This window comes from Watersipora subatra, chromosome 11, assembly GCF_963576615.1.
Source record: "Watersipora subatra chromosome 11, tzWatSuba1.1, whole genome shotgun sequence".
Classification (NCBI taxonomy): Eukaryota; Metazoa; Bryozoa; class Gymnolaemata; order Cheilostomatida; family Watersiporidae; genus Watersipora; species Watersipora subatra.
This window is the reverse complement of record NC_088718.1, coordinates 6,955,747-7,081,269: the sequence shown is the minus strand read 5'-3', so window position 1 is coordinate 7,081,269 and position 125,523 is coordinate 6,955,747. Positions and strand designations below refer to the sequence as shown.

Sequence of the window (125,523 nt, the reverse complement as noted above, 5' to 3'; positions counted from 1 at the left end):
TTGGTCAATAACCACAAATTGCATATCAAATTAATCCTCATTCTGTCCCGATTTCAAATATGTAAACCAAACTGTTGTAAAAGAATGTTGTTGAATGATTATGCAGGCTAAATTCTAGACACTTCATTTTTAAATGGTTGAAGATAACAATATGTACAAATATCATGAAACTACATACATTTTTATTGGCTTATTTCAGGTATAATGGAATCAATTGAGTGAATGTTCAAATTCAGAGTTATCTATGAAACATACCATTGTAGCATGATTATCCTAGTATTGAAAACAAACTTTAGACTTATAGATAAATTGCATGTATAATTAAATATACAGTCAAACATGGATAACTCGCCCTCGGATAGCTCGAATACATGGTTAACTCGAACGGTTTTTTTGGTCTGCTCCCACGTAATGATAAATTGCTTTAGATAACTCGACCTCAACACTGTTAACTCAAACAGTTTTTTGCCCAACGGCTACCGAAGTGTTTGTTATCGCTTTAGAAAATCACTTTATTCCAAGCCATAGAGGTAAACCTCAACTTTTCGTAGTTCATAGGCTTCGTTATTACCATCATCGGCAAAATATTTTTTGTCAATGACTCTTCTAAAGGTTTGGTGAAATTTGATTTTTACATCCGCTTAGCAATGGCCCTTCGGAAGCAAGGAAAAGTGAGGTAACCTTCGCATAAACTTCAAGCAAAATTGAGCTTGGTTAAAACGCTCAGAGAAAAAATATGTCTTTTCTTCTGAGCATTTCAACAGCGATCAGCCGATTTTAATATAAAAAACGTCCCAACAATAACATCACCTCAAACAACAAACCAATCTCAAGTGATAGAAAAATCTCTATAATTTTTGATCAATATTTTTTAAACTTTACATTTAAAGCATTTAATTTGAAAAAAGCCATTTATGCTTTTAATTTATATTATAGTTTGTATATGTACATATATCTACTAATAAATAAATAAATGGACTTGTGACAGTGCTCTAATAACTTGAACACTTTCGCTCGGTCCCGTGAAGTTTGAGTTATCCATGTTTGACTGTATATACAGTGAAACATGGATAACTCAAACTTCAAGGGACCGAGCAAAAGTGTTCGAGTTATTAGAGTGTTCAAGTTATCAGGACAGTCATAAGTGCACGTATCTATCAGTAGATACATGTACATACACAAACTATATATCAATCAAAAGCATAGATTGCTTGTTGCAAGTTAAAGGGTCTCTCGTGTGAAGTTTTAAATATTTTTAATCAGAAAGTATAGATATTTTTCTATCACTTGAGATTTGTCTGTTGCTTTAGGTGATGTGACTGCCAGGACGTTCTCAGATTCAAATTGGCAAAACTTGATCGCGGTTAAAACGCTCAGAAAAAATACATACGTATTTTTCTACCGAGCGTTTTAACCAAGATCAATTTTGCAGTAAGTCAGTTATTACAAAACTGCTTTACTATTAAAAACCCATTATCAATTGTGCCGATATTACTTTAAAGTTATCCAAATTTTACCTCCCTTTTCTTGCTTTCGGAGGGCTTATCGCTAAACGTATGTTTGGTAAAATTTGATTTTTGCAAACCTTTAGAAAAGTCGTTAATGAAAATATTTGCCGATGTTGGTAATAACGAGGCCTAAGAACTACTAAAAGTCGATGTTTATCTCTATGGCTTGTAATAAAGTGATATTCTAAAGCAATAGTAACAACCGTCTTGGTAGCCGTTTGGCAAAAAACGGTTCGAGTTAACAGAGTTTCGGTCGAGTTATCTAAAGCCATTTATCATTGCGTGGGAACGGACCAAGCAAATCCATTCGAGTTAACCATGTGTTCGATATATTCGAGGGCAATTTATCCGAGTTTCACTGTATATATTAAATAAAATATATATAATGTAATATTTCCCATCAAAATGATTTCCATCAACTCTTATCACTGATGACAACACAATAAAAGCCTTACAGAAATAATAAAAATAAGCCAGGTAAGAGAGATGAAGTACTGGACTATAGTTCATTATCATCCTCCAAATTGATTTCCTCACCTATTGATGAAGAAAATTACCTTGGCTTGTTGCAGAAATATTATTGTACCCAATGCAACCAAGGCTACTTTAGCTTCATGGATCATTAATAAGACAGCGAAAAGAATGACAGTTATAAAATTAGCCTGACAGGTAGCGCTGGAGAGGATACTGGTGCATCCTAGCTCCATTACATATCACCATATACAAGTTGATAGTCGTACTGAAAATAAAGATTATTCCATAAAAAAGTTGCAACTAGTCTATTTTTGATTCCAAATAAAGCATGTGAAACTACCAAAGATTAAAACATTGAGAAAAACTGCCATGCTGCCGAATACGACCGATTTAGATAAAAGAAAACAACAAATTACTGTGTACATCAAACATTTGTTATAGAATGATATATAAATACATGTAGCTAACTTAACTTATTTGACGATACAGGAATGCTAGCATTTATGCAGTAATCTAATCCAGTTTTACTACGAATCGCTATTATATTGTTAAAAGGCCTCCAGGTCCTTGCACAAACAATTTTCAATTCATCACATTGCATAGCCAAACATGGTACAACAAATTGTACCATTGGTACTGAGTGAGGTGGAAAAGGCAACAGCCTTTCACAACGCACTCAATACGGGGTTATATCAATACGCGGTTATAGGTTGTAGTTTCATACATTGCTGTTCTGAGCTGATATCATTCTACTCTAATTTACTCACTGTTTCATGTACTTTTAGACTATGCTGTTTAGATATCCATCTTATGGAGTTTGATTATTACCATTGTGAAAGACTTATACACTCAAAGTCAAATCACTTAACTTATTGACAAGAAAGGTGTGTGCTCTCCTTAACTTATTGACATAAAAGGTGTGTGCTCTCCTTAAGCCAACTATTACACTATTAACATGACACAGACATGGTGCCATCAGTGAGGATAAACATGGTTCGAACAGAAAAATCATGGCTGACGGGGACTTTGTTATAAATAAACCTATGGAAGATAGTACTGAACTCTCTAACCAATGGTCAGAGCTCCTGGAAGTTTGAGCTTTAAATTGCAGCATCAAAGAAGAATGGCAGAGGTAATAAGGTCAAGATTGCTTTGATGCTCAGATGTATAAGCCCCAAAGGTGTCGACATATTTAAAAGTTTCAAGTTCAAGGGAAATAAATCTACTGACAAATATGCTGATGTAATTGATAAATTTCAAGCCTTATGCTTGATAACAACCAATAAGATTGTGAAGAGTCGTCAACTACTACCCACTAAACTTCATACCTTGATACCATGTATGACAATTTTTTCCTAGACTTTCTTGCTAAGTACAAACAATGAACAAATCATGAGGAAGTTGTTGAAAGTAGAAGATCTCAGCTTAGACTTCAGACCTTTTCATCGCTCAGCGATAAAAAATGTATTGTAACTGAGGCTTCCAGGAATTACATGAAGGCTATCAAAACCGAAGGTGGTGAATCTGTACATGCATTGAGACAGAGATAAATAGAACAGACTTTACAAGTGCAATAAAAATGCTGCTATATCAGAATTAAGACCACAAGCCTAATGTAGTAACTGTGAAACTTTTCACCCTCTGAAAAGGTGTTGAGCATTTAGGCAACAATGCCGTGACCCTTCAAACTTGAACAGAGCTATAAATAAAATCATTTTTCCGCACCGACTTTGGATGATGTTTTTGTTGAGCTAGCTGAAGCTTAAGTGTTTTCCCTGTGTGATGCAAATGACAGTTTCCTTCAGTATAACTAGATAGATAATCAGCCAATCTCACAACCTTGTAGACACCCTGCGGAAAGTAAAGCTGGCTAAAAATGGCAATAAACACAATCATCATGAAAGGCTGGCCAACAAAGCTGTCTGGAGTGCCAAAGAAGTGAAGACCTGCTATACTTATGGAGATGAACTAGCCCTGTAAGATGGTGTTATCTAAGGGGATCCCAGAACAGTTTTATCAAGTGCAGACAAACCATTAAATACTGGAAAAAACTACATTTTAGCCATCACAGAACAGCGGAAATGCTAAGCAGAACCCGTAGAGTAGTTCTGTGGCCACAAAAGTCTGAGGACATTCGAACTCACGCTGAAAAGTGTTTTCTGTGTGCCATAGACTGACCTTTGCAGCAGAAAAAATCTCTATGAAATCATGATATTCTAAAAAACCATGGAGTTGGTGTGGACATGTTTCTCTCCAGAACAAGCTTAGAGTGGATTATCAAATGGACTTTGTTTAATGTGAGCATATCAGAGATGCAAATGCGAAAGGTGTCATAAAAGCCTGCAACAAGAGTTACCAGGATTCCTGATGTTACACAAACTGACAACAAACCAAAATTAACCTCATAAGAATTTGCCAATTGTGCTCCGAATTTGAGCTTTCAGCACACGAAACGTTTGCTTTGACATCAACAATCAAATCGCAAGGCAGAAGCTTATGGAAAGATTATAAAAAGAACTATGAGGAGAGTATCTGATCTATTTTTAGCTCTGCTTGAGTACAGAAATATAAATATCCCACAGTAAATATGTCAACTAGAGTAGCGGAGAGAGCTAGGTATGGTCGACCTACAAAATAAATGCTAGCCGTAAGAACTGAAAATAAAGGTGATGCACTACCTGAGCTAGTACTGCAAGAGAAACAAAAAAGACTTACTAGCAAGGTCAACTACAACAAAACAGTCACAGACCTAGAGCAACTTAGCATAGGCTCACAACTGCTTTAAAAGATGTAAAGATATGTGGGCAGCTGGCTGAAAAACATTCTGATCATTCACATGGCGTGCTAAATGAGCAGGCATAAGATAGTTCGAAGAAAATGTGTTGATGTAAGAGTACTGCCTCTAGTTGAGCAACCAAATCAGTACCGTGAAAGAAACAGTGATACGCCTATAGAACATAGCAAAAATAAAGATTTACTTGAGCCAACAAACAATGTAGAAATTAGCCCAGATACCTACAGATATTCATCTAATAATTTTTGTTCAACAGCGTCGGAGCGCCCTGTTGTGAGAAGGAACCTTGATCAAGCCAGCAGAAAGCTTTCAGCTAAGTACAAAGATTACAATATGACATGCTAAGTTAATGTAACTTAATGGTATACTGTGGCAATAGAAACAATGTGTCTGATATATTCAATGTTCCAAGACAATCATTGTGTTCTGTGTAGTTAGCTTTTTGTTTGCAACTACAGCTGCCTAACAGTTTTATGGTTTTGTAACTACTGTTTCTTAAGTATGGTGACTCCATTTTATATTCATGTATCATTTGTTTTAGTAACTTTCAGCTCTTGGCCATATACCTTTTTTTTCAACGGTCTTGTACTTCGTTTTACCTCGTAGAATACATCATACTGGACCACCTAGGGGTGTAAGGGGTATGCCTCATATGATAAATTAGGTTTTGCTTATTTTAATTCAGTTTTCTGAGTAGTTAATACAATATTAATGTTTGTTTGGTGTCAGTAAAGGTAGAGTTAACCTGTTATATGTTGGTTCGTTCCTTTGAGCTTCCGCACTGTCTGTGGTAGGAAGCTATTGTGGTATGTATTTTTATTTGTCTGTATGGAAGTGGGTTGTCCTTTGGATCTAGCTCTGGTTATCATGTTGCTCTCCACATTCATCAGCTCGTCATAGGATTTGACTAATGCCGGGTGAGTTTCTTCTTTGCTTAGTATTCTCATCAGAAGTCTTAAGCGCTGGTGCTGTCATCTTATCTCTAGAGTTGGCAAGTCAAGCTTCTCTCGTGCTTCGCTTACTCTAGTTCCTTTAATTTGAGCAATAAACCGGATAGCTTGGTTCTGTACCATCTCTAGATTATTTACTTCGCTCTTGTTTGTAGGGTCCCAAGCGGCCACAGCATACTCTAGGTGGGGAAGACATAGTGATTTGTACGCTAGTATTTTGGCTCTTTGTGGTGCCCAGTACAAGGCACGCTTGATGATCCCTAGTTGCCATTTGGCGGTGTTGATTTTTGAGTCTATATGTTTGGTGAATTTAAGATTGTCTTGTAGTGTCACACCTAGATACTTGCTGTCAGACACCTGTTCCAGAGTTATATTGTTAAGTTTATAGGCTGGTACAGGAATAGTGTTGCTCGCATTGAAGATTATGATCTTGCTTTTACTCACATTGAAGGTCATACCCCATCTGTTTGCCCACAAACCTAGTGAGTTGAGGTTGTTTTGGAACGAGTCTATGTCATTAGCATTTGATACCTCCTGGTATACTAGGGTGTCATCAGCAAAGAGAGATACTGGGCAGCTGACACTTTCTGGCAGATCATTGATGAATAGGAGGAAAAGTACCGGTCCTAGGACAGATCCCTGTGGGACGCCTGATGTTACTGCAAGTTGTTCCGATTTATATCCATTTAGTATGACACACTGAGATCTGTTGTGCAGAAAGTCATGTATAAGGGGTGTTTATAGGTTATGGCTTCATACATTGCTGTTTGTGTTGTTCCAAACACAAACAGCAATGTATGAAGCAAACTGATGTCGTTCAACTCTCATTTACTCCCTGTTTCGCGTACTTTCAGACTATGCCGTTTATACGTCCAATTTATGACGTTTGATTATTATTATCATTAAAAACTTATATACTCACGAACTCCAATCACTTGCGCTAACTATTTTATAATTTTCATAACCTAAACAAATTTTAAAACACTGCAGCCTTGCTCATTAACAATAGCTGGCTTACACCATACATTTAAACGAAATAAACATAGTTTTTTGTTAGCGCAAACAACAATAAAGCGTTACCCGAGCCAGACGATTTAAAGATACAGCAACAAGTCTAAGAACTAAATATATGTAGTAACAAGTAAATGAAGGGTACTTTAGTAGTTACATTCTGCTATACTGCGATGAATATTGGAACGTAGTAAAAACTTTTAAGCGAAACGATATTGAGCTTACAACTGATATAGAATATAATTTACATATGTAACAGGCAGGAAATAAGAAACAGTATTTTATGTTCGATTTCAGTTATCTTCGATAAGTAAACGCCGAATTCGCAGCTAAGAGTGAACACGAGGTGCACTTATTTAGCTTACAATGTCCAATCATTTAAACCGTCTCAGTATTTCTGCGTTATGCCACACTTTGATTTTAGATTTTAGGCTAATAAATAAATTGTTTAGCTTGTGCTCTTAAGTAAGCCTAATTAGTATTTAATAGCGGAAAGAACATTTAACCAAAACTTTCCAAAACCTTTAACACGATTTGCTATCTTCTACCGAATCCAGCCAGATACATTAACTTTTTTGCACGATTTGCTAAAAGAAATCTCGCATAGAAATGTTTTCCTTCACAGTGAAGCCGTTTTGTCAACGTGCTCAAAGGATTTTAACTGGACTCTCATACAACTTAGAAAATTTCAATAAAGTCACGACAAATCGCATGACATGGTACGTACTGTTAACATTATTATGAAAATACATGATATGCTAAGAACACTCGGTTGCTTCAGAAATGCGGCAAAAAATTAATGCAATTGGCCATAGTTGTATGTTTTGTCGTAGGACGTAAGCACATTTCAAATAAATGAGATATGTTTATTCATTGTTGACGTGGCAGTAGTTACGAATCTTTTGGTTAAAGACTTCTTCATGTTTTCGCAGAAATTATAGGGAGCCTAATCTGTTGCTTTGTAATTTGTTTGTAATTATTTTGTCTTGATTTGCATTTCTTTAGTTGGAAATATACTAGAAGCAGTTGCGTTGTAAGGAGTTCAAAAGCACTCAGTAGTGTTATGTTCTTTTATCATAGCATGGTATTTATGGTAGGCTGCTTCAGTGTTTTTGAGCATTCAACTGTTGAAGTTCTTTCCTTTTAACTTAGACTATTTTAGTCTTAACTTAGACTTTTTCCTTAGACTATTTTAAATAAAACAATAACTTTAGAATGAGAATACAAAAAGAATGCAAATTATAATAATTTGCGGAGTTTAGGTTATAGCTCAGCTAGAAGGGCCGAAGCAGGTTCCATCATTCACTAGTAACTTTGGCAGGAAACTATTCATTCCTCTTATCCGTAAATAATTGTTTATTGCTGCTGTATTAACAGTTTTGCTTAAATGCATTGTAGGCCTATTGAATTTATCGCCACAGGTAGCCAAAGCTCTTGTGCAAAGTGGTTTTCATTTTAGTTGGCCAATAGCTCGGATAGCATACTGTCAATAAAGTGTAAACTTTCAGTTTTAAATGCTTAAAGGGAAAATTATGTATATAGTTGATATCATGTGAATGATAGGGTGTGGGTAAAAACTGCGGAGTCATTTTCCTTAGTTGCACAAGCTCGACTGCCAAGCTAGTAGTGAATGCCTATGAATCGTAAGTACATATATTACAATGTTTACGCGCATACCTAAGTCCTATCTAAATGTGTTGCTATTAAAAAATATTAAACCTTTCTTCTTTAAAGGTTGACTTGCATCAAAATTCACATTACAGTTATTTGATATCAAAAGATTCGCCTTGTCTTACTCTGTTGTGTTGTAGGTGCAAAATGTGTGGAAATGTGATTACAAGCTCTTAAAACTAAAATACGAACAGTTAATCGCAGCCACACACGATCGCCATAGTTTGGATTCTCTTTCCAAAATGGCTCAAATGTGACGTAGTTGTGGTAGATGGTTTATGTTTACACTTTCCTGTAACCTTATGCATTGAAATATTTTCACAAATATACTTCACGCATTCAATAAAACCATGTCTATTGTTTTTACGCATATATTTTATCGTCATTGTAATGCTGTTTATTTTAGCAGCGATATCTTATAACTTACCGTAAAAATTCGTTTAATTTTTTAATCATAGCTCGAAGGAGTACATATCATTGTCTGATAATCATGACGAGTCTGTTGGTCGCCTGCGATAGTCGAAAAGTGCTGCAGAAATTATTTGCGAAGTATTGGGTCACATGATCAGATTACGACTTGCCGATTAGAACAAGCTGAAACAAAACTGTTAAGTAGCGAGCATCTATATTTGATACGGGATCTTCGGTAAGACCCGAAGTGTTTGTCATTAACTAGTGCTACGATAGGTTTTATATTGAGCTTTTTATTGGCCTTTCAATTCACGTGAGAACATCACGTGACAAGACAATAACCAAACTGTAATGACAACGTCAGAGAAATAAAGAGATTCCAATCTACGGCGGCTTTTCGTTTTTGAGTTTTTAAGAGCTTGTAATCACATTTCTACATATTTGCCATCTACAACACAACAGAGTAAGACATGGTGAATCTTTTGATATCAAATAACTGGTATGTGAATTTTGTTGCAAGTCAACCTTTAAGACTAGCTGATGTTTTAAGGTGCAATAAGGTAAGAGAAGATCACAAAGTAAATTTCTTTCCTTCATCTCTCTGTTGCTTTGAATGAGATTGAGCCAGTTTTGTAGGCGTGCCTTTGTGATTCCCATTCACACTGTGCAACTTGTCAATTCTATAGCAAAATGATTATAGTTTTGCTTAGATTATTATGGCTTTGTATTGTAGTGGGCCAAAAACCCTTTGTCCTGTAAGAAATGTTGACTTCATATGACATATATGTCCAAAAGTAAAACCATAGTTCTCTTCCATGGCAACTAGAAACAGAGCTGTATAAAAATTCATGAGTTTCATATATATCATGAACAAAAAATTTTATGTACATTTTTTGTAGCGTATAATAAATCTAAAGTAAGTTGGTGCTTTATCACCAAGTGCATATTTTCGCTCTATAATGATTTTAACCGTTTTAAAAATTTGCTGGGTTGTCAGTATTTAGCGAAATGCGCCTGCTTTGCTATGGTGGCTATGTTTCCCTAATCAACTAAGTTTGAAATTTATGCGTTCTAAGTTTAGAGGGTAGAAACAGTTTTTAGGGAATTTTTTTAGGGTTTCTGTTCATTCCGTTACATTTCCAAGAACGGTTGCTTTTATCAATCTTAGTTATATGAAGATACACATTTCTTCGCGCCGACAAAGTTTGAAAGAATTCTTTGATGATGAGAAACATTGGAGTCAAACGAATTTATCAGTGGGGAGACCGTGGGCTAAGACAGAATTAAGAACCAGGAGCAACCAAGAGTTACATCAGCTATGGTAAGGAACTAGTAACATTTATCAGGCAACTCTTATGACATTCCAATATCCTTTTGTATTTATCTCGTTTATACAAACAAAATTATGCTATCAAAACTCCTATAATAACTAACAGTGGTCTTGTATATGAATAAACTGCTCATGTTCATCTTAATTATTTCGAGATAATATCTTGACTGCATAGAAATTACTAATTACAGTAGACGTCCCACAACATAAGTATTTTTTTCCGGGAATGTTTTCGTCATACTGCCAAGTCTCCCGGTTTGGCCGGGACCCTCCAGTTTTTTAAGTCAGTCTCCCTTTTGCACAAAATCTCCTGTTTTCCTCCAGCTTTTTCAATAAAAGTAGTAGTTTAATTTTTTTACTTGCTGTTTTCTCTTTGTTTGCTAGTTGTGAGCCCTCATCATCATATAAAGTTAGCAACAATGAAACAGATCGCTATTAAACCATATGTTTGCCATAAAACCTGGGCTATTTAGATTTAGCAACATTGATGTTTAACGGTTTGCTCTACAGTTTTTCATCAATAAACAAAGATTATACATGGAGCTGTGACATATCGTTGGCAAACGACCATGACCTCACATTGATAGTAGAGTACCTGAACATCAAATAAAATCGTGGAAGGGCCTCCCATGTAGGTACCAATGAAGAAAAAACTTCACAAAGTAATCTAGGGTTCAGATTCAACTACTACATTTACCGTCAATCTCACGCTTTTTTGTCTAAACTACTTGACAAGTATGGTTTTCGTTATCCACAGGGTTTTATGTTATACGAGGCGTAAAATACGTATGTAAATAGTCTGATTCGTTCCAAGATCTTCGCAAACCCATCTCTTTGGCCCCTCAACAAGTGAAAAACTAAACTTAACTTTTTAATTTAATAACCACAGTAGTTTTATTGGTTTGTATCGATAACTGTTCTCTTCTTTCATGTCACTTTCACTTGGGTTAAGGGTCATAATTACAGTAATTTTATGTTAAGTTAAGGGAGAGCGTGCACTGTCAATGTCAAATTTGAGAACTCGCACCAACTTGACACTTTACGTTATATAGAACTTCTTATGTAATTCAAAGTAAAACCTTTACATAAATTCTTTGTGTTAAGTGGAATTTATGTAAAAAAAAGGTTTAACATTATATGAGTCTTTACTGTATCTGCACCAATTTTATCTTCTTTTATTAAAGAAAATGTTAGTGGGTTTCACTAATCTTTCAAAACATTTAATGGTAACCCTGCTTTTTAATTCCAGCCCGAATGTACCTGAGCCCAGTATCTAAATGCTTAACTTGTGGAAAACTGTTGGTATAGGCCTATATGGAACTCGAACAAAATATCTGTTCTCTCCTTTTCCAATGATGAAACGTGTTCAAATGTGCTTCCTGCTTCTTCATTCCAATTTTTATGTTGTCTTAGAATATCTCAGAGCTTTTCTTAACCATTCATTTTTGTAGTATGGAATTTGATTTAGTAAATGGACTCGAATCTATGCATTAATAAATCCTACCTATGTTCAATAATATATAGTATAATAATATATAATTATTATAGATAATAATATATTATTATATATAATTAATTATATTATATAATAATATATTTTATTTGTATGTAATATTACATAATAATATAATATATGATTATTATAATGATTATGTAATACTATAATAATTATTATGATATTATATAATTATTGGAATGATATTATAATAATTATATAGTGTATAGCTATTAAAATATATTAATAATCATTATATGTAATATAATATAATATTGAACACTCAAATTGCGTAGGAATAGAGATAAAAGGAAGTTGGCTTTGATAGAAATATCACACAGCATATCGCTCTAGATCTTCTTCAACTGCCTTTGAAGATAGCAATGTGCTGATACATTTCTCCAATCATAGGTATGTCTTGTTAAAAGAAATGAACATGTTGCTAACGATGAAGGCAGAACACGACAGGCTTTACATCGCCATGCCATCTCCTGAAAGACTCGAGAAGGTGAGTTTATCATGTTTGAAAGACTGAATTTCTCAGTGGCCAAAGAAATCGTAAACTAATAACACTGTGGTGTTTATAGAAGTTTTTCATACCTTGTATGAACCGCAGTGACAAGGTCACTGCGGTCACTGTGTACAATGTTATGAAGTGACATTGTACGAAAACCGCAGTGACAAGGTTCCACGCTTGTCACTGCGGTTTTCATAGAAAACAATCTAAATTGTATAGACCAGGGGTCTCAAACTCAAATTGCTCCGAGGGCCAAGTGATGACTTCTAAAGTACCTCGAGGGCCGCATAGCCAGAAATTGTTTAAAATTATAAAAAGTTAATAAACAAGACAACATAATAAGAACGTAGTGCTTTACAAACTTTCTAAAATCCATTTATTGCAAATGTAATGTAGTCAATTTAAGTACCGTATTTGGCGTATCTGTATTTGGTTAACTTAGGTTTCAGTCACTTTCTGTACTGACTGCTGACCTGGCAGCGTTTTGCGTCAACAAGGGCATCAATATTAGGCTTGATTTTATGAGAAGAAACCAATCTCAGTGTTGCTTGCAAATGTTCATTAGTGAGCTGTGACCTCAGTACAGACTTGTTAACTTTCATGGATGAGAAAAATTGTTCACATGCAAACGTACTGCCAAACATTGTAAGAATCCTTGCAGTAGCAGAGAGTAACCTTGGAAATCTTTCTCGTGAAAGAAATGTGTAGAATTCGGGTATCCCTACTTCTGCATATTTTTGCTTCAAGATAGTATCACACTGGAGTTCCACCAACTCCATTTGCAATTCCTCTGCAATAGCGTCAATTTCTACAGCAAACGGCGTGGAAAAAAGTTGAAATTGTGGCTCCAGTAACTTAAAGTCTGCAAAACGCACATCAAATTGTTGAAGTAACTCAGGCATCAAATCTGCATATTCTTTCAAGCATTTGGTCTCAACTTTGCATAAGGAATTCAGAGTTGAGAAATGGGCCAAATTACCCTCACCTAGTTGCTTCATCCACAAATGTAGTTTAACTCTGAAGGATTTCACACTGTCGTACATCTGTGTAATAATCTGTTGTTTACCTTGAAGCTTTATGTTCAGTGTATTCAAGTGATCTGTAATATCAGTTAGAAAAGCAAGGTTGCATTGAAATGTAGAATCAGTCAGTAAAGGAACTGCCTTATTTTTCATTGTCATGAATGAAGCGATTTCATGTCTAAGTGCAAAGAAACGCCTCAAAACTTTTTCACGACTTAGCCATCTTACTTCAGTGTTATAAATAAGTTCACCATACTCAGATTCCATATCTGCAAGAAATGAAGTAAACTGGCTGTGATTCAGCCCCCGATAACGTATATAGTTGACTGTTTTAACTACTACATCCATCACCTCTTTCATCTGTAGGCTTTTACTACAAAGGGCTTCTTGATGCAAAATGCAATATATGCTAGTGAAATTGATTCCTGCTGTTTCAAGGCTGTTTAATTTGTTTTTCACCAATCCAACAACACCTACATTTTGAGAACACATTGACGGTGCACCATCTGTGGCCAAAGATACAAGTTTTTCCCATGGCAAGTTATACTTCTCAATGCATTTTTCCAGGGCTTGAAATAAATCACGTCCAGTTGTAGTACCCTTCAATGGTAATAGTTCCAGGAATTCTTCTGTCACATTTAAATTGCGGTCCACACCTCTGATAAACAGCACATTGTGCGGTATCTGAAGCATCTGTGCTCTCGTCGAGAGCAATTGAAAATGCTTCAAAGTCCATAGCTGTCTCAGTTAATTGCATCTCCACATTTGCTGCTAAATCTGTAATCCTGCTGGCTACTGTATTGGCTGACAAGCTTATGCCTTCAAACAGTTTCTTTTGATTCGGACATAAAATGTCACTTGCAGTTAAAAGACATTCTTTTATAAAAGAACCCTCTGTAAAGGGTTGTGATGACTTCGCTATCATCTCACTTAATGCAAAACTTACTCTCACAGAATCCTTGTTGGACTGATTAATTTTGGTGAAGAAACTTCTTTGTTTGCATAATGCTGATTTAAGTTGAATAACTTTATCCTGTCTGACTTTGCCGGTGTACGCGTCATATTTCACACGGTGCATTGTTTCATAGTGTCGACGCACATTGAACTCCTTCGGAACCGCTATCGTTTGCTGACAAACGAGACAATGAATTTTATCGCTGACTTCAGTCACAAAATATAAATCCTCCCATCTGACTTGAAAAACTCTCTTTTCATCTGCGAGTTTTCTTTTTTTCAAAACAGAAGACATGGGCACTTGTTTTAAAAAAATATAGTAAAATCAAATTTATACAATGCAATCAACAGTGAGCGATAATAAACCGGATGTATGCTTTGAGCGCTACACGGAAATCAATGGAAAGACAACGAATAAATAAGTAGGTAAGATTTTCTCCTGGTTAAGATGGCGCTTTTGCAAAAGTTAAAACACCGACAATAGAAATGTGTCGCGGGCCGCATGAAATGCCTTTGCGGGCCGCATGAAATGCCTTTGCGGGCCGCATGCGGCCCGCGGGCCGCGTGTTTGAGACCCCTGGTATAGACCCACATGTTCTTCTTCATTTTTTAAATTTTTCCGCACTAGGAACCGCTATTGCAAATTATTTTCTTCCTGATTTAGGATTTATTATGACCTTACTGTGACCTTGTTGTGACCATTTGCTCACAAGATTTGGTACACGAGCAATTCTATTTGGATACCTTCCCTAACGCTAATGACACAGCCTGATGTCTGTTATCACGAGTCAGCAGGCTCACTACTGATCTACTGCTGCTTCTATATATCTACAATTTATAACATTTGCAATATGAATACGTTTACATTATTGACATGCCAGGCTTAAAATTTAATAGTGGCTAGTGATCTGCTTGTTGGCCCACCCTTGAAAGTTCCGTGTACTAATCGTGGGTTGTTCCTGATAATATTAGCAGATTTGCTATAGTAAGAATACTCACCCTCTTGGATTCAACAAGAGTGAATCGCTATGTTTTCATGCTTTGAATAGGTCTGGAGTTGCCCACTGCCGACGAATTTGCACCGTACCATTTCAACGATTCAGCGTTGCACTATATAGATCGTTCCCGAGATTCACGATGTATTTCGCAAAACAAAACTTGGTAAAGTAGACTCACTTCCGGGTTACGGTCGCAGTTGGTTTCAATTACCAGATTTAAAAAAGAGATTATTTCATCATATTCGTATGCGCAGTCCATTCTTGGCATGTCAATGTCAAGTAAAAAGTCAACAGAAACAGTATTGGGTAACAGTAGAACGGTTTTATACCAAAGACCCGCATCGTTGTACGCTGAGTTTTTTTACCTCCACTAAGAAGAGCTTAACCAAATTTTATCAATTCAGATCCATTTCTATAATGTCGAATAGTATGTACCCTCACATTGAATGCTTGCGCACAAATTCATCAAAGTGAAATGGCGTCGAATGCATCTGGATTTTCCCGTTTCCATGATTTGGAGTGGAAGTAACTCCGAACCCATTCGAAGTGTGGAAACACAGTGAATGTATATTAGAACTGTCTGATGACAGACTTCATCTTAAGCGTTAAAATTTAGACTTGTCAGACCTTTTTGACATTCAGAAGATTATATCAACCCAGTTTTTTGTTGAGTTTTTAGAAAACCTTATATTCTAGTCATTTTAATGTCCAAAAAGAAGAAAACAAGAGAAGACAACTGCAACATTAGACCTATTAGCTCTGACCATAGATATAGTAAACCCTAGATATGCGAATAATCAAAACAAGTGAGGCCTATAATTAGCATGACGCAACGTCATGGTGATGTGCAAAGCGAATCAGCTGATCTATTAACTCCTATTGACTTAGCACTAAAAACTGCTCAATTTTTCCATAGTTTGTGCATCTGAGACTGCATACTTTATTGAAAATATGTAAAACTTTTATACAGTAATACTTCAACTTACGAGTGCCCTAACGTACGAGAAACTTGAGGTACGAGCCAGCTTTTAAGCAAGTTTTAGCACTAAAATACGAGCCATGTTTGAGATACGAGCACATGAGTCAGTTGCCAAGTATGTCGGAGGTGTTTTATGAGAACAGCATCACTCTGTATTTTTCAACTGCTCAGATTATACTTTTGTACCATGTTTTTTGTGCGCGATTTTCAGTGCTGAATTATGTGAATTAAAAGTACTGTGCATAGACCGAAAGTTTGCCAGTAAAAGGATAGATAATGCAAAGAAAAAGCGAATAATAACAATTGATATTAAACGGAAAATTATTAAAAAATATGCAAAATATGTATGCGTTATTGAGCTAGCTCAGCAATATGACGGAAATACATCCACAACTATTAAACACAAGGATTATATTCAAGGCATTTAGTTTGCATAAGGACTAACCATAGTTTCTAAACGACGCAGCGATCTTCACGGCCACTGATGGAGAGACTGCTCAGGCTTTAGATAAAAGACAAACAATTGGCCGGTGACTGCGTAACTGAAACGATGCTACGTAAAAAGGCCGGTGCTATCTATCAAGACTATAAAAAATAGACATTCAGACAAGTTGGCTAGTGGTCATGCATTAACCCTTGGTGACGACACCTGTGTTCGTTCTTATCGCAACATGCTGAAAGGGCGACAAAGGCAAACGTCCTTAGATAGGTTTCTCTTAAAACGGCCGGCTGGTCGTGAGAGCGAAACAAAAGAAAAATTAGCTAAACAGCGAGAAACTTAAAACTATGAACACCGAAGAAATTTTAATTACATTAAGTTAAAGATTAAAGTTTGCTTTTAAGTTTGTCTTTTAAGAATTTTTTTAAAAGTTTTAAAATCCAAATTTATCAAAGTCAACTGTTGTAATGAAGGATAACTTATCTCTCCCTCTCTGGCAAATGCTAGCATTAGCTGCTATTGTATGTATTTAATTTTACATTTTAATTAATTGCATTTCCTTGCACTATTTTTTATTTGTTGCTTTTTGAAAGGATGTGGTAAGTTAGGACAATAACCAACATGTTCTTTCTGTTACAATATATTGTTTTGAGTGTTTTATTTGCATTTTTAGAGTATGGAAACCAATCAATATATATTTAATTGTTCTATATATAAATAAATTGCACCAACATGCGAGTAAATTGACATACGAGCTGTCTCTGAACGAATTAGGCTCGCAAGTCGAAGTATGACTGTAATGACTTTGGATGAGAAAAGCAAGAATCTTACACACATGGTAATGAATAATACCAATGATTTAAAAGCTTCTATATCATTGATAATACAAAGAGTGACCAAATAGAAATTAAACTAATAACAAACTATGAATCAAATGAGATTTAGAAGCAGTTACTCTGGACCACTGTATTAAACACCCATTAGACATGACTGAAAATAACTAGATGAGATAGTTTTTGTCTAAGGTTGGTTGAACTAGATTCTTGCTTTGAAGCGGCATAGTGTATTCTGATTTTAGTAAAGCGATTTACTATAGTTTTGAGTAGACTGTTGGCATGCACTGTACATGTAAAACCTTGATTGAGGTTATGTAATAAGACATATATGTTATTGTCTGTGATGTTACTTGTTTAAAAGCTATCTGTGTGATACCATAGCTCTCCATGTGTGAACGTAGGCACTTTTCTACAGCAATACATATTCGGCCTATCAATCTGGTCACCAATCCTCCTCTGTTTTTAACTGAGATTAGGGTCATGTCATCACTATTTCTACTTCCACTTCCCACTACTTCTACATCGGTCAAGAACTTGATACACTCATCACATTTGAGTTAGAAAAAATTCCTCATAACCCAACTCCTCATCTTCACCTTCCTCAGCTTTTGTCTCTTCTTTTTTCTAGCCAGAGAATGTAGCAGGAGTTGGCCAGTTTTTTCAGCCCTGCTCACATCAAGATCAGTACAGTTAGCATTGGGACTTGGTGTGATATCTGCTTTTATGAAAAGTGCTCGAATTGCAGATCTAAAGCACTGCACATCCGGGTTATTGTTATAGCCACCCTTAGATCGTATTGTGGAAAACAGAATCTCAATGTGATCCTGGTTGATCTTAAAGGTTAGGAAGTAGTTGATGTAAGGGTAGTTGCTGAAAAGATATTGAGCAATGCCATGTATAGATTCGGCTGCTGACTCAAAACCAATGACGACATGATGATGATTTTCCTATTATTTTCCACTAGCAGCTTTCAGCTTGGTGTCTTTAATCGGCATAGATAGCTTATGATATTGTTGAGAACTTCTTGTTTTGAGTTGAAGTTCTGTCTTGTTATGGGCAATTCAGGATATACCTGGGGTGTTGTGGTCTCTTCTGATGACATTTCACTAAGAATTTGGTCTTATTGTTACGTTTATGACTTAAAAACTAGCATACCAAGCGTGCTTCCACTACTAAACTTATTGCTCAGTTGAAGGCTTTGATACTGTGATGCACATCACTACGACGTAACGTCGTGAAAACAACAGCCAATTATAGACCTCACTTTTGCTCCATTGTAATGATGGCTATTCGCCAATCTAGGGTTTACTATATCTATGGCTCTGACTATTCAAAACTAGGTTGCCAAGTAGGGTTGTAAAAGCTGTGAAAATCAAGCATGGGCTAGTTGTCTATCATAAGTACACATGGCAAAGATGGCTGGCAATTGTGACACCCTCATACAGGTGGAAGTCAGTATGGACAACCTACAAGATGTAGTGGCTGAGCGAAATACAGCTCTCTCCATGTTGGAAACTGGTGAGCCTCCCCATCCAAAGTGGATTGATGATATCGATGAGCTAGATCGACCAATTAGAAGGATGGAAGAGGAATTTCTCATACCAAAAGAAGAGAATGAAGAATTTCTGTATGTTCATTGTTTATTGTATTGTTGATTATCATTTCACTTTATGATAACATCTCACCGGAGTGTCAGTCTAAATAAGTCACATCAAGAAAGATTTAGCAGGCTTGACATACCATAAAACCACTATATGAACGCCATGGTGCTCTATGTTTCAACCCTTCTATATAGTGGCGGTCAAATAGAGGTGGCGGTGACATAGAGGTGGCAGTCAAATAGAGGTGGCGATCAAATAGAGGTGGCATTCAAATAGAGGTGGCGGTGACATAGAGGTGGCATTCAAATAGAAATGGTGCTCAAATAGAGGTTTTACGGTAACCCGCTAAGTATTTGCTTAAAATCATATCTTGTTTCAAATCTCTTTTTCAATTGCTCAACTAGGCTGGTAAATTTGTTTGCAGTATTCGCGATAAAGCCGTGTTCAAACCAAGATGATTTATCGGAGCTGCTTCAATGTCAATAATGTCGGTTTGGTGTAAAACGAAAAAGTATTTGTAAAAAACGGTTCTGTTCCAGTCGCCGACACAAGATTAGTGAAATGCTGCTATACTATGTTTGTCCAGTTTTGATGGCCGTCATTGACGAAGTACAACAAGAAATTGACCAATCATATCTCGCAACTGCGTCGGAAATACCATGGTGGTATACTCTGTTCTCCTAAAGGATCTGTTAGAAATAGTATCACATGACTTCAATCTAGGACGATTTAAAATCAATACTAGTTAGTAATTACTAGTTACTATAATTATTGCATGTACATAGCATGTAGCTATGGAGCGATTTTCGTTGTGTTTGAAATTGGCTAAAAGTTGTGACATATGTTGTATAGTTTGAGTTGGTTCAGTGTAACGTATTAGCAAAAACTTATTTCAAATCGTAACCAGACTAGAAGCCTTTCTGACTCTTTCAGCAGAAACACAACTGCATTTGAAGCAAATTTGCATCATCACAATATGTCAATACCTTTATATACAATATACCGTAAAACCTTTAATTGATTGACACCTCTATTTGAACGCCACCTCTATTTGAACGCCACCTCTATTTGAACGCCACCTCTATTTGAATGCTACCTCTATTTGACCGTCACATTGACAATCTTTGATCTTTATTAACCCATAATATCAAGGGATCAGTAAAAGGTGTCCACGAAATCGTATTAATAATGAATAGTTTACATTAATAACAATCCATTCTCTCGTTGTCTAACTCCAAAGCTTGTCGCTTCTGTCTTTAAAATTCTGAAAGCAACACCATAGAAATAATCAATAATGGTCTCAAGCTAATATTAGTTCTTTGTTTAACGCGGTTTTGATACTTCGATGTACATATTAGAGTTGCCCCGATTTTGGTATCGGAATCGGTATCGGTGCCGATATGAGTGTCAAGTATCTGAATCGGTATCGGCCGATCTTTTCTTAAAAAATCTGAACCTTCCGATACTTTTTACAGATCAACCATTTAGCAGAAAACTGTATTTTAGCCTGCTATACTAATAAAAAATCATCAGCTGTAAGCTTCTTACTTTTACTTAATGAATTTCAGGCCTGCCACACAATTTATTTCATGTCTATAGCCTGATCAACACAGCAAAGGAAACTTTTTAGCCAGAACGTAAACAAAAAGTGTGGTATTTCCCAATTACAGCGATAGGTTTTATTGCAAGCAATCACGAACAATATAACAAAAGTGGGAAACAAGAACGCAGTGTAATATTTCTATTTACTAGCATTACGAAAGTAATTTAAACAGTCGACGCATAAAGTTATCCATCACTCTATAGATCCTGACGATACAATGTATCGTTTGTATTGTACAAAAAACGGTAACCCCAGTGGCGAATCGGTATGCGGCCTGTCCTCCAACATCTGTTGCAAGGGAATCCCCCTTCAGTACGCTCGGCTACATTGATAATGATGGAAGAAAAGAGACGTCTTACTGAGATAATTGAATCACTAACGGTTTTTAAAAGAAACATTGATTTGCTCTAAACTTGTACAGGCACAGCAGTTCATCCAACAATAGAAGAGGGACTTCGTTATCACAGATAGAACTGTACCACTAACAGTAATTACCTTTATTTACAAATTACAAGAAACATGGACTGTTTTGTTACTACATGCACGGTATGTCAGTATGTGAATATGTATATATTTTTTTCTATAAATGCAAACAAATAAATACAATAATATTCATGTTTTCTTTGCATTATGTTTGTATTTGCATAATGAAATGAGCTACTATCTATGCAACACAAAAGATCTGAATCGGATTATTTTTCAATTAGGATCGGTATATCGGATCGGTATCTGAATCGGCTGGTGAATTTAGAATCGGGGCATCTCTAGTACATATATAAAAAAACGGTTTAAATTTACGATGGTAGATGAACTTTGAAAGCAACACCATAGAAATAATTAATAACTGTCTCAGGCTGATAGTAGTTCCTGGTTTGATGAGGTCTTGCTCGTCTGAAGTACATACATGTATATAAAAATGGTTTACATCTGCAATGGTACAAAGGTTACGTTTAGCGAGCAAAACTAAATGTTAAAAGTTAAATGTCAAACTAAAAGTTAAATGCAACGCGTAAAAGTTTTGCTCTGCCAAAAAATTGTTCAGATGCTAATATTGATTAGTAATGCAGTGCAGAAAAAAGTTGAGGTCAGAAAACATTGTGGAAAACATATATATTGGACATCCAGAAGATGTTTGTTCCATCGAAAGAAACAATCAAAACGCAGCTATCCGAGCGAACAATGCAAATATTTTTATTTTAAAAACGTTAATTTTTGTTTCTGCATACATGTAATATATTAATGATTCATTTATGTCACTTATTCATGAATATATCTTTGTAGCATTTGATAGATTATCCTTATATAATTTATAAATTTGCATATTTGTAGCATATTATTTGATAGTATCATTGCGGTAATCTGATCTTACGATTGATCGGCGCTCCAAACTCCACTTCTATTGCACATAAAATGCTTAGTTTTGGCTGCAAGCTGTAGCAAACATCAATGAGTGCCATGAGCTTTCATGCAACATTGCTAAGTATAGTTATAAAATAAAAATGTCTTCAAATTTAAAATGCAATAAAAATTGAAAGCTCGAACAAATTGCAAAGCAGGACACAGGCTATATCATCGTAGGTTAATTGCAAGCAATAGATATCAGCTGGTAGAAATATTTCTCGATTTCTCAATGCATATTTATTAAGATGTCTTTGGCAAGTTAGAGGTAAGTTAGCAGATTTATTGCATCACAAAGGTTTAATATCGCTCCACCAGAAAATGAGGGCAAAATATAGGCGACATTCGCTACGGCCATGAAATGGCTAAATTTATCTTCTCAAAGTTCTGTCGAGCCATTTGAAAAATAACGCAACCAAAATAATGTCGCCTATTTGAACGCCAACTCCATTTGACCGCCACTTTAGAAAAAGGGTAGAAAAATAGAATGCCATTGCGTCCAATTTGAGGTTTTACAGTATATACAATATATATAATATGTCAACACCTGTTATTGTATGTCAGCAATTTTTAAAACATTGTCCACTCTCACCAAACCGCTTACAATGATTATAAGTGATGAAATTAACTTTGTGCATTGCGTATGCCTTCACCAGATGGTTTAACTTACAGAAAAAGATACGAAAATTTAGGCGATTGGACTCGTTACTTCAAGCTGCTTTGGAATGAGAAGCAACGCAAGCGTGATGCATTCTATCGTAAGAAGAGTAAACAACTCCAACGGCGTCTTATTGAAAAATATCCTCACTTGGCAGAAAAAGAAGATTTCTTGAAAGAATATTGTGATTCCAAGGTGAAACCTGCAGATGAGAATCCAGATGTTGAGGAGCTCATTGTAAAAGATCAACAGCGTAATTACTGAGATTACTTTTCAATACTTGGTTTTTTTGACATTGAGAGCAGGTGTGCATTTTGTTGACCAGGCAAAACTTTTGCAACACAGGCAAGAGTTAGTCTCAATGCAAATATCGTAATAAAACTTCAAATTTATCAATGTATTCGTTAGTGATACACCCACATTTTACATGAACATTTATCTAATTCAGAAATATATATATATATATGCTAAGCGTATGCTTCGGCACATTTGAGATTATAGTAACTATGCTGCAAGTAATGAATTTATTCAATTAAGTACACATATTATGAAATCATAAATATTGAAATAAGAAAAAAAACATTACTATTTAATTATGTGATTTGTATGAACTCAATATTGTCAGTCCAAGACACTTATTACCAATCCAACATTATTACCAAATTGTAATCCAAGACCCATCACTTTATTACCTCATAGATTTCTTTACGTCAAACCATCTAAGGGTGTAGGGTACGGGCCTCAGGTAAATGACAGTATAAACAATTTTCCAAAAGCTAGATTTACAGTAGTAGGTAGTATCAAAAAGCTGTTTACTCCAAAAGCTCACGTTTAGCATTTATTTAGACCAGTACAAACAAGCTTGACCTGTCCTGAATGGACGTGTAATGTACTACTGCTCTGTGCGACTGGTTCTCGTTTTGCTGGTTTCTTTGAGCTCTCTGATAGTTTTTGGTAGAAAGCTATTGTGATAGAGACCGCTGTTTCCACTGAGGTGGGTTGGCTCAGACACTAAACCCAAGTTTTGGTGTAATCGTCTGGCTGATTCATAGATTCATTTTACAACTTTGTTAGAGCAGGAGTTGTCTTTTCCCTGCTGAGTATTCTCATTTTCAGACATAGTAGATGCCGCTGTCTTCTTTGTTTTGGATATGAAGAAATGTGTAGTAGTAGGAGAAATCGTAGTCATAACTAGCTGTACCTGGATGACAGGTGAAATGTGCAATGGGATGGCAATGTGGGCCAGTAATTATTGATAGGATAATGTGGTTGGTATAAAAGGTCATAGGATGATGATACAGCTTAGTAGGAAAAAAGGTGCCAGATCATAATTAAAAAATGGGACAATGGTATGTTTGGAGGGTCTAAGGCCTGCAAAACTAGAGGACAGTCTTGAAAAGATAATTCTTGGGGCATTACAAAAAAGTGTTTAGCTGGGTATTGATGACAACCGGTTAGCCAAACTTGTACAAGAAAAAACATGGGGATAGTCTTGCAATTCGCATGACAAAAGGCGAGGATAAAACCAAAATACCCTAGGACACTTATGTATTCGCCTCATCTAACTTTCGCGGAGTCATCCTTTCGCGAAAATTTCATGAGCGAAACTAAACTATCATAGCGAACGAGCGAAAACGCGGAATTAAATAGCAATGTTCATTGATAGTCCAAAAAACAAATGGCAGCAAGCGATCAAATTGCATTATTGATTTAGGCCACACAATTATACCTGCGGTTTACAATTACAAACTAGTCCCAAATTGAAAAATTTTTCTTACCCTTGAACCGAACATGAGGAATCTAATTATATTTGTTCCGCTGCATTTATTTTCACATCACTATATTTTCGCACTCATCAGAGCTGCAAAATTAAGTTGCATCGAAATTTTACTCTGTATGCTACTCACGAAACTAAATACTAGCGAAATATAAGTGTCCTAGGGTACTCAGTATCAAAATAAAACTTAACACTTAACAGTCAATAGGCTCTTTACAGAGCTTCACAAAAATGGCCTACTGATAGAATCTTGTCACCCACATGTCAGAGTTGAAGAATTTATACATAAACTACTGTATCAATATTAGAAGTGCTAGAAATTCAGTCACATCTCGAAGTATTGCTCATCTGAAGAAAGTCGCAAACGTTGCGGTGATGTACACGAAAACTAGGAAAACTGAAATGCATCCAAAGTATGTCAACTGCAAAGGGAAACATCAATGATAAGCAAAATTGTCCTTAATATTTAGAGTGATTACACAATTTAAAATGCATCAAAGAAATAAGTAGTGTTGATCACGGGTATAAAAAGATTTTACAAATCAACATCAATGGCTGCTCAAACAAGTCAAGTATGGCATTAAACAAATACTAAATAAAAGATCTCCATATTTTCTCTGTCTCTCATACACAAAGATTAAGGCTGACTCTTCGTTATTAGTAGACAGCTATACAACTCTTATTAAACCTAACAAAAACATATCACCAAGGAGAAGTAGACCTGCTTACCCAACTCACCAACTGCTGATAAGATGTTAGATCTAAAATACGAAAATGTTTGGTACCTAGGTTGCGCTGGTCTCTTTTGAAGCCAATCGTATCTTGATTTGCTCAGCCTACATTGTACTAAAGGATTTATCAAGCTAAAGTGAACAAAAAAATATCATTGGTTTCTAACCTATGGAGACAGTGCTCAATGTTCAACTGCAAATCGGTAATAATTGCCGGTGATCTAAATCTAAGACATCAAAACAGGAATAATCAATTGAAAAATCCTGTGGGTGTCATGCTAAATAAGTTCGGTCAAAACAGTGAAATGATGATCATCAATTCATTAAAACAAAACTCTTTTGCTCTGTTAAAATGGAGGCAGTCGGATAGATATAGTATTGTTACCTGATAGATCAGCAGGACTCACTGTATCTCAAGAAATAGATGATAAAACAGAGCTCTTTACGAAGGTACCTATAAGAAGGCATGTATCTGTGTAGACTAACCTTTTAATCAATTAAAGTCTTCAATAAAATCAATTGCAATTTGAAATTGGCTGACTAGATAGCTTTTCATGAATTATTACACAAAAAGGCAGCTGACAAGTTATATGCAGTACAAACATTAGAATCGCCTGAAGAAGTATGAAATGTCATGCTGGGGATAATAAGAAATGCAGGGATGAAGTCATTCCACTACTCAGGTCAAACGGTCGTGATAAGCTGTATTGAAAACCAGAATTGACCAGACTCTCTAACATTCTGAGAAAAACAAAAAAATTCTTTGCAAATGGAGACCTCCGTAAGGATGCCAAACAAAAATTCACTGAAGTGCTCAGTTCAGCAAAATCTGAATATCTGCAACAATAAGCGGATACACTAAATGGTAAAGACAACCAAACGAGCAACTTCTAGAGGAACATTTTATAAACGTAGAGAGCAAAGCATTACCACACTCATTGATAGAAACAAGACCATAACGAATGAGAGGGATAAAGCTCAGTTTGTATGTGAGGATATCTTCAGAGACAAACATCTTAAGGAAAGAAATTTCAATCCAGACTGGGAAAATTTTGTAGATCGGGAAGTTTTTTAAACACAATGTGATTCACAAGTGACAAATAGCGCACTTTCCTCTTGCATTTCAGTCAATGAAATAATGGATGCCATAAGGAAAATGCACACAGCACAAAAAGTGCAGGGCATATGAAATATGTACACCCACTAATGGTAAAACATAGTGAAAGTCAATTTCCCATATTCCTATTACCCTCATTCAACAAGAGTTTGCAGATCATAAAAAAGGCCATAGTAAAATGGTAACAATGTTATTTTCTAAAAAGACCAGGCAAAAAAGCATAAACACAAACGTCTTCATTTAGACCTATGACAATCAGCTCATATGTAGGTAAAGTTATAGAGTGGATTATTGAACGCCGTCCAAGAGACTATGTTGACAAAAATAATACACTTCCCAATACACGGCTTTCAAAATAGCAGCAGTACTTCAACCTACTTGACCACGATGATAACAACTACTATCGAGCACCAAAAAGAAACAGAGCATATCAGGCATATTCCTCAAATACAAAAGGAGTTTGACAGTGAATGGCATAAGGGCATGATATACCGACTATAGGAGCTCGGTATTGACAGGCCTATACTCAAACTTATCCAGAGAATTTTTACAGAAAGAGAAATCACTATCAACAAGTAGACTTCTGATCAAAAGCCATGTCATATTGGATTACTCCAATATTCTCCAATATCCTCCAATTGGGGAGGTAGCATTCTACCTTCCCTCTTGTTTATATTTACCAGCGGTATGCTAGACAGCATAAGTGGTCTACTACTGCAATTCACGGATGATAGTAGTATCATAACATGGGCACAAAATGTTACTCTTCTAGAGAAAAGTCTTAAAAAAACTGCAATAAAATTACACGATGGATAAGGAAATGGAGAATTCAGCCGAACTGCTCTAAAACTGACCTGCTCAACTTCCTTGGAGTACAAAACAGTGTGAATATAAATAGCGAAAAGGGGTCTTGTACTAGTGAAACAAAAGTTTTCGGTCTCCCTGCAGATAAGTCTGTTGCATTCAAAACTCAAAGAGCACAGGCAATGAACACTATCTCTAGAAAATAGAACCTAATCAAACCATTACTAACAACTGGCCTCAGCCCACAACTGCTAGGAAAATATTTTTAGCAGTGATATTACCTCATGCGTGTACTTACCAATCTATATGGAACAGAGATTACTCCCTGGAGACATATCAATGCATTAAGTAATTTATACGCAGTTCATTTAACCCACCAGAAGAGTCATTACAACTCATATCTGATATAGTTCGTCAGGAAATAACCCACTACTTGCAACAGTTATTAGTCATGAAGCAAATGGTTATTTCTCAAAACTTGTCTATCAAACAAATACTAGAAGTACTCTACAAAATTTGTTTATAAATGATCTAAATAAACTAATAAATGCAAATAAAAATCACAAAATAAATGATCTAACAAAAGAAAATTTTAAAACATTCATCCTTAAAAATTTGTAAAACACTGAATGGGAGAGAAGGTAGAGATTTTTTTAAAAGACACAATGGTTCTGATGGTCTGTTATAGTTATTATCACCTGCCCAACAAACAATTTTACATTCCTGGAATGTTCCGAAAAATCCCAAAAACATTTCATTGCTACGTTGTCACACACTATTTTGCAGACATCTTTTTAACGTTACAGCAACATTGTGAGAAATATATTGCTGGAGCGTATTTTCCTACAACGTATTTTCCACAACGTTGCTGGAACGTTGTGGGAAATACATTGCTGGAATGTTCAGCTAATGATCTTGCCCAACATTCCCACAATACTGGGAGAACTTTGCGTAATATCCCACAAAAATTCCTTTTATGATGTTGCAGCAAAGATACTAGCTAACATTATAGGAATGTTACGTGCCGAACAATAATGGGATGTAAATATGTTGACATTTTCAAACATTCTGATAACGATTTACAGGATATTTCTCTAACGTCGCTATAGCCTAAGGTATTAGCATAACCTTCCCACAACATTTGTTCCTTAAGCTATAATGAATATCAAAGGTATAAATGTAAATGCACAAACAGTAGCTTATTTTACTCTTTGTGCTACCATTTGCAAGTGATTTTTATACGAATAGTTTTTTTTGCTTCATATTATTTTTCTGTTAGAGTATTATATATAATAACATAAAAGTATATAGAACAAAATAAAATTATAGCTATGTAATCAGTTGTAAAGTACACCATAACTATCACACTCTAATGCAAACCGCATTTTAATGGAACCTAGTCATTTTTGCAATATTTGTTATGAAACACAAAAATTGAAATATTTAATGACTTTAATTTTTCTTTACATAAATCGTTTAAAATTAACCTAAATTTTTTAAAATATTTTGCTTGTTTCATTACTTGTAATAGAAAATTTATAAAACTTTTAATTGCTTCATTTTAAATAATCTTCAAAAACAAATCGTGCATTCCTGTAATATTCTAGCTAAAATGTTATAGGAATAAACTTTGCTCACGTTATCATAACGTTGTTAAAGAACATTGTTATTGAATGTCCCATCAATATTCTTGGAACGTTACTTTGGAATGTTTAAGCATAAACGTCCATATAACATTGACATGCAATGTAACTAGAACATTATGGTGCAACAACATTTTTACCTTCAGATAAATGTCCAATGTTACAGAAATGTTACTTTGGAATGTTTGTGTGTAAACACCCAAATAACATTGGCTTGCAATGTATTTAAAACATTATGGTGTTCCATCATTACGGAACGTTTAGCAAATGATCTCACACAAAATTCTCACAATATTATTAGAACATTATGTAATAATTCCCAAACATACCTTTCATAATGATGCCTCGAAGTATTTAGCTAACATCCCAGGAGCGTTTTGTGCAGAACATTAGTGGAATGTAACGGTGTAGACACTTTCAAACATTCTGAAAATATTTCATAGAATGTTCCTCTAACGAATGGAGTACTACATTATTATAATGTACCGGGCCTACCCTTTCCATTACATCTCTTTCTCAAGCTAGACAACATTCCATCAACGTTGTACCTCTAAAGCAAACTAATGTTTCTATAATGTACCATGCATAACCTTCCCACAACATATCTTCTCAAAGCTGAATGACATTCCACAGACATTGCACCTCACAAATACAAAGATTATCACTAGATTGGTCTTAAAATAATCTTTGTGGATATCTCAATAACTATGGTATGTTTTCAATGCTTTATACTTGGGTTTTTCAGCATAAGTGGTAGCATGGTTTTGTTGTATGGAAATATCCCGAAAGCAACATACCAATAGGGAAGGAATACAGTCAGACAACCAGATAAGCATAAAATACATACAAGCAGCAAGATGCCCAAAGACATCAAAACATCCAATAATTAAAAAACATCAAAAGCAAACTAGAAATTTTAAAATTAGAGGAATCAATCATAGAAATTGGGTCAACATTAGCTGGAAAAACAGCCAAAGGGATGTAAAAGCAGTTAAATTTACCAACCAGCGCCAGAAAACCACTGAAGAAACATTGGAGATGAAGCAAACAATTACTCGTAAACACATCTAAAAGTCTCTGTCAGACACGACCTAGATACCAGGAGTAAGTTACAAGCTCCACCCTACATGTCTACATCACATACACCAGCTGAAGACTTACGCAAACAAGATATCTATGCTCACCTAACATAAAGCATTGAACCTTAACACTTAACCTACTCCAACAGGTTAGCTAGTCTTCCCACATGCTTGACATCTATAAAAGAGAACAGCTCCGTTGACTCAACCTCTTTCTCCCAAGGGCCTGCAGAGCTCTCTGTCTCTCTCTGTCTCTCTCTCCTCTCTCTCCCCTCTCTCCCTCTCCCTCCCTCTCTCTCCCCTCTTCCCCCTCTCTCCCCCCTCTCTTCCCCTCTTTCCCCCTCTCTCTCCCTCTCCTTTTCTCCCTCGCTCCCTCCCTTTCTTTTTTCCCCTCTCTCTCCCTTTCTCCCTCCCCCTCTCTCCCTCCCCTTCTTTCGCTCCCCCTCTCCCCTCTCTCCGTCTTTTTTCCCCTCGCTCCCTCTCCTTCTTTCCCCCTTTCTCCCTCCCACTTCTCTCCCTCCCCAACTTTCCCTCCCTTTTTTTCCCTTCCCTCCCTTTCCCCTCTCTTCCCCTCCCCCTATCTCCCCCTCTGTCACTCCCCTTCTCACCCTGACCCTCTCTTTCTCCCCTATTTTCCCTCTCTCCTCTCTCTCTCAGAGGGCCTGCTTAGACGCTCTCTCTCTGCCTACTGAGGAGCCTCTCTCTCCTACCTGTGGAGTCTCTTTCTCGCACCACCTGCCAAAACTTCCTCCTTATTTACTGTCACAGCCCTCGCTTGACTGTCAAGACTCACAGCTGTATAAGATTGAGCAAACAAATATGGATGATCATTCGAGTAAAGGTGTAACATTCATTAGCTACTCTAACCTTTTGTCATCAATATTACTGTTTAGATTTTTGTTAGTGGGCATTTTAATTGTTTGACTTATAGAATAAAGAAGTAACTTCTACTGATAAATATCTCTAATTGCTTTCAATAGCTTAACACGTTCACTAGTAACTGAGCCAGTAATAATCAAATTAGTTCCCAAAAGCTAAGCAAAAGCATACATACTGAACATAGTCAAAATAGAACAAAATGAAAAAGCAATTTCAACAATGATGTTGTGTGTGAATTCGGATTAGTTATGCATAACATAATTTTTCTCAAACCACTCATAACAAAATAATAACAAACACGTATCCTTTAATCAATATATTAAGAGTAGTTCTTCGTGCCAAAAATGTCATCCATTCATAATTAATCAATGTTTTCATAGACGCACACTCTCAGAGGACTGAGCGCAGTTATCAGACTAGGTTAAACTTATATGTCAAGTGTGATATCTAAACCTCAATACATAACCTTAATTCAATGCCCTTAGGCTACCATTTAGGCATTCATTGTGTACACTCAGCTTGACAATTCATTTTCAAACAATCACACAATCACTTGCATACAGACAGAACTTCACACACATTCATACAAGGATATACGTACTCTAACACACACGTCAAATTAGTTCTCCTAGACATAAAGGTAATTACTATAACATCATTCTGTCCACTACAAGTTGTTAATCATTTTCTTTGTATGAGCACTTGGTCTTCCTTTTAGTAGAAGGTGTTTACTTTGCTACACTATTGATATGATTCTCTTGATTGTATATTACTTTCTAAAACTCACATCGATGTTTGAATTAATGTTTAAATTATCAATGGTAATATTGCTTTTAGTTTGTTTTGGTTTACGTTTAGTTGCAAAGCTTTATAAAATGGTACAGAATTCTGTGCACTGCTGAATATACATGTAGCTGGAAAATATAGGATTACGATTTCATTGTATTTTAAAAAATACTTGATTATTTTATTAATTTAGAAAACTTTTCAATCTGCAATTTAATTTTTTCCTTTAAAAATTAACTTTATTTCAAAACTTTTCTCTAAAATTGCATCCCCACTATTTTCTTTCAAGTTTGAAAGTGTGTTTATTTTTTTAATCGTGTCCATATGTTGCCATTGTGTTACATCAAGCTCTAACAGTTTTTACTTTTGAGCAAATATTTTTTAAAAATCATAAAATTCTTCTTTTAGTATTTAAACATTTACGAAATGGTGCACTTTTTTTTTAAAGAATAAAAGCATTTTGTATCAAAAGTCAACAAGTAGTTAAATCAAATCAATTGAGAAACTGTAACTCTCCCTTTGCTGTCAATTGGAAGCGTAGTATTGATATGATTGATAGTCAAAACTGCGGTGCCACTGTTTTATAGTAGTCACATAGTTACTAAACAAATTGCATAGCACTAGCTTATAATCTTTTGAGATGGTATTCTTTGTAAGGTAAAACAGTCTTATGTAAAAAATATTTTCCATGGCAAATGAGTTTTAAACAATATAAAAGTGTTCTACACTAGTTTTTTTAATATAAAATGAAAGTTAGTTACAAGGCTATTATAGCTTGCCATAATCAAATGGAAACACACAATCTTTTCGTTAATTTTTATTTTATTTTCGCTGAGTAACAAATGTTTATTTGGGATATTAAAATGTTATAGGCTTAAGCTTTAGGCAGTATTTAAAAAAAAAGCCTGGCATTACATGCAGTATAAAAGTGTATTTCTTAATACCTGAGGTCAAGTCACACAGCTGTATGGCAGATCAACTATCCATATTAGCTAATCTGTCACAAGCTGAAAATGACCTGAAGTCGACACGAATGTTCAAAGCTTTGAGTTTTTACTTCGTTTGTTTTAGCATATTTGACTCATCAATAAACAATTAAATTACGAAATTGGTTTTTAAATGAATTTGTAGAAAAAGGGTCTGGTGCATTATCAAGTAGTGAAAGTGAGACATTAGGTTTGATCCCATAGTTTTAAGTAATAAAGTTGTTAACTATTTCATAAGAAGAAAATCCGATAATTTTTAGTTGTATACTTTGGTAAGTCTTTTAATTGTAATATTGAAAATAAAATGCATTTTATGGTCTCAAACAGGAAAGTTGTTGAGCCTCAAGTTTCAAGTTTAACAAATACAGCTAAAATTAACAGTGTTTGGAAGTCAAAGTTGTTGGAGCAATACTTTTGAATTTTAATCAAAAGCTGTTTTTAACAAAATTTAACATAGGTAATGTTTGAGATTTAAAGCAAATCTACACGGAATTTCTCGTTCTATCATATGTGCCAAAAGTTATTTAACAAGATTTATTTTTAAACGGAAACTAAAACAATAGGTGAGGTCTCTCCTCCCCGATACTATTTTGGGTAGGGTTGGTAATTAGGGTATTATACGGATAGTTATAGGTGTACACAATGAGTGGTATATGATGCTGTAGAAATTACGACTTCCTATCAATTCAATATATAATAATAAGGTTTTAGGTGCATATAGGTAAGCCATACGTGTACATAAGAATAAAATGTTGGTACTTACAACAAGACATAGAAACGGAGGAATTTTTATTGTGTAAATTTAAAGGACTTTAGGATTATTTGTTAAGCATATGTATATATATCTCGAGAATACCTAACTGAAGCTAATCTGACATTGGATTATTGTTTTAGCGCAGTTCATTGGATGCTAGCTATTTTTGAAAGCTTGTCAAAAAACTTATGGGTTGACCAAGTCATGTGGTTATCGTGCAGTTTATTATGGTTCCATCGTTCTGCATTGTCTCAAAATTAATCAATTTTTTTATAGAGAATAGTTATTACACTTCAAAAAATAATATTAATAAAAAAAGGTTAATATAGCCAATAAAAGCTACACCCTTACTCGGACGGTCTTGCTTGCTCGGTCCGTACAGATGCGAGTTTCGACAGTCAGATGAGAGTCATGGCAGTCCTTATATATAGTAGTTGAGATAGGGAAGTGGCAGAGGATCAGCTGATCATGGAGAAGGAGGCTCTATAGGTAAGGAAAGGATAGAGGCTTCAGAGGCAGAAGAGAAAGAGGAAGGCTAACAAAGCAGAAGAACATGCTTTAGCAGGCAGAGGGAGCCTCAGCAGGTCTTTGAGAAGGAGAGAGAGATAGATCAATTGATAGATAGACAGACCCTGAGTCGTTGGAGCTGTTATCTTTTATAGATGTCTCTGTTAGCCTGTGAGAAGGTGTTTAGGCGCTCAGGTTCTGTTCTCTATGTTGCAGAGGGTTAGAAATTGAGTGAACTTGTCTTAAATACCTCATGAGAATGTAATGATTCGAAATGATGACTAACTCCAATTGTCTTGGTCGTGTCTGGTACAGGTCTGACAACTGTTAATGGTTTTCTGGCATGTCAATTGATGTCTCTCCTCATTGGCTACTTCCACAAAAGGTTTCTAAGCTGCTTGTAGATGAGTATATGATGACTGTGTTCTTGCTGGTCCTCTAATGTATTAGGTGTCATGTTTATCGTAATATTGCAAATGGCTCTGGTGTTTAGTTGTTTTCCATTACGCTATCTGCTTTTGCTAATACTTCTATACAACACCATACAAAGAGCTGCATCACTTTAGCTGTGCACACAGCTTCTATTCGCTTTTGCATGTTTATAGTTGTTGCGTTCTTGCACCCTTTTGCTTTTCCACTAGTGATGCACTAGCATATAAACTATAGATTAGTTGTAGTGCCTAGGATAGGAGCAGAAGCGGGTTATTGACCACTAGAGAATTTGAAATATTTATATATGATATATAGATATGTAAAATGTTTATGTGTATATAAATATTTAGACATTGTTACATATAAATATTTATATGTAATCGCATATGAGAACCAAGTCAGGGTCCGACAACTAGTAATCGATCCCACAAAATATCGGTCTTTTGCAAAATTCCACTTCAGCATCGTCAGTTTCTTTGTTTGTATTAATTGACTGAACAATAATTTCATATTAATTCATGAGCAATTAATTCAGTAAAATAACTAACCGAGTTTTTCTACATGCATCTTTAGAATCGCACCGCCTGAGTTCAAAGGAATGACTTTGCAAAAATATATGAGTAGATACAGTTAAATATGCAATAAACATATAACTGCATAGTTGAAACTGCTTTTCCTTTCTCATCTTGGCTCTTTATAAATGCTTTTGGCTAGTTACGATTTGCCTCTCGGTTGCAGGGGTGGAGCTTCGATTTGTGAGCGTTTTAGCAAAAGCCGTTTCATTGGCTGAGTCAGAACTCAAATCGCTCTTGGTGTCAGTCACTTCGGCATCTCTTTTTGTTCTCGACCCTGGCTTTGCCATTCGGCCACCACTCTGTTCTCCAATAGATGCACTAGATGCCATCAACTCAATTTCAGAAAGAGAGATCAGCTGGGTCTAGAGCTGGTGCTGTTGAGCCGTGTACTCAAGGCAGGGGCCCTTTCATTCCGCAAAAGTGCATTCCTCCTCCTTCAGCTTCCTGATCAGGCTAGCAGTTTGCGTTGCCAACTCCTGCTAGCAACAGAGGCCTTCCAATAGTTCCTGGGCTTGCTTCTATTGGTGGTGGTACAGGGGCTGGTTTGCAGGCAGACATTTTAGAGTTTAAGACAGGTGCTCCCAGCGTGACTCAGGCTATGTCGAGGTCTCTTTTAGCTCTTGTCTAGACGACTTGAACATGGGGCTGTGTACGGGCAGACTCAACCAATTCAAACTGGCTCGGTTATGAGAAGGTGGTTCTGGATACTTTATCAACCGCTTTGGCTGACGAGTCTCTTTAGGCTCATGCCTGTCCACTCCCACCAGCTTGACTTTTGGCTCCTTGCGGGGTCGATTAACTATAGTCAGAGTAGGTGTACACAACTTCATCAAAAGGGCGGTAGGCCATTCTCTTGTTTTCAAGAATGTTGACCACTTGTTTTATTGACAAAATATGCGGCACTCCCACACATGAAATCACCATGTGTTCTTTGGTGTGACATCAATTTTTCGCGTGAAGCGTGTTGCCACTAGCAGAGACACACATAAATGGTAAAATGCTGCAAAGCGTGCTGTTGACATCTTCAGATGCTGGTGATGTCATCACACAGTTCTCAAGTGCCAGCCTCACCCTGCATGGCTTCAGTGGTTTCTGTACAAATGGCGTCACCACCAAATCACTCCTTCTTTTGACCGTTTGGTCAGGCATTTTAGCTCCACCACCAGTGGCTTGATGTTAGTCGAGGTATGAGTCATGGTCAGTTCCTTGGTCGGCTTGGCCTCAGTCAAGCAAGAGGTTCGAGCTGTTTTGACGAGCTCAGCGTTCTCGACCTCTTCTACCCAGGCAAGGTTCTTGTGAATCCCGAGTGTAACGACTCCCTTTCACTCGACTGGTTGGTGACTTTGGCTGCTTCTTTATCAAACATGATCTGGACTGCTTTCGGTCAATCAGTAGAAGTCCGAGAATCAACCAGGTGTGATTTGACATAAGTTTTCTTGTTATTAGAAACAGTCGCTTACGAAAGCAGCCTGAAAAAGATGCTCTCCTTTTTCTTTGTTGTTTGAAGGACCCGTTGCCTTTTGTGAGTCTGCCATGTCTGTGCTCTGACACACAGCCACAGGTTCCTCGTCTAAGTCTATGAGTCCCTTCAAGAATTTTTCCTCTCCTGCTTCGGATGGCTCTATCTGGCTCAACATATTTTCAAGAGAATCGATAGTATTACCTTGTTGAACCGATTTGATGACAGATTTGTAGGAATGCTGCAAACTGTTCGGCTGATGAATATCAATAAGTATTTCAGATAGTCCTTGCTCGTCATGGTGCTCAAATGCAAATGACCTGGTCCTACTTATTCTCCGAGCTTGGCGCCTTTTCTCAGCCTCTGTATTCTTTCGTGAAGCTTACTACGAATTGGCCGTTATTGTGGATAACCCCGCCCATTCTCCATATTGATCAGGCTGCCAAGTAGTCCAAGTCAGCTGAGAGTTGTGCTGAATGATTTCTGGTGCTGATTTCTATGGATTCTGATACCTGGCTGGCTGTTCCGGAGTGCTGAGCTGTTCGTGTTTTAGTTTTCTCCAAAGCTTTCAGGTTTTGGCTGAAATTCGGATTTTTTGTAGATTCTGGCTTTGGGTTAGCCAACTCTAGCTCTGTCTCCGGCTCGGCTTCTACCTCCTTTTTCTTGCCCTTGCCTCCTTTATGTTGGGGCCTCAGCTTAGTTCAATGGTTGCTGGCACTCATCCCAACTCTTCTGTGCAGGCTTGATAGAGTTTTAGCCGACTCTTGTTCTAAATAAAAGATTATCCCTGGCGTTCTATCAGGCACATGTGGTTAGGCCAAGCTTTTATGCTTTGGACTAATCCTACAAATTTCACCTGTAGCCGGGGGTTGTCTCCTCTCTTCAATTGCTAATTCACCAGCCATAGCCAGTCTCCAAATGCGTATAGGGGTGGATGGCTCTTCCTTGTTTTTTGACTGACGGCCAACTGCTTTTCTTTGAGGCTAACATGAACTTTCACCAACCGATTGTGCGTCTCCACCACATACTCATGTGTCGTTTGAGCCTCTAAGACTTGGAGATGATACTTCAGTTGGTCGAGTAAGTGCAACTCTTGATCGAGCATCAGCAGGTTGGCTGTTTCTCTCGTCACCAAGTAGGGTGTGCTTTTCTATGCCCTCATCAGTTGGGGGAACACTGTATCTCATTCCTCTACCTCGGGTCAGCAGCTGCGCTTGGAGTAAGTCACCTAGCTACCGGTTGTTACGCTCCACCACTCCGTTAGCCTGCGGGTGGTATAGGGTGGTGTGCGATTTCTCTACACGCCAGAGTTGGCACAGCTCGGTCATTAGCTGACTCTCAACCTGTGCCTCTTGCTGGTCCATGTAGATCTGTTTCGGCAAGCCCTTATATTAGAAATCTCGTTCGTCAAAAGTGCTAGCAATAACGAGTGCTGAGGCTTTCAGTAGGGCCAAAGTGTCTCTAAATTGGGTGAAGTGGTCAGTCACAGCACCAGTATCCACTTGCTTTCTCTCGGCATTGTCGATAGTAGTCTGACCAAGTCCATGGCCAATTTTTGCAGGGGCATCTTGCATACAACCTTTGCCTGCTGCCGGCTGTGTTTTCTCTCCATGCTTGGCATACTTGACAACTCTTGACCTCTCTGCTCATTACCGCTAGAATCTCTGGCCAGTACCATGTCAGGTGGAAGTGGCTGGTTGTCCTTCCCACACCAGAGTGGGCAAAAATGTGTATTTGCCACACGGTGGTCTTTCTAATTGCCGGCGGACAGACTGCACACTATTGAGGCTGGTTGTGAGGAGAGTTCCGGTCCTCTAACACTCCGTACGGTCGTATTCGGAGAAATGGTCGGATTCTGTGTAGTTGCTAGAACTCTTGGTCTTTCAAGAGATCTGTTTAACTGGTTTTTGGTCAGCTCTTCTGCCCAAAAGAGTGACCAATATATCATGATCACAGGTCAAGGCCTGTAGCCTGCATCCAGGCCAGTTTAATGCTGGCATCACCTCGAGTTTTTATCTGAGTCATTTCACAGAGGCCCAGGGTGGCCTAGGCTTGTCCTGGACCAATCCTCTGGCTGCTGTAGTAGCAGCAGGCTGTGCCTTGCAACCAACAGCTTGCAAGCGGTTCTGGTGATCCCTAACACGACTGTTGGGCTTTTTTCCAGTCTACCTGACAATGCCTGGCTTTCTATGGTGAGCTCTCTTCTGGTAGGTCTGCTGGAATTCGGCCACAACTTCCAGCACTCTGGCTTTTTTGATTGGAAGGCTCTTTTCTCCTGCATAACTAGCGGTGTAGAGCATGATCGATTCAGAGTAGGAACTCTCATCTGTAGAGATAAGGTTGGAAATGTTTCACAGTTTTGACCATGGCCAACAACTCTCTCCGGATGACACAGCAGTTCCTCTCTGCGAATGACAAGGTTTTGTTGAAGTATGTGAACACTCCCTTACCGCTGTCCTGAACCATGGATATATTGGACCCACTCTACATTTGCTCGCATCAGTGTCCAGTATATATGGCTGGATCAGATTGGGTATCCCAAGACAGGCACCAAAAAAATACGTTTTTTCAGCTCCTCGAAGGCTGTTTGCTTCTCACCCCACGTCAACTTCTCACCTTTTTCGCCAACTGGCGCAAAGTCCGGGCTATGGCAGCAAAGCTTGGTATGTACTGACAGTAGTATTTTACCTTGCCCAGGAAACCTTGCAGCTCTTTGAGCCCTCTGGAGAATCAACCATTCTTGGACTGTCTTTGTTTTCTCAGGGTCAACAGCCATCCCTTCAGCAATGGCTACATGAACTAGGTAGCACACCTGTGATTGGAAAAGCTTGCAGCTGATTTTTTGGGTTTGAGTTTGGCTCTTTTCAGTCACTAAACCACCTCCTTCGGCTGATGTAAATGCATGTCATAATCTGGTGCGATGACTATTATATCATTCAGCGGAAATAACAGCGTGCTCCAGTGAAGGCCGTGCAACACTCTCTAAATCTACCTGGGACGATGGCTAGTGGGAGATCAGTCAGAATGGCAGAACCTTTCATTTCTGCAGACCGGAGCAAGTAGCAATTGTTGAAATCTGAGCATCGGCATCCAACCTCATCTGCCTGTAGCTACTGACCAGATTCAGTGTACTGAACAATCTGCTGCTAGAGAGAGTGTCAAGGCTGTTGTCGATCTGAGACGGAGGTAGGCATCATGCTGGGTGACTACACTCAGCTGACGGTAGTCAACACACCCATCCATTTTTTGAACCAACACCACCTGGGAGCTCTAAGTGCCTCCAGAGGGCTCAATAAATCCTTTGATAATGAGATCCTGCACTTGTCCCCCTGCCTTATCTTCCTTCTCTGTTCCAAATTGTTGTGCAGATTGACGCATAGGCCGGGTTTTCTCTTTTAATGGAATGGAGTGCTCTACCTCGGAGGTCCATCACACATCTCCCTCATCAGTGCTGAACATGATCAGGTCATGTGGAAACAACCTTTCTAGCCACGTGGCTTCGTGAAATTTTCTTTGGCTGCTAAAAACAGGTCCTCCAGATGAGCTGGCATTCTTGTCTTTGGTGTTTTCACACTCCGTGTTGCAAGACCTAAGTCGGAAAGGGTTGGTTCCTCATCTTCTGGTAGTCCTCCACACTTGTGTATGTGTCAACCATGACGTTGGCTCGGAGATGTAAGGGTTTGATTCATGAGGTTCAGGTACCGGGCGACTCCGATTTCCTCCGGCTTAGGCTGGTTCAAGCCCATAGCCAGTGGCATCTGTCCTGGGCAATCCTCGATCAGCCCCAATGGATAGCAGTTTTGGGTGGTGACCTGACATAGAACAGCCAATTCTGTCCAGCCAGTGTCACCATGTCTCTCACCACCTGTACTTTGCCGGGTAGCAGCCGCTCGTGTTTATCCGTACAAGTCAACGGTCACTCGTCGATGAAACCATAAGCTCCTGAAACTCCATATCACACTGGTGGGCCATTAAAAAAGGCATTTTCATGATGGCATTTTTGCTGCTGTGGGTCACCATGAAGACCTCCTCAGTTTTTATGTATCGAGATCCATCGGCCATGAGACACACTCATGCACACTCACACCATGGTCACACTCCTTGAGAAAGTCTCTCGGGCTTTGTGAGTCTTGTCGAACACTTGCTTACTCAGCAAGTTTGTGGTACACCCAATATCGATCAGGAGCTGGATGGATCGCCCATTTAGCTCTTCAGGGAGGATGTATGTAGCTCATAGAGTGGGGTAGGTTCAGAGTCTGTGCCCTGATTAGTTCAGCAAGATTTCTGGGACTGGACATTCCTAAATCTACCTGGGTAGATTTCCGGTGTGTCTGTTTGGACCGGAAGGGGGCGTAAGAAAAATTAGCCCTGCCGCGTTTAAGACAGGCTTCCGATTATGTACCGACCAGGATTCTTCAGACTCGCTGCCGTGTATGTTTTCAAGTAAAAACACTCTTGGAGTAGGTTCTTGGTGTGTCGGCTCAGCTCAGAGTGAGTGGGGCACTGTGTAAGTCGGCCTTGCCACTTTTACAGCAAGCTTCTGATTACCCACAGGCTGAAGTTCTTCGGATTTGCTTCTGAGTGCATTCCTGGCAGCGCCGTCTGGTGTGACTCACTCAAGCCCGGGTGGTGTTTTCTCGACCAGGCTGTCTTCCAGGTATCTAGGATCCAGTTTTCCTACAGCCTCGTAGTAGCTCTGGATAGCTACGGGCGAAGGCTCCTTCATTGCCACCTCATCCAGGGTGTTGAGGCAGACTTCCTTTGTGTTAAATCTCCGCCACCTCTTGAGTCTTAAGCCCTTTCAGACTGGAGTCCAACCTGGCATGGTATCTTCCACCAGTGGGCTAGAGCGTCTTTTGTTGGAGCTGAAATGGTTTGGGGTTTTAGTGAAATCAGTAGTCGGAACTACTGCTGTGGCCCTACGCCGTTTCCCTGGTTCTGTGGCTTTTAGCTAGGGCAGTCTTTGTAGACGAGCTTTTGGCCCCACACCTCATCATTGAAAGGTTCTCTTACGGTGGCCTCTTTAGACCTGAGCTTTTTGTCGCGCAATTGCTAAACTTGCTTCGTCAGCTGCTGTACGAGTATTGCCACTTAGCTGATGGTCTGGTCCCGCACCACTGCAGTCCATTTCATTAATTTGTTCATCTTCTATGGAGCAGACAAGGGCTCTCTAGATTTATTCCAGGGGAACTCTTCTAGGGGAATATATTCTTGAGGCCTATATATTTAAAGGCCTATAGTCATTTATATATACTAGATGTATGCCCGGCATTGCCCAGGTAATAAAAATGTTTTTGCACTAAAAATCTATTTTTATTTGACATATAACAACAGGAAACATTATATTTTTCAAACTTCATATCATGAGAAAAGTGTCTGGTCCAGTTTAAATAAATTAAGAAAAAAATAAAACAGCTCTAAAGATTTTCAAGCTTTTTCAAACAATGTAACTTTTAAATTTCATATCATGAAAAAGTGTCTTGTGCAAATGAAATAAATTAAGAGAAAAGATGAAACAACCGTAGAAGTTTTTAAATGTAAAATAATTAGCAAGTAATCACTAAATGAAGTCTGTTTTGCTATGAATACAATGAAAACTTACTTGGTATACAATTATATGATTTTAATTTGTCTTAGTGTTGGCATAGTAAGGCAAAAATGGCGTATTGAGTGATATAGAAACCCTTACTAATTGTGTAATGCAAACACTCTCTCATAAAAATCATCAAAATTTTATATTTGTATTGTACATACTAAAAATTCATAACAAAATAATATGTTAAACTTGGTAACTATAGTTCCATACAGTAACTTTAGTGTATTTAGTGGTTATGAACTGCAATAAAATATAATATAACAATGTACTGTGTGCAGTATGTACCGATAGGAATACTTACTTTCGAAACAGACATATAACATAAATATTGAATTGAACTTAAATGAATTCAGGTTACTAAATGCATACTTAATGCTAGGTTTTAGTATGTATTTTACTTAGTAAACTAAACTTCAGCTCTGTCATTGGCTAAAGTTTTATCGCCCTCTGTTTTCGGTTTTGTCTCCACTATAACTTATAACGATTAACGCTGACCTGAGATAGAGAAAAAAGCAGCAGTGTATCTTTTTTAGGCGTTTTGAGAGGAATTTCGGCGAAGAGCATATCAGCATTTGTGTTAGTTCAATGTAATCAGCACACTGACTGCCAAATTTGAATTTCGATAGAATTTTTTGTCAATATTATATGGCGCAAAAAGCCGAAAAAAAAAGTCTTTGTATGGCGAGTATGAAAAACATTGTGTTCCACTTCATAAAGTGAAAAAAACTGTAAACAAGAGCAGCGTAACCCAAGGAGCACTGTATTAATTAATAATAAAAACTGCACATTTAGCCTGTGCACTTGTGACAAAGGATAGATAGTATATAATAAGAGCGATGGGTGTGATAAAAAAACGATTTAGCCTAGTGGCTACGCACGCTTGTTAATGTACTTGCGATCTGAATGTCGCGAGTTTAAATCCAGTAAGAAGGTGATTTTTCGTTGCTAAAACTTTACCGCTATAATTGGACAAACGAACAACAGACGACAGACAGAACAACACTGAGGCTTCATATTATGGGTATTAGATTTATTTATATACTAGCTGAATTTCCGATGTTGACAGACTAGCTGAACAGACCGAACGACAGATGACAAACTTTGAGATTATTTATATACATAGAAGTAACAGAGCAGTACTTAGAGTACTCATCTTGGTTAGCTGCTATCAGTTTTATGCTTGTGCAGTCATCAAGCTGTAGGTCTCAACTAAAACAAATGGTTTACATATAATTATAATTATATAATTAAATATATATACAACTTTAAAAGCTTTGCTGTTTGTGTCATTTTGCAAGTTAGATTTCTCAGCTATGAGTGCGCTGTCAAGCGGATATCATGATGAAACGCACAAGGTAGTACAAAGCTATTTCACTAAAGCATGATGAAATCACACATCACGCTTTAGAGTGTCTTAATTCCCTTTATACAGTTGAGAAAAGACATTGCTGAACTCATGTACTTTTTCAAATCTAATCAAGTTACAATGATAATTTTACAAGAATATAAACTTTGGGCGGGCGAGTAAATTAATTATAATGAAGTAATTTTAGGTGTTCTTTTGCTGGTATTGCTCATATTCACTTAAGGTTAGAGGCACCTGCTGAGGCCTCTAAGCAAATAGTCATAAAATAATTTAGTCTCATTCTGGTTCTATAATGAAATAATAACAGTGTTGTCATTTAAGCATGATTTCTGTTCAGACACAAAATGTTGCCTCATTGCTCTTACAGATGGTAGATAAAATGGAGGTTGCACACAAGTACGACGTGAAGGACTTGAATATTCTCACCGTCAAAGTATATAAAGACAGAGCTGAAGTGACTCGGTCTATCAAAGTTTCTGCGTCGAAGGGTCAAGCAGAGATACTAGTTGAGAAGTTGTCTGCCCACTGTCATATTGACTCAATTCGGTGAATATATTTTGTTGTGTATGCTTGTTTATGCTAACCTGCGTGTTTTTAAATTAATATTCGACTAGATCAGAGGTGACCAATCTTTTTAGAGTGGGGGCCATTATGTAAAGTCAAGTTTAGGCTAGGGACCACACATAGCTGCTACGGATATCACAAATAATTAAATTACCATAATTTTGTATATTGCAAAACATTATTCCATCCAACACGTGTAATTCTCATTCTCCACAGTCAATATATTTATTTTAACCACATGTTATTACAAAAAAAAACAAATACAACAATATATTGGCTTTAACTACATGTAATTACAAAATAAAAACAAATACATTAATATATTGGCTTTAACTACATGTAATTACAAAATCACAAATGCGTCAAAATATTGGTTTTAAATACATATACATGTAATTACAAAAAGCATCATCTGAAATTTATGTGCGGTGTCTTTGTTGAAGAAATATTGCTGTGCTAAGTTTTCACTGGTTATGATACTGAGAATATTACTCTCAGTCAGCCACTTGGTACTGCTTCTCTCGTACAATCCTGTCTAGGTCAGGTATAATTTCTGAACATGAAATCCTGAGCTGCTGAGCTAGATGCTCCCAGTCTGGTGCGATATTTGCTTTTGGTATGCTTCATGGGACTGAAGAACTGCTTACATAAGTAGGTAGAGCCAAAGAGGCTGACCATTCGAAGAGCATATTCATGTAGAGCAGGATATGTGCCAGCTGGGAAAAAATCATGATAAACCTCTATGAGTTCGTGGCTGAGATGTTGTTGTTTAAGACGTTCATTAGCCTGCAAGTCAATGAGCTCCATCTGTAACTTGGCTGCTATACTGCTAGGGTTGACAGAAAACGGATTGGCAAATATCTTTATCTTCTTTTCAGTTTCTGCAAACTGAAAAAATCTTCTTGCAAATTCAGCTGATAGATCTGACACGATGTTGGCGTAATGCTCAGAGTTGACCTCAACACATTGGCCATTCTGCTGATGCTCTGACAGAGTTTTGATGTGAGCATAATTCTCCTCTCGGAGTTGCGGCCCTCACAGCTCAAGCTTTGTCACGAATGCAGTGATGTATCTCCAGAGTTAAGCTATGCCCTGTTTCTTACCCTGTAGCTGAAGGCTCACTACTGACATATGCTCTGTGATATCAGCTAGAAATGCCAAATCAGTGATTCAGAATTGATCTTTGCAATCATCACACTCACAACCCTTGTTTCTCATGCATGAATCAATATCTGGTAGCAAACTGTAAAACCTTAGCAGCGTTTTAGCGCTGCTGAGTCACCTGACTTTACAGTAATGTGCTACATCTTTGTATTCACATTATATCTCCTCAAGCATAGTTTTAAATTGTCGATGGTTCAATGCTCGTGATCGAATAAAGTTAACAGTGGATACAACCAGACTTATAACATGATCCATTCTCAGAGTTTGCGCTGTGAAGTTGTCAATGGTACACCACAAGAGGAACATCCCAGCAGTGAGATCTGATCAAAAGACCTATTAGTCCAGTGTTTTTCATCGCCATTGCAGATCCTCCATCAGTACAAACGCCAGACATCTTCTCCAGTCATAGGTTGAACTCGGCAAGTTCTTTTAATAGACTCCCATAAATACCTTTTCCAGTTGTTGTGCCTTGAAGACTACTCATTGTTAGGAAATCCTCAGTAAAGTTGAACTCATTATCAATGCCCGTATCATAATTGCAAGCTGAAAAGTGTCAGACACAGGCCCGTATTCCCTGGGGTGGCTGGCCGGCTGAGCCGCCCCAACTTTTTAGGAGTTTTTTGTGGCTAAGTGCAGTCAAACTCGAATAACTCGCCCTCGGATAAAATGTAACATTTCATCTCAAACACGAGGTTAACTCAAACGGATTTGTTTGGTTCGTTTCCACACAATGATAAATTGCTTCAGATAACTCGACCTCAACATCATTTACTCGAACAGTTATTTGTTCCAAATCATAGAGACAAACATCAACTTTTAGTAGTTCTTAGGCATCATTATTATCATCAGCGGCAAAATATTCTTATTAATGACTTTTATAAAGGTTTGCAAAAGGTCAATTTTTACCAAACATCCGCTTGGCCATGTCCCATCGAAAGTGTGGAAACCTCTGGATGAACTTAAAATAAAATCGGCAAAATTGATCTTGGTTAAGACGCTCAAAAGACGAAGATGTCTTTTTTCTGAGCATTTTACCTGCAGTCAAGTTTTGCCTATTTAAATCTAAAAACGCCCCAGCAGTCACATCATCTAAAACTAATCTGAAAAAATATAAAAATGTTGATACTTTCCGATAAATTTTTTTTAAATTTCACATGAGAGGCCCTACATGAGAAAAACCTGTTGGGAGGCTTACACCGCCCCCTCCACACCCCCAGATGTTCATAACTAGTCGCCTAACATTAACCGCCCCAACTTGCAACCAGTGAATACAGACCTGGTCAGACAAATCTGTGCTCTCATCTAATGCTATGCTGAACTAAACCAACTTCTTAATCTGGGCTTTCATTGTACGCTCAATGTCCTTACTCAGATTTTCGACTCTTCTTGCAATGGTGTTTCTTGACAGAGCAACATTTTCTAAATTACTCTTTTTATCAGGGCAGAATTCATCAACAAACACTGCCAGTGCCTAAATAAAAAAGCAAGGTTAAAACAAATGCAATTGATAGTTACTAAAATATAATAACAATGGCAAACCACACAAACTTTTTTTGAAATCTTGATTTTTAGCTTTAGGTATATCAGGCTATGCAAGGAGTTATAACTTGCCTCTGTCTTTTAAGGTCTACAACTCCGCGCCTATAGTTGTTTTATGCAACTCTTATCTGATATAAATTTAAAAAATGCTTACTTCCTTAGCAAATTCTCCATGGTGAAATGGTAATTGTTGTTGACCAATTAGTTGAGCAATAGTGAGACTGCATTTTGTGACTTTTTTACTAATCTCTGCATATCTTGTAAAATGTGGCTGCTGTTGCTGCAGATTGGATGATAGCGAGTCGTATTTTCTGCGAGCCGTATAGCGTCTGTCATGACCTGAGTATTGCTCATATGCGCTATGACGAGTTGTATAATGTCGCCTTATGTCGTGCTCTTTGAGCACAGCAATTACTTGGTTGCATATAACGCAGATTGCTTGGCTCTCCCCGTGGTATTTGATGAAGTATTGCAATTTCCAACTGCTATTAAATACTCTTACCTCGAGGTCAACCTTCCTGCGTGTGGCCATAATTGTAGCTGAGCAATACGTATTGAGCTAGCATCCAGCAATCTACAGAACATTACCCAGCTCAGATTGGGAACTCCCGTTTGAGATGTTTAATCAGCTAATAGAAATAAAGGCTGTAAGGGAATTTCCAAAAAGCAGATAGGGAAGTTGAAATTTTCAATAGTATTAGGTGGTGCATTTTTATGAGCACTACCCATAGCTGCGGTGTTCACAAACTATAACCTAAGAACAAAGATAAACTTGTAAAAAAAATTGAAATATGCTGGCCTTTGGAGGCCACAAAAAACCAAGCTGAGGGCCGGGTGCGGTTAAGGCCGCCTGTTGGACATGGCTAGACTAAATAGATTGTTCTAAAGTTTGTTTCAATTACGGTACCGATTGGTTTATCTGCATGATTACATTGCAAGTCCATTGGAAGCAAAAGTTTGCATGGCATCGCCTTTGATGCATTTCACGTTTCTATACGCACACACATATTCCACTAGAACATTCCATTCAATTTTCAAATTGTCAACAAATCGAATCATGTGCAAATCTTTCAAAAGATTAGTCCAAACATAGTCATTGATTGGAGAAAATGGGTTGGTAGCCATGACAATAATTAGGCTGCCATGACAGTTTCTTTTTTACGTTTTTGTTTTTACTAAAATCCTGTGCACAATATATTTACTATATACCTGCTGTATCTTAGTGCACAAACGAGGTGGCTTTAACATAGCCTCATAGCTATAGTGAAAGTTGTCTGATCGTGGAAAGTGATCAATTTTTTCACAAAAAAGTAACTTTCCACCATCATCAAGTCTTAGGTTATTGGTGAGACTTGAACCTCCATTTTAAATACTGCTTCTTCGCCGCGAGATGAGACTAGTTTGTGTATTAGGTTATGACATTGTCCAGTTAACAAAGCTATTCATGTAAATCTTTTGCAGAGTTGAAGGCAAGGGAAATGCATCTATTACCGAAGTTACCTCTGTGGAAAAACTTGAAGAAGCCCCTAAAATGGATGAGTCAGAAGTCAAATCTCTTCAAGAACAACTCGTCGATCACAAGAAACAGATTCGTATGTTGGAGGCGGAGCAAGAAAGAATTAAAAAATGTAAGGAGGTTGTGCTTGGTTTAGGAGCCCAAATAACAACTCCAGCTAATACCAAGGAGCAGGTGGGTAGAAGTACACACCGTAAAACCTTTATTTGAGCACCACCTCTAATAGTACGAAACCTCTAATAGAGCGCCACTATATATAGGAGAAGGGTTGAAAAATACAGCACCATGTCGCTCAAATAGAGGTTTTACAGTAATTAGAGACATTGATGTTGCCCTGCCCGAGAGAGTGCAAAATATAGGCAGCATTAGCATAGATTCGCTTTTAAAAGATTTAAATTTATCGCCAAAAAATTTTGACGAGCTAGTAAAAAAATACAGCACCCCTTTCTATTTGAATGTCGCCTCTAATAAAGCGCCATGGCTCTCAAATAAAGGTTTTACAGTCATTAGAGCCATTGCTGTCTTAACTTTGACCTTGAATCTGAAGCTCCAAGGTTGCTATCTAAAATGCTTCGGTCTTGTTTCTTCGTAGTGTTTCTGCTATCAGCTAAATAGTTTCCCAACTGAACATAAAGTTTACCGATTGTTGTCAAGCACTGCTGATCAGGTATCTGGTGATCCCTAGAGTAATCCCTCTTGCTTCGCAGCATCAACTGTATTGCAAATGTTTAGTTGGCCCCATTTGGAGACGTATAGCAATATACTGTCAGGCATATTTGTTAAGGCATGAATGAGAGCACACAGTCAATTGATATAAAGGTCTCCTTGCATATATGTAGCAGGTAAGAGTCGATATAATGTACAGTAGTACAGTGTACTTTATTGTCGCTATGTGACTTCAGGGAGTTTTCTCCACTCACTACAGCCTTAATTTGGGTATCTACAGCATTATACTGTCAGTCTCATTTCTAATGCATGAATCTAGAGAACTCAGTCTGTTGATATGAAAGTCCCCTATTAAGTCCCCTAGCTGTTTGATATCAGTGATAAATGTAGACTGAGTTTTTTCATCTATTGAATGGAATTTGACCATCCCTCTTTTTTATCTACAGAGAATTGTCGGTAAGCGCTTCCCATCATTTTGCTATCTCGTTACTGATTGGCTCAAGAATATTTAGCATTGACATGACGTTTTTAATTATCACCTCAGTCATGTTTCGCCTTTCAGATTTCAATAATTTCCTTTGAATTTCAGTACTGTATATACAATGTGCTATACAAGTGTGCAGCATGTACAGGTGTACAGGAACATGTACCTACATGTAAAATAGACGCAAAAGTTTAGAAAGCAGTTTACGTGTTTAAAAGCATTGAAATTATTGTTCATAATGAAAAAATCTAGTGGTTATTTCTTTGATATTCTCATTTCATCGATAATAATGTGGCCAACTACAGTGGACACCAATAAGGCAGAGGGGCAAAAACTGTCGATAGACTGGTGATGAATTTTGCCACTTGACAAGCTCGCAAGCATAGCTATGCCTTTGCTCTCTCTTTTGCTTTCCCATGCTTATTGATCCTCACTCTCTCGCTGTCACTTCCTCTCAGGCTTTCTCTCAGATTTGGTCTCTCACATTCTCTCAGACTTGGTCTCTCACGTTCAATTTGACGGACAGCCCACCCGTCTCACAACTTGATGGAAACAACTTTTATGCCAGCCTCCCATTCTGGTTAGCTCATAGTTTTGTCAATATTTTTCCAGTAGATAAAATCATGCTTTAATTAGAGCTGGAATTACCTACTTCCTGTCTGTACCCGATTACTCATAGACTAAAGGGAGTACAAAAGAAGGTTTTTGCAACTAGTCTGTGTTTTTCAAATGCACCCATAAGTGATAAAAATATACATTCTCAAAATTTAGAAAAATTTAACAGAAAATATCTGTATTTTTCTATCATTTTTGATGTTTGAGGTGATCTGTCTGCCAGGATGTTTCAAGATTAAAATCGACCAACTTTGATCGCAATTAAAACGCGTTAATGTTAAATGATGTCACTAAGCGCTATGGTCGCTATAGTGGATATCAGTTATTGTGTTCAAGTTTCAGTGTTACACAGAAACTTCTATTCTGCCGATCTATTTGCAACTATTAACATCATAATCTCACTTTCGATTGATCTGAGCGTTTAATCGTTATCAAGTTTTCTCGTTTTAATCTTGAAACATCCTGGCAGTCAGATCATCTCTAACATAAAAAACAATCGCAAATGCTTAAAAACTACTGATGCTTTTTTGATAAAATTTTTTCTTGAAACATCTTGGCTGAGATGACCTCGAATATCAAACCCAATTGTAAATGATAGAGAAATACCAATACTTTCTGATAAAATAATTGTAATCATAATTGCACTTTAGCATTATCTGGATAATAGATTCGGATACAAATAGCAAGTATACTGATTTACTGCTGATCACCTTTACTATAATCTTTGCTATAATCTTTACCATAATCTTTACTATAATCTATAGTAGCCTATAGTCTTTACTATAATCTTTACTATAATCTTTACTATAATCTTTACTGTAATCTTTACTATAATCTTTACTATAATCTTTACTATAATCTTTACTATGATATTTACTATAATCTTTACTATAATCTTTACTATAATATTTACTATAATCTTTACTATAATATTTACTGTAATCTTTACTGTAATCTTTACTGTAATCTTTACTATAATTTTTACTATAATCTTTACTATAATCTTTACTATAATCTTTACTATAATCTTTACTATAATCTTTACTATAATCTTTACTATAATCTTTACTATAATATTTACTATAATATTTACTATAATCTTTACTATAATCTTTACTATAATCTTTACTATAATTTTTACTATAATCTTTACTATAATCTTTACTATAATCTTCACTATAATCCTTACTATAATCTTTACTATAATATTTGCTATAATCTTTAGTATAATCCTACGAGCACAAATTATAATATTTCTGTTACATATTAGCTGTGCAGTCACGCTTTCTTTTAGCTGTGCTATAATCGCATAATTATCTAATAACCCATAGCTATGGGCTTGCTAACTAAGTCAGTTCCTTTATGTGCTTCTTACCTGTTAGCTGTGTTGTCTGTGATACAAGACTTATCGTGATAATACAATACAACAACTGGTGTCAGGAACGAACATTGTGGACTCACAGCCAGCATTTTTTTATTGCTTGCTATGGATCCTGACATAAAAGCTTTGATCGATGCTATGCAGAAACAGCAACAACAGTTCCAGCAGCAAAACGCTGATCTACAGAAGCAGTTTATCTCCTTGTTTGAAGCTACCAAGAGTGATATTGCTGCATCAATACCAGTAGCTGTCGCCATACCCAAGTTTAAAGCATACCACAGGGGTAAAGAAAAATGGAACCAGTACCTTCAACGTTTCAATCAGCACTTTAATGTGTATCGGGTGGTAGATGACAGTCAGAAACAAGCATGCTTACTATCTTGGGTACGAGCTGAGACATACGACTTGTTGTCAAACTTATTTGGCGCAGAGAATATTACAAGCAAGTCATTTACTGAGTTGTCGGAGAAACTTAATGAACACTTTGCAGATACCATACATGTTCAGGCAGCAAGATTTGAATTTTCACAATGTAAGATGAAGACTGGTCAGTCCTATGTTGATTGGGCTGCAGAACTTTGTGGACTCGCACGGCACTGTGCTTTCATGTGCAAAAGCACAGGCTGTGGCACTAGTTATGTTGATGAACAAATTCGTGACATAATCATTAAAGAGACGCCACATGCTGATGTACATCACCAGTGTCTACTTGATGCTGATCCCTCTCTTAATGATGTTCTTAAGAAGGCTGCAGCATTCATCAAGACAACAGAGACTGATAAAATTCTCAAGGGGGAGACAACTTCTCCAGCTATTGAAGACACAGTAAACAAAATGTCAGGTCAGTACAAGCAAAGATCACACCGAGGTCAACAAACCATTGGAAAGCAACAAGCTAATGCACAAAACACAGGTATGTTGAAGTCTTGCCCTAGCTGTTACATTAAACATGACAGAAAAAATTGTCCCTGCAGAGCATTTGTCTGCAGGAAATGTGAGGTCAAAGGTCACATTGAGGCTGTCTGTATGGCAAAGACAGCAGCACAAAGTCAGACAGAACAGTCTGCTAAGACAGTTGAAAACTCTGTGTTAAGTGTGCTCACTGATGCAAATGAACCTTATCATTCAGTACATGCAGTTTCAGGTAATCTTTTCCAACGAGTCAATAGAAAGGTTTGAATCAAAACAGTTGTCAATGGTCATGATGCAATGTTTCAATGGGACACAGGGGCTACTTGCTCTATAGTTAATTTGCAAGGCTACCAAAGTCTTGGATCACCACCCTCTTACCTGTCAGTACCCATCTTAAAGCGTATGGGCAGAGTGAGTTACAGATTAAAGGAAAATGTTCAGTTAGTGTGAAGGTAGGAGATGTAGAAAAACAAAATCTCAAACTTCTTGTTGTAAACACAACACAAGGTTCAAACCTTTTTGGTCTAGATTGGAGTGACAAATTCGGTCTCTCGCAGCAGAGACTAGCTATATTGACACAGGGTAGTTGTGATGTTACCTGTACTGTCACAGGAAGTAACCCTATTAGATTAAGGGACAAAATTGCCGCACTCTCCTCTAAGTACTCTGATGTCTTTAAGGCAGGTCTTGGTCGATGTACAAAGGTAAAAGTACCAGTACGCTTGAAACCAGGAAGCACACCAAGCTTTTCTAAACCTCGTGTAGTGCCATTCTCTAGACGCCAAGCTGTAAAAGAAGAGCTAGATCGATTAGTTAAAGCTGGTGTTCTGGGACATGTGGACTTTAGTGATTATGCTGCTCCAATAGTAGCTGTTTCCAAACCAAATGGAAGAGTGCGTATATGTGGTGATTTCAAGATGTTGAACCAACAAATATCAATTGATCACAACACCCATTACCAAGCCTTGAAGAGTTGCTAGAAAAGTTGAGAGGTGGGGTACACTTTTCCAAGATAGACCTGGCAGATGCCTACTTGCAACTAGAGTTAGATGATAATGCAAAGAAGTTGTGTGTCAACAACACTCAATGTGGTTTGTTTCGCTACAACAGGATGTGTTTTGGATTGGCATCAAGCCCTGCACAGTTTCAGCGATGCATGGAATCAATGACTGCTGACTTACCTAGAGTTGCAGCATACTTGGATGATCTGATTGTCACTGGTAGCAGTGAGAGTGAGCACTGGTCTAATCTCGACAAACTCTTAGCTAGACTAAAGGAGTACGGGCTCCGCATACAGAGAGAGAAATGCGAGTTCTTTAAGAATGCTGTTGAATACCTAGGTCACATAATAGACAAGAACGGCAAGACTCCCTCGACCTTTGCAATAGAGGCTATTGAACAGCTTCCACGACCACAGAACTTACAACAGCTACAGGCGTTTTTGGGCAAGATCAACTACTATGGCTCATACATTGCTGACCTGTCAAGCAAAGCAGCCCCCCTCTACAAGTTTCTTCGTGAAAATGTCGAGTTTGACTGGACTGACAAATGTGAAAAGGCCTTCCATGTTCTTAAAGAAAGTGTCATCAAGGCTACCAAACTTACCCATTTTGACCAGAGTAAACCGCTGGTTCTAGCAACAGACGCATCTAACTATGGAATTGGGGCAGTACTCCTACAAAAGGAAAATGGAGCTGAAAGACCACTAGCACATGCATCAAAGACATTGAGCGTGCACCAAAAGAATTACTCACAGATAGAGAAAGAAGCGCTTTCTATCATCTATGGAGTGACTAAGTTTAGACAGTATCTATATGGGAGACGTTTTACGCTCATTACTGATCATAAACCCCTAGTTGCCAGGTTTTCACCAGAAAAGAATATCCCCCTTTTAACAGCTCAGCAACTGCAGAGATGGGCCCTCACACTGATGGCTTATCAGTATGACATCAGGTACAAACCTACAGCACAGCACGGCAATGCAGATGGCTTGTCCAGGTTACCTATAGGGGCAGACCCGAAGTTTGACCATGATGAAGAGAAGGAGAGCATTAAGGTCTCACACACTATACAAGAGGAGCTCGATCATGGTCCCCTTGACAATGAGGCTGTTAAACAAGAAACCATGAAAGACACATCACTACAGGTAGCGAAAGAGTGGATACTGAATGGCCTTTGGCCCAATAAGCTTACAGCTAGCTATGAACATTTGCAGCCATATTGGAATATGAGGGAGTCTCTTTTTGTTCATGAGGAGGCTGTGCATTTGCAACGTGATGACACTACCAGAGTTGTCATTCCACAGGCCCTGAAGAGTAAAGTGTTAGACTTGCTGCATACATCACACTGGGGTGTAGAAAGAGTAAAACAGCTTGCTCGTCGATACGCATGGTGGCCTAGCATCAATGCAGACATAGAACAGCTAATCAAAGCTTGTGAACCTTGCCGAATCTGTGCTAATGACCCAGCCAAGACTTACCAAAGTTGGCCGTCCACCCAACTACCATGGGAACGAATTCATTTGGATTATGCAGGACCTTTTAAAGGTCAGATGTGGTTGGTTTGTGTAGATGCACATTCTCGATATCCGTACGTTGCTATGCTAGATGTAGGAAAAAACTACTTCTAAGGACACAATTGGCGTGCTACGACAGATCTTTGTACATGAAGGTCTTCCTCGGACTATTGTTACGGATAACGGCCCACAATTCGTGTCAAATGAATTTGACCAGTTCTGCACCATGCATGGCATTAAACATATAACATTTCCCGCATTCCATCCTGCATCGAATGGAGAAGAGGAGAGATTTGTCCAGACTCTTAAGCAATCTGTAGAGAAGAATTGTGCAGGAGGGGAGAAAATCAAGACTACCCTACAACTGTTTTTAACCACTTACAGATGTTTGCCTCATCTCTCTTTGAACTGGAAATCACCTGCTGAAGTTCTGCATGGACGACAGCCGAGAAATACTCTGACCTTGCTAAAACCAATTCAGAACAAGAAAACTCTTTCACCAGGTCAAGCATCTTCTACATCATCACGGTATGAAGTAGACTCTTTGGTTTATGCAAGGAACTATAGCTCTGGAACTAAGTGGATACCTGGAACGATAATTAACAAGCTGGGTAACATACTGTATGCTGTGCGAACAGACCGTGGTGTATGGAGACGACATGCCAATCAGCTACAAGCTAGACTTCAAGTTAATGATACATCGACCAATGACAATATCATCACAGCTTCAAATGATCTTAACATCCAACCTGCCCAATCTGTACCTGATGAGAGGCCAGTACAAAGTCCCAGATATCCTACTCGTAATAGAAGACGACCTGATTACTTTGACAGTTCTAAGTTCTAGCAAGGTCATGACTAACCATAAACTCAGAATAGTGAGGGAGATGTGTTACATATTAGCTGTGCAGTCACGCTTTCTTTTAGCTGTGCTATAATCGCATAATTGTCTAATAACCCATAGCTATGGGCTTGCTAACTAAGTCAGTTCCTTTATGTGCTTCTTACCTGTTAGCTGTGTTGTATGTGATACAAGACTTATTGTGATAATACAATGCAACAATTTCGTAGCGCAAACTATTAAGCAACCACTTGACCTCATATCACGGAGTTATGCTCAGCTTATTTGAATATATGATACATTGAAAAAGTATTTTAATAATACTTTTTATAATAATAAAATAATAATAAATAATAATATAATAAATAATAAATTATAATAATTTTATTAATACTAAACTTTTAAAATTTAACAAAAAATCCGTTTTGTTACCGTTTATGGCTCAAAGTTCTTTAACATCATAAGAAGACCATAGAGATTTCAGTTCCAGCTGGCAGTTGGAGTGGGAGCATTTTGATAGAAATTGTTTCCAAGATGATTGATGGTCATAGAATACTACTATTGCAGGTGACTTACTTTGGTCTCATCACCCAGAAAACAGGTGAAGATTGGAATAATGCCAAAATAGTTCTTTCCACAGCCCAGCCGAGTGTTGGAGGGGAGATGCCTGTGCTTCCTTCACAAACAGTTCATTTCAAGTCACCCACGTATGATTTGTTGTTAAACCAGAATTAAATGTCAAGTTGGAGATCGGGCAATTTTCACCTTAATTCTTTTGAGAGCTGTTTCATCATGAGAGTTCGAAACTCAACACTGATGTTCACAACTACAGTCATACCTCAACATGCTAGTGCTTCAACATATGGGAAAATTGAGATACGAGCAGCATTTTGAGCAATTTGCTTCCTTGCGATAGAGTAACCATTGAGATACGAGCTTAAGAGCCGGTTCTCGATGGCCACTATATGGCAATTATGCGAGAGGCCGCTTTCAGGAACAGAATTGCTCGGTCTTTCTATTCAAATCAGTTTGAGAAAGGTTTTTGTAAGGTTTGCAAAAAGTGCTAAACCGGAAACAGATAATAAACTAATTAAGACAACAAAATTAACATAAGTTTTGTAGAAAATTAAAACTTGGCTTTCGGTGTGTGTTTAATAAGCTAAAGTCATTTAAGTTAAATTCAAAGTTTTCATTAGATAGCATCACAAAAGTTTAGTGTACCAAACGTGTTGCTGTTAAGTCTCTTTCAGACCATCTTTAATTCAGAGAGACTTGACAGTTAGCAACGCAGTTAGCCAATATGTCTGTTTCGAAGGTAAAAATTCAATACAGTAGTTTACATAATAGTGTTACATCTTACTGCAGATTCTAACAACAAAATAGGTATTTGTTACTTTGTTAGCGTAGGTACTGAATTTCAACAATTGACAACACAGTTTCCATCGTTGAGGCTCTATTTGAACCTTTCTTTGACCACCACCTTAATTTGAATGTCACCTTTAGTAGAAAACCATTATATGTGACAGCTTGTTGAAAAATACAACGCAATTTTTTAATTGAGCGCTACCCTTTAATTGACACCACCCTTTAATTGAACACCCCCTTTAAATAAACGCCATCCTTTAATTGAACTCTGCCCTTTAATTGAACAACACCTCTATTCGCCCGCCACTTTGACATTCATTGATCTTTACGAACCCATAATAGAAAGTGATCAGCCGAAGTGTCCACAAAATAGTACTAATAATGACTCGGTTACATCGATAACAATTATTTGTTTCGTGGTTGCTGAAGTGGTTGCCATAATTTTGGTGGCAATGTACTAGCGATTTGCCACAATCATCAGAACTACACTTTAGTTTAAAATCACTAAGGTGTAAATCATATCAATTTAGATTTGTCCATAATGGGGTTTACAATCTACGTGAGGACTTTGAAGTGTTTTGATATATGATGAGAATACTGTTTAGGAACGCCATACGACGTAATAGCAGCGAGTGCTATAGCGTATTATAAATCTAAAACATTAAAAACTTCCTTGAAAATTTAAAATGCTGTCCTTTTGTTAACTCCGAAGCTTTACAGTTTTTTTAAACTTTGAAAGCGACACAATCAAAATAATTAACAGTACCATGCTAATATTGTATAACCGTAGTAGTTCCTTGTGTCACCCAGTCTGATATTTCAAAGTATATGAAAAGCGGTTCAGCAAAAATGCTGAAGCTGGCGGCATTAATGTCGATCTGCCTGAAAGGGAGTGCATAATAGGCGACATTACCATCGCTTCGCCCATGAAAAAGGTTAAATTTATCTTCCCAAAATTCTGATGAGCTAGTTGAAAAATACAACGCTACTCTTTATTTGAGCACCACCTGTAATTAAGCGCAACTGTATTGGCAGGGTTAAAAAGTTACTCGCCCTGGCGTTCAAATAGAGGTTTTACAGTATATCCTGTTTTAAATGATTTTTTCATGGTATGGTAATGGATTAATTTGTATTTAGTTATTTTATATAAGAAATAGTGCATTGAGACACTAGTAAACCGACATACTAGCTCAATCATAGAATGCATTAAGCTCATATGGCAAAGCACGACTATTACACAGCTCTAACTGCAATATACCCTACAGGATGAAATTATTCGCGGAGTTAAATTTCGCACAAATTGCCTTTTTTATGCCTATTCGCGGACTAATTAATTTGCGGATAAACACATTCGCGAATAAATTAATCCGTGAATGCAGCTAGCAATAGAGTTAACCCTTCACATGCGTACGCCACGTGTTTAGGTTTTGATTTAGCTGACAACTACGAGTTGATCATGCTAAGCTATAAATTTCTTGCTGCGTCCAGAGGTTTTCACGAATATTCATCAATTTTAAGGCCTTTTGATGAACCAACAACTTGTGGTAAGTAATGGGTTTTTTCAAAACCATTTACTAAATTAATAATTAGATTTTACTTTGGTTCTTTGGTAAAATGCAATATTTATTTATCCATTCCTACCGCTTCATTATTTGTTTTAGTGTGAAAGAGAGCCTAATAATCTGCACGACCCATTTGCAGTAAAGCTAATAAACGCAGACTGCTCAACGGTTGGTCATCTACCCCATGAAATAAGTAGAGTAAGCAGCTTTTTCATCATACACAGAAGCACAATGACAGCAAGGGTGGCGGGTGTCATTCCTAGAAGATCACCAATCATTCAGGGAGGTCTCGAAATTGAGGTAGAAGTGACCGCAGCTGCTAACGATGAGCATATATCTGTTTTAAAAAAGGAACAAGAACTCCTTTACAATCACAAATTTTTGGCCAACCGGCAGAACCTTGCAATAGTAAGCCACGAAGAGAGTTCTGATGATAACGGCCTTACCAGCCATGTAGTAGCAGGAAAATTGCCTTTAACATTTACTCAAGACAGTGACAGCGATATAGAGCTGCTATTACCAAAATAACTAGTCAAAGAGCACCATTACACGCTAGTATTTACTCATCAAGAGTATCAGTTTAATTTTATTGCCAGACAACTGCGATGTATTTTAAATTTATATGCTTACCATTGGGAGAATTGTGATTTGATGAACTCTTTAAATGGTTTATTGACTATGAGGTCTAACGGTTGCAGGATGTCAGTCATGTTCTTTGGAATCTATAAAACAAACTGCAGTTGAATATTGATTGGCCTGAACTATGCCCTGCAAACAATAAAACAAAAAATAGGATTTGGCTACGTTATAAAACTGATACACAAATTTAAGAAAGTATCAATTTAAAGTCTAGGTTTACCTGCACGCAGATCACATTCATGGAGCCGAGCTTGCTCTTGAAAGCCTCAGTGTTGTGGGCTCTAAAAGCGTCATATAGAAGAATAGCTGATGTATCTGGTTTGCCAAGTCGAGTTCTTGTTTCATCAAGTATGGTCGAATGAAATTCTCATTCGACCATACTTGATTCTATTTAATCATTGTCTCCTCATTAAACCAGTGGCTTGGGTTTACTTGTAAATTAAAGCCTAGAGGCATTTTGTGCTGTGGCAAACTTTTAGCAGTTTTACCTGAGTAAATAAGCTGATAGGGAAGCATCGTACCATCCATTGACACTGCTAACACAACAGTAATACCTCTTTTGTCGCTAAGGCCGTTAATGGCTACCTTTGACGAGCCCTTGGGGCCATGGTTTTATCTGAAACTGGCACATACTTGAGTGGTGTTCGGTCCCAATTAAGGATCAGACACGAAGGAATATTTTTGGTCATCGCAAGCTGGGAAATCGCATGCGTAAAAGTTAGCGACACTTGCTCTATGTAGCCCGGAGAGAGCTGAAGCTTTCCAGTAGTAGTCTTCTTTTGTGTGTGTCCCATTTTATTCAACAGAGATTTTGCTCAGCCCTCAGTCAGCTCAACGCTACCTCCATTTTTTTTAAGAAGACCTGAGTTTCTTTTGCAAATAACTGCCCTTGCCACGCACAGGGCAATCCGCCGATTAATCACGCCACCAGCTGTGTGAATTTCTTGAAGTTTCTTAATGACAAGATTGTCCATTTTGTTTCCTAATGTCTTAGGGCGTCTGCGCTTATCATCATGCTTGTCATATAAGCATGACACCAAATGGATTTTGGGATCATATTCTTCTTTATATTTATTTTTTCATGTGGCAACTTTCTCCTTGTAGACTTTCAGCCACATTCGTACAGTTGACTAGTTTTTAATATTTAGAAATTTTTACAAAGTAGATGCTGGGCCATAGTTATACGCATATTTGCAAACTGCAAGGCGTTCACTATCAGTGTAGTTAGAATACTTGTCTCTAGTTTTCGTAATCGGAATAGGTTCTGTTTTATTCCGAATCTGCAGTAAATATAAAAAAGAAAAATATTAGCAAGTGTAAAGGAAGTACAAAAAAATAGCTGAAGTATTGAATGAAAGCAATCAGTTTTTAAACAAGAGAATGAACTAACGCTAGCTAATACAGTTAATTATGAAAAAACGTATCTGCACTGCAAATCAAATACATACCATAATGTTTAGATCAGAATCATTATTGTCATCAACTTTGGTATAATAGGTTGATGGAGTTGGTTTCAGTGTAAAAAACTGTAGGAGAGATTTTTGCGATGACGATGCCATGCCGAATAACTTGTGACAACCTTGAATAATTTTTTAAAGAAGTGTGATGCATTGGCAATGGGGTTAACTCAAAGCCCCGGCGATGATTTCCAAAAAGTTAAGAACTCGGCTACTTTTACCATTTCTGCCTAGCAGAAATAGTAAATGTAGTAAACTATGTGTTAAAATATTTGTTGATGTAATAAAATATTTGTTTATGTAATATAATTTACTATGTAATAAAATATATGTTAATGCAATAGAATTTGTAATGTAATGAAATATTTATTATTATAATATAATTTGCTATGTAATAAAATATTTGTTAATGTAATATAATTTGCTACGAAATAAAATATCTGTTGATGTAATAAAATACTTGTTTATGTGATATAATTTGCTATATAATAAAATATTTGTTGCTGTAATATAGTTTACTACGTAATAAAATATTTGTTATTGAAAAATAATTTGCTTTGTAATAAAATAATTGTTAATGTAATATAATTTGCTATGTAATAAAACATTTGTTTTGAACAATTGGAATGATCTTTATTTTGCCTTTATTTTGCTAAGGGTGTTTTGCAGGAAGCCTTTTAAATTTGGAGGGCTTACTATTACAATAAATGGTGTGCGAAGAACTCTGCCTGAAAGTGAGTCTGGTGAAGGTTACAGGTTTAAATCAGATCCGAACCCCAAAATGGGTGTCCAGACATCAGAGGTGACATTCTTCACTCTCAACTAAATTAGTCTAGTTCACAAGTCGCTCTGTATGACTGTTTTTATGGCTCTGTTTATAAGTTTTGCAGTGTACTTCGATCCTCTGGCCTTGGGACTTTTCTGGTTATTTTAGGTGCAGCCTGGAACTCTGAGCACAACATTTGAAGTGATCAGGCCATCTACCATACCCAGTGACACAACAAGTTAGTTATACTCCGATCATAGTCAGTGACAGAATGAGTGTCTATCATAGTATGTGTATGTCTATCATAGTTAGTGATAGTTTGAGTATGTATATCGTAGTCAGTGATAGTATGAGTATGTCTATCATAGTCAATGATAGTATGAGTATGTCTATCATGGTCAGTGCAAGAGTTGCCATGCCTTTATCATGTACTTTGTAAAAGCACATATACACTTTTTTATTTTCTGCATTAATCATCCTCACTCACTGCGTTTCCATGCTTTGAATGGGTTTGGAGTTGCCCACTGCCATCGAATTCGCCTGTACCAGTTCGACGATTCGGAGCATCACTGTATAGAACGTTCTCAGATTCGTAATGCATTCTTTAAAAAATTTTGTTAAAGCTGACCCGCTTTCGGCTCTCTGTCACTTTCCAATTCACACATTTTTAACGAGTTGCACTAAAATAAAAGTTATTTTGTCATCCTCATACAAGCAACCTATCCTTGGCATGTAAATATTAATATGAAAGCAAATATTCAAGGAGAAACAGTAGTGAGTAACGGTAGAATGTCTTTGTAGCAGAGACCTGTGTAGTTGTGACATTTGTGTGCTGATTTTCTTACTTCCAATTTGGAGTGCTTAGTCTAGTATCACCAATTTGGATCCATCGACAGTGAGTGTTTTTATGATGTCAAAGTACTCTCACAGCGACTGCCTTCACATGAATTTAGTGAAACAAAGTGTTGTCGAATGCATTCGGATGTTACCATTTCTATGATTTGCAGTGGAAGCGACTCCAAACCCATTCGAAGTGTGGAACAGCAGTGATTAACTTTGTTGACTGTTTTCTAGACCCTCTGATTACTTTTTCACCGTTAGTACTCCCAGTAAAATAGAACTCTGACAGCTCTAACCACTTCAATGTACAAATAGTAGAGGATCTGTCATCTGTTCTTAGAATTCATTCTTTTTCTCGTGGCTCCGTGGCTCTTTTAGCAATCAGTTTTCTTCGGACTGCAACACTTTTTGTTTATTATTTCTGTCATTTTCTCGTCTGTCATTTTTCATTTACTTTTTTTAGAACACAAAGTGACTGTCGCTCTCATCGATTTAAAGGCAGCGTTTGAGCACTTCTCAGCACCCAAGATGGTAGCCAACGCCTACCTGAAAGCTAAACTAGTCAACGACAGCCCATACCTGATATTATCCGGACCTTGCAACATCTTCATGGATAATAGCTTCATTGCAAAGGTTGCATCATTGCGCTGCTTCATGTTTATTAACTTGTTGCTGTCCGTTAACAAATGCCATTTTTGAATGACATGTTGCGACAAGTGTCATTTACTGTCATTGAATCTTATGTAAACTTAGTTCACATTTTTCTCTTAATTCTAATTGTGCGTACCAAAAGGAACAGATGCACAAAATTTACGTCGAATTGAGTTTAGTGTCAAATCAACAGTAAACAAAAAAGATGTTGGCCATGGTAAACATCTTGCCCTATACAAAGCTGTTAGAAGTTATTTAGCTACAGGACAGTATAATTCACGGAGTTATATTCCGCAGAAGTTGTATTTTCATGAGTTTTTGCAAACTATTTTATTCGCGGAGGAACACATGCGCGAATAGTGTATGATTATTTGCGTATAGCATGCTTTTAACTTTTTATTTGACTCATTTATTTTATATGTAAATATGTCTGCAACTGAAATACATATCATAGTGTCTAAATCAGAATCATCATTGTTAATTTCATCAACTCCAGTATTAGTGGAGAAGCAGCCCAGAGCTATCTTTCACTCTTATGTATATAAATATGGAGAACAAAGTAAGACCAGATTCTTGACCAGAATTTTATGCTGAGTTTAATGATATAGTTCTACACCTATAATAACTGGCCACATTTAGAAGTTCAAGGACGATTTTGTTTTGAGAGAGGACAACTCCTAAAATTTCTGAAAATCTTCATTTTCCTGCTCGGAATTACTGCTATGAGTCAAGTGTTCACATTTTAAAGTTATAAAAGCGTGGATGATAAGGAGTATGTTTTTTATTGTGTAAAAAATTGTGATGAAACTTTGGTTAGGGTTCTGTAAAGCACAAACTATTCGCTTCCTCAATCCCATTCTCATGTCAAGACTTGTCCCTAGATTAGGAGATTTCCACACAGTGATGGCTTTCCTTGGTGTGATAGGCAAAAGGTATGGTGATGCTGGGTGGGCCAAAATAATCACAGAATCGCAATGTATCGCTGAAGGAAGCCTGAAAGGGGTGATCAATAGTCATAGTTACAATAGGTCTATCATGACACACAAACTCTGCATGAAAGCACTGTATGACCTATTGTTGGATGAATTCGCTGAAAGTCTTGAATTTTCTAGTGCCCTTGACTTTCTTAGTTTGGACGTTAGTATAGCTGTTTTCAATCACACTGAATGTAATCAATCTGAACTCGCTGACATGAATCAGGCATTCCAAGATTATATAGTCACCTTTTCAATAGGCAACCCCACATTTAGATTCTGGGTAGAGTATATTGAAATGGTGACACAGCTGCTAAGTTTTGTCCGAGCCACAAGGGAATCTGATTAGAACCTCCATGTCAACTAATTACAATGACTCTTGCCATGGTTTTTTGCATACGACCTCTCCAACTATGCAAGGTATGGCACACTTTACTATATGGAGATGACACAGCTGGCAAAAACTCACCCCTTAATTTACCAAGCAATGGCAGATCACCGTGGTTATTCTACTTTTCAATATGAGCATCACCGCCCATTCTCCAGCGTTGCCTGTGATATGGCGTTAGAACAGACCGTCAATCATGATTCTAAATCACCGGGAGGTCTTATTGGATTCACAAAAAACATATTTGCTTCACAGATATGGACCATGGCTCATCCACAAAGGACAGCTATGCACACAGAAATAAAGAAGCTTCTAAAATTGAGACTCCACTAGCTCGGACAAGCACAGCTTGTCAGAATCAGCATGGAAAGCCGACGAATACACAATATGTCTCATCAAAGAAATCATATCAGCTCGAGTCAACCCATTCAAGTACAAAGGTAGAAACCTTGTCTCTATCGTCAGTGGAGTGGAGGCTTCAACTGACATTGCCTATGATTTACAAAATGCAAGAAAGATCGGAGAAAAGCAGTTTCAAGATTTTGTTACCAAACGGATGACAACTCAAGAAGTAGAATTCAATGTGCCAATAAAGGCAAACAAACTGAAAGGTTTTGCTTTGAGTCAAAGTGCTAAAAAAATTTTTAGTAAGAAAAGTCTACAGTGCACAGAATGGATCTTTGATCGTCTACTTTTAATCAGCCAGCACAGGAACATCGATCTTAGAAAAGTACTTTCTTATTCCCTTGGCAATGTAAGCTGGAAGCCTGGCAAATGCGGATGGATTGATGATAAAGACAGCTAAATCTACCCTTATGACAGCACTGGAGAAAAAGCTAGAACCACATCCAACAGGTTACACAAAATTTGAAAACTTTTCAGGATTTGATGCTGTGGTCATTGATGGAATGGCTGAGATTTAAGCTTTTAAACCCTCAGCAGCATTCGAAATGGTTGCTAGTGTCCTATTGAAAAGGCTGGCATCAATCACTACATCATATGGTTCTTCTCGAGTGGATTTGGTCTGTGGTAGCTATCCTGAGGCGAGCATCAAATCAACAGAATGGATTGGATTTGAAGTGGAATTGATATGAAGTGGATTGAAAGGTAGTTAAAAGGATGACAATTTTTGAACCAAATCAAATGGTACCAAAATGGTCAGACTTCCTGGCAGAGGGTGCTAACAAAGAAGTTTTGGTGGCATTCTTAAGTAAAGAGTTGAGCAGTGCACAGATCAAACAGGATCTTGATGTACACATAGCATTTTCTTCCAAGTGCGACAATATCAGTTATCAAATGGATGGGAAAACTAGTAATAAAAATATAGTAAGTCTAGCATCAGATCATGAGGAAGCTGACACAAGAAAGATAGCACATAGAAAGTCCATCATGGAAGACAAAGGAACGGACTGTACGGGGATGATAAAGTGTCAAGATACAGATGTGTTTATGATTTGTATATTTTTCGTACATGAGCTTCCATCAGATCAATTGTACTACTTCTGTGCGAAGAAAGAATGAATGCGATACATACACATTGTAAATGTATCAGGTATTCTAACACCGCCCTACTGTCAGGCACTTCTGGGTCTACATGCACTCAGCGGTTGGGGTAGTACCAGCGCATTTCATTCAAAGGGAAAGAAATCCTTTCTGAATTTGCTCAAGCAGAATCCTGAGTTCATCAACGTATTAAGCTCTTTGGGCTAGGAGTTTGAGGTAGGTGATGATACTCAGCACTCTATAGAGAAACTCATATGCAGACTTTATAATATTGACACAACTGAAAAGGTCAATGAAGCAAGATATTTAGTTTATTGCTCTCCCTCAAGGATTTCCCAAGCTAACCTTCCTCCAACCCAAGATTAACTGAGGCTGCATGTAATGAGAGCTGGTTACCAAGCAGCAATATGGCGTAGAGCTGCGCAGCCAACAATATTGATACTCCCCTACCCACTAATCATGGCTGGACTTTGTCTAATGGCAAGCTCAAAATCACATGGACGACAGAGAACCCAGTGCCTTCTGATGTGATGAAAGACATGTTTTGTCGATGTAAGACATGATGTTCATCCAATAAATGCCAGTGCCATAAGGCTGGACTCAAATGTACAGATATGTGTCAGTGCAAGGATTGTGGAAACAAAACTGGTGTTAAAGAAGAGAATACAGATTCTGATGAGAATGCTGGTGAAGGTAGGTTATTATACATCATGCATCAGATTATGTCTTTAAAAAGTTTGCAGAATATTTTTCCACTCATGATACCTTTCCCTGATACCACACAAAAAAAAAATTCTACATCTTGGTCAAATCTTTAAACAGCTGTGACAGTTTTTGATTCATTTTTTCTTTTTGTAGATTTGTAGGAAATAACACACAGTCACGGTGCTACATCAGATCGACAGACAGACAAATTATGTAATCCATTATATTATATAATATCGTGTATAAGTTCAAATCTATGCAACTTGGAAAGATATAAATATTAAATCTGAAATATACTACAAATTCTGATCTTGATTGATGTGTTGCAACCTCTTTGCTTTCCCCAAATGATAAACTGGCGAAATTTGAAATTATATCATTAAATTCATGTATTACATAATACATTACAAAAAATGTTGTGGCCAGTTGAAAGAGTTGTCAATTACATACCCAGAACAAGCTCCAAATTCTGGTCCAAAAACAAATAGAATTGGGTGGTATTCACAATCATATTTAATACATACTTCAAGTTACGCATATAACTTACATAATTATATTATTATGTAATATAAAATCAAATCCATGCATTTTTAAAATCTCATAATATGATATTTGAAAACAGCTACAAATTTTGAATTAGTTTGATGTATCCCTGTCCCGCTCTGTACTGGTCGAACTTGTAAATTATAAAAGTTATATTATTAATTTATTGTATTACGTAATACATTATAATTAGTCTGGTGGCTAGTTTAGAGGTGTAGAAACTAGATATTCAAAATCAGCATAAAATTCTGGTCTAGAATAATATTTCAGCATACTATCCATCCTAATATAAAATAAATCACTTTTTTTGAACACTTTATGGTAGGCTGCTTCTCCACTATATTAGAAGTCGTTGGAGGGGATTTCTGCAAGTGAAAAACTGCATGAGTGACTTTTGAGATGACGATGCTATGCTGAATTCTGAAGAAATTATGATAACTTTACATAGTTTTGTGAAGAATTTTGATGCATTGGCAATGGGCGCAACTCTAACCCCCGGCGATGGTAACAAAACATTTGGGGAATCAGCTATGTTTACTGATTACGCCTGGCAACTAGTTTTTAATTTTATGTAGAGGTTATTTGAGTTTGAGTTATTGACTTTTTTTAAAAAGCCAAAAACTCAAACTCTTCGCCGATTTTAACCATTCGCGGAATTGTCTGCCTTGCATTCACATATTGTTAATCTTTCGAATTATATAATCCAACTAGCTGTGCTACCTGGTGTTGCCTGGGTATTAAAAATCAGCTTATAAACAATGAGAGGTAATGAGAGTTGCCTGCTACTTCCTATTAGCCTGGCAAATTGCCAATGGATAATTTGAGTAAGCTTATTAATAAGAGCGACCAGCTTCTCGTGATGTTACGCCATCACCCTGCGTAGTAACAGAAAGCTGTTGTGTATTTGCTCCTATATAGCCACATATACTGCCTAGAAATCTATCAAGCATGTGTGGCTGAATTATTAAGGCATTGAACCAGTGAACTGGAGGGTGCAAGACCAAATCTTCTGCGGTATGGATTCTTTATACCAAGATTTTAATAGCTATAGCTGGAATGACACACCAGCATTGAGAAATATATATACATGCATATATAGATAGGGTATAAATCAAGCCTTGTCATGTTGCATCTACTCTTTGTTTATCAATCATCTTATTACAGGTTTTTACTGCATGAGCATATCTAGCTTCTTCCTAGGAATTGCAACGTGTGCTATGGTGCACTTTGTTGGAGTTGTACTAACCAATTAGTTGGGTTTTATGTCTACTTACCTGTGTTTTATGTCAACTTACCTGTGTTTTATGTCAACTTACCTGTGTTTTATGTCTACTTACCTGTGTTTTATGTCTACTTACCTGTCTGTGTTTTATGTCTGCTTATCTGTGTTTTATGGCTACTTACATTTCTCAGTTATTACTGTTTTTAGTCAAAGCTGCCTGTAGTCAGCCCTTCAGAAAGGTTTGAGTGTTCTTTAGGAGTGGATTTCGCTGTTAGAGTTACTTACAAACCTTGTGAAAAGATGGAGGCAACTGCAGGTGTGTATGCCTATGTGTCTTTTTTATCTTTTGCAACCTGCGTAGTATTCGACATATCATAATCGTTATGTCCTCTGGACATATCAGGCCTGGTCACACGTATATTGGTGAAAGATATGTGTGGAATAAACTGAACATTCGGTGTTAAGAAATGAATATTGGTGTAGAAGTTTCATTTTGGCTTCAACTAAGTTTATATGCATTTATCACAGCTCAAATATTATTATTATTATCATCATTATTATTGTTAAAAGAATTTTTGAAGTAGAGTTAGATTTAGTAATATACAAAGATTAACTATTATTATTAAATTAGTATTTAATGATAGATTTAATCACTCATGTTTGATGTTCTGTCTGCCGATATTGCCTCCTCTAACATCAGGGATGCCAAACAAGTTTAGGGTTAACGAACACAAGCAGGTGGTTGAAGGATTATTGTAATATACCTAAAATAATAGAGTTGTCTACCCATGATTGTGCTTTGATTTTACAATAGTTATTGAAAACACGGTTGGTGCCAGCGATTGATGAATATTTCAATCAAAGAATCTAGCTTTTTAATTACAGCATCTGAACAAATTTATAGAAATATAATTTTTTTAAATTAATATCTCCTTTTTAATGTTACATTTGCTGATATTGCATCTTCTGGCATCAGGGATGCTGAGCAAGTCTAAGATTAACGAATACAAGCAGGTGATTGAAGTGAAAAACACCCACCAGCATGATGTGACATTACACTTGGAGGAACAGCTTCCTCGCAGCACAAATCAGAAGGTCAAGGTACGCAATCTGTTCTCTAAATTATAGCAGATGTATTTTTAATTACTTTATTCAATGTTAAATAAGCTTTTGCACCATAAACACTGAATAGGCTTGGAGAGATCATCACACTCAGTTGAATGGGCACAAAATTCAACTTCAATGGTTGAATATTTTGAGTACAAACATATGTACTATTGACTTTATGGTTGTGGTAATAAAAATCAATATAGTTTTTATTTAGACTGTGTTCTACATTCAGTGCAATCCCTCATTTTTCGAGGTTAATGGGAACGGGTGTCCTAATGACAAGTGAAAATCTGTCAAATGAAAACCAATTTTTGAAAGTATATGTATGAGCCAAAATTTTAATAATGTAAGATTTAAACTGCATTCTAAAAGTATTATATTTATCTCCTATATAGTAAGTAAATTGAAGTTATCTTGATTAACTGTCAGTTTCTATATTAACTCCAGTCCCAGTATTTTAAGCCAGAGAATGTTCATATGCAGCAGAATGATTAGGAACAAAGAATATGTTCATATTCAAAGAACGCACTTACATAGTACAGTGTGCTTTGAACTTCATGTGGTCTGATTATTCGTACTGGTGATTAACTGGGTTCGTTGTAAAAACGTAGCACAGCACAAAAATAGCGAACTGCGGCGACAGCTGCACATTGATGCTTACAGAGGAAGCTCACTGGGTCAGAGTATGAGATAGATTTAGATATTTTATTTTTTAAGGTTTTAAGAGTAATAGTAATTAATTGTTTGTTTTTTACGAACATTTTGTACTCGAAGTATTAAAACTGCGAAAGTTAGGTCGAGAAGTAGCAGGATTTACTGTACTATATTTTTATCTCTATCTCCTGTTCAGCCTCGGTTCGTGCCACCAGGTATTAGTTGTGTCTCATAGCATTTTCTTCTCACCAAACAAATAATGAAGGAATCCATTACTTTATATACACGATGATTCTTTTAAAGGTTTTTCACATGGTCACCATTTTCCTCTCAGGAGTGCTCGTGTTTTATCTACTTTTGCCATCACATGAACTGCTGCATACTTTACCGTTCTGTCTCAAGTATTAGTTCCTTGTACATCGAGTTACGACCTTGATTGTAGGTGAACTTAGTGGAACCGATATTTCCGAAGGATAAGGATAACAAGGAAGGAGCTCCCATTTCTATGAACAGCAGTGGTAACATTGTCTGGGTATCATGAATCAAAGCTGGCGCAACCAAGTTGTTTCTCCGTCACTACACAATAGAGAGCCCTCGTGACATGATGATTGATTTTACAAATCTTCGCAAATCTGATGATTGATTTTACAAATCTTCACAAATCAGTTAGCTCCTCATTTTGAGGGTATTTTTTCAATACGTAGCCTGAGGGATTTAAACATGCATGAAACGGACATCAGTTATGGGGCTGTTTAGCTTCCGTTCTCCATCCCGAATATGACAATTTCAATTTATAAAAATACTTCTCTTATACAATTTGGTGTTTCATATATTCAACAAGTTGTTGACCGACATTCAACGAGGTAAACAACTGTTGTTATTGTTAAAAGTTATCCAAATGTTATTATATGTTTTTACAAAGTTTGTGTTGTTTTTTTCTAGTGACAGTTCTTGCCAAACAGCTCCAACGGGTATCTGTTTCAGATATTTCAATAGTTATATCTCATAAGTCTAATTATTCATAACTTGTTTATTATGCGTAAGATGTGTATTTTGATATTGATATTCTCTTCTTTTGGCGTACAAAACATTATTCTAGTCGGATCATTTCTATACTTCAAACTATTTTCATTCTACATTTTCAGAACTCCAGTCTTGTTTCATTCTTATCATGGTTTACTCATCAAGTAGGTAGGTGCTGATGTAATATTGTAATATTTATAATGAATGGTGCAATAAGAGTATTTTTATAGTCTTTATAAAAGCTGTTGATTTTGTGGAATGCATGTGATTCCATTTCATCATTGCCTTGATTCTATTGCTTTGACTGATCACATTTGTGATTGTCTTTTTACATTAAACCCCCTTCCTAACCTTCGACCTTACAGTTTAAAGACTCTCAGCCTATTCACAATGTTTGGACAGTTCCCAAGTTTTCTGCTAGCTGTCACATTACAGTATTAAATAACGGAAGCAAGCTGTCAGCATTTGTCTTATTAGGAAAAGGATTTTTTTAATCAGCTCAGTTTTGTCTTTGAGTTATTTGAATCTTTGCAGTTCGTTACACTTCAGTTAGTGACTCATTAGTTAGTTATTTTCTCTCACACTTTAGGGTTGAATTATTGGGGCTAGTTGATGGCATGAGTGAATGACTTTCCGGTCAGCTCAGTATTGTTTTTGACAGTTGTTTTTTAACAAAGAGGTTTTGCTTGTCACAACTCCAGGATTGTATGAGTAGGTAGTGTCATGTTATTGTCTGTCTGTCCGTTGATACTTACCACATTAAGTAATGTGTCTCTCTGGTCATAGCCATGCTTGGAAGTTACAAAAAAGATTGCTTCCAACAGGATTTGAACTCACAGCCTTTGGCTTAGTTGACGGATATTCTACCACCTTTATCAATAAACCACCTTGCCACATTTTAGAATATTTGTGCAGCTAGTTATTACACCTGATTATTCCTCGCAGTGCTCTGACCTGTCAATCTACTCGTGTTTATACTAGCTCATCGCAAGGGTCAATTTACATTTGGGTTGAGATCTCCTGTGACTAAGTGTTAACTGCTATTTTATCATGCTTCTCTCTTTATAAACTTAATGAAAATACCTTTTCTTTAATGATGTTTTTATATCGTACATTACCATATTCATAGCGATGATCAAATGTTCTTGCATAGAATTTTCTCAACATGGCCTTTTTTAGGTGAGCTCTTTTGGGTCAAAAAGTTGGAAATCTATGATTTCTAATGCAACTGATGTAGTTTCTCAATTAAAATTTTTTTTGACTCTGTCATCAAGAGTACAGCAAGGTCACTTCATAAACTGGAGAAGTCTTGTCACATCCGGTTAATTCTAAAGTTAACAGGCAGTTTTAATCCAAGTGTAGTAATGCTGACAGACATAACGAGAGTCTTTTCTTAGCTTCTGTATGCTCCATTTTCTGGCTGCTAGAATAATATGACACCTTATCCCCTAAATCAAAGGTGTCCAAACTTTTTGCAAAGGGAGCCAGATTTGGTGTGTTAAAAATTTAGGAGGGCCAACCTTGGCGAAAGTTTTTTACATATAACAGCCATTAATTTAAATAAACTTCACCAAGCCAATCTGCGTTTCACATTTGTTTTTTTATTTTAATTTCAGCTATCTTAAATGTGTTTTGGTTCATTTGAAACATGCATATTAAAAATTGAATTGACACTATAATTGAAATTTAATATTCCCTCAACTTCACTTTTTTTAACACTTTAAATTTTTTGTAACAGTTGCACAGGATTAATTGTACTCTTGGGTACAAATTGCATTATAAAAATATCTCACCATGGCAGTTTAATGTTTACAGAATTGTTTAATACTATTACAAAGAAATGAACAAGTAATAGTCATATCAACAAGTGCAGGGCTCATTTAAAGTATGACAGTAACTATAAATGTTGATTGGATTTTTAAATTTTTATTATTCCGGAGGATTAACTTAAAAAAAACGTATTCAGATTTAGGTCAATGAAAACTAACTTGTCCGCATTGGTGTGATGAGTGAAACTGACATCTGGAGTGCAGGACTAAGGCCAGTTCTGGCTCAATGGCAGTAGTATTGATGTGCAATATGTCTTGTCAGTGAAAGCCTAATAGCCTCGCATGGAACTTATTTAAGTTCATAACTGAGAATTTTGGCTCACACAAATACATCAACCCAAACAAGCTTAGCATTTTCTTACCAAATGCTCGAGTCTCTGGAAACTTGTCATTATTCAGTCGTTGATAAAGGTTGGTGAGAGAAAGCTGCTGGTTCTGACCATGGATCTCTGTGTCACACTGCAGCTCAATGACCACCTGCTGCAAATGGTGTGGAACATCGTCTGTGTCCACTGAGAAAGGTGACGAAAAAAAGTGATCTCCTTCTTGATAGCTGCAAAATCCTGAGAGCGTTGTTTAAACTCTTCGGCCAGAAATGAAATATCTGACCCGCACCTCTTTGTTTGCACACTGACATTGCTCTGTGGGATTCTGGCCATGATTTCTTGCAGCAATGAAAAGTGTGCAGTGTTGGGCTGGGTCGATGATAGGCGTCTTTCAAACAGTTCCAAAGTCTCTGAAATGTGAATACAGTTGGCTTATGACTGCCCGGGTGCCTGGTGACGGGTGTTGAGCACATTAAGATGCTTTGTAGTGACAACTAAAAACTCCAAATCAGTCAGCTACATAGGGTCACTTAGTTCTTTCATAGGTTGTCCTTTTTCAGCCAAAAAGTCACCGACTTTTTGCCCAAATGAGTAGAAGCGTGACACTGCAGAACCCCTGCTGAGCAATCTCACGTCATTGTGATAGAGTGCTTTTCCATATTCCGCATGAACCTCGCTGAGAAACTGGTGGAACCGACAGTGGCTTAGTGCTCTGGAGCGGATATAGGTAATTGACTATATCGCCGGCCCCATAACATGTTCGTATCAAAGATGTTTAGCACACAGAACTTGCGGATGAATGATGCAATGGAGTTTTACAGCTTTCCCTTCTTCTTCACTTACTTTGTTACTTATTAGTGTTGCTAATCCGCTTTGTTTGCCAGTTATCGATGGCGCACCATCCGTAATTGTTCCAGAAAATTTATTCTGCTGGTGTTTTATGGTATCCACAGCAGTGCAAACAGAAGAGAATAAATCTGTTCCTTTTGTTTGGTTTTTCAGGCTGTGTAGGTCAAGTAATTCTTCAGTAATAATCTTTCGTTGTCCACTCTTCTAAAAAAAAAAGTAATTGAGCAGTGTCAGAAGCGTCTGTGCTTTCGTCGCAAGCTAGTGAAAAAAATCAAACTTATTTCCTCTGACTCCCAATTGTCTTTTGATGTCCGATGACACTTTCTCAATCAGTGTGAGGTGCCAGGTAGACTTTGGCAAACTCTTGCTGCTTCTCAGGACAGATATTTTTTACAAATGTCATCACACGGTGTTGGATAAATTCACCCTCGGTGAAAGGCTTGCAATGCTTTGTGATCAGCGTTGCTACCTCGTAACTAGCCTTTGTAGCATTCTAATTTAACTCTCAAGCTCTTGAAAAATATTGCGACTGTCAGATTAAACTACCTTCAAGATGTTTCAGTTTCTAGCTGCGTTCATTACCTATGATCTTGTCATATACGTCAGCATGTTTTGTTTGGTAATGTCGCTTCACATTGAACTCTTTATGAACAGCCACTGTCTCTTTGCAAATGAGGCAGACACAGTTGTTACGTATTTCAGTGAAGAAATATTCTAATTTCTACCCATCCTTGTTGGTTGTTGCCATCTTAGAACATTGGGGTGCTCATTCTGTCAATTACTCATTCTAATTTGCTGTTCCTAATTGAGCCTCTAGATGGCAGCACTTAAAGCACGCAGGTAACAGCGCTACTGCCCAATGTATTAATTCTGCATGCGAGCCAGATGTTATTGATTTTATGACAGAGGCTGTGGACCAGATGAAAATTGACCGCGGACCGCATTTGGCCCTGGGCCTGACTTTGAACATGTCTGACCTAGATTAATGGGACAGACTCATCACTGTCGCGCAACAAATATATCCTACAGCTACACAATTTGTGCTTGCTTTCCAATGGCACAACACACAATGGGTTTGAAATTACGCCACGCTACGCACTCTATTCACATCAATACTAGCATAGCAAGCCTACGACTACGTACAAGCGCACAAGACAATGCTTTTCAGGATTTAGTTGCGCCAGACACTAACCATAATTGAGCTACATACTAACAGAGCCCTGCCAAAAATGCTAACAGCACACTACTCCCATTGAGAGTATTCTTACCTTGCCTACTCTCACAACCTTTGTTATTAGCTACACCAAGTCTAACTTTTTATTGACTAAAACCCGAAGAGATCTTGACTACAGGCTGAGTAACCTTAGTAAAACAATCACTCAAAGATCGAGTATTCGCTTAGCTTACATCAAAGATGATCGAGTACAGTCCGCTTAGCTCGCTGCAAGCAGAGGCTGTGTTGTTGGAGAGCATTATTACACAAACAATGTGTCTGTGATTTTGGCTGGACACGGTCTGGCTTCAGTGGCAAAGGGAGCCACAACGACTGGAAAAATGTTCATTTGTGGAGAGCAATTTAAAGTTGCATATCATTACTGTCACCACTGGCAGCCTTTTTTGGGAACTCAACCCCAACCTCCTGTTTGCAGATCAGGTGTCCTAGACCTCTAGCCCATTGGCTCTCATGACCTATAGGTTAATTCTCTTCAGCCTTGTATTTACCTAACTTGACTCTAGGTCCAACTTAGCTTAGCTACAGCCTTATAACCAAGCTTGGTATTTCCTTTAGCTTGATTTGACGTGTGATGCAGCCATAGTAAACTCCCACCTAACTTGTCATTACTTATAGTGTAACCTAACATTTGCTACAGCCTAATTGATCGTGACTATAATCATAGCAACAGCACACCACAAAACGCCTCAACACAGCCATAGGCTAACTGACCTTCTATATAACCTGACTTGACATTTGTCCTAGTAACCGCAGACGTAATTTCAGTAGCCCCGGCCATAGCTCAGCTGACCTTGGCTATAGCTTATTTCGGTCTTAACATTCGCTGTAACCATAGCAACATCACAACTAAATGCAGTTAAATTTGGTTTCACCTATACTCACATTTGACCTGCACGGTAACCAGAGTAATGTTACAACTAACTGCAACCAATTTCGGCTTCATTATACGTATTCCCAATTGGCGTTTGATGTAACCATAGCAACATCTCAACTACCTGCAGTGAAACTCAGTTTCGGCTTTAATTATTAACATTTCAAGCACTTGCTTTTTTTGTTTTGAACATTATGAACTAGGTCTTCTCTCAACTGCATTCTAAACATTTTAATCATCTTCTAAACAAAAGTTGATGTTACACATCAAATTTTACCAGCACAAAATGTACATCTATGTCACAATAAACCAATGTTTCAAAAAAGTACTTGCGGATAGGCGTAAAAAAATGCTGAAGTCAATTGCTATAGCTACGGTGATATTTGTCGTAAAATATGCGCAACAGTTACTTTTGCACTCCCAGCATATAAAACAAAGTGCGCCTGCACGAAAGTACAATGTAGGTACCTTAACAATAAATCATTCATGTTGTTGTAAGGAAATATCATGAAAACAACATACTAAGAGAGAATGCAGCCAGACAACAAGATAAGCATATAATACATACAAGCAACAAGACGCCCAAAGACATCAAAAAGTTCAATAATTAGAAGACGTCAAAAGCACATTAAAAACTCCAAAATTTGAGGGATCAATGATTGTAATTGCATCAACACCCACTGAAGAAACCGCCATGAGAATGAAGAAGTCATTAAATCTATTAGCCACCACCAGAAAACTGCTAAAGAAACTTAGGAGATTAACCAAATGATTATACGTATACAAATCTACAATTCTCTTTCAGACACGACCTAGATACCAGGAGTAAGTCATGAGCTCCACCCTACACGTCTACATCCCGTGCACCAGCCGAAGACTTATGCAAACAAGATATCTTCGTACACCTGACATAAAGCATTAAACCTTAACACTCGACCTACTCCCCACTGGCTAGCCTTCCCACATGCCAGACATCTACTATAAAAGAGAACAGCTCAGAATGACTCAGCCTTTTTCTTGAGGGCCTGCTTAGTCGCTTTACCCTCTGCCTGCTGAGGAGCCTCTCTGTCGTCTGCCTGTAGAATCTATTTCCCCACCACATGCTGAAACTCTACCTATGAACTGTCAGGATTTTCATTTGATTGTCGAGACTCACAGCCGTACAAGACTGAGCTAACAAACATGGGTGACAGTTCGATTAAGGATGCAACTTCCATTAGCTGTTTCAACCTTTTGCCATTAATATTATTGTTTACAGTTTTGTTCGTTGTGCATTTTAATTGTTTGATTTATAGAATAAAGAAGTATTTTTGAAGTAAATTCTAATAGACAAGGGTAGGCGACTTCCAACTCAAGAGAGTCCAGACAGACTCGATGGTGAGTTGATAAACAGACTTGAAAGTGAGTCGATAAACAGACTCAATGGTGAGCTGATAAACAGACTCTAGGGCGAGCCGATAAACAAACTTACTGTCCTGTTTGTATTGCGAGTTACTGTCCTGTTGTTTGTATTGTAACTCCCTTGTTGAAAGAAATGGGTCCTCCCGTATATCGCTATGTGTGGATGGCTGTGGTCATTAGTGTTGACAGTTGTAGAGAGAAAGAAGATAGTAACATAAAAAGAAACTTCATACACTTCAAACACAAGCCGGCATACCTCTAAAGAAATGAAAAGACTTTACAGTAATTATTAAATGAAAGATTTATTCAGTAAGTTTGTCTTGTGGTGCTGCCTAATAGTTTATTTAAAACAAATGCATACATATTTTTGACTAGCCTATCTTACCCTAAAAACGTTGACCCTCTCAAAAATTTTAAAGAAAATAAGATTATAATGATGTGTTCATATTTTTTGCCATGTGCTGATCTACTTATAACAAAATATATATCCTAAAAACTTTGAAACTGAATTTTATAACATTAGTTTGAGGCACGCCGATAGCTTTATAATGTGGCAAAATAGTACTTTTCAGAGAAAATTTATCAAAGTGACATGACTAGTTACAATCAATTAGCCACTTTCAAAAACAATAATCCACCACATCACCTGTAAGTCAATGATCTGTCATAGATAGCACAGCATTTTAGTTCTTTTCACTATAGTTATCATTAATCCAGCAGTAGATTTTTTTTACTAATCTTTAGAGAAAGCAGTAATTTTTTCTTAGGAGGTATATAAAATTCCCTTTTCTGTTCCTCTGCCTAGATTTTTTAAAAACAAATTTCCACATTCCTCAATTATTTTCAAGATTAAGAGAGCGCGGGGAGTTCCTGCAGGAACACAATAGCCTAAACATATCGAGTAATAGGTAAAAAGGTTATGTAGCTTTAGTTAGGTGGAAAGTGAGAAGGTTGTTAGAGGTTGACTAAGATGGGAAGGAGAGGATTGTATCTCTCAGTAGGGTGTATATGTTAAGTGTAAGAAAGAGTAAATGTACATTGATCTAGAAAGTTTGGAATGTAATGCAATAAAAGGCAAGGTTGGGGTTAATAGGGAAATGCATTATCAAAGTTTAGGTAGGATGAACTCAAAAAATACACATCAATTCTAGCTGTGAAGAATAGTCTGTGCAAATGAACTGAGATAGTCTTTGGTAAAAAGTGGGTAACAAAGATTCAGTTTAATATTGGAGTATGGTTGAGATTCAGGTGAGTCTATGAAATAGGTTAGTTAACAGAGAATGTGGGTCAGAGCTGTTCATAAGCCGTATTAAACTAGGAAGTCTAGCAAATTAATGTAAACCAAGTGAAGTCACATCAGTGACAAAGTTAGTATACATATGTCATTCATAAATTTAATCTTTTTTGGGGTTTTCATCTAGGTACATACTTTTTAACAAAACTGAGAACGCAAGTCTTTATATGAGACTCACCATTTTTCTACTAAAAGTTAAAACTCTCAATGGATCACATTCACATTTGTTAGCGCATTGTATAGCACATACAAAGACACTTACCATATCTACACACACCCTCTAATCAATATATTAAGAGCAGTTCTTCATGCATAAAATGTCATTCATTCGTGATTAATCAATGTTTCATAGACGCACACTCTCAGTGGACTGAGCGCAGTTATCAGACTGGGTTAAACTTATATGTCAAGTGTGATTTCTAAACCTCAATACATAACCTTATTTCAAAGGCCCATAGGCTTACCTTTACACACATTCGTACAAGGATATACGTACTCTAACACACACACACATCACATTAATTCTCCTAGACATAAAGGTAATTACTATAGCATCATTCTCCTCTTTATACATGTAAATTGCCTTTGTATGAGCTGTTGGCCTTCCTTTTAGTAGAAGGTGTTTACTTTGCTACACTATTGATGTGATTCTCTTGATCGTATATTACTGTCCAAAATTCCCATCGAACTAGTTTTAAATGTTTAAATTATCAATGATAATATTGCTTTTCGTTTGTTTAGTTTATGTTTAGTTTCAAAGGTTTTAAAATGGTACAGAATTCTGTGCGCTTTGGCGATTTTAATTGGAAAAGATATGGTTAAAGTTTCATTGTTTTAAACAATTATTAAGTTGTTATATTAATCTATTAGACATACTAATCTGCAATTTAAATTTTTCATTTAAAAATTTATTTTACTTCGAAATTTTCCTCTAAAATTACATTACCATTATTTTCTTTAAAGTTTGAAAGTTTGTTTATTTTTTTCAATCACGTCCATATGTTGCTGGTGTGTGTCCATATGTTGCTGGTATGTTTCCATATGTTGCTGGTGTGTGTCCATATGTTGCTGGTGTGTGTCCATATGTTGCTGGTGTGTGTCCATATGTTGCTGGTGTGCTTCCATATGTTGCTGGTGTGCTTCCTCAAGCTCTAACAGTTTTTACTTTTGAGCAAATATTTTTTTTAAATCATAAAATTCTTCTTTTAGTATTTGAACATTTACGAAATGGTGCACTTTTTTTAAAGAATAAAAGCATTTTGTATCAAAAGTCAACAAGTAATTGAATCAAATCAATTGAGAAACTGTAACTCTCCCTTTGCTGTCAATTGGAAGCGTAGTATTGATATGATTGATAGTCAAAACTGCGGTGCCACTGTTTTATGGTAGTCACATAGTTACAAAACAAATTGCAGAGCACTAGTCTACAATCTTTTGAGATAGTATTCTTTGCACGTTATAACAGCCTCATGTAAGAAAAATTTTTCATGACAAATGAATTTCAAACAATATAAAAGTGTTCTACTTCACTAGTTTTTTTAATATGAAATGAAAGTTAGTTACAAGGTTATTATAGTTTACTGTACTCAAATTGAAACACACAATCTTTTCGTTAATTTTTATTTTATTTTCACTGAGTAACAAATGTTTATTCGGGGTTTTAACATTTTATAAATTGAAGCTTTAGGTGGTATTTTAAAGAAATGCCTGGCATTACATGAATTATAAAAGCTTATTTCCTAATAACTGAGGTCAAGCCACACAGCGGCGGCATGGCAGATCAACTATCCAGATTAGCCGGTCTGTCATGACAAGCTGAGAATGACCTGCGGCTAACACAAATTTTCAGGAGGTTGCAGTTTTTAGTTAGTTTGTTTTAACGTATTTGACTCATCAAAATGCAATATATTATGAAATTTGTTTTTAAATGAGTTTGTAGCAAGAATGTCTGGTTATTATCAAGCAGTGGAAGTGAAACCTTAAGCTTGATCCTATTATGTTATGTAATAAAGTTGTCAACTATTTCACAAGAAGAACATCAGATAAGTTTTTAAGAGTATACTTTGGTAAGTCTTTTAATTGGAATCTTGAAAATAAAATGCATTTTATGGTCTCAAACAGGAAAGTTGTTGAGCCTCAAGTTTCAAGTTTAACAAATACAGCTGAAATTAACAGTGTTTGGAAGTCAAAGTAGTTGGAGCAATACTTTTTAATTTTAATCAAAAGCTATTTTTGTAAAAATTTAGCTTTGCTGATTTTTGAGATTTAAAGCAAATTTATACAAAATGTTTTTGTTTTATCATATTTGCCAAAAGTTAAAAGAATTTATCTTTAAACTAGAACTGAGTTTTTTTTTAAATGTTGCATTTTTCTTTTTAGTGTTTTTATTATCAGACAATGTTACAAAATATCTGTTTTTTAAATCAATTCAACTTATTAAGCATAATTTACCTGCCATTTACCTGCGCCTTGCCAAGGAAGACAGTGTCTGGTTTTATCTAGAGTGAACTGACAAGACTAACACATCCTCTTGAGACACACATTCAAAGTTTTCAGTTTACATACAAACATTTGTACAGTCAGTCACGGTAGCTGTCAGAAAACAGAAACATTCTCAAGTGTTGAAACAGAAATATGTTTACAAAGATGTTGCACTGAATAAGGCCTGTTGGTGTCATTATTAAGTGCTTAGGGAATGAAACACTGTTTTATAAACTTTGTGATTCTAGACGTATCAGAGATACTGGTGGTGGTACCAGAGCCAATTAATTGTAATGGCTGTGCATCTGATATAACAATGCAAGATTCATTTCTCAGACCAGCAGAGGATGTATGTGAGAGTGGATTTGACAAAACTTTTCTCGTCTCAAATTTATACAGCCAATTAGTAATCGTGAGCTAAATGAATGCAGCCAAGCAAGGTGCTCAACTTTTTATAGGAGCCAAGTTGCTTATAGCATTGTATGAGGATGCTCTCAATATCGAAATGAATAAAGCTTTAAAATGGCTGCCTTATTTTTAATCTTTTCGTGGCTGCAGACTCGTCAATAATAGTTAACAGGTAATGATGAAAGACGAGCAAATGTCTCAAGCCAAAAGGTTGCTCCCAAAGTTTTGTGAGAAAGTCAGTAAGTGAGGGCTGTCTTTCCGATCCTATTATGGGTAGGGTTGGTAGTTAATGGTATTATACGGATAACTATAGGTTTACACAATGGTGTACGAGTGGTATACAATACTGTGGAAATTACGGCTTACTATAAATTCAATATATAAGAATAAGGTTTTAGATGCATATACATGTAGGTAAGTCATATGTGTACATAAGAATAAAATGTTGGTACTTACAACAAGACATGGAAGCAGAGGAGTGTTTTTGTGTCAATTCAAAGTACTCTAGGATTATTTGTTAAGCATACGTATATATATCTCGGGAATATCTAATTGAATTTAATCCGACATTGGATTATTGTTTTAGCGCAGTTCATTGAATGCTAGCTATTTTTAAAGCTCGTAAAAGAACCTATGGGTGGACCAAGTACATGTAGTTATCCCCCCTGCAGTTTATTATGGTTCCATCATTCTGCAATGTCTCAAAATTAATCTTTTTTATATTTATTATAAAGAATAGTTATTACGCTTCAAAAGTTTTTTCTTAATTTGCAAGCTTTTCATAGATAAGCAGGTTTTCAAAATTAGGAAACTGCAATCAAGCCTCAGCTAACATAACATGATAAAATCAACTCACCACTGAAGATTAGTAATCTATCAGTCTGCCCAGTAAGCGAGATAGACAGTCTTATTATAACAATCTTTCTACAGTAGTCAAATAGTTGCTGGTGCATGTTGTGCTGTTAGGTATTTATCAAGTTGAATTTTTCAGAGGTTGTATAAGCTCTAATATATTGCAAAGTATTAAGTCATTTTTAGTTTTGAAAGAACCAATTTAAATGTTTAATTAATTAATTTAATAGATGTTCATTACAAAAGTTTACTTAAATGAAAAAGTTATATAGTTTTTAACATTTATTTCCTTTGAACTAATTCTTAGGTTTTTATTTTCTTTAAGAAACACAAGCTACAAAAATAGGTAAAACAGAGTCAAATATTATTACATTGTAATAGTTCATTATTTGTTTACTTCAAAGTTTAATTTGATTTTAATTGTTTTAATAAAATGATAAATCTATATTTGGCTTCAGCTAATGTGGACCTGCTATAAATAGCTATACCATAATAAGAACATTGTGCACATATTCCTATTCATCCAGTAAACAAATAACTGATTCCAAATTATAATTACAACTAGGGTAAATGTCTTTTCTTTTTGTAATTCTTGATCATACATGTTGCTATGATGTACTTTAGCCTAAAGTAGATATATTCTTAAGGTTTTTCATATGAAATTCCAAACTCGTTAAATAGGATGACAGTAATAAGTTTTGTAGTATGTAGTAAAATGTTTTAGCTTGTGTAGTTTTTCGCGCGTCGTCGTTGAATCTATATTTTCCCCTGCAAGCTAAACAGTAGGAAAGGTCAGTAGATCAATGTACGAAAGGTGGATCTATACTCTCCTTGTAAAAACACCAGTAGGAAAGGTCGGTAGATCAATAAGAAATGCACGTAAATACGTAAATGTGCCAATGTATTGAGTGAATTTATACTTTCTCTGCAAACGAAACAGTCAGAAAGGTTGGTAGATCAATGGGCATATGTAATGTACCGGAGCTCAACTGTATAAATGGATGTATACTTTCTCTGCCAGCGAAATAATCAGAAAGGTTGATAGATCAATGTGGCCAATATAATGTTTCTGAGCTCAATCAAAAATTATGTGTTCATACTTTCCCTACGATTGAAACAGTAGAAAAGGTTGGTAAAGCAAGTAAACTGAGTGCACTCTTCCGAAAGCAAAAATCTGCTCTCAGATTTTATCAAAAAGATCCGGATTTGTAAGCCTACGGTTATGTAGTGGGTGATCAATCCCAACGGTAGGCGTTGCAAAAATATTACGAAAGACGAAGCGTTGGGGAATACCCACTCAGCTATGAATATGCTTTGGTTAATTGATATAGATTAGTCATTAACATATCAGCTAACGTAGACCTTTATGGGTCCCACAATAGATGTACTTGAATTATATACCTGCCTAACAGAATATAGTGACTAAATAGATATTTTAGATAACTAAGCAACTAGATATGAATAGAGATATAGGCGTTAGATCTACTAGTAGATACTATTAAAAGCTGAAGTGAAAGGGGAATTTATTGATAAAAGTAGATGCAAGCTTGGCATGCGAACCATAGATTTTATATGTGAATGATGAGAAATTATGTTATGCATATCTAATCCAAGTCTACACACAACATCAGTGTTGAATTTTCTTTGTCGTTTTATTATATTTTGAGTATGTCTATTTTGGGTAGTTTTGCTTTGTCATGTGGGAACTAATTTGATTATTACTGGTTCAGGTAGAAGTGGAGGTAATTAAAATAGCCAATAAAAGCTAAACCATTACTCGAACGAGCTTGCTTGCTCGGTCAGTACAGCTGCGAGTTTCGACAGTCAAATGAGAGTCATGACAGTCCTTATATATAGAGGTTTGGTAGTTGAGATAGGGAAGTAGAGGAAGATCAGCTGATGATGGAGAAGGAGGCTTTATAGGTAGGAAAAGAATAGAGGCTCTAGAGGCAGAAGAGAGAGGGAGGCTCCCAAAGCAGAGGAACGCGCCTCAGCAAGCAAAGGAAACCTCAACAGGTCCTTGGGAAGGAGAGAGATCGATAAATAGATAGACAGACCTTGAGTCGTTGAAGCTGTTATCTTTTATAGAGGTCTCTGTTAACCTGTGAGAAGGGGTATAGGCGTTCAGGTTCTGTTCTTTATGTTGCAGAGGGTTAGCAATTGAGTGAACTTGTAATGATTGAAAATGATGACTAACTCCAATTGTCTTGGTCATGCCTGGTACAGGTCTGACAACTTTTAATGGTTTTCTGGCATGTCAATTGATGTCTCTTTCCTCATGAGCTACTTCCACAGGAGGTTTCTAAGTTGCTTCTAGATGAGTATATGATGACTGTCTTTATTACTGGTCCTTTAATGTATTAGGTGGCAAGTTCATTGTAATATTGCTGTCTCCGGTGTTTAGGCGTTTCTCCATTACGCTATCTGCTTTTGCTAATATTTCTATACAATAGGGTTCAGCACACTCTGTTGGTTTCAGCAGAGCACAAGTGAGTTGATTTCAGCTCCCTCCTGTTGGTTTCAGCAAGTTGTATCATCAGCAGCGTTAGATTCGGCACACTATGTTGGGTTCAGCAGAGCACCAGCAAATGAGTGAACTTGTCTCAAGTACGTCATGGAAGTGTAATGATTGGAAATGATGGCTAACTCCAATTGTCTTGGTCGTGTCTGGTACAAGTCTAATATCTTTTAATGGGTTTCTGGCATGTCAATTGATGTCTCTTTCCTGATGAGCTACTTCCACAGGAGGTTTCTAAGCTGCTTGTAGATGAGTATATGATGACTGTCTTTATTGCTGGTCCTCTAATGTATTAGGTGGCAAGTTCATTGTAATATTGCTATGTCTCCGGTGTTTAGGCGTTTCTCCATTACGCTATCTGCTTTTGCTAATATTTCAATACAATAAGGTTCAGCACACTCTGTTGGTTTCAGCAAGTTGTATCATCAGCAGCGTTGGATTCGGCACACTATGTTGGGTTCAGCAGAGCACAAGCAATTGAGTGAACTTGTCTCAAGTACGTCATGGAAGTGTAATGATTGGAAATGATGGCTAACTCCAATTGTCTTGGTCATGTCTGGTACGAGTCTGATATCTTTTAATGAGTTTCTGGCATGTCAATTGATGTCTCTTTCCTTATGAGCTACTTCCACAAAAGGTTTCTAAGCTGCTTGTAGATGAGTATATGATGACTGTCTTTATTGCTGGTCCTTTAATGTATTAGGGGGCAAGTTCATTGTAATATTGCTATGTCTCCGGTGTTTAGGCCTTTCTCCATTACGCTATTTGCTTTTGCTAATACTTCTATACGACAGCATCATCATTACTTGGGCACTATGCCAAGTTTGGTTATATAAAAACTTATGTTACAGTGAGTCGTCGAAGGCTGTCTTTATTTGAGTTATATTAATATACTCATGGCAACTGGAAAATAGTCATCAACTTACTTCAGTGAACGTACATATACAAATATAAAACATCTTTGGTAATCGTGATTAGTTTTTGCCAAGTAGCCTATTGCTGCTTTCTAGCTCGTTTCTGTTTCTGAACGTAATTATTCCACATTATTTGTTAGATAAAGCTTGTGCCGAATTGATATTAATGGTAATTTGGTAGTACAGCTTGTGCTAGCTATTTTGAAATAAAGATTGGACTGTGTCATACAAATATTTGCATCACTTTAATTGTATGCACAGCTCCATTTCGCTCAACATCGCTTTTGCATGTTTATAATTGTTGTCTTCTTGCATCCTAGCTGTTGCTCGTCCATCAGCAACAGCATTTGCGTATAAACTATAGATAAAGACCTACTTGACAAAGTCTGCCTATTCATAGCGAGCTCCTTTCTGGTAAGTCTGCCATTCCTCAATTCAATGAGCGCAACTAGTCAGCAGTCCTCGCATGTCTGTCGAGGCTTAGTCTATTGCCATTTCCATGGCGCAGCCTTGCTTGGTGCTTCAAGGTGTACTGGAATTCAGCCTGTATTTTCAGCAGTATATATCTTCACCAGTATATATATGTATATATATATAGTGTATATATATATAGTGTATATATATATATATATATATATATATATATACATATATATATATATATTGTTGTGGAATGGGGTCCACTGAGAGCTGAGCACAGGGCTGAGTTAAGCCGAGACAAGCTGTGTTCAGTCAGGCGTGTTAATGAGGTCAGAGTTCAGTCAAGCCAAGCCAGAGCCATGCTGGGTTCAGCCAAGTAGAACGGAGGCGGAGCTTACTAGCTATATAAGCTCGAACATTTGTGTAGAAGAACAAAGCTGTTCTGGGCCGTTTCATTGCCTGTTACTTGATTCTTTCTTGTACACCTTGATGAACTAAGTAAAAATATATGTATTGTACTCATGCACGAGTCTTGTACTAGTGGAGGAAAGTGAAGGTGGCACAAACCTTTACAATATATATATGTATATACATATGTATGTATATATATATATAAAAAAATTGTTTCTTCACCTCGGATACCCCGTATGGGTGGTAAATTCTGCTCTAACTCGGGTCTCCTACCAGAGACCTGGGAGTTTGAGCACTCGCCTCAAGATCTTAGCTGTTCCCAATAGCGCACTTTTCTGCAACTCACCTGAGTTGATTGCTGTTGGTATTTGGGCAAGCCACATTTTATGCGCCGGTGTTATTGCGCCCAGTGCCCCAATGACTACTGGGATTACAGTTGTTCTTACATTTCAGCATTTTTCAATTTCTTCTCCAAGAGGGAGATATTTCTCTACCTTTTCTTTTTCTTTGCTGGCTATATTGTAGTCATTGGGTACTGCTATATTTATTATAGTAGTCCTCTTGTTCTCCTTGTCTACCACCACTATATCTGGTTGGTTTGCTAGGACATGCTTGTCAGTTTGGATGTAGAAGTCCCAGAGGATCTTAGCCCGGTCATTTTCATTGACCTTACCAGGAGCTTCCCACCAGTGTTGTGGTTTATTAAGGCCATACTCATCACATAGACTTCTATACACAACACCTGCGACATGATTATGCCGCTCAGTGTATGCGTTTCCTGCTAGCTGCTTGCATCCACTGATGATGTGTTGGATGGTCTCAGGTGCATCTTTGCACAGTCTGCATCTAGGATCGTCTCTTGTGTGATAGATTTTTGTTTGGAGTTGCCTTGTTGGGAGCACTTGCTCTTGGGCTGCCATGATTAGCGACTCTGTATTGGCCGTTAGGTTTCCTTTGTTCAGCCACATATATATCTGGTGAAGATCGCCAACCTTAGATATTTGTTGGTGGTAAGCACCATGAAGAGGTTTCGTGTGCCAGTCAATTTCCTCATCATCAGGGTGTAGGTCCGTTGTTGTATATATATATATAAAAAAAAAATTGTTTCCTCACCCCGGATACCCCGTATGGGTGGTAAATTCTGCTCTAACTCGGGTCTCCTACCAGAGACCTGGGAGTTTGAGCACTCGTCTCAAGATCTTAGCTGTTCCCAATAGCGCACTTTTCTGCAACTCACCTGAGTTGATTGTTGTTGGTATTTGGGCAAGCCACATTTTATGCGCCGGTGTTATTGCGCCCAGTGCCCCAATGACTACTGGGATTACGGTTGTTCTTACATTCCAGCATTTTTCAATTTCTTCTCCAAGAGGGAGATATTTTTCTACCTTTTCTTTTTCTTTGCTGGCTATATTGTAGTCATTGGGTACTGCTATATCTATTATAGTAGCCCTCTTGTTCTCCTTGTCTACCACCACTATATCTGGTTGGTTTGCTAGGACATGCTTGTCAGTTTGGATGTAGAAGTCCCAGAGGATCTTAGCGCGGTCATTTTCATTGACCTTACCAGGAGCTTCCCACCAGTGTTGTGGTTTATTAAGGCCATACTCATCACATAGACTTCTATACACAATACCTGCGACATGATTATGCCGCTCAGTGTATGCGTTCCCTGCTAGCTGTCTGCATCCACTGATGATGTGTTGGATGGTCTCAGGTGCATCTTTGCACAGTCTGCATCTAGGATCGTCTCTAGTGTGATAGATTTTCGTTTGGAGTTGCCTTGTTGGGAGCACTTGCTCCTGGGCTGCCATGATTAGCGACTCACGCTAATCATGGCAGCCCAGGCCATGATTAGCGTGAGCCCACGCTAACAGGCCCACGCTATCACGACATACCCACGACAGGCCCACGCTATCACGCTATATATATATATATATATATATATATATATATATATATATATATATATATATATATATATATATATATATATATATATATATATATATATATATATTGAAATGTATCCTACTTGAAACTAAAATCAGAGTGCTCAACATAGGATGGAGCAGTATAAATTGGAAAGTCAAATAGTTTACTTATCTTTCAGCTACTGTCAGTTTCCTGCTGGCGCATTCTTCAGGCTGTAAGCAACAGTTGAAGCTTACAGCCTGAAGAATGCGCCAGCAGGAAACTGACAGTAGCTGAAAGATAAGTAAACTATTTGAATTTCCAATTTATATAAATATATATACAGTATAAGACATTTGAGTATGCTTTCTGTTCAGACACAAAATGTTACCTCATTGATCTTACAGATGGTAGATAAAATGGAGGTTGCACACAAGTATGACGTGAAGGACTTGAATATTCTCACCGTCAAAGTCTATAAAGACAGAGCCGAAGTGACTCGGTCTATCAAAGCTTCTGTGTCAAAAGGTCAAGCAGAGATACTAGTTGAGAAGTTGTCTTCCTACTGTGATCTTGACTCAGTTCGGTGAATATAATTTTTAGTATATGCTCGTTTATGCTAACCTGTGCGTTTTTAAATTAATATTCGACTAGATAAGCTGTAACACAATTTGTTTCAATTATAATACCGATGGTTTGTTGCATGATTACATTTCAAGACCATTGGAAGTGAAAGTTTGCATGGCATCACCTTTGATGCATTTCGCGTTTCTATTTCAAATTCATTAAGGTAATTATTTAATATTTAAAGTTTTATATTATTACTGGTAAATTTCCAACTGCCTACAAATCGAATCACTTGCCAATCTTTCAAAAGACTAGTCAAAACATAGTCATTGATCGGAGGAAGTGGGTTGGTGGCCATGATAATACTTAAGCTGCCATGACAGTTTATTTTTAATAATTTTTTTGTTTTTACTAAAATCTTGTACACAATATATTTAATATATATCTGCTGTAAGCTTAGTATACAAACGAGGTAACTTTGACATAATCTTATGGCTAAAGTGAGAGCTGTCTGATCATGGAAAGTGATCAATTTTCCACATAAGGAAACTTTCCACAGTCATCAAGTCTTAAGTTATGGGTGAGACTTGAACCTTCATTTTAAATACTACTTCTTCGCTGCGAGATTAGACTAGTTCGTGTATGACGTTATGACATTGTCCAGTTAACAAAGCTATTTATGTAATTCTTTTGCAGAGTTGAAGGCAAGGGAAATGCATCTATTACCGAAGTCACTTCTGTGGAAAAACTTGAAGAAGCCCCTAAAATGGATGAGTCGAAGGTCAAATGTATTCAAGAGCAACTCGCCGATCACAAGGAACAGATTCGTACATTGGAGGCAAAGCAAGAGAGAATTAAAAAGCGTAAGGAAGTTGTGCTTGGTTTAGGAGCCCAAGTAACAACTCTAGCTTCTACCAAAGAGCAGGTGGGTGAAAGTACTCACCTTAAAACCTTTATTTGAGCACCACCTCTAATAGAACGAAACTTCTGATAGAACGCCACTATAGGGGAAGGACTGAAAAGGGTTGAATCTGAAGCTTCAAGGTCGTAATACTATCTAAATTGCTTCAGTTTAGCTAATAGTTTTGTCAATCCTTTTCCAGTAGATAAAATCATGCTCCAATCAGCTGCTCATGCTCAGTCGATGACCTGGAAATGCCTAATTTCTGTCTACACTAATTTACTCATAGACTAAAGGGAGTACAAGAGAAGGTTTTTGCAACTAGTCTCTGTTTTTCAGATGCACCCATATGGGATAAAAATTTACTTTTTCAATTCAGGGGGTTCAAATATAAGCAAATAACACATCAGTTTTGGAACGAAACCCTTCTCGAAGTAAAAGGGATTGCTTTACTTGGCTTTCTTTAGGACAGCACAGTTGTTAGGCTGGTACACAACTGCAAGTCTCTGAAAGTAGTTGATCATATTCAATACTTTACTGTTTCTATTTTTTGAGATTTCTTCATGTCGGTGTAAGTTTTGCATCTTCTTCCTATTAAGGATATGTAAAGACATAAGTAAGTTTGTAAGTACATCTTTTGCAAGTTTATGTTGAACATAAACTTACAAAAGATTTTAGTAGATTTTATCAGAGAGTATCGATATTTTTCTATCATTTGTGAATTTTTTTATGTTTGAGGTGATCTGACTGCCAGGATGTTTCAAGATTAATATTGACTAAACTTTGATCGCTGTTAAAATGATAATATAATATGCAGATATTATCTGGATATATCTGAATATATCTAAATAATATCCGGATATTATACAGATAGATTCTTCCTTAATAGGAAAAATCTATCAGGATACTGAATCTGTATATATATATAAAGTATGCTGATTTATTAACACAATAGTATTTGCGTTAATATGGTGTTTATTGAACAGCCTTTTTGTTGAAACAGGAAAGCACCAAAATCTAATTTTTTATCGATATTTCACTGATGTAAAATACAGGAGTCCCCAGTGAACCTGTTCAGTGATGCATCTTTGGATGGAGCATTGAAGTTCATGAACTTCTACGGCAAACAGCTGAGACACTGTGATAATGAGGCATTCAGAATTGATGCTGAACTGCAAGAGCACTCTGCGAAATGTATTCTACTAGAAAAACACTGTCAGGAGTCATCCGCTCCAGTTAATAAGAATGTGCGGATCAACAGGTGGATAGATGCTAATAATACATCTGATTTGACCTAGTAAACTGCTAGCTACCAACAATACTGTTCTTTTATTATTTACTAGCTGCATTACCCGTGTTCGGGAACAGATGTACGTAAAGCAATAGTTTTATTGAGAGTTGTCTTTCATACTGTAAAACAACTCCAAATATGCAATCTGCTGAAATTTTTGTGCTGATCTGATTGCATACACATATGCAGTTGTACATGTCAATAATGTTGGAGAGACCAATGGAAGTATGCAATGTGTTTTACAGCTAGCCTACAATGCATCAGTCTCGAACCACTCAAATCGGAATTGTCCTAATTTTGTACACAGAACTGATAATGAAATTGACATTGCTAGGCAAACTGAAGTTCTTCAAACTGGCAGTATTGAAAAGTTTTACATATTTTAAAGAAATTCTAGAAAATATTTTGCTATTGAACTGCTAAGCTATCGCCAGCATTTATTGAATTGAGACTTTTACATGCTTGAAACACTAATCATGACTCACCAGTTCTTCGTCTATAGCCTGTGTTTTGACATTGTATATACAAACTGTGCAGCAGTAATTTGGTCGTGTTGATAAAATTTATTATCAATAAAATCTACTATATAAACTACATATATGGCCTCTCGCCTTTCCAACAAAAGGCATTATATCTGGAGCATTTTTGGACATTTGTATCATAGAAAAAGTCGGCCCTACACTGTGTTGCAGGACTGTATTCAAGTGCAAAGTTTTCTGTCCATACACGGCGCCTGGTAGCAGCTGCTGTAGTTAATGCATCTCGCCGTTGTCGCCATTTCATCTGCTCTGAAAATTCAGCTCGCCAAGCAGCTGTTGTAGCTAGTGCATCAAGTTCTTGTCGCCGCTGCAACTGCTCGGAGGTTTCTGCACGTCTGGCCGATGTAGCGGCTGCTCTGAGGCGTTTGAGTCGCTGCTGGGTCGGTTCAGTAGTCTCTGCAATTCAAGCGGCTGCAGCATTTATTCTGGCCTGCTCTCGATGTACCTGTGTTTGTTCAGCAGTTTCTGCTCTTCTAGCAGCTGCTATTCTGTTTTGTTGTAGGCATAGCTGTGTTTGCTCTGCAGTTTGTGCACTTCTAGCAGATTCAGTAGCTATTCTGTTTTGTTGTAGGCGTAGCTGTGTTTGCTCCGCAGTTTCTGCACTTCTAAAAGCTGTAGTAGCAGTTCCGTTTTGTTGTGGGCGTAGCTGTGTTTGCTCTGCAGTTTCTGCTCATCTAGCTGCTGCTTTGCGAATGTGGTCTTTTTCTCTACAGGAATCAATCTATTCTTGCGTTTGGGTAGTAGGCTTTTTGGGAGGCATTGTACTGCTTCAAGCATTTTTAAAATTAAATGAGATGGTGTGCTTTTTTGTAATATACGCTGCTTGCTTTCTTCTCACCGTCGCCTATCGCAACGCTCGGAGTGCCCGTGCATGTTCTGTAGTAGCTGTAGTTCTGTAGTACTCGTAGCTGGAAAAAAAGTAAAAGTAACTCAGAAGGAAATGAACATGTTTACTATCACAAACAGTGGCAAATCCAACGTTTTCAATCTTTTCACTGAAGTAGACTCATTTATGCGTTTTCTATGGTCGACCGCCGTAGGCACATTTTCGCGACTTTACCAGCAATTGCTAGTAACTGAATTTTATTATTCGTTGATAACATAACCAACGATCTTTAGAAATTTTATGGTAGTGACAGTGTTGTTTTAAGATTTCTCTATAAAATTAGCTTAAAGTTTAATATTTTAATCTATGTTTGGGGATTTCCAACTTAAAAACTAACATTTTTGTGTAATTTGATCAAAGGCGTCCAAGTTAGGAAAACAAATAACTACTTATGTTGATGACATTATAGCCGATTCAGATTGTTGTGATTACACAGATAAAACAAACGTTCTAGATGGAGTTTCAAATTGAAAAGAATATGAAACAATATTGGCAAAATGGCTGGCAGTAAGCCGATAGCTAAATTTGTACATGAACGAAAGTGAAAGGGTTATGTATTGAAAGTTTGGCAATTCATAGACAATACAACATTGAATAAGAAGCACTTACCTTTTCAATGTGGAAATTTAGTAGGTCAGAATTGCGTTTTTCCAGTGGCCACAAAAAACAAACGTTTACGGGATCTTCTCGGTACACGTTGGCAGTAAATATTAATTGCGAATAAATTACTATGCGCTAACCGGAGATGACGTGATTTTTATGTAAAAACGATGAATAGGTTATGCATTAGAGGAGTGCACTAACCGGAGATTCCCGTTAATGTGCCCTAGATGCTTAGTAGCGGCTAATAGTCCGAAAAGTACGGTACTGTATAAAGGGGACAGACAGATAGACAGATAGATAGACAGACAACGATTGTCGTTTATATAGTAGATTGTTTCTTTAAATATGTCCAGCCACTTGCAAGACTTGTGTTGCACCCTCACTGCTTCATAATACAGCTTTCGAGGCCTTGATGCTTTTTGGAGTGAAAAATATATATTAAAAATTAAAAACAATAAATATAATGCATAAGTTTCTCTCATAAGCAAGTTGTATGTTGAAGCTTTTTCTGTTGCAGACAAGTGTCGGTGTTTCTCGATGTGAAAGAAGAAGGCGAGATATCTCTTGCACTCTCGTATCTCGTAACTGAAGCAGCTTGGAGACCGCAGTATGACATCCGAGCGTTTAGCGCCGACAGCCTTGTAAAGGTACTTGCAAACATTTGCTTTAACTGAAGCAAAAATAATTTTACTATAACAAGAGTCATGTCTGTCTGTCTGTCTGTCCAAAGCCACAGATGAAAGTTAAGAAAAATATTGGTGTAAGCAGGATTCAAACTTGTACTATTCAGCTTGGCAGACGGGCACTACTGACTACTCTCTGTACCACTGCAAGAATACTAGACTTTACTGTAATCTTTACTATAATCTTCACTATAACCTTTACTATAATCTTTACTGTAATCTTTACTATAACATTTACTATAATCTTTACTATAATATTTACTATAATTTTTACTATAACCTTTATTATAATATTTACTATAATATTTACTATAATCTTTACTATAATCTTTACTATAATCTTTACTATAATCTTTAAAATAATCTTTACTATAATCTTTACTATAATCTTTACTGTAATCTTTACTATAATATTTACTATAATCTTTACTATACTCTTTACTATAATCTTTACTATGATATTTACTACAATCTTTACTATAATCTTTACTATAATCTTTACTATAATATTTACTATAATACTTACTATAATCTTTACTATTATCTTGACTATAATCTTTACTGTAATCTTTACTATAATATTTACTATAATCTTTACTATAATTTTTACTATAATCTTTACTATTATCTTTACTATAAATTTTACTATAATCTTTACTATTATCTTTACTATATTCTTTACTATAATCTTTACTATAATCTTTACTATAATCTTTACTATAATATTTACTATAACCTTTACTATAATCTTTACTATCATATTTTTTGTAATCTTTACTATAATCTTTACTATAATCTTTAATAAAATATTTACCATTATCTTTACTATAATCTTTACTATAATATTTACTATAATCTTTACTATAATCTTTACTATAATCTTTACTATAATCTTTACTATTATCTTTGCTATAATTTTACTATAATATTGACTATAATTTTTACTATAATCTATACTATAATCTTTACAATAATATTTACTATAATTTTTACTATAATCTTTACTATAACACTTACTATAATTTTTACTGTAATCTTTACTATAATCTTTAATGTAATCTTTACTATAATCTTTACTATTATCTTTGCTATAATCTTTACTATAATATTGACTATAATTTTTACTATAATCTTTACTATAATACTTACTATAATTTTTACTGTAATCTTTACTATAATCTTTACTATAATCTTTACTATAATCTTTACTATAATCTTTACTATAATCTTTACTATAATCTTTGCTATAATCTTTACTATAATATTGACTATAATTTTTACTATAATCTATACTATAATCTTTACTATAATATTGACTATAATTTTTACTATAATCTATACTATAATCTTTACAATAATATTTACTATAATTTTTACTATAATCTTTACTATAATACTTACTATAATTTTTACTGTAATCTTTGTTATAATCTTTAATGTAATCTTTACTATAATCTTTACTATTATCTTTGCTATAATCTTTACTATAATATTGACTATAATTTTAAATATAATCTTTACTATAATACTTACTATAATTTTTACTGTAATCTTTACTATAATCTTTACTATAATCCTTACTATAATCTTTACTATAGTCTTTACTATAATCTTTACTATAATCTTTACTATAATCTTTACTATAATCTTTACTATAGTCTTTACTATAATCTTTACTATAATCTTTACTATAATCTTTACTATAATCTTTACTATAATCTTTGCCATAATCTTTACTATAATCTTTACTATAATTTTTACTATAATCTATACTATAATCTTTACTATAATATTTACTATAATTTTTACTATAATATTTACTATAATACTTACTATAATTTTTACTGTAATCTTTACTATAATATTTACTATAATCTTTACTATACTCTTTACTATAATCTTTACTATACTCTTTACTATTATCTTTACTATAATATTTAATATAATCTTTACTATAATCTTTACTATAATCTTTACTATAATCTTTACTATGATATTTACTACAATCTTTACTATAATTTTTACTATAATCTTTACTATAATATTTAATATAATATTTAATATAATCTTTACTATAATCTTTACTATAATCTTTACTATAATCTTTACTATAATCTTTACTATAATCTTTACTATAATTTTTACTATAATCTTTACTATAATATTTAATATAATCTTTACTATAATCTTTACTATAATCTTTACTATAATCTTTACTATAATCTTTACTATAATCTTTGCCATAATCTTTACTATAATCTTTACTATAATTTTTACTATAATCTATACTATAATCTTTACTATAATATTTACTATAATTTTTACTATAATATTTACTATAATACTTACTATAATTTTTACTGTAATCTTTACTATAATATTTACTATAATCTTTACTATACTCTTTACTATAATCTTTACTATACTCTTTACTATTATCTTTACTATAATATTTAATATAATCTTTACTATAATCTTTACTATAATCTTTACTATAATCTTTACTATGATATTTACTACAATCTTTACTATAATTTTTACTATAATCTTTACTATAATATTTAATATAATATTTAATATAATCTTTACTATAATCTTTACTATAATCTTTACTATAATCTTTACTATAATCTTTACTATAATCTTTACTATAATTTTTACTATAATCTTTACTATAATATTTAATATAATCTTTACTATAATCTTTACTATAATCTTTACTATAATCTTTACTATGATATTTACTACAATCTTTACTATAATTTTTACTATAATCTTTACTATAATATTTAATATAATCTTTACTATAATCTTTACTATAATCTTTACTATAATCTTTACTATAATCTTTACTATAATCTTTACTATAATTTTTACTATAATCTTTACTATTATCTTTACTATAATTTTTACTATAATCTTTACTATTATCTTTACTGTAATCTTTTTTTGTAATCTTTACTATAATATTTACTATAATCTTTACTATAATATTTACTATAATCTTTACTATAATCTTTACTATTATCTTTACTATAATTTTTACTGTAATCTTTACTATTATCTTTACTATAATCTTTACTATAATCTTTAATACAATCTTTACTATTATCTTTACTATAATCTTTACTATAATATTTACTATAATCTTTACTATAATCTTTACTGTAATCTTTACTATAATCTTTACTACAATCTTTACTATAATTTTTACTATAATCTTTACTATTATCTTTACTATAATCTTTACTATAATCTTTACTATAATCTTTACTATTACCTTTACTATAATCTTTACTATAATATTGACTATAATTTTTACTATAATCTATACTATAATCTTTACTATAATATTTACTATAATTTTTACAATAATCTTTACTATAATACTTGCTATAATTTTTACTGTAATCTTTACTATAATCTTTACTATAATCTTTACTATAATATTTACTACAATCTTTACTATAATTTTTACTATAATCTTTACTATAATCTTTACTATAATCTTTACTATAATCTTTACTATAATCTTTACTATAATTTTTACTATAATCTTTACTATAATATTTAATATAATCTTTACTATAATCTTTACTATAATCTTTACTATAATCTTTACTATGATATTTACTACAATCTTTACTATAATTTTTACTATAATCTTTACTATAATATTTAATATAATCTTTACTATAATCTTTACTATAATCTTTACTATAATCTTTACTATAATCTTTACTATAATCTTTACTATAATTTTTACTATAATCTTTACTATTATCTTTACTATAATTTTTACTATAATCTTTACTATTATCTTTACTGTAATCTTTTTTTGTAATCTTTACTATAATATTTACTATAATCTTTACTACAATATTTACTATAATCTTTACTATAATCTTTACTATTATCTTTACTATAATTTTTACTGTAATCTTTACTATTATCTTTACTATAATCTTTACTATAATCTTTAATACAATCTTTACTATTATCTTTACTATAATCTTTACTATAATATTTACTATAATCTTTACTATAATCTTTACTGTAATCTTTACTATAATCTTTACTACAATCTTTACTATAATTTTTACTATAATCTTTACTATTATCTTTACTATAATCTTTACTATAATCTTTACTATAATCTTTACTATTATCTTTACTATAATCTTTACTATAATATTGACTATAATTTTTACTATAATCTATACTATAATCTTTACTATAATATTTACTATAATTTTTACAATAATCTTTACTATAATACTTGCTATAATTTTTACTGTAATCTTTACTATAATATTTACTATAATCTTTACTATACTCTTTACTATAATCTTTACTATACTCTTTACTATAATCTTTACTATGATATTTACTACAATCTTTACTATAATTTTTACTATAATCTTTACTATAATCTTTACTATAATCTTTACTGTAATCTTTACTATAACCTTTACTATAATCTTTACTATCATCTTTACTCTAATCTTTTTTGTAATCTTTACTATAATCTTTACTATAATCTTTACTGTAATATTTACTATATTCTTTACTATAATCTTTACTATAATCTTTACTGTAATCTTTACTATAATATTTACTATAATCTTTACTATATTCTTTACTATAATCTTTACTATAATATTTACTATAACCTTTACTATAATCTTTATTATAATCTTTACTACAATCTTTACTATACTTTTTACTATAATCTTTACTATTATCTTTACTATAATCTTTACTGTAATCTTTACTATAATATTTACTATAATCTTTACTATAATCTTTACTATGATCTTTACTATAATCTTTACTGTAATCTTTACTATAATCTTTACTATAGTCTTAACTATAATCTTTACTGTAATCTTTACTATAATCTTTACTATAATCTTCACTATAATATTTACTATAATCTTTACTAAAATCTTTACTATATTCTTTACTATAATCTTTACTATAATCTTCCCACGAGCAAACGAGTGGAGCGAAGTGTGGGAGTTTTTATGATAAATGCATGTGCACACAACTTACGAAAATTATTCATCAACAATGAGACGAACCCTTGGCTAGAAATTTCATCAACAAATTTAAGCATCGGAATGTAAAGTTGTTAAAGTATAATAACAAGACAAAACACATTTAAACCTATTTAAATATGTTACCAAGTCTTTGTAAACCGTCGGTATTATCTTTAAACTTACCCATCTAATCGGATTATACACAAATAGACAGATTAATTTGAACGAAAATTGCCACAAAAAGCTTGAAAAGCTCGGTTTAATAAAAGTTTAGACCGAAAATTGAAACGCCAATAAAGCCGTGCGACAGATAGTAGAACTATTTAGCAGTGCGCATTTCACGAGAAAACCGTGCTCATTTCATCAGTCCATGGCATTTTTCACTTGTAATCGAAGTTATTCGAAGGTTTCTGTAATAAACGTAGACCGTTTGAGGCGTAGACCGATTTACAGGTACGAGATTGTGGTACACAGTTTATCAGCCTGTGTTTTTTGTCCAATCACCGAAGGTTTCATTATTTAAAACGTTAGCCGAAACTCTTTACAACTTATGTACAAGCTAGGGCTGAACTACAACGCCCCTTCATGACGAAAACATTTTTTATTTTGCTACAGTTTTATACGCGTGAATGCTCCTACTGCTTTCTGTTAAAGATCGCTTATCAAAACCATTCTACATTCAACGCAACAAACTTTCAAACTGTGTATAGCTTGCCATTTTACTTCTAATTTTGCATTTCAGAGTTATAATAAACATATTTCTTTATTGTTGCTGAATTACATACATTACAGTAAATTAGGCCTACAGCTTTATAACACTTTTGTAACAGCTTTTATTTTGCTGCAGTTTGCAGAAATCTTCGAGACGCGTGAACGCTCATAGGTTTTCTATTATTGCTGTATTACTATATTAACAATATTGGTTATTTTAATAATATCAGTACATTCTACTTATAATATTGGCCAACATTGCATTTCTCCTATTGCAAGGGAGAGACATAAACGTGTAATATTTTCCTTTCATTGTTGTTGTTTGTCATGACCAAACACTTTTTAAATAAATTTTCTAAAAACTTATATAAATACCACAACTTCTCGATATTGCTACCTATGACGTTTTGAATTGTAAACAAAATTGTGTATTGGTTTTCTATTATTACTATATTAATAAAATTGATTATTCTAAGAATATCAGTGCATTTTACTTCTAATATTGGCCAATATTGCATTTCTCCTATTGCAGGGGGAAAATATAAACATCTTTTCCATTCATTATTGCCTATTGTTGTATATAATAACACCCACACCCAGTACATTACAGCTACCATTGCAGTTATCCTATTGCACTGCAGAGCCATTTGATTGCTAATATTGCATTTCTCAACCATCAGTACCCTTTATTTTTTTGCCAATATCTCTGGCCATCTCTTTGGTCGTGGGCTGTATGACAGTGGAATTTCTAGTTACTATAATATTAACTATAACCTTTACTATAATCTTTATTATAATCTTTACTATACTTTTTACTATAATCTTTACTATTATCTTTACTATAATCTTTACTGTAATCTTTACTATAATCTTTACTATAATATTTACTATAATCTTTACTATTATCTGTACAGTAACTTTTGCTAATATAATTCTAATACTTTTATAATAATAGCTGTATCTGTTCATCCAAAGCCATGCTGAAAGTTTTAGGAAAAAACATTGCACCATCCAGGAATTAAACCTAGTTATTCAGACTCCCAGCCAAGCCTGCTATCACTGCACCACTTTTCCACATCTAAAAATAATTCTCTACATAGTTTGTACACATGATGTTCTTTCATGGCGCATGAGACTACCAACTGACTAGTCTATGTAGCAGCATCATGGTTGCCAATACAATAGTTTTTTGAGGATATTAAGGTGATGGTGTGATGATGAAAACGGTAGGAAAGGTCTTCTGTAACCTTTAACCTTTCTGCAGCTCCTAGTACTGCCTACGTTGTGATACAAGCACTGTTGTTCATGATTATTAATAGTAATCTCTACTAGCTCCAGTTATATTCCGTAGCACAAACTATTAAACATCCCCATGACCTTCATATCCGAGAGTTATGCTCTGCTTATTTCAACTATGAGATACATTGAAATATTACTTTCCGCTTATATTCATTTTATCATTAATATTTCACTTTTAAATTTTAATAAATTATCAGTTTTGTTACACATACCATTTATGGTTTAAGGTTTTTTAACATCATAAGAAGATCATAGAGATTTCAGTTCCTGCTTGCGGTTGGAGTGGGAGTATTTTTATAGACAAAGTTTCCAAGACGATTGATGCTCATTGAATAATGCTATTGCAGGTGACTTACTTTGGTCTCATCACCCAGAAAACAGGTGAAGATTGGAATAATGCTAAAATATTTCTTTCTACAGCCCAACCGAGTGTTGGAGGGGACATGCCTCTGCTTCCTTCACAAACTGTTAATCTCAAGTCACGCACGTATGATTTGTTATTAGGCCAGGATTAAATGTCAAGTGGGAGATCGGGCAAATTTTGTGTTAATTCTTTTGAGAGTTGTTTCCTCATTAGAGTTGAAAATTCAACACTGATGTTCGCAAATACAGTCATACCTTAACATACTAGTGCTTCAACATACGAAAAAAATCATGTTACGAGCAGAATTTTGAGCAATTTGCTTCCTTGAGGTACGAGTAACCGTTGAGGTACAAGCATATGAGCCACCTCTCGATGGCCGCTATGTGGCAAGTATGCGAGAGGTCGCTTTCAAGAACATCATCGCTTGGTCTTTCTTTTTGAATTAGTTTGAAAAAAGTTTTTGTTAAGTTTGCAAGAAGTGCTAAACCGAAAACGGATAATAAAAATATTACCACGACGAAATTAACAGAAGTTTAGTAAAAAATTGAAACTTGGCTTTACGTGTGTGTTTATTAAGCTAAATTCATTTAAGCTAATTTCAAAGTTCCTGTTACAAAGTTTAGTGTACCAAATGTGTTGTTTTTTAGTCTCTTTTAGACATGACATCAGTTCACTGTCAAGTCTTTTGTCAACTGTCTGTCAACTGCCTGTCAAGCCACTGTATCTGTTTCGAAACTTTATACAGTAGTGTACATAATAGTGTCATAACAACAAAGTAGGTATTTGTTGCTTTGTTAGCGTAGATACTGAATTCCAACAATTGAAAACACAATTCTCCATCGTGAAACCTTTATTTGACCGCCACCTTAATTTGAACGCCACCTCTAATAGAATGCCACTATAGGAGAGGGGTTGAAAATACAATGTCAACCTTTAATTGAACTCCACTCTTAACTTGAACGCCACTCTTCAATTGAACGCTACTCTTTAATCGGTTGCAACCCGTTAATCGAACATCATCTTTTATTTGATTACCACATCTATTTGGCCGCCTGTTAAAACAGGCAATAAAAACATCCAGCTGTAAAATTTGACTGAAAACTTTATCTTTGATAATAATTACCGTAAAACCTTTATTTGAATGCCACTATAGAAGTATGGTTAAAAATACAGTGCCATCTCTTAATTGGGTGCCACCCCTTAATTGAGCGCCACCCTTTAATCAAACACCAGCTTTTAATTGATTGCTACCTCTATTTGCGTGCTACATAGACATTCAAAGTGATCAGTAAAAGCGCGTCCACAAAATAGTACTAATAATGACTCGGTTACATCAATAACAATTAACTGTTTTGTGGTTGCTGTAGTGGTTGCCACGATTTTAGTGATGGTGTACCGGCGAATCGACACAATCATCAAAACTACACTCTGATTCGAACTCACTGAGGTCCAAATCACATCCATTGTTTTCAGAATTGCCCATAATGTAGTTTACAATCTTACCTGAAACTTTAAATTGTGTTGATAAACGATAGGAATACTGTTCAGGAACACCGTACCGCGCAATAGCAGCCAATAGCACCCAATAGCAGCCAATAGCAGCCAATGCTATAGCGTACTCTAACTTTAAAACCTTGCAAAAAACATTTTTAAATTAAAAACTCTTCTTTTTTATAATTGCAAGGCTTTACAGTTTTGTTAAACTTTGAAAGTGACATTATTAAAAAATTGGTTAATATTTTATAATATTAGCTAATATTTTATTATACATGTAGTTCCTGGTTTAACCTGGTCTTATACTTCAACATATATGAAAAGTAGTTTAGCAAGAATCCTGAAACTGACAGCATTACTGTCGATCCGCCTGAAAGAGAGTACAAAATTTAGGTGACATTACTGTCGCTTTGCCCATAAAAGGATTAATTTGATCTCTCCGAAACTCTGATGAGCAAGTCAAAAACTACAACGTGACCCTTTATTTGAACACCACCTCTAAGTGAACACTATTATAGGGGAAGGGTTGAAAAGTTAAAAATAGCCTTCAAATAGAGGTTTTACAGTATATCCTGTTTTAGATGGTTTTTCATGGTATGGTAATGGATTAATTTGTATTAAGTTATCTTATATAATAGTGCATTAAAACACCGTAAATTAACATATTAGCTCAATCATAGGATGTATCAAGCTCATATATTGAGGGCATGACTATTAGGGAAGAGAGGGGCTAGCTGGTTATAGGGGGTTAGTTGGCTCAGGCTTTGTATTGAAAACTGTACTCGATTGAACTTTGACCTTTCATCACATTAGCTTTTGCAAGGTCAAACAGCAGCCATCTTGGTTTCAACTTGCTGTGCTACATGGTTTTGGGTGAGTACATAAAAACATTTATTTTGTCAATAAAGTTAAGTTTTAGTCCATGTCGACTACTCAAGATATAATGAAAATAACATAGATCATAAAGCCAGGTCTTTCATAGATTGAGGCATAGACATTCTGACACAGTCTCAGCAAATAGCTTTTAAGATAAAGTTTCTCAAAATGACATTATTTTCTTTCCAACCATTTTTTACATGCTGGGGCTTGTTGGCTCACTTGAGGGGGGCAAGTTGGCTCGCCGAGCCAACTTGCCCCTTATATACATGTATGCTATAGCTTTTATATGTAAATATCAGCCTAATAATACTAAACTAAACATTATACTAAGAGCCGTAATTAACCTTGTAGTTTTGCACTATACATGTATGTTACGGCCTACCACAATTGAACAGCCAAAATGGTTAGAAACTATAAAAGGAAAACTGATCGCACTACGTACGGCGCTGAAGTTTTAGAACAGGCCATCAAGTTAGTAAAAGAAAAAGGTCATCAATTAAAGATGCGAGCAAGATGACAGGTGTACCATTTACAACATTGAGACAAGCGTAAAAAGCCAGAATCTGGTGCGGCTGGTACAAAAATCCTGGGCAGGTAAGAAATTATGTTTTAACAAATAGCCTAATAATAAAAACGATAATCCCTCCATGTTAACCAGGTTAATCCACTGATATTTGCCTACTGAAACATACTATATTTGATGTGATGGCACATAATCACAAATTTGAGTGGTCGCAAAAGCTATATGCCTACCACAACCTTGAAATGGAGATCTTATCATTAAATAAAATCTTACTTGATTTCACTTCAAAATTAAAGCCTACTTTACCCAGTAGCTTTGTTTAGTTTTTGTTCATAATTTTAGGTCATCCCGATGAATCTTGAGAGTGATCTGTCTCAATACCTACTCAAATGCTCACAGATTCATCATGGTTTAACAATAAAAACACTTGAGCTAGGGTATGGTTATGCAGTGTCAAACAGTTTAAAGGTGACCAGGGCTGGGAACAAAAACAGAGTGCTGAAAGAGGTTGGCTGCAAAAGTTTTTAAAATGAAACTCTCAGCTGTCGATGTGAAAGCCTGAGGCAACAAGTCTGGCCAGATGCACCAATTTCAATAGACAAACATGAAACTTTTGAAACATGAATTTTTCACCAACATCGAAGCGTTGAAGAAAAGATTCAACTTCTCCCTCATTGCATATCTAATATGGACGAAACGGCCCTGACAACTGTTCATGTTCCACCAAAAGTGATAACAAGCAAAAACACAAATTGGTGACAGTAGGTGACAGTTGACGGGAACATTGGTGACAGTAGTTGCCTGTGTGAATGCAGGTGACACCAGCATACCCCCTCTTTTTATTTGGCCACTAAAAACCATACACAATTTAGAACATTACATGAAAGGCACCCCACCAGGATCTCTCGGTTTAGTCAATGAGTCTGGATGGATGAATACCGAGGACTTTTTAAAGTGGATTGGCCAGTTAATTTCTTATACAAAATCGTCTGCCGATGACCCTTTGCTGCTGATCATTGACAACTACATTAGCCATATTTCACCCAAAGTCATCCGATTGGCCAAGGAAGGTAATGTAGTCTTAACAAATTTTCTTCCTCATACCACAAACAAGCTGCAGCCACTTGATGTGTCAGTCTATGGGCCTCTGAAAACTCACTATAATTCTGTTTGTAATGGATGTTTGTTGGTTAACCCTGGAAAGACAATAACCCTCTATGATGTGGGATAATTGACTGGAAGAGCTATGACAAGAGTGATCACACCCCAAAATATAATATCCGGATTTGCAGCAACAGGAATTTGCCCAGTAGATAGGCATGTTTTTGATGATACGACATTCCTTCCATCGCTGGTCACTGATCGTCTCAATCCAGAACAAGCAGTTGCCAATGGCAATATCAAGCAACGCTCTTCAGACACGCCGGTATAACATTAGCCAACAGCAGGAGACAGTCCTCAAATAGAAAAAGCGACTGTGCCATCATCAATGACAGGATTTGTCCAATCGTCAACATCTTTGTTGTTGCTACCTCTCTGATCAGTGAGGTTCCATCAGCAGTCATTCCGAATGAAATTTGTTCCTACCCAACAGCACCACCGTGGAAAACCCACACAAACAGAAAACGAAGTAAAGCGCAAACACTCACCGACACACCTGTCAAAGAAGCTTTTGAAGCGGGCAACTATGCAAAAAAGTGATAAACAAAATAGGTCTAAAAAAAGGAAGTTGCAGAAGAAGCCGATTTTTGAATCCGACAGCTCTAATGAAGACGTAGACCCCGTACTATTAGAATCAGACTCTGAGGAAGCTGAGCCTGAGGAAGAACTCTTGCTGTTGAAAAAAGGGGTGTACGTCGTAGTAAAATACATAACCAAGAGGACCTCATCAACCTTTGTAGGCCAGGTGACGGCTTTAGACAGGGAAGAGGACTTGGTTACTGTGGCATTTTTAAAACGTAAAGGTACATCATTCATACATCCAGATTCAAAGGATATTGATGTCGTCACTAAAAGTGACATTGTCAAAATTCTCCATTCTCCAAACACAGCAGGTGGTACCGCCCGGGCCAGTTTGAAGTTGTTTTTGACAACCCCCTTGAAGACGTGAAAGAGTAGACGGAGGGTTCAACAATAGTTTTCTACTGTCAACATTACTTTGCTTGCCAGTAATAATTTATTGCAAAACAAGTTTATTTTTATCTACTTTGTAGGCACTTGTTGGACAATCTTCAAAAGATTTGAGCAGTTACAATGTATGTTTGTGTTCAGTTTACATAATATAATAATACATTTACAATCAAAATATTATTCCCGTTGTTTAACCATAGTTTTTTTATTCAAAAAAAATGTGAAAATTCAATTTTTATAATTGAGCCAACTAGCTCCACGTACCCAGCCAACTCGCCCCATAGGGCGGGGGCGTGTTGGCTCATTTTCAAAAATTGAACAAAAAGCAACAAAATCAATGCGTGTTAGTGCAACCTAACTCTGGTTGAGAATTTTGGTGGGACTCTACAACAGCATGTATACGAGCAAATATTGTTGAAATCCAGTTGTTTGCCTAGAAGTGGTCAGGTGTCAAAAAGTTTTGAGCCAACTAGCCCCGCTCTCCCCTACACAGGTATGACTGCAATATAATGATGAAATCGGTTTTAGAGCTTTTGATATGTAAAAAAACAGTTTATTAATGTATTACACTTTGTTATGTATTAAAATATTTGTAGATGTAATACAACCTGATTTGTAATAAAACATTTATTAATGTAATATAATTTGCTATGTACTAAAATATTTGTTAATGTTTTATAATTTGCTATATAATAAAATATTTGTTAATGTTTTATAATTTGCTATGTAATAAAATATTTGTTAATGTAATATAATTTGCTATATAATAAAATATTTGTTGATGTATTATAATTTGCTATGTAATAAAATATTTGTTAATGTAATATAATTCGCTATGTAATAAAATATTTGTTAATGTAATTTAATTTGCTGTGTATTAAAATATTTATTAATGTAATATAACTTGCTATGTAATAAAATATTTGTTAATGTAATATAATTTGCCATATAATAAAATATTTGTTAATGTAATATAATTTGCTATATTATAAAACATTTGTTTAATTAATATAGTTTGCTATATAATAAAATATTGGTTAATGTAATATAATTTGCTATATAATAAAACACTAGGTGAGTGTCCCACACTTCCCAGGTAACAAAAGTCTGCAAAGAAAATTATTTTTATTTAACATATAGCAACAGTTACCATTCTAACTGTCAAACTTAAAAAATGTGTTCTTTGCAGATAAAATAAATTAAGAGAAAAAATAAAACAAATGTAAAGGTTTTCAAACTTTGCCAAATAACAGTAGCTTTCAAATTTCATATCATGAGAACAATGTTTTGTGCAGGTCAAATAAATTAAGAAACAAAATAAAACAACTATAAAAGGGTTAAATGTGAATGTAAAATAAATCAGCAAGTAATAGCTAAATTAAGTCTGTTTTGCTACGATTACAATAAAAGGTTATTTGCTGTGAAAAAAAAATTTGTTCTGAACAACTTGAATGCTCTTTATTTTGCCTTAATTTTGTTGAGGGTGTCTTGCAGGCAGCTTTTCTGATCTCAGAGAAGTGTTATGATAAGATATGATATGATATTGGCAGTTCAGGTATGGCTGAAGATAGATGTAAGGGTGCGTCAGTAGCTGATGAAGATAGCGAAAGTATCGTAGCGAAATTGCAAAAGATGGTCCGTGATTCTAAAGGTGGCCCAACATCAGAGGTGACTTCACAGTAAATAGCATTGTTTTATTTTATTTACATTACAGTTATTTGGTATCAAAAAATTTACCATGTCTTACTCTGTTGTGTTGTAGGTGCAAAACATGGGAATGTGATTACAAGCTCTTAAAAGCTAAAAAACGAACAGTTAATCGCAGCCACACGAGACCACCGTAGTTTGGATTCTCTTTCCAAAACGGCTCAAATGGGACGTAGTTGTGAGAGATGGTTTCTGTTTAAACTTTCATGCAACCTTATTCGTCGAAATATTTTCACAAATATACTTCACTCATTCAATAAAACCATGTCTATTGTTCTAACGCGTCTGTTTTATCCTGTAAAACAGATAAAACATTGTAATGCTGTCACTTTTAGCGCTGATATCTCATAACTTACCGTAAAAATTCATTTAATTTTTAACCTTATCTCGAAGGAGCAGATATCATTGTCTGATAATCATGACGAGCCTGTTGGTCACCTGTAATAATCGAAAAGTGCTGCAAAAACTATTTGCGAAGTATTGGGTCACATGATCAGGTTACGACTTGACAATTAGATAATGCGATAACAAAACTGTAAAGTAGCAAGCATCTATATTTGATACGGGGTCTTTGGTAAAACCCGAAGTGTTTGTCATAAATTAGTGCTACGATAAGTTTTATATTGAGCTTTTTATTGGCCTTTCAATTCACATGAGAACATCACGTGACAAGACGGTAACCAAATGCAATGACTACGTCAGAGAAATAAACAGATTCCAATCTACGGCGACTTTTCGTTTTTGAGCATTTAAGAGCTTGTAATCACATTTTCACATATTTGGTACCTACAACACAACAGAGTAAGACATGGTGAATCTTTTGATACCAAATAACTGTAGTGTGAATTTTTTTGCAAGTCAACTTTTAACTAAATTAATCCACGTAGTTCAAAAGTCGCTCTGTATGACTGTGTTTATGGCTTTTATAAGTTTTGCATTGGACGTCATTCCTCTGGACTTTGGACTATTCTGGTTATTTTAGGTGCAGCCTGGAACTCTGAGCACAACATTTGAAGTGATCAGGCCATCTACCATACCCAGTGACATAAGTTAGTTATACTCATACTATCATAGTCAGTGATAGTAAGAGTATGTCTATAATAGTCAGTGATATTATGAGTATGTCTATCATAGTCAGTGACAGTATGAGTATGTATATCATAGTCAGTAATAGTATGAGTATGTCTATCATAGTCGGTGATAGTATGAGTATGTATATCACAGTCAGTGATATTATGAGTGTGTCTATCATAGTCAGTGATAGTATGAGTATGTCTATCATAGTCAGTGATAGTATGAGTATGTATATCATAGTCAGTGATAGTATGAGTGTGTCTATTGTAGTCAGTGATAGTATGAGTATGTCTATCATAGTCAGTGATAGTATGAGTATGTATATCATAGTCAGTGACAGTATGAGTATATCTATCATAGTCAGTGATAATATAAGTATATCTATCATTGTCAGTGATAGTATGAGTATGTCTATCATAGTAAGTGATAGTTTGAGTATGGCTACCATAGTCAGTGATAGTATCAGTATGTTTATTATAGTCAGTGCAAGAGTTGTCATTCCTTTATCAAAGAGCATGGACTTTTCAGAAACACAGTTTTTTATTTTTAATTCCTTCATAAATCATCTTCAATCACTGCATTTCCATGCCTCGGTTCAAAGTTGCCTAATCTCCGCATCATAACATTTCAACCAATCGGAGTTACACTAAATAGATCGTTCCCACGATTCTCGATATATCCCATAAATATAGATGCTAAAGTAGACTCACCTTTCAACTCATACATGTTCGACTAGTTGCACTGAAATAGAAATTTTTTTATCATCATACGAGCAGCCCATACTTGACATGTGAATGTTACGTAAAGGCAAAAAGTCAAGGAGAAACAGTCGTGAGTAACAGCAGAATGTTTTTGTAGCACAGGCCCATGTCGTTGGGTCACTTGTGTGCTGATGTTTTTCCAATGTGAAAAGCTTAGTCAAGCGTTACCAATTCAGATCCATCAGCAGTGAGTGTTTCTATGATGTCTAGGTTCTCTCACACCGACTGCCTTCAAAAGGATTCAGCGAACCGAAATGTTGTCGAATGCATTCAGATTTTATCATTTTTATGATTCGGAGTGGAAGCAATGCCAAACCCAATTGAAGTGTGGAACCGCAGTGATTAACTTTGTTCTCCGGTTTTAAGGCCTTCTGATTACTTTTTCACCATTAGTACTCCTTACTAAAATGAAAACTCTGACAGCTCTAACCATTTTAATGTACAAATAGTAGAGGATCTGTCATCTGTTCTTTATGGCGCCTTACAGTGCCTCGCGTTGCGCGTTCACAACTCGAGTTGCACAACTCGAGTTGCGAACACGCAACGCGAGGCACTGTAAGGCGCCATAGTTCTTAGACTTCATTCTTTTTCTCGTTGCTCCGCGGCTCTATTGGCAATCAGTTTTCTTTCTGACTGCAACACTTTTTGTTTAGTGTTTTGGTCATTTTCTTGTCTGTTACTTTACATTTACTTTTTTCAGAACACTAAGTGACTGTCGCTCTCATTGATTTAAAGGCAGCATTTGAGCACTTCTCAGCACCCAAGATGGTAGCCAACGCCTATCTGAAAGCTAAACTAGTAAACAACAGTCCATACCTTATATTATCCGGACCCTGCAACATCTTCATGGATAATAGCTTCATTACAAAGGTTCCACTATTGCGCTACTTCATGTTTATTAACCTGTTGCTTTCCACTAACAAATGTTATTTTTGAATGACGTGTCGCGACAAGTGTCATCTACTGTCATTATATTTCAAGTTAACTCAGTTTACATATTTCTCTTAATTTTAATTCGGTGTACCAAAAGGTGTGTATCAATCTTTGTTTACATTTATCTCACATTTCATATTGTAGGTTTATTTTATATCGTTATTTTATATTTATAATTGAATGTAACAGAGAGAACCGATGCACACATTTATGTTAAATTGAATTTATTGCCAAATCCGCAGTAAACAAAAACACTTTTGGGCATGGTAGATGTTTCACTCTAGCTAGAGCTGTTAGAAGTTATTTACCCTTCAAGGCAAAATCATCCACAGTTATATTTTGCGGAAGTTGTCTTTTCATGAGCTTTTGAAGACTATTTTATTCGCGGAGGAACACATGCGTGAATAGTGTATGAATATTTGCGTATAGTACCCGTTTAACTGTTTATTTGACTCATCTATTCTATATGTAAATATGTCTGCAACTCAAATACATACCATAGTGTCTAAATCAGAATCATCATTGTTAATTTCATCAACTCCAGTCCAGTACTAAAAGTCGCTGGAGGTGATTTTACGGTGAAAACTTCAAATGCGACTTTTGAGGTGATGACGCATGAATTTGACGATGAATTAAGAAAAAACTGTGACAACCTTAAACAATTATGTAAAAAATTGCAATGCGTTAGCAATGGGCGCAACATCAACCCCCGACGATGGCTACCACAGAGTTTGGAACTCAACTATATTTACTGACTATGCCTGGCAATTAGTTTTTAATTTTATGTAGCAGTTATTCTACCTTTTTTAAAATGCCGACAGTTCAAATTATTTGCGGATCTCAACCATTCGCGGAATTGTAATCATCAAAATTTTTCATCTTCAGTCATTTATCTATGTTGACATTTATTTATGCCAACTTACTGTTTTATGTTTGATGTCTTATGTTTGATGTCAACTCACCAGTGTTTTATGTCTAATTACCTGTGTTTGATGTCAACTTACCTGTGTTTTATGTCAACTTACCAGTGTTTTATGTCTACTTACCAGTGTTTTATGTCTACTTACCTGTGTTTTATGTCAACTTACTTGTGTTTTATGTCAACTTACCTGTGTTTTATGTCAACTTACCAGTGTTTTATGCCAACTTACCTGTGTTTTATGCCGACTTACATTTCTCAGACACAGTGTATCACTCTTTGTAGTCAAGGCTGCCTGTAGTCAGCCCTTCAGAAAGTTTCGAGTGTTCTTTAGGAGTAGACTTCGCTGTTAGAGTTACTTACAAAAGTTGTGAAAAGATGGAAGCAACTGCAGGTATGTATGGCTATGTCTCTTTTTATCTTTAGCAACCTGCGTAGTATTTGACATATCGTGATCGTTATGTCCTCTGGATATATCAGGCCTGGTGATATGTATATCGGTGAGAGATATGTATGGAAAAAATAAACATTTGGCGTTAAGAAATGAATGTTGGTGTAAAAACTTTCTTTCAACTTTAACTAAGTTTATATGCATTTATTAAATCTCAAACATTATTTTTATTAGTAGCATTATTGTTATTTTTTTAAACATTATCGATGGCTACAGTAACTAACTATACAGTAGACGCTCCTATGACATATATCTCCTATAATATAAATTCTGGAAAACGTTAAAAATTTATGTGAAGCTTTCTGCTTCGTACTACGTAAACATTTCTATATAATGTAAAGTGTCAAGTCGGCCGAATTTTTAAAATCGATTCGAATGGTAGTTAAACTCGTCGCACTTGCGGAAGAATAGTCGACGTGTTTATATATTTATTATATATAATTTTCGCGACATTCTAGTTTGTCGTAATAAATCGTCAAATGTGTTGACAAAACAGAGAATAGGGCAGCTGTTACAGCATTAGTTGGTGCAGATGTTACAGCGTCAGACTACACATCTGAAAGTCATGAGTTGGAGTATCGTCGAAAATTAGCTTTTATCCTAACCTTGACCCCTGGGTATAGATAGACGACGCACAGGTAGAACCGTTTTTTATAGTAGAAATTTTTTGTTGTTTTGCCTTATTGTAGATGTACACAATATTTGTTATTACGTTTACTTTGCAGTATAGACTTTGCTGTTTAGAAAAAAAAGCAAATTGTTGTAAATTAATGTCAAAAATGGGCAGTCCTTATCAACTTGCTAAATTACCGCAATCATGGTCTATATAACCAGTGAGATCATAAAAAGGAGAAAAGTTGTCGATGCAACCAATAACACTGCAGCTACGGTATAGCTAACAAATTAAAAGAGTTCGGTCAAGTTTTTCCTTTTTGCATGGCCAAAGGGGTAAGTTTGGGAAGATCTTGGAACGGATTAGGCAATTCACATGTATTTTGCTGTTTTTGTAACGTAAAATCCCTACAAGTCTCTAAAATACCGAACAAATTATTTATGTTGTAGTACCGCTTACTGTATAAAGATTAATGATTATATATTTAATTAGTATTTAATAATAGGTTTAATATCTCATTTTCGATGTGACATCTGCTGATATTGCCTCCTCTGACATCAGGGATGCCGAACATGTTTAGGGTTAACAGACACAAGCAGGTGGTTGAAGGATTATAATATACCTAAAATAATAGAGTTGTCTACCCATGATTGTGCTTTGATTTTAATATAGTTATTGAAAACACGGTAGGTGCCAGCCATTGATGAATATTTCAATCAAAAAAATCTAGCTTTTAATTACAACATCTGGACAAAATTATAGAAATACAATTTTTGAAATTGAATATATATGTAATTTTTTTAATGTTACACTTGCTGATATTGCATCTTTTGACATCAGGGATGCTGAGCAAGTCTAAGATTAACGAATACAAGCAGGTGATTGAAGTGAAAAACACCCACCAGCATGATGTGACATTACACTTGGAGGAACAGCTTCCTCGCAGCACAAATCAGAAAATCAAGGTACGCAATCTGTTCTCTAAATTGTAGCAGACACCACTACTATGTGCCACCAAGTAGAGGTGGAACAAGAAACGAGACATCTTGCATATCAGCCTGTCTTGTCTCGGTCTTGTCTCCACCTAACTATTACCAAACTCGAGACAGGAAATAGAACTAAAGCGCCTGCGCACGGCTGTTAAAACATGGCTTTTGCAGTAACAACAACTCCGTATATTGTAATGGATTGCGAGGCAACTGCCTTTAAACTTATACCAGGTTCGTTACTGCCTATTGTTATTGATTATGTTTGCCGCTGAGTCTAATCATGTAGTTCGGACAACGGCCCTGTTAATATATTGTAGTCCGGTTCTGTGTCCTTAAAACTGATACCGGGTCGTATCCAATTACCCTCCGGATAATCTGATTTAATAAATAAGACTGTTGGGGTAAAATATCTGTATTTTATCTACCGTGTCCCAACATCCTTTGCCCTTTATAAAATTCGGGCCTCTTTTGTATACTACCAATTGCGGGTAAAACCTGCTTGTACACGGAAAACAAACTAAAGGCCGTGTCGACCATAGTCCGTGTTTGTGTAAAAATGACATCGTTAGTTTAATATAAGAATATATACGGTAATGCATATAATTTCATGAGTACAATTTAAATATAATTCACATACTGCAGTTAATACGCAAACAAAACAAATATACATGTAAAAAGCAATATGTTTATAATAATTAGTATCAATCAAGCTCAAAATTCTTAGAAATATATAACTTCGCTATTTTAGAGCTGTTTGTGTCACTTTTGTTTACAAAAAATACATGCATATCGCAATTAAAATGTTGCATTTAAATCGTTTACACCAGGTGAAAATTCAATTTAAAAAGAGGTTTATCAATTTTATATATTAAGTACGCTAGTCCTTGGGTAATGAAATCATCACCAAATGCACATTATTTTACTGTCTCGTGTCTCGAGTCTCGAACTTTTACAAGAGAGTGTCTCGAGTCCCGTCTCGAACTTGAAAAACCTGTCTCGTTCCACCTCTACCACCAAGTAGTAGTGGTGTCTCATTACATATTCTTCTGACCAAACGAATAATAAAGGAATCCATTATTTTATATACACAATGATTCTTTTAAAGTATTCTCAAAAGTTTTTTTCATGGTCACCATTTTCCTCTAGAGAGTGTTTGTGTTTTATCTACTTTTGCCATCACATGAACTGCTGCATACTCTCCTGTTCTGTCTCAAGTATTAGTTCCTTGTGCATCGAGTTATGACCTTGATTGTAGGTGAACCTAGTGGAACCGATACTTCCGAAGGATAAGGATAACAAGGAAGGAGCTCCCATTTCTATGAACAGCAGTGGTAACATTGTCTGGGTATCACCCATTACGGCTGGCTCGACCAAGTTGTTCCTTCGTCACTACACAATAGAGAGCCCTCGTGACATGATGATTGATTTCACAAATCTTCGCAAATCTGATAATTGACTTTACAAATCTTCACAAATCAGTTGGCTCCTCATTTTGAGGGTCTTTTTTCAATACGTAGCCTGAGGGATTTAAACATGCATGAAACGGACATCAGTTAAGGAGCTTTTTAGCTTCCGTTCTCCATCCTGAATATGACAATTTCAATTTATAAAAATACTTCTCGCATACAGTTTAGTGTTTCATATATTCAACAGGTTGTTGACCGACATTCAACTGGGTAAACAACTGGTTGTTATTGTTAAAAGTTATTCAAATGTTATCATATGTTTTTAGCAAGTTTGTGTTTTTTTTCAATGACAGTTCTTGCCAAACAGTTTCAATCGGTATCTGTTTCAGATATTTCAATAGTTGCATTTCATAAGGTCTAATTATTCATAGCTTGTTTATTATGGGTAAGATGTGTATTTTTATTTGGATATTATTTTCTTTGGGTGTACAAAACAATATTCTAGACAGATCATTCTATACTGTAAAGGTTTTGTGCACTGCCCTTTACTACTCCACCAACATAAGGCCCAATATAAATAGTGTATACATATATTCTGCGTCATTCATAAATGGTTACAGTCAAATGCATGCAACAACAATGAATCAGGAGCAGAGCAGCTCTGCTCTCTTCTGTGAACGTTGGCACTTATATACCAGGGAGCCCGCCTCTTGTTCCACTTGGTTGGACTGGACTGGCTTGGCTCGGTTTGGCTCAGCTTAGCTCAGCTCTGCTCAGCTCAGATTAACTTGGCTCTGACTAGCTTAACTCTCTTCATCTCATTATTCCGCATGACTGAGCACAACCAGGCTCGGCTTAGCTCAGCCCTAAGCACAGCTCTCGGTGGATCACATTCCAAAACACCCTCCCCTCCATTGGTGACCACAGTCTCCAATCTAGACCTTGGGAGAGAGCTTATGGTAACCACCTGGCAGACCTCCTCTTCTCCTGTCAGGGTTCTGTACAGGTCCTCATCATCCACTTCTGAAGCAGCTGCCCCGGGGCAGCTTGTGCCGGCCTTGTCAGTCACCTTTTCCCACTCCTGATCTCCCCTTGTGTGCTGCCAAATCTACTGGCTTCGGTGCACTCAGTGGTTCCTCAGCTTCTTTCAAGCTCCTCGTGACCAAAGCCAATAGTTCTGGTAAAAATGTTTTCCAGAAAACTGAGGGCATCCGGAGTGAGCGAGTGCTCCAACAGGAAAACCTTGGTAGCAACCGGGAGAGCCGTTTGGCTGTCTTCTTTTCCCGCCTCCGTACCGTTTGCCGATGACTCCATCAAGTAACATATTCTGTCCCCGCACCGGTCTGACCTCCTAAGAGTCTAGGCCAGCTTTGAATTATGTCGGACAGGTCCGGATAGGATCTCCGGCATCGGAGCTGCTCCAGTTTTGTCCAGGTTTACCACCGGTTCTCTCAGAACTTCTTCGAGTATGACCGGATCAGTGGTTATTAAACTCGGTCTTTGGTCCTTTCTTTCCTCCGGCCCGGTCGAGTTCTCAGTGGGAGTTGTCCTTTGCCCTTGGTTCCCAGTTGGCAGTTTTTCCCAGTTTGGGGACGGCATTCTTGGTAGGGGGTCCTTTTCGTTTTTGCTCTAACTTTTCTCGGGTCTACCTGGTCTGGCTCTTTTTATTTTAGGACCCATTTTTGGCTCCAGGGTGGCTGGGGCCTTCCCCAGCCTTTTCGGACAGGCGTGGTAGGGCTTAAGTCTTGCTTTGCTTTGTACGAATCATGCCTGCAGCTTGGGGTTCTCTCCCCATTGCCGGCATTTGTTTGTGAGCCATACACAGTTGCCTGGGGCGTACAGCGGGGACTGCTCTCAGTCCTCCTGTCTCACTTCTATCTGGTTCAGTCGTAGCGCTTCATGCATGGTTTGCAGTCTTTGCTGTACTGCCAGTGCATATTCATGGGTGAAGAAGAACTCGGTTGGTGGAGGATGACTTTCCAGCTAGTCTGACAACCTCAGCTCCCGTTCCAACATTAGCATATGAGGTATGCCCTCATCAGCTGGAGAAGCACAGGTCCTATTCATCCTGCTTGCGGGCTAGCAGTTACTCCCACAGAAGGTCCCCAAGCCCACGATTATTCCGCTTTACATACTCCGTTGTCCTGTGGGTGGTATGAGGTAGTATGTGTTTTCCCCACATTCCAGAGTTGGCACAATTCGGCCATTAGTTGACTCTCAAACTGCGCCCCCTGATTTGTGTGAATCTGCTCTGGTAGGCCTAGGTAGCAGAACACTCGCCTATCTAGAGCGTTTGCGACTACCGGTGCCGTGGCGTCGGGTAGTGCCAGTGTGCCCTGCCATTGGGTGAAGTGGTCCGTGAGGTCCAGCGCCCATTTGTCCCTCCTTGGAGTAGCCGGGAGCGGCCCGACCAGATCTATGGCCACCTTCGTCTAGGGCCTTCCTGCGTAAAGCCTCCACTTTCCTCTGGCTGTCCTGGTCCTTCCACTCTTTGCGGCCTGGCACATCTCGCAACTCTTTACGAGCCGCCTGACAGTAGATTTCAGTTCTGGCCAGTACCAGGTCAACTAGAGATAGATTGTCATCCTTCCCACCCCAGAGTGGGCAAGGGTGTGTGTTTGCCACACCGTGGTCTCCCACATAGCTGGCGGGCAGATGGTGCACCATCTAGCACGGCCTTGCAGGGTCACGCTTGCTTCCAGCACGCAGTCCCGCCGGATGCGTAAATAACCTCGCCTATGGCTTAGTATGTCCAGCTCCCTGCTTCCTACTTCTAGGTGTTCAGCTGGCACCTCTTCTCCTGTGGCGATTGCTCGATACTTGATGACCGATGTTCTCTGCCCTGTGGCCTGTAGTCTCGCTACCTTGCCTTCAGGTCCTGGTTCAGCCGGTGTGGCTGGTAGCCCCTTGGAAACACCACTAATACTCAGGTTCAATTTCTCCCATGGTTGGAGTCCAGTGCGAGCTATCAGTCGGCGTTTCGGGGTATGCAACATTTTCCAGGGTTAATCCGTCCGGTCAAGAGTAGGAGTCTCGTCCAGGCAACTGGTCGATACCCATGTGGCTAACGGCTCCCTTTCTTGAAGCAACTCTTTCCGTGATGGACCTCTGTCCCTCTGTTCAATGCTTGCACATTGTCGGCAGTCCTCGCAAGTTTGCCTACTCAGGCCGTCTGCCTTTTCATGCCGGGTTCTTGACCGGTGTTCCAGGGTATACCAGAACTCTGCCAGAATCTCGAGCCACTGGGCCACCTGGTTCGAGGGTTCCCTTCTCCTGCACAACTATCGGAGGGATGCGTGATGGGTCCGGAGATAAAACTCCTGTTTATACAGATAGGGCCAAAAATGCTTCACTGCCTTGACAACTGCGAGCAACTCCTTTCTAGTAACATAGTAATTGCGTTCCAAGGAGATGAGAGTCTTGCTGTAGTAGGCGATGACTCTTGCGGCCCTCTTGCACTTGAGAGAGCACAGCCCCTACCCCACATCCACTGGATTCATATCCAGAATATACTGTTTTTGGAAGTCTGAATAGCCCAAGATTGAGGCGGAGCTGATGCTATCCTTTAATTTGTTGAAGGCAATCTGCTCTTCCTCTGTCTATATCCAGGCCTCTACTTTGACCGTCAGCCAGTGCAAGGGGTGCGCTATCGTGGCGAACTCCAGGATATACTGTCGGTAGTAGCTGACTGTCCCGAGGAATCCTTGAAGTTACTTAACCCAGCGTGGGTTTGGCCATTCTGTGACCGCGTGCACTTTATCGGAATCTGTGGAGACCCTGTCCTGGCTTACTATGTGGCTCAGGTAGCATACCTGGGGCTGTAATAACTCACATTTGGAGGGTTTTAGCTTCAGGTTGACTTTGTGAAGTTTCTGAACTATGTTTTCTGGCTACCACACCACCTGTTTTGGCATGGCTAGCCTCTTGGCTAGTCCAGGTTGCTTTCAAGACAGCATCCTCTGCACCTCCCTGATTTCAGGTGTTGGAGCCAAGTGGGTTCTCGCTGACAGGCAGCTGGTTACCTGTAGGTAACTTGAAGGTTCTTTACTTTATCCTGGGTAACAGGTCACCTAGCATCCTTCAGATTTTTGTTGTTCAGGGTAGCTAGTTTGTCAAGACAATATTGAACTCCTGCTCATTTTCAACCTCCAGGGGAGCTGGCACTCGTCAACCTTTACGGCTGCAATAGCCTTCCTGTACTCCTGCTCTATCCTGGACCTGTGTTTAGCAAAAGCATGTTTACATTGTAGGATAACCTCAGGTGACATGAAACCAGACTGAACCTCATTAAGGAAGCCGCTTACCTGATCAGGCAATTTACCCTGAGTTGCCTGTACATAGCTCCTCCCGGCTACAGAGCTAGAACTAGGCCTAGTTTTTGCCGCTAGCTCTGAAGAGGGCTTCACCTTTTTCTTGCTGCCAACAAGGTAGTCCTTAACTTCTATTTGGACATGCAGCTATTGTATGTCCACTCGGAGCACACCAATTGCAGACCCGTGCTGTGCACCATTTGACCCAGTTTCCTGGCTTACCACACTTGTTACACACATTGCTGGGGCAAGTGGCTGCAACGTGGTTCTTGAAAGCCTGACAAAGAAAGCATCGCTTATTGCCTGGCTGGCCATATACCTTTCTGGTGGAGGGTTTCCTGTCATCCTTACCCGCCTTGGAGAACTTCTCATTCTTTTTGGGGTATCTGTCTTTTCTGTCCGAAGGCCCCTGGCCTCCTGCACTGGAACTCAAGCTAAACATCAACCAGTGAAGTGTGTATCTGTAACTACAAACAGGTCTCAATTAACTTCATAGTCTCTTAGTCTAGGAGGTGGTCTACTAATCTTGCCATATCTCGTTACCTAAACATTATCTCGGTTTGCGCCTTGAGCTTTTATGGGTTGCCCAGGTTGCTCGCCTCTTACTGATACCTCGTTTCCTTTTGGTGTGACATTATCACCTTGTTGTCCATGTACGGGTTGTTTTCCACCTGCTGGTTCCACACTTCCGACAGGCATTCTATAACTGTGTCTGGGGAGAGGGGTGTCATCTCTCGTCTGGTTAGCTCCTGGCGTTTGACTTTGGCTATCCTCAGATGTGTCACAGCCATCCAAAGAATCAGGAAATAATACAAAAAGGTGTTTCCTGTTTCTCCAGATTTCACTCTGCTCCACCCTAACCCAGTAACTGTCAGGAGAAGTGTCCTCCCTTAACACGCTACCTGTACTTTTTATGTCAGTAGGAGCCTTAACATATACGACTTGCCCCGGTCATTGTTTGGGGAGTTGTTTACCTATGTATTTCCTATCCCATTTGGATTTTATTTTACCCTACCGGATGTTTCGTATGTTTTGAATTGGCTATATCACTACATACATCTATGGCTACATCATTATCATAGGGTATGCCTAAGGTCAACCTTATTGGCCTTCCAAACATGAATTCACTAGGTGAATATCCTGATGACAGTGGAGTAGTCCTATAGGCTGACAAAGCAGTGCCTTTTTCTTAAGTTATTTTATTGTTTTACTTCACTTTCAGCTAAGCCATTTGAGCATGGATACCTGGGGCTGTTAGTAGCCATTCTGAAACCCTGTTTTCTTGCAAAATCTCTAAACTTGTGACTGTCGTAACAGGCACCATTATCAGATCTTACGCATTGTGGAATTCCAAACCTATGGAACACTTCCTTCATGACATTAACCACTTCTCCAGATGTCTGGGTCTCTGATGGCAGCATCTCAATTTAATTAGAAAATTAGTCAATGATAACTAAATACAAGTCACCCTCAAAAGTAAATAAATCTGAGCGTATAACCTCCTACGGTTGTGTGAGCACCACATCCTCTTGCATCGGTTGATGCTTAACCTGAGAATGCATGATACATATATTGCATTCGCCTATCATCTCTGCAATCTCTGTATTAACACCAAGCCACCAAAAATGTCACTGTGCTCATCTTCAACATTTTGTTATGCCTTGATGTCCTTCATGACACTTTTGTAAATACTTTCTCTGCATTAGTTTAGGTATATAGATACTGGAATTGTACAATAGATGCCCATTATAGACACTGAGCATGTCCCTAGCAGCATACAGCCAGTGTAGGTCCTCGCTAAATTTATCTACATTATCCGGCCATCTTTTACACATGTACACTAAACACTTTTTAGCACAACTCTCTTCCTGCATAGCCTTAAATATCACTTCCTCTTTGACATCAGGGTATCTACTAAAGGAAACAATATCTTGAACATAGGTTTCTATTGCGTGACACTTTATGCTAGCTATTTCATCATAAGCACACTCATTAGGTTGACTCAAAGAGTCTGCTAGAAACATATTTTTGCCTAGAGTATGAAAAATGGTGTAATCATACCTCATTAAACGCAGCCTGAAACGCTGTACCCTGACCGGCAATCGAAAGAGATCTTTTTTGCTTAAGATTGCTATCAAGAATTTATGGTCACTCTCGATTTCGAACCAGCGGCCTACAAAGTAATAATCAAATTTCTCGCAAGCCCATTTAATGGCGTGTGATTTCTTTTTCACCATAGCATACTTAGTTTCTGTTTCAGGCATTTTCCTAGAAGCATATTCAACTGGTTGCCAATCTCCATTTTTGGTCTATTGTAGCAATACTGCGCCTAGAGCAGTTTTACTCTCGTCTGCTGACACCTTGTGTTTAGCATTTAAATCAAATATGCACAACAAGGGATGTTTAGACATTTCCTGTTTGACATTGCAAAAAGCCTTTGCCTGGTCCGGTCCCCAGAACCATTTTGAATTTTGGCCTATAACCTCTTGGATCGACACGCATAAACCTGCAAGTTTACTACTAAATTTCATTAAGTGGTTAACCATACCAAGAAACCTTTTTGCCTCCTTCTTATTGGTACAAGGTGACATGTTAATTATAGCTTCTACATTACTTGGATCTGGTTTCATACCTGTACCACTGACTATGTGGCCTAAAAATTTGACCTCTGAGCATCCCAATTCACACTTCTCCTTTTGGAGAGTCATGCCTGATTGTTCTATACATCTCAACACTTTACTGAGCCTCTCCCAGTGTTCCTGAGGAGTAGCCCCATATACTAAGATGTCATCCATCAAGCATATAACCCATTTCAGACTTTTCAATAACTTTTCTACAGCATGCTGAAAATATTCAGAAGCTTAAGAAATACCAAACGACATGTGTTTGAAACAGAACCTAACCCAAGGTGTGACAAAGGTTGTTAACAATTTGCACTTGGAGTCCATTTAACCTGCCAATAGCCAGAATTAGCATCCAGTTTTGAAAACATAGCTCCATCTGACAATTTACATAACATATCAGAAATCTTAGGTAAAAAATAGACTTTCCATCTTACACACCTGTTTAGATTAGTTAAATCTACACACATCCTTACTTTGTCTCTCAGCTTGAGGTTAATCGTACGGCCTGAACACCGTCAGTAGGTTGTTTTACTGGTTCTATAACATTATCAGCTAACGTTTTGTCTAGCTCTGACTTAGCCTTATCTCTCAAACCTGCAGCTAACGGCCTTGGTGAGTATAGCCTAACAGGATCAACATCGTGTTTCAAACTGACGGTGAACAGGAAATTTTCTGATAGGATCAAACTCATTTAGACATATTGCATTGATGACAGCCAGTAAGTTTAATCCCTTAATCTCTGGCATGCCTAACAGATTACGGCTAAAGCCTTTTATTACATATATACAAGTGTCTGTACTCTGATACATACTTCCTATGCATACATTACTAACACCTGAGATGTCCAGCCTAGAGCCATCAGCACCGCTTAAAAGCCTTTCAGGTTTCTGAAGCTAAAGTCTAAGTGTATCAGCTACCTTTTTGGTTAGTGTAGATACATCTAAACCTGTGTCAAAGATAAAATTAACCTCTTTCTCATTGACCTTGAAGGTTCTAACTATTTTCTCATCCAGTCATTTATTACCAGACTCTAAACATCTAACCATTTGCCATTTCCAGTAAACCATTGCCATTTCCTGCTGCCTCTGTCAATATCGCTATTATAACTGCTATAGCTACTCCTGCTACTAGGCCTAGTATGCCTGTTGTACTTAAAATCTTGAGTAGTATGCCCTTTTTATTACATATATAACACCTAGCCTCAGGGCAATCATGTATCCTATGGCCTGATTTCTTGCACTGATAACAAGTGGATTCCCTCTTGGGTGAGGACTGCCTATCAAGTTTTCTGTTAACATGTTTGCGCTCATAGTTATGGTTTTGCTTACTCCTATGGTCATATCGATCAGTTGACCGATCACTTCGGCGCCATTCTGGTGAACGCCTACCCTCGCTAGAGTCCCCTGATGACCTACTTCGGTTCCTAGAATATCTATCACTGTGTGCATTATCTCTTGACTTTTGCCTGTCCTTATGTTTTTTTCCTGATCCTATTAACCTCCTTTGAGTCCTCAGAATTACTGCTGTTAGTACCATTACACTCTATAGCTGCAGTACTTTTACTCAAAGCCTTACCCTAAGCTCTTTTTAATATAGCCTCTGAATCTCGAGCAAGTTGCCTAGCTTTGAGTGTATCTGACAACCTTGCCCAATCTAAGTTTCTTTTCAGCATCAATTGCCTACATAGCGTCGACTCTCTTAGTCTATTAACGACTATCGCAAAAGCAAAATCTTTCCTGTTATGATCTCCACCAAAGTTTAAATCCTTTCTGAGTTTCTTAATTCTTAACATATAATCATTTTCATTTTCATCACATGCTTGAGAGCAAGTAACAAATTTCATAGTCCTAACATATACTGTTTCCTCCTCACCATATATTGTATTTAGGTGTTCCATATCTTGATTATAAGTAGAATCATGTGACTTTAAGCTAAACCCTACAGACTGTAAAGCCTCATGGCCATCTTTACCTACAGCATGTACATGTAACAGCACAAGCAGTTTAATGTGGACGCTAAAATTAGCCTGACCTCTTTCAGCCTGGCCCATTTGCATTGGGGCAAACTCTATACATAAATTACATTCTGATAGCGACAACTTATAAGAATTAGCTGCATCCTTTGAATCGATAACTAACCTGAGAAAGTCCCTAAAGTTCAACCTGAATGCGGATATCGTTCAAGGTTAACGCATTGCGCTTTCACGATTACTCTAGAAAAGTAATGAAACACTTACCCTTGCTCCGCCCAGAGGGGAATACACAAGCACAAACCCTTAAACCTCTCTCGAGCATCCACTTGACGCTCGAGAGAGCTTCGTAATGTATGAGCTATCGAGAACTTTGTTTGCGATAGCTCATACACTTGGCTCAATTACTCTCGACAAACAGACAACTAGGTTTTTGCTTGTCACAATTGCAGGATTTTATTAGTAGGCAGTGTGATATTATTGTCTGTCTGTCCATTTAAGTTTACCATAATAAGGAATGCGTCCGACCGTAGCCACACTTGGAAGTTAGTGAAAAAGATTGCTTTTAACAGGATTCGAACTCACAACTTTCGACTTTGTTGACGGATACTCTACCACCTATACCAATAAACCACTTTGCCACATTTTGGAATACTTGTGCAGCTAGCTTTTCCACCTGATGATCTCTTGCGGTGCTCTGATCTGTCAGTCTACTCGTGTTTATAATAGCTCAATCCTAGGGTCAATATTTGGGTTGAGATCTCCTGTGACTAAATGTTGAATGCCATTATATCATGCTTCTTTCTTTATAGACTTATTGAAAATACATTTTCTTTAATGGTGTTTTTATATTGTGCATTACCATATTCACAGTGATCATCAAATGTTCTTGTGTAGAATCTACAGGTATTAGAGAGTAAGAGTAACAGTAAGAGCGAGAGAGTGAGCATCAATGGACTTGGAAAAGCAAAGGAGAGAGCAAGGCAGTGAGCAAGACAAGTACATGTACCTATACACGCTGCACACTTGTATAGCACATAGTACATACAGTACTAAAGTTCATATAAAACTAATCAAATCTGAACAGTGGAGCATGACTGGAATGAGAATTAAAGAGGTCACGTCAATGCTAAATATTCTTGAGCCAATCAGCATCGGGATAGTAAAATGATGGGAAGCGCTTACCGACAATTCTCTGGAGATAAAAAAGAAGATAGATGGTCAGAACCCATTCAATAGATGAAAAAACTCAGTCTAAAGTTATCACTGATATCAACCAGTTCGTGACTAAGGAACTTTCATACCAGTAGACTGAGTTCTCCAGATTCATGCATTAGAAATGAGACTGACAGTATAATGCTAGACGAATCCAAATTAAGGCTGTAGTGAATGGAGAG

General features: G+C 36.7%; 2 protein-coding genes across 2 annotated transcripts; both read left to right on the top strand.

The window, feature by feature from the left end:
- Positions 1 to 7,317: 7,317 nt before the first annotated feature.
- LOC137407764 (uncharacterized) lies at positions 7,318 to 70,359 on the top strand. Its single transcript, XM_068094146.1, is given in 23 exon segments — positions 7,318 to 7,456; positions 9,988 to 10,140; positions 12,056 to 12,152; positions 18,835 to 19,016; positions 22,664 to 22,902; positions 34,883 to 35,079; positions 35,874 to 36,052; positions 38,343 to 38,517; positions 38,751 to 38,841; positions 39,289 to 39,364; positions 40,733 to 40,835; positions 43,508 to 43,686; positions 47,869 to 48,097; positions 51,214 to 51,352; positions 51,743 to 51,910; positions 52,594 to 52,874; positions 55,905 to 56,044; positions 61,030 to 61,162; positions 61,295 to 61,364; positions 62,430 to 62,599; positions 68,160 to 68,268; positions 68,929 to 69,053; positions 70,159 to 70,359. Coding segments are annotated over 23 exon segments (3,546 nt in total). The 5' UTR covers positions 7,318 to 7,346.
- Positions 70,360 to 78,482: 8,123 nt separating this feature from the next.
- Positions 78,483 to 115,687, top strand: LOC137407763 (protein F37C4.5-like). Its single transcript, XM_068094145.1, has 13 exons — positions 78,483 to 78,497; positions 88,866 to 89,044; positions 89,722 to 89,950; positions 90,982 to 91,187; positions 93,763 to 93,892; positions 101,328 to 101,467; positions 104,692 to 104,747; positions 105,113 to 105,310; positions 105,785 to 106,297; positions 110,622 to 110,782; positions 112,050 to 112,158; positions 113,669 to 113,793; positions 115,073 to 115,687. Exons 1-13 carry the CDS (start codon positions 78,483 to 78,485, stop codon positions 115,271 to 115,273), a joined length of 2,262 nt encoding a protein of 753 aa, XP_067950246.1. The 3' UTR covers positions 115,274 to 115,687.
- Positions 115,688 to 125,523: the final 9,836 nt, after the last annotated feature.

Coding starts and splice junctions, on each gene's coding strand:
- LOC137407763 (XM_068094145.1), top strand. Junction 104,748..105,112: donor AAAACAGAGTGCTGAAAGAG/GTTGGCTGCAAA, acceptor TACACAATTTAG/AACATTACATGAAAGGCACC. Junction 105,311..105,784: donor CATCCGATTGGCCAAGGAAG/GTAATGTAGTCT, acceptor CTCTCTGATCAG/TGAGGTTCCATCAGCAGTCA.